At 38.0% G+C, this 128,562-nt stretch overlaps 2 protein-coding genes and 1 pseudogene across 2 annotated transcripts; all 3 read left to right on the top strand.

Annotated features, from left to right (window-relative positions):
* Positions 1-26,474: 26,474 nt before the first annotated feature.
* Positions 26,475-29,561, top strand: LOC114688243 (zinc finger protein 14-like). The gene has a single exon (XM_037202609.1). It carries the CDS (start codon positions 26,811-26,813, stop codon positions 28,998-29,000), a length of 2,190 nt encoding a protein of 729 aa, XP_037058504.1. The 5' UTR covers positions 26,475-26,810; the 3' UTR covers positions 29,001-29,561.
* Positions 29,562-37,815: 8,254 nt separating this feature from the next.
* Positions 37,816-71,165, top strand: LOC114688240 (zinc finger protein 420-like). Its single transcript, XM_028862863.2, is given in 7 exon segments — positions 37,816-38,031; positions 39,334-39,418; positions 39,657-39,749; positions 58,445-58,561; positions 67,308-67,434; positions 68,306-68,775; positions 68,777-71,165. Coding segments are annotated over 4 exon segments (2,316 nt in total). The 5' UTR covers positions 37,816-38,031; positions 39,334-39,418; positions 39,657-39,749; positions 58,445-58,531; the 3' UTR covers positions 70,466-71,165.
* Positions 71,166-88,378: 17,213 nt separating this feature from the next.
* On the top strand, positions 88,379-121,987 carry LOC114688242 (annotated as a pseudogene).
* The last annotated feature ends 6,575 nt before the right edge of the window (positions 121,988-128,562 follow it).

Here is a 128,562-nt window from a genome sequence, read left to right as displayed (position 1 = left end):
ACCAATCATTATTAAAGTGTAGATAAGTTGAATATTTGATTTCTAAAACATCATCTTTGTCCCCAAGCCTCAGTTCTCATAGATCAATTTCTTTGTTGACTCATTTCTTCTGATTTATATTTGATTCCCTACATTGTTTTAGTTCATTTTACAATCTAGAAAATGCTGTGAAGAAGAGTTTTTGTGTATCTCAGAAGCAAATAACAAATGGGAAGTGGCCCTGTGTTTAGTGTGTAAATTGTTCTTATAACATTTTCCTAGTTTTCTATTATTGTTTGCATTCCAGAACTTGCACTGCCAGTGTGAGAGCATTCTGATGAGTGTAGGCCAATCATCCTTCAGTGGATATGAACTACAGAGAAAACAGAACAAAAGTAGGGCACTTCTTTGCTGTGGTTAGTGATATGTCTTATTTAGTATTTGAGATGATGCACACATGGCTATTGTTCTTATCTGGATCTTATTTTTTATTCAATAATAAACATTTAAAGGGTGCAAGACTTCTAGTTTGTGATGAGCTATCCTGGGAGTCTAAAATGTGGAAATAGAGGAATGTGACAGGAAGAGTCTTTCATAGGAAGACAGAGAAATATCACCTTTCATGAAGAGTGCAAATAAAAATTCCAGTGGTCCAGTTTGGGACCACTTTGTGGTCCAGCTTTGTTTTGTGTGTATAATTAATTTTTTTTACTTAATATACTTAATTCTGGCAACTCACACATGTATCATGTGTCCTTTGGTGGTATTTTCTCTACTCTTGCCCACATCTACTGCTCAACTTACTACTCATTTTATTCCTCAGTCTAAGTGGTTTCCTTCTAATGTTCTTATGTTTATATGTTTGTATGTGTGCATATTAAATTAATGAGACAGTGTTATATTTTATTTATATTAGTTTCACATGGGAACCCATCCTTAGATCCTTATGCCTTAAATTCCCAAATAATACATGTGATATTTTATTTATTCTGAAAGGTGATTTTATTTGTATGTTAATAAATAAAGTTGCCTGGCAGTCCGAGCTAATAGCAAGCCATTTAGCAGAAGTCTGGCAGTGGTAGCACATGCCCTTAATCCAATCACATGGCAGGCAAAGTTTCTCTGTGTTCAAGGACACCGCCAGCATAGTGATACACACCTTCAATGCCAGTACCAAACACAGAAACCTGGAGGTCTGTGTAGACAGGCATTAATGAGGAAGTCATGTGGTTGAGTTAAAACCAATGAGAAGGCAGAACAGAAAGGCAATAAAATGACAGGTCACGCAGGAGAAGGTCTCTCTCAGGGGCAGAATGGCAGCAACTGGTAAGCTAAAGGCTATTCACTAGTGCTCTGACCTCTTAGGCTTTTAACTATTTATTTGGCTCTGTGTTTCTTACTTAATAAGAACATATAGAATTACATCTACATAATACCTCTCCTACTTTTTTGTGTAAAATGTTTGCATGATGCACACACACAAAAACATGCACATGCACACACAAACTCACAATCACATACACATAAACATACAGATACACACAATTATATCTAGAATCTGTGAAAAGTCTGAATTTCTAGAGTCTGTTTAGATAACATGGATAACCTACTAATTTTTCTTATGGTTCTCAAGAACCAGCTCTTGATTGCTGTCAGATGGTCTGTATGTCAAATATGTTGCTCTGATTGGTCATAAATAAAACAATGATTGGCAGGTGGCCAGGCAGGAGGAAGTATAGGTGGGACAAGGAGGTGAAGAATTCTGGGAAGTGGAAGGCTGTGTCAGAGAAATTGCCAGGCGCCACCATGACAAGCCGCATGTGAAGACACTGGTAAGCCACAAGCCATGTGGCAAGTTATAGATTTATGGAAACAGATTAATTTAAGCTATAAGAACAGTTAGCAAGAAGCCTGCCATGGCCATACAGTTTGTAAACAATAGAAGTCTCTGTGTTTACTTGATTGGATATGAGTGTCTGTGGGACTGGAGGGTGACAGAGATTTGTACTGACTGTGGTCAAGGCAGGAAAACTCTAGCTACAAATAGCACCCAACATGTTGGCAAGAGTTTCCACCTAAAATCTGACTAAAGAGATTTTAAAACAGAGCCTAAAACAGTTCATAGTTGTCTCTTTCAAGTTAGTGGCAGCATGCGTGTTTGAGCTACTAGCTACAATGGCGGGTTCCTGCTGTGTGGGCTCGACCTGCAGTATGGCAGGAATGAGGCCTCTGCAAGAGGCACATTAAGCTGAGTGGTGGATTTAGCCTTAGCTAGTACAAAACAAAAAGAGGTTTCTGGGCTACATGCTACCTTGATAAATGCATAGACCCACTGTTTCTGAGAGTTGATGGCTCCAAGAGCTGGCAGAAAACATACCACCACCATGTTGGGAAGCTGAAGTGGGCGGAGCCAGCAGCCACAGCACTGTTTCAGGCTTTAAAGGCTGCAGTTTAAAGCAATAGGCTCAAGGTAATATAAAAAATAAGCCACATAAAGATGGCTATCACACAGAGAATCTGGATTATGTTCTTTTTGATATTCGTAACTGAAGAAAAACATTTGATTGCAAAAGCTGTTGAGTTATGGCAAAATGTATATTTTAAAGGTACCATGTCTTTAAAATTTGGATGTAAGGATATGTTGCTTTGGAAAAGAGATTCTGCTTTTGTCTCCACAGAAAGCCAGAGCCTATGGATTTGTTCCAGATTAAGATACATCAGGTTTGACCTGCCAAGACCCCCTGAAAGGTCTCCAATGACACCATGGCCCAGATGATCCACCATCCAGAATCATTTCAAGGTAACTGGCTCAGACGATACAGCCTCACGGACTACTTCATGATCCTTAAAATTTCTATGTGTCCCCATAAGATACAGCGCCCCCTCCAGCAGGAAGTAGTAAGAGAAGCTACGCCCAAATTCCCAAACATACCAAGCTGGTTTTGGAGATGTGTAAAAGTTAAAAATTTTCTTTTTGAAAAAAAAAATAGGGGAAGTGCTGTGGTATGGTCTGTATGTCAAATCTGTTGCTCTGATTGGTCATAAATAAAACACTGATTGGCCAGTGGCCAGGCAGGAGGAACTATAGGCGGGACAAGGAGGAGAAGAATTCTGGGAAATGGAAGGCTGAGTCAGAGAAATTGCCAGGCACCACCATGACAAGCTGCATGTGAAGACACTGGTAAGCCATAAGCCACATGGCAAGGTATAGATTTCTGGAAATGGATTAATTTAAGCTATAAGAACGGTTAGCAAGAAGCCTGCCACGGCCATACAGTTTGTAAACAATAGAAGTCTCTGTGTTTACTTGGTTGGGTATGAGCGGCTGTGCAACTGGCGTGTGACAGAGATTTGTCCTGACTGTGGGCAAGGCAGGAAAACTCTAGCTACACTTGATTACATTTTTTTCTATGTATAGAGCACTTTATTTCTATTTCATTGGCTTCAACCCTGAGATTGATTAAATTTTTGTATCTACTCCTCTTGGGTTACATTGTTTCATTTTGTTATTGTTCTAGAGCTTCCAGGTGTGCTGTATTTTTGTTAGTGCCAGATCTCTCCAACATTTTCATGTAGGCACTTAGTGATAAGAACTTGCCTCTTGGAGCCACTGCTCTTCATGTCCCACAAGTTTGGGTATGCTGTATATTCATCTTGATAGAATTCTAGGATGTCATTATTTTTTTATTTTTTCTGTCTTGGCCTATTTCTCATTCACTAGAGAATACTCCAGTTTGCATGACTTTGTAAGATTTTGTTGTCGCTCTTGTTGTTTGTATCCAACTTTAATTCATGATGGCCTGATATGATGCAGGAATTTACTTCAATTTTCATGTATCTGTCTAAAAATGAGGTCAGTTTTGGAGAAAGCACCATGAGGTACAGAGAAGAAGACATATTCTTTGGTGTTTGGGTGAAATGATCTGAAAACATCTGTTAGGTCTATTTGGTTTACAGCATCTGATATCGACAGTATTTCTATGTTTAGGTTTTGTCTGCATGGCCTGTCCATTGGTGAGTGTGGGGTACTGAAGTCTCCCACTATCAATGTGTGGGGCTCAATATATGAATTTTAAAATACTGTCTTCTTTTACAATCATGAGTTACTTTGCGTTGGAGCAGAGATTTTAAGAATTGAAATGTTATCTTGGTTGATTTTTTTTTTTACTTTGATGAGTATGTATTGTCCTTCCCCTAAGAGCTTTGTTTAGTGGTTTGAAGTCTATGGTATCAGATATTAAAATGGCTATACAAGCTTGCCTCTTAAGTTCATTTTCTTGAAATATATTTCCAATTATTTACCATGAGTTAATGTCTGTATTAATGTTGAGGTGAGTTTTGAGAATGCAGCAAAAAGATGGGTCCTGCTGGGCAGTGGTGGCACTTGCCTTTAATCCCAGCACTTGGGAGGCAGAGGCAGGCAGACGTCTGTGAGTTCGAGGCCAGCCTGGACTACCAACTGAGTTCCAGGAAAGCCGCAAAGCTACATAGAGAAACCCTGTCTTGGAAAAAAAAAAAAAGAAAGAAAAAAAAAAGAAAAAAAGGATGGGTCCTATTTTCACATCCATTCTGTCAGTCCCTGTCTTTTAAATTGGGGAATTGAGTCCATTCATATCGAGAGATTTTAATAACTAATGATTATTGATTCTTGTTACTTAGTTTGGGTGCTCTTGGTGCTCTGTGTGTGTGCTTCACTTATTTTCTTTGATAGTCTAAGATTGTTTAATCCCTCTGTCTTCGTGGAAGGCATTTTCTTTCTATCACCTTCTATATGTACTTACTTAAAGATGGATATTATCTGTAACATAATGGATAACCATGCCACCATCAATAGACCCAGAAAGGCTACATAACAAGTAGGGCTCAAGGGGGTATATGATTCTTCCTGGGAAAGGGATATAGAAGAGATTTTGTTAATGGGATGGGTGTGGGTATGGGTGGGAACAGGAAATATCAGATTGGGGTGGGTGGAGGGAAATAGTATGGAAAAAGATGACTGGATAGTAGAGGAAACTTGGGGTAAGGTAGAAACCTGGTGAAAGGGAAATTCACAGGAATATGTAAAGATGACCCCAATTAGGACACCTACCTAGACCAGATACATATCCTGAACTGTCCATCTCCTATGGCCAGGTAAGATTTTCAGTGGAGGGACTGGGATGACAACCCAGCCACATAACCATTGACCTACAGTCTTTCCTGCCTATGTAACGTGCTGGGGCAAGGGTTTTACAGTGATTGTGGGAATGACAAACCAATGAAAGGTCAAGCCAGAATATGTTGCCAGATACCCTCAGAACAGAGATAGAAGAGGTATAAGCAGCCCTGTAGGTTCTGGGGAATAGAACCCTGGTCTTCTAGAAGAATAGCAAATGCTATTAACCACAAAGCTACCTCTTCAGGATAGTATAAGGAAATATTTACCCAAATAATGAACAGCAATTTTAGCAAAACTTAAATAAATGGGTTCCTTAAAAGTCATAAATGATAGAAGTTAGTGGTAAAATTAAACAAATAATAATTTTGATTACAATCTTCTCTTAGGCATATTAGAATTTTTTAAAGGACTCATGAGGTTTATATACACACAATTGATTAGTACTCAGCTGGTACTATCATTTAATTCTCTGAGAATTAAATGATATAATTATGAAGAACAGGAACAAAATAAAACATCATCAATTCAGAGTCTGGAGAGTTTTTTCAGCGTTAAAAAAGTCTGATAGTTTTGGACATGTAAATTACATAGCCAATGATAGGAAAATTACTGTAGATGAATAAAAAAGTCAAATATTATGTGGAGCACCAGGAACCCTAGGGAAGAGGAGGAAGAAGGATTGTAGGGGTAATGGAGGTCAAGGACACAATGAGAACATGGTGTTCAGGATCAACTAAGCAGAGATCACAGGGGCTCAAAGAGACTAAAGGGGCAGTCACAGAGCCTCCATGGGTCTCTGCTAGGTCCTCTGCATACATGCAGTGGTTGTTTAGCTTGGGGTGTTTGTGGGACTGTTCACAGTGGGACTGCATGTCTCTCTCTGACTCTTTTGCCTGTTGTTGAGACAATTTTGTTCCTACAGGGTTACCTCATCCAACCTTGATAAGAGGGTTTGTGTTGGGTTTAATGGCATCTTGTTATGCTGTGTTTGTTTGACCTCCCTGAGAGGCCTGCTCTTTATGAAGGAAAAGGAGAAGCAATGTGTCTAGTGGAGAGAGGAAGTGTGGCATGGTGGTCGGAAGGGATGGGGGGAAGGGATGCTACTGCTAGGATGCAATTTTTGTGGGAATAATAATAATTAAATAAGAAATCCAGAATTACACATACACAAAAACAGGAGAATTAAGTGAATAATACGCTTCAATACCTAAAAATGGAAAGGAAATCAATAGTAAGAAAAAGGACCAAAGTGAAAGATCTCTGGAAATAAAAAATTTAAAAATTCATGTGGGAAAAATATAGCCAAGCTTCACCATCAGAATGTACCATCCCAGGGGGTGGGAGGGAGGAGAACAAGGGAATCCATAGCTGATTTATAGAACTATATTACATTGTAAAAAAAAAATAATTAATAAAAAAAAGAATGTACCATTCCAACTCAATTTTAAACAGATCATCAGAGGAAAATTTTCACATTCATATGGATAAACAACAAGAAGAACATAAACAAATAGCTGAAATAACTAAAAACAATAAGTGAACTCTTGGAACTTTTACCATCCCTGATTTCCAGTTGTACTGAAAACCTATAGTTTTAAAAACCAAATGATACAGTCATAATAAGAGACAGGTTGGTCAATTGAAACAAACTGTTGATTCTATTTCTTGTAGAGCTCTCAGGTGGGCTGTTAACTTGCTAGTGTAAGATTTCTCCAACTTGTTTGTGTGGGGATTTAGAGCTCTAAACTTTCCTCTTAGTACTGCTTCCATAGTGTCCTATAAGTTTGGGTATGTTGTACATTAATTTTCATTGAAACTAGGAAGTCTTTAATTTCTTTCTTTATTACTTCCTTGAACCAGTGGTGATCCAGTTGAGCATTATTCAGTTTCCATGAGATTGTAGGCTTTGTGTAATTTTTGTTGTTCTTGAATTCTAACTTTAAGCCATGGTGGTCAGATAAAATATGGGAGGTCATTCTAACTTTTTTTGTATCTACTGAGATTTGCTTTGTAGCTGAGTATGTGGTAAATTTTAGAGAGGTTTCCATGGGGTACTGAGAAGAAGGTATATTCTCTTCTGTTTGAGTGAAATGTTCTGTAGATTTCTACAAAGTCCATTTGAGTCATAATCTCTGTTAGTTCTCTTATTTCTCTTTTAAGTTTCTGTCTGGCAGACTTGTCCATTGGTGAGAGTGGGATGTTGAAGTCTCCCATTATTAGTGTGTGGGGTTTGATATGCAATTTAAGCTTTGGTAATGTTTCTTTTACAAATGTGGGTGCCCTTGTATTTGGGGCATAAATGTTCAGAATTAAGACTTCATCTTGATGGATTTTTCCTGTGATGAGTATGTAATGGCCTTCTTGATGTCTTTTGATTAATTTTAGTTTGAAGTCTATTTTGTTAGCTATTAGGATAGCTACACCAGCTTACTTCTTAAGTCCATTTGACTGGAACTTTTCCCAGCCCTTTCCTCTCAGGTAGTAACTGTCTTTGAAGTTGAGGTGTGTTTCTTGTATGCAGCAGTAGGATGGATCCTATTTTCATATCCATTCTGTTAGCCTGGGTCTTTTTATAGAAGAATTTAGTTTATTGATATTAAGGAATATTAATAACCAGTGATTGTTAATTCCTATTAATTTTTTGGTGGTAGTGTGTGTGTGTGTGTGTGTGTGTGTGTGTGTGTGTGTTTGTGTGTGTATTTCCCTTCTTTGAGGTTTGTTGGTGTGGGATTATCTATTGCCGTGTTTTCATGCATGCATCTAACTTTCTTAGGTTGGAGTTTCCTTTGTAGTGCTTTTGTAGGGATAGATTTGTGAATAGGTATTGTTTAAATCTGGTTTTATCATGAAATATCTTGTTTACTCTGTCTATGGCGACTGATAGTTTTGCTGAGTATAATGTGTGGGCTGGCACCAATGGCTTCTTAATGTCTGTTCAAGACCTTCTGACTTTCAGAGTCTCCATTGAGACGTCAGGTATTATTTTGATGGGTCTGCCTTTATATGTTACTTGGATTTTTTTCTTTGCAGAGCTTAATTTTTCTTTATTTTGTATGTTTGTTTTTTGAATATTATGTAGTGAGGGTATTTTTGGGGGAGGTCCTGTCTATTTGGAGTTCTGTAAGCTTCTTGTATCTTCATAACATTTCCTTCTATAGGTTGGGAATGTTTTCTTCTATGATTTTGTTGAATATATTCTCTGTTCCTTTGACCTGATACTATTATTATTGTTATGTTATTGTTATTATTATTATTATTATTATTATTATATCCCTATTATTCTTAGGTTTGGTCTTTTCATGGTGTCCTAGATTTCCTGGAAATTGTGTGTTACGACTTTTTCGGCTTTAATTTTTTTTTGACTGATGAATCTATTTCCTGTGTTGTATCTTCAATGCCAGAAATTCTCTCCTCCCTCTCTTGCATTCTCTTGGTTTTGCTTGCATCTGTAGGTCCTGTTCATTTACTCAGTGGAGGGTAGTCAGACCTACTGCAGGAGTCCTACCTACTGTCATGCAACTGGGGCGGCAATTTTGACAGGGATTGCACTAAGTCAGTAGATTACTTCTGCTTGAATAGCCATTTTTACTATGTTAATTCTACCAATCCAAGAATATGAAAGATATTTCTATCTTCCTTAATAAAAACTGTTAGATTACATTCCTAAAGCTAGCCACCAAAGTAATTACCCTTATTTGGGCACTTTCCCCTCCTGAGGTTGGCTACTAAGGTCCAGCTATCAAAGTATTGAAGTCTGGCAATCAAAAGTCTCTTTTTGGCTGCCCTAATTAACCATTCCAATCAAAAAATTAAACACCTCATCCTAACATGGGGTTTCCCCTTTTAGCTCTACAAACTGCCATTTGCCTTCAGACTACATCTGTCTCCTCTCTATCCAGATGAAGTACTTTGTCCCCACCCTATCCCCAGGCAACTATGGTAATATTTTGTTTGTGCTCTAACAACTAAAGCTTACCTAGAGATCAGAGTATGGAGCTAGTGACTATTGGCCAGGCAGTGGTGGCACATGCATTTAATCCTAGCACGTGGGAAGAAGAAACAGGAAGTGATATGGTAGGATGGAGAAAGGAATATAAGTTGGACAGAGACAGGAGCTTGGCCCTTATAGGCTGAAGAGTTGGCAAGGTAAGATGTGCGTGGCTGGCTGTTTCTTTGTCTCTCAAATCTTTCAGCATTTACCCCAATATCTGGCTCTGGGTTTTTATCATTAAGATCAATTAGAATTCACCCCACATCTGGCATCCAACTTGTGAGATATGAACTCACAAAAAAGCCACTCATCTGTGGCTTTGCAGCCACCAGCACAGACTAGGGCTACACAGAGTCGATAACCCAACAGCTAAGGATTTCTTTTCTGTTCCTGAAGCCCACTAAGTAAGCCTGGAATTTTTTTCTATTATAGCCTGTCTGCTGCAAATTTTATAGGCACATGGGCTCAGAATACTGCTGAAGTTATCCCCTCTCATCATCAGCCACCTCTACCTTTAGGCAGCTCCCACCACACAAGTTTCTTCCTCATGATCTACTGTGTGCATTTTTCAGATAACAGGTTCTCTCTCCTGGTGGGTTGTAGGTATTCCCTGGACCCCTTTATTGGGCCACTGTCACAGTAGGTATCTGCCTCACTTCACCATCATCTGAATTGTAAACTTTGGCAGATTTGGTGAGACAACTGGAAATTCTCAAATGCAGAGTTAGTTAAAAGAGAGAGTTTTTCCCCACATTAAAATGGGAAACTATTAAAATGGAGGGAATTAGGTTTCTGTATGACAATACACTGGGCAGTATGGAAATGGAGACATTAAATGAGAGGATAATTAATTTAGATAGGATTTATATAGTGTCAATTATAAATATTATCTCTTTGATCATTTTTGTCTTATCACTAAAAAAATAGTTAATATGAGTGTCAAGATAAAAGTTTTAGAAAAACTAATTAAAAAGGATCATAGAGACATTCAGACCCAGAACAAGTAATTTAAAGGAGAACCAATCTCAGCATTGCATTATAAGATTGAGAGGAACAACCTAAGATTTTCAAACAACCAACCTTAATTTACCCAGTAACTTTACAGGAACTGCCAAATGGTAGATATCCTCAAGGGTGAGTAAGAGCTTAATAGACTCCTGTTCAAATGTTAGATTTAAGGAGATTCAAGGAAGCAATAGTCTCATATGGTGTGCATTCACCTTTTGTGAAGCAGATGTTAAACTTGTTGTCAACTTATAATAAAACTATCTCTCAAGACTGGAGAGACATGGTTACAACAATCTCAGAGCCTGACCCTCAATTACAATAGAGGACCTGGTGGAAAGATAAGGCTAAAACCATTGAACAATGAAGTAGGGCTACAGGTATGAAAATCCCCCAAGAACAACCTCTTGGAGAGGGAGATTACGCTGTTGTACAAAGCAAATCTTTATATGATGACTAAACCTGGCTCTATACCATGCAGCAGCCTTGAATGCTTGGGACAGAATTGAAGAAGTAGAAAAAAAACTGAGTCATTTACTAAAGTTATACAAGGCCCCAAAGAAACCTTCACTGATTTCTTACAAAGATTGACTTATAGTAGTAAATTTGTCTAGCAGAAGCTAGATAAATAATAATTGAATCTCTGACTTTTGAAAACACTAATGCACAGTGCAAAAGGGTAATTAGGTGATTAAAGGCAAGATCAACACCCTTAGAGGAGTGGACATGAGATACAATCAATACTGAATCTGAAAAACATGATAATTTTTAGATATGAGAGGTGATTTCCAAAGGTTTGAAGAAAAAAAATCAAATATCAGGTGTTTCAATTTCGGTAAACAAGGTCACCTAAAGAGGGATTATAATCAAGTCACCCTAGAAACAATGCTTTTTCTAAGAATAATCCATGCAGAATGTCCCTCCCTTCTTGAGTATGCAAGAGGTGTGGCAAAGACAGACATTGGACTAATGAATATAGATCAATAAAGGACAGACAAGGTAACCCTCTGCCATTGGTAAATGACTTGATAGGCCTCTCAAAGACCCCTATGTCAAATTCAGTTCAGTCATTCCCTGTCACCATGGGGGAAACTCCTTCCCCGAGTAATTAAAGAACATAATTAATGCCTATTGGAAAAGCCATATGCTCTGGATGATAGAACAGCTATAGAAGATAAAACAAAATTTTCAGGAGAAACCATGAATCAAAATTGATAAAGGTTCAATTTGAATAAGAAAGACCCTTTTAATTAGAAGAAGTGACAGCTCATCAACCAGCATAACCATTCAATTTAAACTAACTTCTATGACTAACAAATGTTAGGCTTTTTTTTTTTATCAGATATAACTTGCCAAAGGGGACCTCCCCAAAATTAGGGTTGGGGAAGGGTTTTGTTTTTTGTCTTCTCAGAAGAATGAAAGCATCCAGTTAAGGAATCTGAAGAACACTGGACAAATGAGACATCTGATGAAAAAGGAAGAAACATTCAAAGGAAATGTTGGGGGAAAAAACGTTAAATTGGTCTATTAGTATATTACATCTCCAACAGGATAAGTTTTCATAAATCTTCCTAAATGTTTGTTTTGGCTGTTCTTTATGGACATATAATACAAATGGTCTTTTTGTAGTCCCAACTAAATTGAAAATTAAAACTGGCTGGAAATGAAGTGTGGCTCTCTCCATCTCTAAATCCAAGCAGGTTTGTTAAAGTAAAATACAAAATCTCTGTCTTATGTCTGAAGAGTTACCTGATATGGGACAGAATAAAAATCAAAATTAAGGACTATTCTATTCAAACTAAGCTCATAATTCTTTTGGTTTTGTCTGTTAACACTTTTCATAAGATATAAATATATCTCAACATATGTATGTATGTATATATATGTATATATGTGTATATATATGTATATATGTATGTATATATATATATTTGTCATGATATTAATGGTCATATAGAGTACTAACTAATTCTAGAAAAAGGATTCATTTAACTTCCTGTATATCATTTCAGGTTTTGAGTCTCTATCAGGAAGCTAGGAATTAAGTTTTGTACTCTGGATGTTGTCATGATATATTGTATCCTCCAATATATTGTGCAGCCTAATAAAGCTTATCTGAGGATCAGAAGAAAAAGCCAGTCCCTCAATTAAACATAGAAGTCAGGCAATGGTAACACACACCTTTTATCCTTGAATTCAGGAGGCAGAGATCCATCCAGATCTCTTTGAGTTCAAGGCCACATTGGGAACAGAGCCAGGTGTGGTAGCACATGCCTATAATCTCAGCACTAACCATAGAGGTCTGGAAGTCTGTACAGATAGACAGGAAGTGATGTAGCTGTATGGAGAAAGGAAGTGAAGTGGCAGAACAGAAAGGTATATAGGCATGAGTATACAGGAAGTAGCTCTCTTGGGAAGCTGAGGCATTGGTAAGGTGAAGTTGGCTGGGGTTTGTCCTGTTCCTCTGATCTCTCAGTTTTTTACCCCAGTATCTGGCTCCAGGTTTTTTATTAGTAAGGCCATTTAGCAATTCATCTTACACATGGTACCCTAACTTTTGTGGCACAAATTCACTAAAATATTGCTCGTGGCCTTCAGGCCCCTGGCTCAGGCCTGAGCTGCATGTGGCTGGAGTGTCCACCACATGTATGCCAGAGTCTCTTTGGCTTTTTCTCTCCTCATGGGTTGTGGGCTCTCTCTGGATTCCCATCTCAGATTACTGTCACACTAGATAGCTGCTTTGAAACTCCCCCGGACTTCTACTGTTCTGAGTAATAATCAGACTTGGTGAGTCAATTAAGATATTTTAAAGGGAGAAATTAGTTAAAAGAGAAAATTTTCCCATATTAAAAAATGGGAAGCATTTTTACAATGGAGGAAATTTGGTCTCTGTTTGATAACACATTAGGCAGTCTGAAAATGGAACAATTGAGTGAGAGGATAATTAATGTTGATGGGATTTATAAAACATCAATTATGAATATTATTTGTTTGGTCATTTTTATTTTAGCATTAAAAAGGTTGGTTAATTTGAGTGTCAAGATAAAAGGTTTAGAAAATCTTTTTTAAACAAATTATAGAGATTTTTCAGACACAGACAGAAAAATTTAAAGGTGAACCTATCTCAGCAATGAATTAAATCATTACAGACAAACAGCCTCTTTTCAAACAAACTTAATCTATCCAGTAACCTTATAGAAAGCGCCAAATGCTCAAGGGTATGTATGAGTTAACTGGACTCCAGTGGAAATGTTAGATTTGAAAAGATTTAAAGAAGCTATGGTATGTATTCTCCATTTGTAAATGAGATATTAAACTTGTGGTCAACTTGTAATAGAATGCTCTGGACTTTAAGGATTTGGTTATAGAAGTCCTAGAGGCTGGGCCACAGTTACAATGGAAAACCTGGTGGAAAGAGGAGGCAAAAACAAAGAACAATATAGGGCTAGAAGTATAAAAATGTCCCATGATCATATTCTTGGAGATGGTGATTTTGTTGAAATACAAAGACAAACTTTATATGATGACCACACTCTAATTTTATTCCAAATGGCAGGTCTCAATTTTTGGGACAGAATTGAAGAAATAGGAAAGATATCCCTTCTGGATTATGCAGAAGGTGTGATAAAGGCAATCATTGGACTAGCGAATGTAGATCAACAAGGGGCAGACAAGTTAATCCTTTGCCATTGCCATCAGCAAACCCCTTGAGGGAATTCTCACAGGCTTCCATGGCAAATTCACTTCAGTAATTTCCTGCCAAAGTAGAAGAAACCCCTTCTCAGAGCAATTAAACAATCAAACGCCTATTGTAATAAACTATACTGCTCAAGGTGATAGAACAACTATAGCAGAGAGAACAAAAAATTCAAGCAAAATTAAAATAAAGCAAAATTTTTGTCAAACTTCTATAAATGAACAAAGACCAAAATTAAAAATATGAATAAATGACATCCTCATGGATGGTCTTATAGACATGGATGTGGACATGCAAATAAGTGCACCAGAATATTGACATCCAAATTGGCCTCTTCAGGAGATCAATGTTCACCTGTTAGGGATTGAAACATTGTCTCAAGTGAAACACAGCACAAGATGGGTCGAATGTATAGGGCCAGAAGGACATAAAAAATTAAAGCCATATGTGGCTAACATAGCTATGAATTTATGGGACTGTGATATATTACAACAATAGAATACCCAGATTAACATTCCTCCAACCTCAGAAACAAACCATAAACTAACACATGTTTCTGAGAGAAATATTAGAAGATATAAAGAACAGTCACCAGCCATCCAGATTGTACAAGAACAGGACACAACAGCTGTAGATCTTTCAAAGACACCAACAGCTTTAAACTTTAAAATGGTAACAGACAAGCCTAAATGGTTTCAGCAAGGGCCTTTAACAACAGAGAAACTGCAGGCCTTGGAAGAACTGGTACAAGAGCAGCTAAATGCTCATGGTATTGAAGAACCAAGAAGTCCTTGTTATTCTCCTGTGTTTGTTATCAAAAAGAAATCTAGTAAGTACAGAATGGTAACAGACCTAAGAGCAGTTAACAAGATAATTCAACCAATGAGCTCTCTACAATCTGGAATTCTTTGCATATTCTGTTACCTAAAGGATGGTCTCTTATAGTTATTGATTTAAAAGACTGTTTCTTCTCGATACCCTTACGAGAAAGGAACAGAAAAAGATTCGCCTTCATGGTGCCTACTTATAATTCTCAGCCAGTTAAAAGGTATCAATGAAGGGTTCTCCCACCAGGAATGTTAAATACTCCAACTCTGTGCCAATATTTATATGACAACTATTGGAAGTAATACATAAACAATTTCCTACTTTTATAATTCATCATCACATAGATGATATTTTACTAGCTGATTCAAATGCAGATAATTTAGAAAGAATATTTGAAGAAGTAAAGAAAATTTTGCCTTTTTGGGGATTACAAATTGCTCCTGAAAACATACAAATAGGATATTCTATTAATTATTTAGGATATGAAATAGGTCTACAAAAAAATTAGACCCAAAAGGTGCAAATTTAGGAGAGATGGATTACAACTCTTAATTACTTTCAAAGATTATTCAGATACATTTCCCATCTATGGACTGTTGTCAGGAAAAAAATGATAAACTGAATAATTTTTTCAAAACCTTAGAGGGTTACAAGGACTTAAATAGTCCAAGAGAATTATTAGCTGAAGCTGAGAAAGAATTGGCATTGGTGAAAAAGAAAATACAGCATGCACATGTGGATGGTGTGGCTCCAAAGCTTGGTTGCATTTTAGTTAATTTACCCTCTAGGTATTCTCATTCAGGAATTTTAGTTCAGAGAGAAGATATTGTATTGGAAATGATAATTTTACCATATAAGAGGAGTAAACAAAAATCAGTTCTAAAATCTCATGATTATGATGACACTTAGATAAGATAGGTGATTTCCAGTGGTTTGAAGAAAAATAATAATGTCAGACACTTTAATTGTGATAAACAAAGTCACCTAAAAAGGAACTGTAAATAGGGTTTTCTTAGAAACAATGTTTTTTCAAGGAACAATGGCAACAGAAGGCCCCTCCCTTCTGGTTTATGCAGAAGATGTGGTAAATGCAAATATTGAACTAATGTATGTAGATCAACAAGGGACAGACAAGGTAATCCTTTGCCTTTGCCATTGGAAAACTCCCTTAGTGCCCTCTCACAGGCCCCCAAGGCAAATTCAGTTCAATCCTTTCCTGCCATCATAGAAGAAACCCCTTTGCAGAGCAATTAAATAACCAAATGCCTATTGTAAAAAAAAACCGTACTGCTTGAGGTGATAGAGAGAACAAAAAATTCAGGAGAAACCATAAAGTGAATTTTTTGGCAAACTTCTATAAATGAACATTCTTATTGAAGGCCTTGTAAACACAGCTGTACCCCTCCCTTCTGAATTATAAGGACTTTGAACCACTTAATTTTTTATGTGTAACCTGCCTTTCCTTTTGGGTCTGTGTCTGTAGTAAAATGTAGGGACTCTAGATATTGATGTATCCCATACAATGCCAGGCAGGATCCCATTAGCTCTTTTTACATGTTAAATCTGTCACTTTGGGGATATTGTTTGTAATCTATCCCAGAAAATTATTGCAAGCTCTTTACCAAAGTTCACTTTCAGCCCCTAATTTGTCAATTTAGTCATTAGTTAAAGCTATTATAATTTCTACTGGTCTATTCCTGCTAAGATGAAGTCTCAAATCAACTCTGAGATCTTTTCCACATAAGTTTTTACAAAAATCAGAATTATATGTTATTCTGATGGTATTAATGGATTTTGGGGGACCTCTCAACATAGTTATTAACTCTCAGTATGCTGAAAGAATGGTGTTATATATTGAGACCAGAATTTATCGCTAATGAGTCAGAATTAATTTGGTTATTTATTTATTAAGTTAAAAGATACAACCAGGAATAGGAAACATTCCTTATATATAACTCACATCTGATACCATACAGGTCTGCCAGACCCTCTAGCACAAGGTAATGATGAGATCAATAAACTATTGACAGGAAATGTAGTGGAGGCCTCAGAATTACATAAAAAATCATGTCAGTAGTAAGGGTTTAAGAAAGGGATTTTCGGGTTGGAGAGATGGTTCAGTGGTTGGGAGCCTTGGCTGCTCTTCTAGTAGACCTGGGTTCAATTCCCAGCACCCACAAGGCAGCTCACAACTGTCCCTTGGATAAAGACTACTGATCCACTCTTCTCTAGCTCACAAAAAAAGAAAGGAATCTTCTATAACTTGCCAACAAGAAAAGGGAATTAAAAGGAAATATTGCACTTGTTCTTTTTACAATGAAACTCCATTACCAGCAGGATGTAACCCAAAGGGTATTCAGAGGAATGAAATCTGGCAGATGGATATGTTTAATTTTGCAGAATTTCAAAAATTTAAATATCTACACCATACCATTGATACCTATTCAGGATTTCAATGAACAACTGCTCTGAGTTCAGAAAAGGATGATTCTGTAATCACACATTTGCTAGAAGTTATGGCCATCATGGGTATACCAGCACAAATTAAAACTGACAATACTCCAGCATATTTCTCTGGCAAAATGAAACTATTTTTTTTGCTTATTACAATATAAAGCATATTACAGGTATACCACATAATCCTATAGGCCAAGCAGTTATAAAAAGATCAAATCAAACTCTAAACGATATGCTAAATAAATAGAAAGGGGTAACAAAACCCCCCAGAAATAGATTACATAATGCTTTATTAATTTGGAATTTTCTCAATGCTAATGGGAAAGGAACAACAGCTGTAGAGAGACATTGGATAATAGAAAAAACTACAGAATTTAATCAACCTATATACTTTAAGGATGTGCTGGCCTCAGAATGAAAACCAGAATGTGTGTTACACTGTGGACAAGGTTTTGATTTTGTTTCTACAGGAGAAGAAAAGCTATAGATACCATCAAAATTGATAAATGTTCAATTTGATCAAGAGAGACCTCTTGATTACAAGAGGTGATAGTTCATCACCCAGCATGACCATTCAATTTAAATTAATTTGTGCAACTAACAATTGCTTTTCATTTGGTCAGATCTAACTTGCCAAAAGGGAACCTCCCCAAAGTTAGGTTGGGGAAAGATTTTTGTTTTTGTCTTTTAGGAGAATGAAGGCTAGGGAATCTGAAGAAAGCTGTACAAATGAGATATCTGAAGAAAAAGGACAAATCATCCAGAAAAAAATGTTCCAAGAAAGAGTAAATTGGCCTGTTGGTATATCATGTATCTAACAGGATAAAATTTTATGTCTTCCTAAATGTTTGTTTCTGCTGCTCGCTACAGACACTTAACAAAAATTGTCTTCTTGTAGTCCCAGTTTAATTAAAAAGTAAAGCTGGCTTTGGAGTTGGAGAATGGCTCTCTCCTTCATTAAAGCATACTTTTTAAAAGAAAATGCAAAATTTCTGTATCATGTCAGAAGATCCATCTGATATGGGATAGAAGAAAATCAAAATTAAGGATCTATTCCATTGCAATTAATCTCATAACTCTTTGGTTCTATTTTGACTCTTTAAAACTTTTCTTAAGGTATGAATTTTATATCAAAATTTGTAAGAATAATATATATGTCTATTTTGAACTTTTGTCGTGATATTAATGGTCATATAGAATACTAACTAATTCTAGAAAAAAAAGACTTCATCTAACTGCCTTACATGTTTTCACATTTGAGTTTTTATCAGTTTTCTGCAGGGAAGCGTGACCATACCTAACAGCAAATTTGATGTCTACAAAAAGTTGATGGTTCCCCATGATGATGATTCCATCAGGATGATGATAATACCACTAAGCTGACAAACACCTCCCAGAGATCAGCTTTTGACTACAACTGCTCAGCACAATCTTGAGATGAGATGATCCAGCCTCATAGACTACTCATCAAGGACTTGAGACAAGCCCTGCATTTTCACATTATGCAGAGAGTGGACAACAAATGATACAGCCACCTTTCCCAGAACTTGAAAATTAACTCAAAATTTTTCTTCTCAGGATACTCTAAAGATGCCATCTGCCCCCAGACAGAGGGAGTAATTTTAAGAACATGACACCCACATTCCCAAGAGGTAGGGTGGGTGGTTTTTGGTAATCCTATGGGTTTGGGACAATTGTCATTGTTTAGGATAGTTGGTTACAAGTTGTTAATTGTTAAGTGTCAGGAAAAAGGTTAAACAAAGGAAATTAGATTCAGGATTCTTGTTTGAAAAATCAAAAAGGATATAGATAAAAGGTAGGTCATTGAATCTACTCTGAAAAAAAGATATAAAAGATAGAGTAAAGGGTAGACTATTGAATATACTCAGATAAGAAAAAAGAGAGACTATAGATATAAGATACAAAGGTGGATTTTTTAATCTAGTTTTAAAAGGCAACTACTAGTTTTAAATATTTTACATTGGACTTGATTTTTGTATATTGTATGCAAATTGTGTATATTGATAGAAATTTGAGATGTATTTTTGTTAGAAAATGCTGTAAATATATTCCTAATCTTGTTCAAGGTATTGTACCTATACAGTTCATTTAACAATGTAATGCAATTTACTAATCCTTGAAAGTTATTACCAACTATATAGGATATAAGAAAATGTAAGTTAGTAGTTAGTCATTATAATTGAACTTGTAGTCATATTAGGTATGTTTTCAAGGTCAAGCACAGATATATTTTAAATAGACAGGTCATCTTCAGACACTTCAGAGACCTACAGAATATGGTATTTAAGATGTTTTAATAGCATAGTTTGTTGGGGGGGGGTTAATGACTATGAGACATGCCTGCTCCTGACAGCACCAATCTACTTCATAGAGGATGATGAGCATTGAAGAGACTCCACATGGAGTTTACTTTCGTTGTGGCAAAAATTAGCCACCCTGGGTGAGAAAGTGCCCTCACATCAACTGCTGACAGTATGCTGTCCAAAATGGACAAGCAGGACACAAAACAAAGGACTAACTGCCAATCCTTGCCAAGACAAGATAGGAATGCTCTTTAGAAAATCCTGCTTCACAAATGAGTCTTGTCAGATATGCTAAGCCTATACACTGAAAATGATGCTCCAATGTTGCAGAGAAACCTTGGGTACCTATTCAGGCAGCTGGCTGTTTCTGTCATAACTCACATTTTTTGAAAGTTGCTTGTTTGCACTTCCTGTTTTACTAGGTAATATTATTTCCTTCTCCGGTCTGTGAGGGAGTTGAATATTAGATAGCTACAGTTTTTCTGTTAAGAAATTCAGAAATGAAAGTCACCAAAGAGGTATAAAAGTATGTGAATTTGAATGACATTGAAAGAGAGTTTTGAAAATGTAAATTAGGATAGAAGGTAAATTAGATAGAATCCTTTGGATTCACAAAAATAGGATAGATAATGGAATATTTTCTCTGAATTTGTCAAATGATAATGGACTAGACATTGCTAATATATTTATTTCTTGTATATGTTGTATATAGTTATAATACTTATTGTATATAGTTTTCCTTATATTAATTATAATTTTTTTATTTTTTATTTTAGACAAAAAAGGTGGAAATGTGGCGATATATTTTGTTTCCCAATATATTGTGTACCCTAATAAATATTTGGCCCCAGGTTTTTTATTAATAAGACCATTTAGCAATTCATCTTATAAGATATATGTAACAAATATTAATTTTTTAACCTCTTTGAGTTCTGTTGCATGTGATATTTAAAATGTTTAAGTTTTCTGCAGTGAACCATGACCATGCATAACAGCAACATTTGAAGTCTCCAAAAGGAGGATGGGGCCCCACAACGATGATTCCACAGGGATTATGAAAATGCCACTAATCAGATTAACACCACCTAAAGATAGAATTTGGACTACAAACTGCTCAAATTTCAAGATGGATAACTGTTATGGTACAGCCTCACAAACTACTCTAGCCAGGACTTGAGATAAACCCTGCACTTTCCCATTATACAGAGATTGTACAAGAAATGATTCAGCTAGCTATCCTGGGACTTGACAATTAACCCAGTTTTTTTCAGGTCTCCTAAAGATGCTGTCACTCCCAGAGAGTATAAAGTAATTTTAAGAGCATGAAGCCCACATTCCCAAGAAGTGGGGTGAGTGGTTTTAGGTCTTTCAATGGATTATGGATATTTGTCATTATTTAGGGTGGTTGGTTATAAGCTGTTATTGGGAATGGCAGAAAAAAAAGCTGAACAAAGGAGATTAGATTCAGGCTTATTATTTTTGAAAAGAAAACAAGGAGATAGAGATGTGAGAGGATAAAAAGGGTAGATTATTGAATCTGCTTTTAGAAAGTATCTACTTGTTTTAAATATTTTACAATGATATGAATCTTTGTATATTGATACAAATTTTAGTTTATTTTTATTAGGACATACTTGTTATTCTAATCATTCTCAGAGAGGTTATGGGGAATCCTTGTGCTGGCTGGGGGCCAGGTGCTAGGCATCACCTTTGCAGTGGAGGTTCAAACTGCTGCAGCTGGTCCCTGTCTCCAGAGATGCAGGCTTGGCCATTTCAGCCTCTTCAGGTGGAAGGAGTTAATGGCTCCAAACCATCCTTCATACCTCTACTTCCCTAAATGCACAGTTGAAAGGTGGCCTTATGGTGCTTAACCAGTGCATTGACTTGGTACAAGAACAAGTTGACATCCTTTGGCAGCTGGTCCAATTGGGCTGTGAGTGGAGAATGCCTGGTCTGTGTGTCACTAGTGTGCAGTTTCAGAATGGTTCCCAAGCAGCGAATTTGTCTAAATAATTGTCCAGTTATCTTATAGGAAATTGGTCCGGAGAATTTAAAGAGACTCTGGAAAAGCTGAAAGTGGTGGTGGTGACCATCAACTCCACACAAGTGGATCTCAGCGTGGCGGAGGACTGTCCTCCTGGATTGCTTCTACCTTTTCCCTGTTTAGAATGGGTGGGGGTAGGGTATATTTTTGGCATGCTGCCTTAGAGGATGCGTGTTTTGTCTGTGGTTGGTCTGCCGTTTGTGAGCACGTACTAAAAAAGGACAAGGTCATTATCACTCAAGCATTAGCCGCTTTGGAGTGTGGCTCCTCCCCTCAAATCTGGCTTTCTGCCTTAAAGAATACCTAATATCCACACAGCCTTTGAACCCCTGGGACTGGTTAGTCCATTGCACATGGGAAGGTATGTGGACAGTTTTCACATATTACTTGTATTGAGCACAGGATGCCAGGCTCGTGCACTGCACTTGAAGTGTAGGACATTTTCCTTCCTTCAAGGAGAGCAAGTCTGACTGCATATGCAGTCACATAGCCTTTGCACCCTTAGGACTGGTTAGTCCATTGCACTTGGGAAGGTATGCGGACAATTGTTACATGCATAGCCTTTGCACCCTTAGGACTGGTTAGTCCATTGCACACGGGAAGGTATGCAGACAATTGTTACATGCATAGCCTTTGCACCCCAGGGACTGGTTGGTCCATTGCACTCGGGAAGGTATGCAGGCAATTATGCACAGTTAACTCATCCTCGATCGGTCAACACATCATGAGGTGGGGACCTGATTGGATGAAATACTTGTGTTGCAGAAATCAGACCTATACTCTCTCCTGCTGCTTAATTAATAAAGAGGGGGGAGATGTAGGGAGCCGCTATTCAAAGATGGCGCTGGCTTCCTGGTAGCCTAGCTGTAAACAACTCCATATATGGCTATGCTCTCAGGCCTACGTGTCCTGTGACCTGTGCATGCACGGGTATGGTAATCGACCTTATGTCCTCAGCCTATCCCGTGGCTCCCCGTGTTCGCATTCTGGCGGGACCCAATCACAGTACGGCACGTTTGCCTGATTCCCTATATAAGCAGCGGCATTTTAGTCCTCGGGGCCCCTCACCTCCCGCTCTCCCTTAATCAAGAGGCGCTCCAATAAAGTGTGATCTGAGAAGAATCCTCGCGTGGTGGTCGTTCTTCCTCGCTGACCGAGGAGTGCGCCGCACCTGAATTCATAAATTCATGATTCATAAAATTCATTATATACTTGTATCAATTCTTTTCTTTCTTCTTTTTCAAAATTTTATGGGTACACAGGTATTCACCTGACAGGACTGTTCTCTAGAATGTATGAGGTCTTAAAAAAAATAAACATTAAGAAAATAAGCAGCCGCATGAATATTGGGCCATGGAACTAAACAGAAAATTCTCAAAAGAAGAAACATTTGTGCTCACCATCACTAGGCATCATTTTTTCCATTGTATGATGTTTATTTTCACACAGACATAATGTTTCAGCCATCTTATGTGCATTGACCACATCCTGCACCCCCAATAAATGTTTTTTTTTGTATCTATAGAAAATCCTATAACACATAAATGAAAGAAACCAAACATGTAATATTTGCCTATCTTCATATAACCTATTTTATTCAATATAATGATAATGTCCCATTTAATGACTGGTTTGTTTGGGGAGGAATAGTTGCTGTACTGTTTGTAGCAATCATACTACAATACTACAGAAATTAATGCTATATGCATCAGCATATAGAGCATGCTATGACGATGTGGAAGTTGTTTCATTTGGCCATTTGCTGTGAGCCATTGGTGATATGGGGAAAAAAAGGTATTGAGGAGATCTCTCCTCTCATTTATTTCACCGTGGATATATTACCTTAATCCTAGCCAAGGAGAGATTAATCTAGTTGGTTTCTATCAGGACTGGAGAGATGTTTCAGCAGTTAAAAACACTTGTGGTTCTTACAGAGGACCCAGATTTGGTCTCAGCACCCACAGGGTGGCTCACAACTGTCTGTAACTCCAGTTACAAGGGATTCAATGCTCTGCTCTCTGAGGCACTGTGAGCATGTGGTGAATTCACACATATGCAGCCAAAACACCCATACATATAAAATAAATATACTTTAAGGCATCTTTACTACCTTATGAAAAGATAACCTAGTTTATACATTTAAAGGATAAGTCAATTATTAAGACATACTTTTATTATATGATTAAAAAATCTCTAAACTGCTTTTTTATATGCAAACTTAAAATTTTAGGATAAGCCTGTTTGTAGAGACCATTTTTCATAATTGCTAGGCTTGATATAATTAAAATATACATAGCTTATAAATGTAACAATAGGCTAATTTTGTTAATTGTGATTTAAACTGTTCTCAAAAACTATTTTTGGCAGCAATATCTTCATTTCTTTTTATAGAATTATTTCTTTTACATTTTGAGATTATAATATAACTAAATCATTTCTTCCTTTCCCTTCTTCCCTCCAAGCCTTCCCATATACTCCTTCTTGCTTGCTCTCTTTCAAATTCATGGCCTCTTTTTTTCATTTAACAGTGTTACATAAGTATATGCATATGCATACAGATTATATGTGTTAGTGATTAACTCCAAGCCATTGTTATGCCCAGATTGTGGAGACCCCCAAAAGACCACCACAGAGACCAAATTCTGCATGTAAAAGCAAAGAGCTTTTATTCTCTTCAAGCTCCTAGCTTGGTCTCTCTGTCTGTCCAGCACAGTGGTGAGAACAGAGAGCCCAGAGCCCAGGCAAGGTAGGGTTTTATCACAGCAGAAATTGGGGTGAGGGGATTTCCAGGGTTTAGGACTCTGATTGGCTGACAATTGTCTAGGGGTATCTGTAAGACAAAAAGAGGTGTGTGCTAGACTCATCTGGCCACCTTATCTAATGGTTGCAATGTTTGGGATGTTAGGTACTTCCCCATCCCTGTGTGGATCCCTGGGTGGTGTTAAGCTTAAGGCTTTTCCTGGATCTGGGTGTTGCCTGCCAGGAAGCCTGTCACAGAAGCTGTGTCTGGGCCTCTAATCCTGTCATGGTGGTGGCTGTGTGGTCAAGCTGTTTTGGGGCCCCTCCACAGTCATCAATGAAGAATCAATGTCAAGGAAAGAAATAAATACTTCACCATTGGAGTCATTTAATCAAGAGAAAGTCCAGATTTTGCTCTCTCCTTCACACTTCCTGTGTCTTCTGACCTCTGCTGTCCGTTGCATGAGTCTCAAACTGTGCCTGCCAGAAGGCTATCTTGTGAATCTGTCTCTGTGTGTCAGTCTGTCTGTGTACTCTGTCTGTCCCTAACAAGATGCAGGGAGTACGAAGTAAAGAATTCAGATCTGGACTCTTAGTTAAAAGCTTTCATTTCTTTCCTTAACTCAACTTGGATGTATTATTGGTGATCTGGAGTTAATCACTAATGTGTTTAATCCAGGCATATCTACAGAATCTATTAGCTGGTGACTGTGCTCGCTTCAGCAGCACATATACTATTAGCTGGTGATGTCTTTTTTTTTCTTTCTTGCTTGCTTTTCATACACAGAGAAACAATAAACTTACAACAATGTAAAACAAGTAGCCATATTATCTGAAAATTGAACATGCTCACAACCCTGTGCTTTAAAGACAGGGCCTTAATTCTGAGTTTGTTTTTCTGAGCTTTTACCCCCTCTAGAACTGGGGTACCTTTTTACTGTCACACTTGTGACTGTACAGCTTAAACCTCAGAACACACCAGAGAAACATAGTCTTCATTATAATTATGACAAATCTATTTCTTAGCTAGAATCCCTAAAGGAACTTGGATAATACTGGGGTCTCTTTTCCTCAGCTTGGGTGTATACAGAGAATTGTAGAGAACAATCAAGAGAATAAACAGGAGACAGGCCCGGCGGTGGAGACAAGCAGATGCAGGTAGGCCCACGGCGGCGGCCCACAGAGGCAGACAGGCCCAGCTGCAGCCTGCAGAGGTAGACGGGCCGGCAGCAGCAGCCGACAGGGACATTCAGGCCCGGCGGCAGCCAGCAGAAACATACAGACCCAGCCGTGGCCCACAGAGGCAGACAGACCCAGCGGCAGCTGACAGGGACATACAGGCCCGGCGACGGAGACAAGCAGATGCAGCGTGGAACAGGGACAGGCCTAACCCCAACACCCTGGGAAGAAGCTATCTCCATGGGACAGAACCAGAACGAATCTGAACACACCATATGAGGACAACCCAGGGCCCAGCTGATGATCCTGAGAAACCCAACAACTTGGAGGTGTTGGTGAGACTACCCCGCTCAGCTGAAATCCATCTAGGAGAGGATTCAGATGCCTACAGTTTAAAGTCTGAAGAAACAAGATCAGCTGATAAGTTGACGAATGAAGAAATCGTGACCTGGGAACACAGAAGAAAGCACTGCCTATCCACCAAATCACATCACCAGAATCATAAGTATATACTTCACCGACTGAGATCAGCTGCAGCTGAAGAAATAGCCCAATAGCACCAATTTAACCAAGAACTCCTACTAAACCAAGACTAAAAATTAGAACAAGAGAGGCACTCTCAAACACAGACATCACCTGCACCGCACAGAGGAAGAGATGAGTAGATGCCAGTACAAAAATACAGGCAACAATATAAAGACCTATATGGCAACATCAGAACTTAGTGACTCTACACCTGCAAGACATGAACATACCAAGACAGAAGAAACAGAAGAAATCAACCCTAAAAATGACTTTAAGAAGATGATAGAGGCCCTTAAAGAAGAAATAAAACATTCCCTCAAAGAGGAAATAAAAACTTTCCTTAAAGAGGAAATGAAAAACTCCATTGAAGAGGAAATAAAAAACACCCTTAAAGAAATGGAAGAGAGTCGCAGGCTTGCGTGGTCCCGGCAGCTGAGGCAGGGGGTTGCTCAGCCTGTGTAGCTGTGGGCCCGACAACCCCAGGAGCCATGGTGAAGGCCGTGGGGTGGACCGCGAGCCATCGGGACAGGCGCCCCGGCAGGCGGGGCGGAAGTCCCTCGCCCGCCATCCTTCTTCCTGGTGCCTCCCTAGTCGCGGATACGTACTGACGGAAGAGGGAGTCGGGGTGGTTCGGCCTCCGTAGCCGTGTGACACCTAAGGGCAGGAACAGTTTTGAGGGTCCCAGGGAAGCGCGGGTGCAGACACAGTGTCCGATGAGTGCACTCGCCGGCCCCGGCTGCAGCGCCAGCGAGCGGGGCGGAAGTCCCTCTCCCGCCATCTCGCTGCCCGCACCGCCACGGTCGCGGTGCTGTCACGTCATCCGTGGGGGCCCGGGGTGACTGAGCCTCGCTGGATGTGTGACCGGCGAGGCCCCGAGCGCAGACATGGACTCTGTGACCTTTGAAGATGTAGCTGTAAACTTCACTGTCGAGGAGTGGGCTTTACTAGATCCTTCCCAAAAGAAGCTGCACAGAGATGTGATGGAGGAAACCTTCAGGAACCTGGCTGCTATAGGAAAACCACAAAAAGACCAGTACATAGACAATGACCACAGATATTCTAGAAGAAATCAAAGAAATGAAGTTGTAGAAAGACTGTTGGAACATAACAAAGATAATGAATGTGAAGAAATCTTGAGACAGATTCCAAACACCATTGTGAACAGGAAAATTTCTCATAGAACAATGATTTGTGAAAGCCATGTGTATGAAGACAACATGCTCATTGGTCATTCATCTCTTAATGTGTCTATGCCTCTTCAAACTACACATAAACCTCATCAGTATGAGCTGTGTGGAGAGAGACTCTATAAGATTGGGGAATGTGAGAAAGCCTTCATTTATCCAGAATGCTTTCTAAAGCATGAAGACACTGACACTGGACAGAGATCCTATGAATTTAACCAGTGTGAGAAAATCTTCAGAAGTAATGGTTACATTCAAATACGTGTGAATAATGAAACTAGAGAAGAAATATATATGGATGAGCAGCATTATAATGCTTTTACTTATCCTGATTTTCTTCAGTATGTTGAAAAGATCCACACTGGAAAGAAACCCTATGTATGTAAACAATGTGGGAAAACCTTTTCTTTTTTGAGTAACATTAGAAGACATGAACGAACTCATACTGGAGAGAAACCATACAGATGTAATATATGTGATAAAACCTTTACTTGTTTGACTAACTTTCAAGAACATGAAAGAACTCACACTGGAGAGAAACCCTATTTATGTACACAATGTGGGAAATCCTTTTCTTTTCTGAGTAACATTCGAAGACATGAACGTACTCATACTGGAGAGAAACCATACAGATGTAATATATGTGGTAAGGCCTTCAGTTATTTGACTAACTTTCAAGACCATGAAAGAACTCACACTGGAGAAAAACCTTATGTGTGCACACAATGTGGGAAGGCTTTCACTTACTACTATTCCTTTCAAACCCATAAACGCTGTCACACTGGAGAGAAACCCTACGTCTGTAAGCAGTGTGGGAAAGCCTTCAGTTATTACAATTCCATTCAAACCCATAAGCGATGTCACACTGGAGAAAAGCCCTATCTGTGCAAGCTGTGTGAGAAAGCCTTCACTACTCTCAGTTCTCTTCGATATCACGAGAGAATTCACAGCGGTGAGAAGCCCCATGTATGTCTGCAATGTGGAAAAGGTTTCAATTCTTCCAGTACCCTTCGAATACATGAAAGGACACACACTGGAGAGAAACCCTATAAATGTAAGCAATGTGGTAAAGTCTTTAGTGTTGACAGTTCCCTTCGATACCATGAGAGGATTCACAGTGGGGAGAAACCCTATGTATGTAAGCAGTGTGGAAAAGCCTTCACTCGTCATACCTCCCTTCGGTGCCATGAAAGGATTCACTGTGGGGAGAAACCCTATGTATGTAAGCAATGTGGGAAAGGTTTTATTTCTTCCAGTAACTTTCGAAAACATGAACTGACTCATTCTGGAGAGAAACTCTGTGTATGTAAACTATGTGGGAAAGCCTTCACTGATCGTAGTTCGCTTCGACGTCATGAAAGAATTCACAGTGGAGAAAAACCCTACGTATGTAAGCATTGTGGAAAAGGTTTCTCTTCTTTGAGTGGTTGTCAGAGACATGAACAAATTCACAGTGGTGAGAAACCCTATGTTTGTAAGAATTGTGGGAAGGCCTTCACTAATCCCAGTGCCCTTCGAAATCATGAAAGGATTCACAGTGTTGAAAAGCCCTATGTCTGTGAGCAGTGCGGGAAGGGCTTCCTTTCTTTTAGTAAGTTTAGAATACATGAACGGATTCACACTGGAGAGAAACCATATAAGTGTGAACAATGTGAGAAAGCCTTCACTGGTCACAGTTCCCTTCGACGGCATGAAAGGATCCACAGTGGAGAGAAACCTTTTGTATGTAAACAGTGTGGGAAATCCTTTTATACTTTAAGTGATTGTCAAAGACATGAACAAATTCACACTGGTGAGAAACCTTACATTTGCAAGCAATGTGGGAAAGCCTTTACTCGTTCCAGTTCCCTTAAAATACATGAGAAGACTCACACTAGAAGGAATTCCTAACATGGAAAAGTATTCTTAACATGCCAGTGCATAGAGCAGAGAGCCAGTGTCGTGTTGTCTGTAGGAATGCCTTTAGTCATCTTGGTTGTATTCACAGACATGATAGTGCATACCATAGTGAGAAATCTTAAATGGATGTGCAGATATCTTCAGTTGGCAGACCTCTGAGAATGTACCCAATATCAAAACTTTTATAACAAAGTTATCAGCTATAAAACAATTTTCAGGGTTTTGTGAAAATTCCTTATGTAACAATAATTTTTTAAGATTCCAGTGAATGAATTTGAAAAAGAATATTGCATTAATTTGTCAATAATTCAGAAGATAAGTCTCTAGAATGTTTACTTCCAATTTTTACTCTTGTAAATAAATTTTCAGATGACTTAATCTAAGATTTCTTAAAGCAGTGAGGCATGAATTTTAAAGGTAGTGGTTTTTTTTTTTTAGTCAAGTCATGTATATTTCTTTTCATGTTGGATCCATATGTAAATCAAATGTGTTTCTAATATGTTTTTAGGGTAATATTAATGAGCTGTTGAAAATAAAGTTTTATTCTTAGGATTTCTCTATTAAAAAAAAAAAAAAAAAAAAGAAATGGAAGAAAAAACGAACAAAAAATGGGAAGAAATCAAAGAAAGCCAAGTAAATGCAATTAAACAGATGAAAGAAACATTCCAAGATCTGAAAAATGAATTTGAGACAATAAAGAAAACACATGCTGAGGGAATGCTGGAAATAGAAATCCTGACTAAATGAAAAGGAACTACAGAAACAAGCATAACCAACTGATTGCAAGAGATGGAACAGAGAATCTCTGACACTGAGACACAATAGAGAAAAGAGATTCATCAGTCAAAGAAAACACTAAAGACAAAAAAGTCATAACACAAAACGTCCAGGAAATTTGGGACACCATGAAAAGACCAAATCTAAGAATAATAGGGATAGAAGAAGGAGAAGAATACCAACTCAAAGGCACAGAAAATATATTCAACAAAATCATAGGAGAAAACTTTCCTAACCTAAAGAAAGAAATACCTATGAAGATACAAGAAGCTTACAGAACACCGAATAGGCTGGATCCAAAAAAAAAGTCCCTTCACCACATAATAATCAAAACACTAAACACACAGAACAAAGAAAAAATATTAAGAGCCGCAAAGGAAAAAGACCAAGTAACATATAAAGGCAAACCCATCAGAATAACACCAGACTACTCAATAGAGACTATGAAAGCTAGAAGATCATGGACAAATCTCATGCAGACACTAAGAGACCATGGATGCCAACCCAGACTATTATACCCAACAAAACTCTCAATCACCATAGGCGGAGTAAACAAAATATTCCAGGATAAAACCAGATTTAATCAATACTTGTCCACAAACCCAGCCCTACAGAAAGCACTAGAAGGGAAAATCCAACCCAAAGAAGCTAAACACATCCATGAAAAATCAAGCAATAGATAATCCCACACCAACATACACCACAAAAGGACAACATAACACAACCACCAAAAATAACAGGAATTAACAATCACTGGTCATTAATATCCATCAATACCAATGGTCTCAACTCACCTATAAAAAGACACAGGCTAACAGAATGGATAAGAAAACAGGACCCATCCATCTGCTGCATACAAGAAACACACCTTAACTTCAAAGACAGACACTACCTCTGAGTAAAGGGCTGGGAAAAGGCTTTCCAAGCAAATGGACCTAAGAAACAAGCTGGTGTAGCTATCCTAATATCTAATAAAATAGATTTCAAACTAAAATCAATCAAAAGAGATCAGGATGGACATTACATATTTATCACGGGAAAAATCCACCAAGATGAAGTCTCGATTCTAAACATTTATGCTCCAAATACAAAAGCACCCACATTCATAAAAGAAACACTACTAAAGTTTAAAATGCACATCAAACCCCTCACATTAGTAGTGGGAGATTTTAACACACCACTCTCACCAAAAGACAGATCTACCAGACTCAAACTTAACAAGGAAATAAAGGACCTAACAGATGTTATGACTCAAATGGACCTAATAGATATCTACAGAACATTCCATCCTAACACAAAAGAATATACCTTCTTCTCAGCACCCCATGGAACCTGCTCAAAAATTGACCACATGCTTGGACACAAAACAAATCTCAACAGATACAAAAAAATTAGAATAACCTCCTGTATCTTATCAGACCACCATGCCTTAAAGTTAGACCTCAACAACAACAAAAATTATAGAAAACCCACAAACTCATGGAAACTGAATAATGCCCACCTGAAACATCAATGAGTCAAGGAAGAAATAAAGAAAGAAATTAAAGATTTCCTAGAATTCAATGAAAATGAAAGTACAACATACCCAAACTTATGTGACACTAGGAAAGCAGTGCTAAAAGGAAAATTCATAGCTCTAAATGCACACATAAAGAAGATGGAGCAATCCCATACCAATGACTTAACAGCACAACTGAAAGCTCTAGAACAAAAAGAAACAAACTCACCCAGGAGAAATAGACGCCAAGAAATAATCAAATTGAGGGCTGAAATCAACGAAACAGAAAACAAGAGAACAATACAAAAAAAATCAATGAAACAAAGAGTTGGTTCTTTGAAAAAATCAACAAGATAGACAAACCCCTAGCCAAATTAACCAAAAGGCAAAGAGAGAGCACCCAAATTCACAAAATCAGAAATGAAAAGGGAGACATAACAACAGACAACGAGGATATCCAGAGAATCATCAGATCATACTTCAAAAACCTGTACTCCACAAAAATGGAAAACCAGGAAGAAATGGACAATTTTCTGGATAAATACCACATACCAAAATTAAATCAAGACCAGATAAACCATTTAAATAGGCCAATAACCCCTAAAGAAATAGAAACAGTCATGAAAAGTCTCCCAACCAAAAAAAGTCCAGGACCAGATGGTTTCAGCGCAGAGTTCTACCAGACTTTCAAAGAAGAACTAATACCAATCCTCTTCAAAGTGTTCCACACAAATAGAAACAGAAGTAACACTACCAAACTCTTTTTATGAGGCTACAATTACCCTCATACCCAAACCACACAAAGATGCAACAAAGAAAGAGAACTACAGACCAATCTCCCTCATGAACATTGATGCAAAAATACTCAACAAAATATTGGCAAACTGAATCCAAGAATACATCAAAACAATCATCCATCACGACCAAGTAGGATTCATCCCAGGGATGCAAGGATGGTTCAACATACGAAAATCAGTCAATGTAATGCACCATATAAACAAACTGAAAGAAAAAAACCACATGATCATCTCCTCAAACGCTGAAAAAGCCTTTGACAAAATCCAACACCCCCAGCCAGGCAGTGGTGGCGCATGCCTTTAATCCCAGCACTCGGGAGGCAGAGACAGGTGGATCTCTGTGAGTTCGAGGCCAACCTGGGTTACCAAGTGAGATCCAGGAAAGGCGCAAAGCCACACAGAGAAATCCTGTCTCAAAAAACCAAAAAAAAAAAAAAAAAAATCCAACGCCCCTTCATGATAAAGGTCTTAGAAAGATCAGGAATACAAGGAACATTTCTAAACATAATAAAAGCAATTTATAGCAAGCCAACAGCAAACATCAAATTAAACGGAGAGAAACTCAAAGTGATACCACTAAATTCAGGAACAAGACAAGGCTGTCCACTCTCCCCATATTTATTCAATATAGTACTAGAAGTTCTAGCTAGAGCAATAAGACAACAAAAGGAGATCAAAGGGATACAAATTGGCAAGGAAGAAGTCAAACTTTCACTATTTGCAGATGATATGATAGTATATATAAGTGACCCCAAAAACTCTACCAGGAAACTCCTACAGCTAATAAACTCCTTCAGTAAAGTGGCAGGATACAAGATCAACTCAAAAAAATCAGTAGCCCTCCGAAACACAAGCGATAAAAGGGCTGAGAAAGAAGTCAGAGAAACATCACCCTTTACAATAGCCACAAATAATATAAAATACCTTGGGATAACATTAACTAAACAAGTGAAGAACCTTTTTGATAAGAACTTTAAATCTCTAAAGAAAGAAATTGAAGAAGATATCAGAAAATGGAAGGATCTCCCATACTCATGGATAGGTAGGATTAACATAGTAAAAATGGCAATCTTACCAAAATCAATCTACAGATTCAATGCAATCCCCATCAAAATCCCAACACAATTCTTCACAGACTTGGAAAGAAAAATACTCAACTTCATATGGAAAAACAAAAGACCCAGGATAGCTAAAAGAATCCTATATGATAAAGCAATCTTTGGAGGCATCATCATCCCTGACCTCAAACTCTGCTATAGAGCTATAGTAATAAAAACAGCTTGGTACTGGTATAAAAACCGACATACGGACCAATGGAATCGAATTGAAGACCCTGACATTAATCCATGCACATATGAAAACCTGTTTTTTGACAAAGGAGCCAAAACTATACAATGGAACAAAGAAAGTATCTTCAACAAATGGTGCTGGCATAACTGGATGTCAATATGTAAAAGATTACAAATAAATCCATATCTGTCACCATGCACAAAACTCAAGTCCAAGTGGATCAAAGACCTGAACATAAATCCAGTTACACTAAACTTAATAGAAAAGAAAGTAGGAAGCACTCTTGAACGCATTGGCACTGGAGACCATTTCCTAAATAAAACACCAACAGCACAGACCCTGAGCACAACAATTAATAAATGGGACCTCTCAAAACTGAGAAGCTTTTGCAGGGCAAAAGACACAGTCAATAAGACAAAAAGACAGCCAACAGAATGGGAAAAGATCTTCACCAACCCCACATCTGACAGAGGATTGATCTCCACAGTATATAAAGAACTCAAGAAACTAGACATCAAAATACTGAACAGTCCAGTTAAAAAATGGGCTTAAGAGCTAAACAGAGAATTCACAAAACAAGAACTACAAATGGCTGAAAGACATTTAAAGTAATGCTCAACATCCTTAATCATCAGAGAAATGCAAATCAAAACGACTCTGAGATACCACCTTACACCTGTCAGAATGGCTACAATCAAAAACACCAATGACAGCCAATGTTGGAGAGGATGTGGAGCAAAGGGAACACTCCTCCACTCTTGGTGGGAATGTAAACTTGTACAACCACTGTGGAAATCAGTATGGCGGTTTCTCAGAAAATTAGGAATCGAACTACCTCAAGACCCAGCCATCCCACTCTTGGGCATAAAACCAAGGAATGCTGATTCATACCATAAAGATACATGCTCAGCTATGTTCATAGCAGCACTATTTGTAATAGCCAGAACCTGGAAACAACCTAGATGCCCGTCAACGGAAGAATGGATGGAAAAAATGTGGTACATATACACAATGGAGTACTACACAGCAGAGAAAATCAATGAAAGCATGAAATTTGCAGGCAAATGGATGGGACTAGAAAAAATCATCCTGAGTGAGGTAACCCAAACCCAGAAAGACAGTCATGGTATGTACTCACTCATAAGTGGATTCTAGATATAAAATAAAGAACAATCAGACCACAACCCATAGAACCATAGAGGCTATACATACATCATGGAGGTCCCTAGGATGACTGTGGCTTATAATAAATTTCGGTTTTACAAAATTGTTGAAAAAAATAGCCAAATGAATGGAAACACATGAACTATGAACCAAAGGCTGAGGGGCCCCCAGCTGGATCAGGCCCTCTGAATACGTGAGACAGTTTTATTGGCTTGATCAGTTTGGGAGGCAACTAGGCAGTGGGACCAAGTCCTGTGCTCATTGCATGAGTTGGCTGTTTGAAACCTGGAGCTTATACAGGGACACTTGGCTCAGTCTGGGAGGAAGGGACTGGACCTGCCTGGACTGAGTCTACCAGGTTGATTGCAGTCCTCGGGGGAGGATTTGCCCTGGAGGGGGTGGGAATGGAGGGTAGACTGAGAGTAAGGGGAGGGTGTGGGAGGGGGGAGAATAGGGGAACCTGTGGCTGACAAGTAGAACTGAATGGTATTGTAAAATAAAATAAAATAAAAGAGAAAAAAAGAGAATAAAGAGTGTATTATATATAGTACTTTTACTTTTACTTCTAGTTTTTTTTTTTGAGAAAAATCTAGACCGTTTTCCAAAGTTGCTGCTCTAATTTACATTCCCATAAGCGGTGTATAATACTGTCCATTTACTCACATTCATGCCAGAATTTTTTTTCCTGATGATGGCTATTCTGACTGTGATGTAATGGAATCTTAGGGGAGATTTAGTCTGCATCTCCCTGATAGCTGTGTATTCAGAATTATTTTTGTCAACATGACCTGAGAAGTACCTAAGCCAACTGCACATCCTAATCAATAGACACAAGTGTACAAGTGTATCTGATGTCCACTGACTTTAAACACCTCCAGGAAACTACATTGGAAACTTCAAAAGAAATGGACAAATAATCTGATTCATACCACATACCAAAATTACATCAACATTGAAATAAATAAACTGATAATTAAGCAGCAACAACAGTGAGGCAATAATAAATGTACCCCGATTCAAGAAAAAAAAGAAGAGAGAAAGAAAAGAAAAAGAATCACCAAGAAGATTGATTTATCACAGAATTCTGTCAAAACTTCAGAGAATAACTGATACTGAAACTACTTAAAATATTCCTTGATGTAAAAGGAAAGTGAGACTTCCAGATTCTTAATGAAGCTGGTATTACCTGATTCCCCACAAAAATGAAAGTACAGACTGATGTGGTCATTTTAATATTTTTTTCCCTTTTCACATGACATACCTCACTTTCAATTGCACTCTCATGCCTGACTCCCTACAATCCTGGACCATTCCTCCAATAATTCTCTCTCCCCATACCTGCCCTCCTCTGTGTGTGGTGTGTGTGTGTGTCCTCTTCTCTCTCTCTCTCTCTCTCTCTCTCTCTCTCTCTCTCTCTCTCTCTCTCTCTCTCTCTCCCTCCCTCCCTCCCTCCCTCCCTCCCTCCCTCCTCCCTCTCTCTCGTATTCATTTCTATTCACTTTGTTTTTTGACCCATCGAGATTAACCAGGGCCCATCTGTGAGAATGTGGGTTTGGTGCTATGTATTAGAGCCTGGTGGTTCCTCAGGGGAGACACAAGTAAAGACAGTGATACCCCTTCTCCTAAAGTCTATCCATAGCCACAGTTGAGAGCTATAAGGGCCCTGTGAGCCTCTCCCTGTCCTAGGCTGATTGTGGCTAAGGCAGGTTTTGAGTGTGGGCAGTGCAGGTAAGACAGTTGCTCTGGGTTACTGATTACTCTAGTTGTGTGGAGTCTGGAGAATGGCAGGTCATGCCCACTCCCCCTCTTCCCCTTCTTATTTCCTTCCCACCACCTCTTCCTCAGTGTTCTCAAAGCCTTAGATGGGATGGTGTAGCTGACTTGTTTAGGGCTGTGGCCATATACATTGTTTATTTTCTGCATCTGGGACAGCAACGGGTTTCTGCGTTTTTTAAAAATAAATTTCCTATGTTTTAAGTAAAAACAGCTTTTAAATGATTCCTGGAAGACAAAGTTCCTTGAGAGTTAGCAAAATGCCAATGCCACCATCTAGCAGTTACATGAGTACAGTACAGGGTGAATTCAGCACTAGGCTGTAAAAGGACTGAGTGACCAATGATTTCCTGAGACACCCATTTCCTCTCAAAATCCTGAGTTCCTGAAATGTCTGCCCCCAAGTCATTATTGCTAATGGTGTAATTCCGGATATTCACCTGGTAATTGTGGAGGAAGGATAAAGATGGCTTTTTAGAGTCATTCATTTGTATAATGATGGAAATGATTATCCAGCTTCCCGGGAAATCTCTCTAGGGTGAGTTACTGTGTTTAAAATTTACAGTACTTTTTATATAAGAGTAGGGTGTGCAGCTGGGTTTCATTTTTACCTTAAATAGTGCTACTTATATGGAGCATTTTATTTTAATTCTTCGTTTTCTTTGATTGAGAAATCCGGCTCCTCTATTTGGTCTTCAAACCTGATACTTTGTCTCCTATTTGATTCATTTTATTATTAGGCTTATTGCATTCTCCATTTCCTGTTTCACTTCATTTTGGGTTTTTTCGGTGTTTCTAGCTATTTATTGAATTTAGTTTTCATATCCTGCATTGTCCTCTTTTCCTTCAGGCATTTGCTGTTTTCTTGCCCATCAATCATTTTATACTTACCTCTTTGAGTTCATTAACGTGCTCTATATGCTTTGACCTCCTTGAACATGACTCTGGTTTTTCAGTTCTGTGTCATGGATATCATTTAAAGTGCTTTTCTTAAGGGATACAGCTACGGTCTGAGATTTGAGTTAAGGGCATATTGTCTTCGTTTTAATTTGTTCTGGGAATGGGACCTGATCACCAGAATTTAGGGTGTTGTCTTTTGCTGTGCATTTTTAACCCAGGAGGCTGCTACCCCAAGATGAGAAGTTTGGAAAAAAAAGCTTGTATCTGAAAGGTTCAGATCCCAGGGTAGGGGTCAGATACGGGGGTGCAGCGTCCTCCTAGATGCAGTTCTGGTCTAGGCTGGCAGCGAGCATGTGGGGAGGCTGTGCAGAGCGGGTGCAGGGCAGCCTGACAGCTGGAGCTGTGGGGAAGGCAGCCTGAGACCGAGTGGGAGGGACGGGTCTCGGCAGAGCGGGGGCATTCGCCCGATTAGAGGAGAGATGGTAAAAGAAAAAACTTCGATGGATTTGGAAAAGTAATTAAGAAAGGGAAAGCGCCTGGCGTGGGCGGACTTAAAGGAATCACGTAACCGGAACCGGCGTGTAGTGGGCGGGGCCAGGGAGACACTCTCAGGAGCCAGGCCAGAGTGACAGGAAACTCCACCATTCACTGTGGGACCTGGGAGAGCTCTCTGGTCCGGATTCCGGGGTGGAGGACAGTCGCTTCTCTCGGAGAACCTGAAAACTCCCGGTAGCCACAGGTGCCACGTGGGGTGGCCAGGGAAAGTCACCAGTCAGCAGCGCAGTGGCGGGAACCGCAGCCCGGCGGCCCTGGAACCTCCCAGGTCAGAGGAGCGGCGGGGCTGGGACACGGGAGGGGAGGGACCGGGATGTGCTCACGGAGGCTGCTCTTAAGGACGCCGCTCTCACTATTCTGTCGCTGATACCTTACCATTGTCGGGAAGTTTGAGAGCCTATGAACTGGGACTTAATCGTGAATTTTTCATTAATCTTATGGTTGTCAGAGTATTTTCACAAAGTAACCTGGTAGAGCTTTATGCTTGCATTATGTGCTGCTGCAAACACCGTTCTTTTTTCTATTTACAAAGCTCCTGGAATTTAAATTCATGCATGCTTTCCCTGGGACTAGGCACCCAAAGAGCTTTGTAGATATTAGCCACATGAGGAACCAGTGCAGATTTGACTGAATCAGAAAATACACTGTGACAGGACAAGACAGTGCAGAGGTTCCTCCATCTTGTATTCTTGCTGAGGCTGTTTCCAGGGTTAACTAGAGTCTGATTTCCTTGATGGAGAATCCCACGGAAAACTACCCAACTCTATTCTAGAAACCAAAGGTCAGGATGTCCTAGCTAATCTATCTTACTTAGCCTTTGTTAAAAGTGCTTTTTTGTGGAGAATCTCCCCCAGCTAACCTTTTATCCTAGATGCCTGTGTGTGCGGGAACCCCGCCTCAGGCAGGCTAACATCCTCTCTTAGCTTCTGTTAAAAACGGCTTACTTCTGTTAAAAACTCCTCCTGCAACTGCCAAGCAAGATTCCTGGACCGAGGTCTCTGCCCTTAAAAACCCATGTTCTGGATACTTGGAGCCTTTCCTAGGACCCTGAACACTTGAGTGTGGTCTCTGCTGGATGGAATAAAGACTTTGAGTTGGCTATAAACTGTTGAGTGCTAATCTCTTTTGGGCTACCCATAACAATACTTTATCAAGTGCTGCAGTTATGGTTGTAAACATTAACTTTTACTAAGCAAACTTTTACTCCCCATTAATTTCCATGTGTGCATTCTATGATGTACATGCCGCATTCAGAATGTATCTTCCTATGTTTAGATATTAATGTAATACCTTAGGTCCAAGCAAGCACTTTATGGATGCTGTGAATGGATATCAGCCCAGACTCTTTTTTATAGTTGGGAAACTCACTTTAGATGAAAACAAAATTAGAAAGCACTCTTTGAATTATTATGATCACTCACCTAGATCAGAAAATGTTTCTTGGTTCAAGAAAAGCCCTCTGTCTGTGAAGATGTGGCCGAACTTGGTTTTTTGTTTGTTTGTTTGTTTGTTTGTTTGTTTCAAGCTTTGTTGACATTCGGTGCTGTGACTGTGGACTTATTTCTTGCAGGAGGAATTAGAATGCCTCAACCCTGCTAACCTGGCTCTTTACAAAGGTCTCCTGTTGGCAAAGTACAACAGTCTGGTTTCTGTGGGTAAGAAAGTTTTCTTGCAGTCTCCCTTTCTCCTGCTCAGGGTTCCTGAGAAAACTACTCTGACGTGTGTGAGCTGTGAGTGAATGAGTCTCACATCTCACAGAGTAAAGTGAAATCCTCAGAGAAAGAGAGAGATTTATCCTGATATTTTCTCTCTCCCTCATGTTTATCCTTTTGCAAACGTCAGCATCCTTCATGTTTGTTCCATGGGAATTTCCAGGTACTTTCCTAAATGCAGGTCTCCCACTGCTCAGCCAGTCCTGCTCACCTGGGAATCAGAACAATGAGCCCTGGATGGAGAAGAGAGAGGAGACAATCGCCGAGGTTCCAGGTGTGTAAGGGGAATTGAGGAAGGAATAAAGGGCTAGTGAGAGGCTCAAATGACAGTGGAAACAGAGCATTAAATTGGTTTTGCCACATTCTATTTCATTTGAATTGATTCTGGAGTGTTCCACTGAGGATAATCTCAGGATTATCCTATTATAGGTATTAAAAGACTATCTAATGAAAGACTCAAAGGCAAATAAAATTTTATTGTCCCTCTTTCATATCACTGATCATGCCTTTATACCAATATTAAAGATTTTCATTACTATAATTTGAATATAATGTTTAGTTAGAACCATTGATGCCTCTTGGTTTTTCCTGTTCTCAATTTTTGGAGCATTTTATAGCTTCTTCAGGTTCTGTTGTCTTAGGGTTACTTTCTCCATTTCCTAAAATAATGCCAACAGGATTTTGATAAGATTTGCTTAGTATCTTTGCAGAGTATTAAACTCTGACTGCATTGTCTGTCCATTGATATTCCCTGTCTTCTGTCTTCATGTCAACTCTCAATGATTTGCATTGATTTGCATGGCTATAACTTCTGTATATTTTGAAATCACCTCTGGATTTGGTCCTTCTCTAATAATTTTTGAAGTCTTTGAAGTTGTTTCTCACAATTTCTCTATTCATGTGAAAAATGCCTATATGAGCTTGGCACAATTACTTGGAGTCTTTACAGAACACAAACATTCTTTTACATTTCTTCCTGTGTTTGAATAAGAACATGCTATCAGTGAGTCAGTATTCACTTACCTTTTATGTATTCTTTTTCTGTTTTGTACTGTTGATATCAGCATTGCAATTTCTTGGAGAAGATACTTTTTAGTCATTGATCTTCACTAGGTTTGAAGACTTGTTCTATTTCTAAGACATGGTTACACTGGAGAATGCTGCTTGGAATTAGAAGCTGGGTGTCTTCTGCTGTTGTGTGGATGATTCTCTGGAGGCCTGCTAGACGTTACTGGTTTTCTGTGCTGTTCATGGTTTTTCTCACTAATGTTTTGTCTGTTTTCCAACATCACCCAGTGAAGGATGTTGAAACTTTCCTGCTTCACTGTCTTACTTGCTTCCTACAATTCTGTCATTGATTGCTTCATGTATTTGGAAACTGTTATGTGAAATGCATTTATATTGATCACATAACCTTCTGGAAAATGGACCATTTGATCATTTGTTAAAATTTTTGTTTTCTATGTTGATAGATTTGGCTTTTTCTTTTATCTACCATTATTATGACCAACCCTCATCACAGCATATCTTATTAAAAAACTTCCTTCACTCTTAGCATTTTGTATCCTTATATTTGAAGGAAGTACTTTCATAAAATATTCTTGTATAATATTAGCGGGACCAGCCTTAATATTATACATCCCAGGGGCTCAGGAGAGAGAACTACTAATGTCGAGGACTATTTTCAGGAAATAGAATCTCAGCACACCGACTTCTTAGTCCATTTGCTTTAATTCCTCTGGCATAACATCCTTTATACACAGCTTCAGTTCTGTTCTCGTGCCTAGCTCCTTTCTTGCCTGATTTCTCTCTATATTTATCTACTGTTCCCTCTAAGTTCTATCTTAATTCTCTTGTCTTAACTCTCCCTCAACTAGGTCCTTTTCTTCTTGTTCTTACCCACCTAGTACTTCCCCATCTGACTCTTCCTCATCTTCCATCTCATCCCTCTAGTATTCTCTTCTAGCCCTTCAATCTAGTTCTTCCCCATCTCAGTTTGTTCCTCTCAAGTTCTTACCCATCTAGTTCTTCCATTCTCTTTTCTCTTCTCTGTCCTCCTGTGCCCTGGAAGTCCTGGTATATATACACTTACAAGCAGTAATTCCTAAGCTGTGCAAAGCCAGGCTTCCAGGGTCAAACGGAGGGGTGATAAGAATCACATAGAGAGGCAATAACCGTTAATTATCATTTGCAACCCCAAAGGAAAGTGACCAATGGGGAAATGAATTAACTAAAGGCTAGATTCAGGTAATGTCTAAGAAGAGGGCTCTTATGTGCTCAACTATAATCTTAAATGTTATTGGTAGAAAATGTTAAGATCTATAAGTTGCTAGGCCAATGGGAGAAAACAAAACTGTCTTCTTTTTTCCTGTGGCTCCTATCTGTCCAAGCTATCTGCCGTTTTTCTGCAGGGTGGGGGAAAGTGTGCTCAGTCGCTAGGCAACCTGTGTATAGCTCGATGCCTCTGATGATAGTTAAAGGGAGATCTGGAACTAGAGGTAAAGTTTGGGAAAGGAGGAAGTTAAGCTTAATTGGCACATCTGCTAGGCCTTCTCAAACAGGTAGCCTAGATGCTTAAGTCTGTTCTTAGTACAGAGGTATCTCTGATAAGGTACTTTCCTCCATCTGGGGATGGACCTGGCTGGATGCTGCCAATGATAATTACAGGGAGGCTTGAACTAGGGTTCTGGCTGAGCATAGCTGTCAGCATAGAAAGTTATCTAACTATTCCTAGAAGTGGTTAGGTAAGGAGTTAAAAGTCTAGAAAGTTAGTAAGGCTGTAAGAATGGAGGGTCTGAGCTAAATTGTGTAAAGCTATTACTTAACATCCACCTGACCTAGGCGGTGTCTCCTTGTGCAATTTGCCTTAAATCAGGAGACTTTCATGTGGACTGTTGTTACTGCTAGTCCTTGAAAGTGACCAAGGGAGCTATCTGATTCCAGAGAAAGCCTTTCCTGAGGCTGTTCTCCAAATACCTGGAATGTTTAAGTCCAGAGATTGATAAGTCTACACTCTTAACCCTTCTTAGGGAAAAGTCAGTTGGGAAAACTATGAAGGCACACATGATTTTCATAACAGAAAACAGCTGATATATAACAAGCCAACTAACACCAAAAGCTTTTTGGAATTTGGCTTCCTCTGGAGGAATTCCCTGATCCCTCCAGGTAGTGACTTTGACATAACCAGCTGACTTCTTATGATATATTCCTGAAGCTGTATCCTATATTTATGTTTGATTTGGGGAAGAGTGTCCACATACATTTCAAGAAATCACTGAAGGATAATATAAAAACAAATCATTTTGTTAATTTTTCTTTATTTCTTATGTCTCTTTCTGAGTTCCTTTCTATATTGTTGATAATTTGCAGCATATTTAATTCCTTTATAAACTTGATTAGTATCTTCTCTGTGTTTTCTATTTTTGCTTGTTTGGTTGTTTAGGAAGCTGCAACACTGACTTCCCTGGTGGTTGCAGTGAGTTGCATTCCCACTGAGACTGTGTGTTCTTCCTCCTGCATTTTCTCCAGGGTTTGTTATTGTTTGGGACCTTGAGTATACACACTGACTAAGCAGAGATGAGATCTCAGTGTATAATAGATGAGCATTTTCTTCATGACTAAAAGTGTGAAGCATGTACTATGGACATTTTGGTTGTTTTAGTTACTTTGAACATGCTCTTTTTTTGCTTATTTATTGATTGCAATATTTATTTGCTTTGCATTTTTTTTAATTCTTGATGAAAATCTATGTTTTTGTATTGTGCTATTAAAAGTTTGCTAACAGATTTCTCCATTCTGTAGGCTGTTTCTTCATACTTTTAGCTATTACCATTTCTGTGCAAGTTTTTAATTGCATGCAATCCTGTTTGTTGCTTCTTGCTCTTGTGTCCTGTTAATTTGTAGTGCCATTCAGAAAATGTATATGGATTTATTTCCCCTTGTGCTACTCTGCAGGCTTCACAATTCACTGGAATTGTGAATTGGAATTCACTGGACCCTTTCATTCTTTTATATGTGGATATTCACTTTTCCCAACACCATTTGTTGATGAGACTGTCTATTCTGTAGCATATGTTTTTGCCATTTTGGTGAAATTCACCTGCTTGGCCTGGTTCTGTTTCTGTTTTTCTTATTGTTTAGTATGTCTGTTCTTCTGCCATTCCCAAGGTGCTCTTGTTCCTGTGGATCTTTAGTGTCATCAGAAATCACAGCTCGGATGACTGACGCTGTGCTCTGTGTGTCTGGGCTTACTCTGCTCTCTTAGGGTCTTTGTGCTTCCCTGTACATTTGTAGGATTCTCTTCATTGTACCTATGGAGTAAATCATGGGGAGCTCGATTGTCATGGATTTTGAGTTAATCAGATACATCTTTTAACACTGATAATTTTGCAATAATATGCCCTATTCCATGTGGATGCACAATTTTCCCACCTTCTTGTGTCATTCTTAATTTATTCAGTGAATTCAACTTTTCATTTTAGAGGTCTCTTCTGCTTGGTTACTTTTTTTCCTTCATTTTTTTTTTGGGGGGGGGGTATTGTTTTTTTCGAGACAGGGTTTTCCTGTATAGGTTTTGGTGCCTGTTCTGGGTCTCGCTCTGTAGACCAGGCTGACCTCAAGATCCACCAGGCTCTGCCTCCTGAGTGCTAAAATTAAAGGTGTGTGCCACCATCACCTGGCTTGTTTTCTTCATTTAAAAAAAAAAAGTATTTTTATTTACTATCTGGTTTTAATTAAATAAATAGAACAATAACAAAGTATAAGGCTTTTCTAATTAGTTGTTTATATATATGACAAAAGAAGATTTGCCTCTGACTAGGCATTGGTATCCCCCTTAAATTCTGTTGGTTTAAATTTTGTTTAATACTTATAATTAATAAATACTGATATTTAATCATTGCATAGGTTTAATCACCCACCATTACTGCCTCTTCACCCTCTCTCTCATCCCTGGTTAGCTGTGTTTTCTTCCGAATAGCCTCCCTTATATTTTGTGTACGATTTAGGGCAGATTTAGGCCAGGTAGCCAGGCCATTGTGTGTTCATAATTCCAACTGTCATGTCATATGACAAAGTCTTAACCTATGTCCCCTTCTCATCCTCCAGATCTTAAAATCTTTTACCTCCTCTTCTTTAATGTTCCCTGTGATGTAGATGTGGGAATATGGAATTCCCATTATGCTCTGTGAAGTAAGCAGTCAACTGTTCTTAGTATTTGACCAGTTATGAGTCTCTGAAATAACTCTTGCCCATTGAAAACAAAGTTTCTTTGACCCAGGCTGAAAGTAATACCAGGCTATGGGTATGAACTGAACAATTTAAAAGCAGTTTAAGTATTTATACATGGAGCAAAATGTCAGGAATGAATTTCTTCCTAGAGCCTGTGATCTTTCTTTTAATTGGCTTTCACCCAGGTTCCCAGTACCAACTATGTATTCCCTTCTGTGGAGCCAGCCTCAGATCAAGCCAGAAGGCCTTCTCTTACCCACCCAATCATCTTGCCACTATGACACCAATGGGCATTTCTTGGCTGGCAGGTTGGGATTATAGCACAGGATCCATATGTGGGTATGGCCTGCATAGCAATTTCTGACATACTTGCTACCAGCAGGGAGTCCAGGATATTTTTAGACACTGAGTGGTCTGCTGACTTCTTACCATCTTCCTTTTTAAAAAAACATTTTGGAAAAACACAACCAACCAAACAAACAAACAAAAACCCAAAACCAGGTGGTGTCCTATGTGGGTTATATAGCTTATGAAGAGCTTATTAAGCTTCTTAAGAGGACTATGAGTGCTATCAGATCTGAACTTTCTCATGGGTATTATTGGATTACAGAGTTCTATTACCTCTGTAGGAGGTCTAAGTGCTTCCTGACTCATATTTTCCCCTTTAAATTTTTCTCTGTCCTTCTTGAACTGTGTACCCACTAATGCATTGTACTGAGTTAGTATAGAAGGAGTGGACACCCTTCTCTGTCCTAATTGCAGTGGAATGATTCCAGTTCTCCTTCTTTGCTAGTGTTTGTCTCATTGTCTTTTTTTTTTTTCCTTCGGTTTTTCGAGACAGGGTTTCTCCGTGTAGTTGTGGTGCCTGTCCTGGATCTCGGCTCTGTAGACCAGGCTGGCCTCGAACTCACAGAGATCCGCCTGCTTCTGCCTCCTGAGTGCTGGGATTAAAGGTGTGTGCTGCTACCACCGCCCAGCAAACAGACACCTTTGTTTCCACCCGGTTTGAAACCAGGGACCTTTCGAGTGTTAAAGCGAACATGATAACTACTACACTACGGAAACTCACCTCATTGTCTTTATTATGGTACGTTCCTTCTATTCTCACATTCTTCAGAGCTTTTATACTGAGCAAATGTGAATTTTGTCATGGGCCTTTCTTGAGTCTATTGACATGGTCATGTTTCATTTCACTGATTCTACATATTTGGTGTCTTACATTGATTAGTTTGTAAGTGTTGAAACAGTCTTGACATGAACTCAGCTTTTGGTCTGTTTCCATGTAATTTGAAGAATCTGTGTCTATGTCCATCCTGACAACTGATCTGTGATCTTTCTTTGCATGTATTTGTGTTTTCTCATCTGCTTTGGGTGTCAATGCAAAGCTAGCTTTGGAGGATGACTTTGTAGGCTTCCTTTTCTTCATGGTTTCTCCTATATTCTCCTTTTTGTATTAGTGTAAAGTTTGTCTAAAGGAAAGGAGAATTCTGTACTGAATCTGTCCGGGCCTTAGAGTCTACGAAGAAACTCTTCCTGCTTCAGTCTCAGCACTCAAATAATGCCTGCTTTAGTTTTAAGACAGAAAGTTGATTTGTTCACTTCTTTCTAGGAACTCATCCTTTTCTCCTTCAATTCTGATTTATTTGCGTATGACTTCCCACAGCACTCCATAAGGTAACACTGACGTCACTGGCATACACTACAATGTCCTCTTTTCAGCTCAGCCCTAGTACTTGAGGATTCACTCTTTTAGTTCAGATAGGGAGAAAAGTGCTTTGTCAGTACTTTTGTCTCTTCACAGAAACAAGTCTATTCCATTGACTCTTTGTGTTGTCTTTGAGTCTCTATTTCATTAATTTCTATATAATCTTTCTAATATCTTTTATCTAGTATTTCAGATTGACTTGTTCTTGTGCCTGTAAGCCCTTAGGCACATAATTACAGAAAAATGTTTTTCACAATCAGTACCTCTTGTTGCTGAAACTTCTCAGAATGTCTTTGTCACCTACTTCTGTGTGACTGTCTTTTGTGACCTTGTACTCACCCTGACACTATAAGAAAAAATTTGTCCTCAGTGCTCCATGAATTCTGTGTCATTGTTCCTTGATTTAAGTCTCTAGAGTAGCTAATCAAGAAGCAGTAAGCAAGGGGCTGTAGACGTGGCTTAGCAGTCTTAACAGAGTTGTTGCTCTTACGGTTTCCAGGTTCAGTTCCCTGCATGGATACTCAACACCCTCCTGTAAAAACTTAGGTTCCAGAGAATCTGTTGCCCTTTTATGGCTATTGCAGGCACTTCATGTAAGCAGTGCTTAGACCTATGTTCATGCAAAGCCACTCATATACATAAAAAATAAGAAGAAGAAGAAAGGGAGGGAGGGAGGGAGGGAGGGAGGAGGGAGGGAGGGAGGAGAGAGAATGGCCTAGAGGTAATGCATAAAGATAACAATTCAGGCTAATGTTACAGGAGAAGTTGGAGGTATTACTGATAGTATGAGAGTAAGTGTAGAGCCTGTATATGTGACGGGATAGCTGACACTCATGTCAGCATTGAAAGAGTTAGGGATGATCCCTGTGGGTGAGAAATAAAGTTGTTTCTGTACATGAAGCCCAGATCTGGAGAACATTCTGTGCCATTGTAATGTAGCAAAAGAAGGTTTATCATACTGATGATGTAGTTAGGAACACAGCAATAACTTTTGAGAGGATCCTCCCTATTTGTGGAAGAATTTATAATACAAGAAAATGCTGTGGCCAGAATCTCTTCTACAGAGAAGTCTGCTGTAGTATCAGATACCACAGTTTTCTTATTATGTGGTGTAAACACAGGCCCCAGATCTCAAAACCTCCTCACTGATCAGTTAGGGCTAATGTAGGAAGGACGTGTTCCCACTCTAAATAGTTCCCAATTACCAAACAGGACTTGGGATAAAGGGCTGCATGTTAATTGTGTCCTAAGTCATACACAACTCTTCCGTGATGTTCATGTGTGAAATGCATTGAGAAACCAAACACACTGACTGACAGTCTCACTGTCGCACACACTCCGGGACTGTGGTTTGCAGTTGAACTTCTAAAGTCTCTGAAGGTCATACATATTCTCTGAGGAGAATTGGCTCCATGTAGTGCTATTCATTGGGAGCTTTTGATCTTGCTGAATTTCATATTCATCTCTACACTGCTGCTAATACGAACTTTCTAGTCCTGTGTCCTCAGATTTCTGATGCATAGCATTAGTGAAGTTGTTGAGTGATGTTTCTTTCCTTCATGAAACTTGAGGATTTCTCTTCTGTTCCCTCATATTGTAGCTTTCTGAGCTACAGTTTGTTGTCTTTGCATTGCTTTAACTCTGTTTTTTGATACTGTGAATTTCCTGACCTCATTTACTTATTATTCTTCTTGCTTAGCTCATTGAGTATCTTTTAAATTCCTCAAGGAATTCATAAATATCTGGAGTTGGTTTCTAGAGATTTATTTGGATCTTTTATTTATTTTGAGCTTTGGATACTCTTGGCTGTTGCTTGCATTTAATCATTTATAAAATTTGAATGTATTATGGAAAACAGTAAAGCAGTTCCTCTGAAATCATGGAGAAGAAACATAGAATGCCTCTGCCCTATGAATGGATATGGTAAGTTGAGAATTAAGTCAGTGATAAGTGCAATCTGCTCTCTATATTTACCCTAAAATTCTTTAATAAAGAGTCATAGAAATGTCCATTAACTATCAAGACAATTATAGTAGATGACATAAATATAAATATGGTATGCATTTGTGTGTGTGTGTGTCATAATTATGTAAACTAAAAAACCTTATCTATACATGTAGAATTAAGGCTTACTTTGTTACACAGGATTAACATAAAATATAACATAGGTAAATAAGTCATAATCCTAGTTTCATATGAAACCATAAAGTTGATTTCCACAAAAGAAATTGTAGCAGACACAGACTGAATGGTCTCAGAGTTGACACAGTAAATATTGTCAACTTGAGTTGTTAAGAACTGCCTGAGCACTGGAGAGGTGACTCAGAGGTTAAGCGTGTGAGAATCCCCATACACAGCTGTCAGTGAAACAAACTGTGAGAGGTAAGAAGGAAAAGTCAGTTCAGCCTTACCTAGTCTTTGGAAAACATTTCTCAGTGTAATACAATTCCCAATGCACAAGGAAGCATAATTACATCTAAACTCAACTCAAAGTACATGTCATTTCCTCCAAAAAAGGTAGGTTCTAGAGATAGGTTTCATATATTAATGTAAGGGCCTAGGGAAGGATCTGGTATGGTGTCCATCATCCAGATCATACAGTTAGCATGGAGTTCAGCAGGCCATAAATACATGTGACATCTACTGTAATGATGGGTTCTAGTGACTGAGAAACAAAGCTGAAGAGAAAGGTCTAGAGAGGGAGAGTCTAAGATGAACATTCTGGGTATTTGGGAAGTCTGGCTCTATAGATAGCAGAGGTCACCAGGTCATTAACAGCATCCACTTCCAGCCTTCTATGTGTGAAACAGTATTCCTTTTTTGAGGAGACAACCCTGTATGATTAACTTTACCGTTTTCCCTTGTGATTTGGCACAAAGACCTTTGTGCTCCCAACATCGCCCCCTTTTTTTTTTTTAAGAATAGATACTAGCTATAATAGAGGCCAAGTTTGAATGCCCTCTATGGTTAGTCTCATTAGTATAGGTAAGCATAAGAGAATTATAAAATAGCTAATAGAGGACCTAGGAAAGGGAAAAGCCATCTTAACTATGGTAGCCATTCAAAGGTCACTTGAGAAATTTTTGTCTGTCACATCATATAACTTGACCACCAATAATATGAGAAAAATCTGACACATTAAAGCAAAACATGCCAAGTGGTTGTTGACAACGAAGATTATGCTTGAGCAACATAATCTGTAGTAGATCTTATTTGTAAAACTGTGATCCTGAATTCACCCAACTCTAATTTCTGCTAATATTTTTGCTGTATTATTAGTAGTTTTACTAATTATATAGGCCATTTTGAGGCTTTTATTTGCATTCCAGTAATGATTCCTGGGATAGACAATAAAAAGAAGCTGTTGTGGCTGCAACCATCACAGGATCCAATAGATGTAAGAAATCGTTACAATTTTCAGAGAAAGCTCTCTTAAGGCTATTGATCGATTGCAAAGATTTACTGAGCAAAATGAGTATAGTATTGCCTGTCCCACATAAACCCTTCATGAACAACCCTAAACATTGCAAAACAGTATCATATCGTCTCCTATCACAGGTGTGCCTTAAACCCCCCTGTCAAAAAAAAAAAAAAAATGGATTCTGCATTGGCAATCTGATAATTACCATGTAATCCAGTAATAAACATAGCAGCATCATTTTGGGGTCAGTTTTGTAGTGTCCTTGTTTTTTCCCCAAAGTCTCAGCTTGATGAGTTAAAGTCCTGACGTCTCCCCAAGTTATCAGCTTACTTTCCCTCTTAAGATGTCTCCTCTTGATGAATTTATCATCTGCCTTCAGATGTCTCATTCCTCTAGTGGCCTGTAGATGTCCTGGTCAGTTGTATTAGGTCAGGAGCCACTGGGGACTTTGTTCATTTTCTGGAAGACATAGTTAACCTCACCTCAATGTTAGAATACTGAGTCCTTTTTACTGATTAATTTCTAGATCTTTTCATTTAACATATACTTTAGGCTATGTCTCTTTTATGGCAAAATGTTTTTGGGCAGCACAAAGCGCATTATCCTTTAAAGTGAAAAAAAAATTTTAATTTAAGGTTAACATAAGCTAAATGTAGCATAGCATGTGAGGGATTTACATGAGTGTAAATAATACCCCCATTATTTTTAAATTTTTGTATTGCCAATTAAGAATTTGATGTTGTCATTCCACAATAGCTTGACCCTGTGAATAGTAAGGGACTTAATAACATGATTAATATTAAAATTCCTCAAATCACTTTTGCTAGCATAGGCAGGGTCATTACTAGTATTTAATTGTGATGAGAGTCCTAAAAAGGAGATGTATAAAAGGCTCTTTTACAAAGTCAGGTTTCAGATGTGTCACAATGGTATGTTCCTGGAGTCACTAGGACCCCATCCCAGGCCTGGGGATGTGTCTGTAACTGACTAGTTAGGGAAAGATATGCACTCTGAGCACAGACCTCTACATATCTGACAGTAGAGAAGGTCCCAGATACAAGTTTCAGATGTCAAACTGATGTCTATTTGTTACTAATTATCCTGTTTAGATCTGTGTCCCATTTTTTAATTATATTATTTATTTTTTGGTATATAGTTTCTTGAGTTCTTTATATATTTTGGATATTAGTCCTCTATCAGATATGGAGTGGGTTTCTCTCCATTTTCAGTTGATATTGGCCAAAGACTTGCTCTAGTCTGCCTTTGTTATGGTCAGCTGTGTCACTTTTATTTTTAATCTCTAGAGGATATTGTATCAGGCAGTTTCTGCATCTAATGAAATGGTCATGTGCTTTTTACTTTCAGTTTGTTTATATGGTGGATTACATTTATTGACTTTTTTCATATATTGAACCATCCCTTCAACACAGTAAAATTACATATAACAAAACAGTTATCAAGCAAGAATTATAGATATAATATCTAGTCTATTTGTATTTGGCAAAATTAAATGAGACATTCTATCCTATATTTGTGAGTCTAAAGTTTTATATCTAATTTATCTTTTATCATAACCAAGGAAAATTATAACTATAACAATCTAGTCCTCAACTACATCAAAGACCTCAGAAGAATACAATATTACCTAAGTAAACAGGAAGAGCATTGTAAGCAACTTCCAAAAAAATCTAGAATGACAAAGACAGCTTTTTGCCTGGACAGTCATCCAAAGTTCCTCTGCAATGTTGGGACATTCATCTTCAGCCCACAGGCCTAGTCCCTCAGTCATTTTTTTTCTATGTCCTGTAGAATTTCTGACAGTTTCTTCTGTGAAGCAGGAACCTGAAGGATCATCTTGCTTTGCAAAGTTCAGTGTAATGAAGCTGACTCGATCATGTAGATAATCTTTTTAATGTGTTCATGGATTTAGTTTGCAAGTATTTTATTGAACATTTTTGCATCTGTGTTCATAAGGGAACTTGGTCTATTATTCTTTTTGCTTGCTGCACCTTTGTGTGGCTTCAGTATGAGAGTAACTGTGGCCTCATAAAATGAATTGGGAAATGTTGTTCCCTTTGTTTCATTTTTGTGGAATAATTTATGGAGTATTAGCATTAAGTCTTGTTGAACTTTTGGTAGAATTACGTTCTATAACCATCTGGCCCTGGGCTTTTTTTTTTTTCTTTTTCTTTTCTTTTTTTGGTTGTGAGACTTTTAATGATTACTTCTATTTCAGTAGGGGGTATAGGTCTATTTAAATTGCTTATCTGGAGTCAGAGCTGTGCACCCTTGCCACTCTGACCCCCCATTGACAAGTCCATCTGCAGAGGCTCCCTCCCTGGGACCCAGATATCTGGGCCCAGCACAGACCAGAAGAATGCAGAAGTCGGCTAGAAGAGCAAGCTTTTGGACCTCTGCTCATTGACCCCGGCAGAGAGGAGACAGAAACTTGGAGAAGAACAACATGGAGAATGGCTGTATCTCCTGTAAATGAGCAGCAGGGTCTGTTGGCATTCAGTGATTTGGATGAAGACTTCTCCCATGAGGAGTGGGAATGTCTGAATTCTGCTTGGAGGACTTTATTGATGTAATGTTGGAGAATTACGGAAATCTAGTTTTAGTAGATTCCTCTGCATTAAAAGAGTGGCATCCAGTAGACCCAACTGCAGCTATCCACCCCCAGACTTCTGTGGAGCAGTGGGAAACAGTGTGTGTGTGAGCAGGAAGCTTTTCTCTGGCTGTCTGTGAAGGAAGGAGCCACACTGGTACTACTGCGATTTCTTCCAACACTGTCGTGGCAGGGCCTGGTGCTAAGATAGAACTCAGGTGTGACACGTCAGGTGTCTACTGCCCCAGCCAGCAGAGTCTTCAACGGGGACCTAAAGGGAGGGCTGGCAAATGTGAGGGACAAGAGACACAAAGGATGAGAGCAAGACAGGACATCTGATCAAGCTCCAAAATTTTATTTTTCTCACAAGGCATATATAGGTTTGTGTTTTTGATGCCTTGATGGGAAATGTCAACTAAAGTTCTGGCCTTTGTTCCTCCATCAGAAACGTAGAGAAGAGTTGTCAGAGACAATGGCTCTATCTCCCTTAACTGTGCCCCAGAGAAATACCATATATGGGGGAAATATATGGATATCTTGAATCAAGGATCAAAGCACATTGTCTACCATCCTGTGAATATCCAAGAGAAGTCTCATAAATTTAATGAGATTGGCAAAATGGCCCAAAAATTCTCTCTATGTATACCTAATAACACAAGTAATCTTACAGAGAACTGCAACAAGTATGGATGTGGTAACCACAGGAATGCCTCTATTGAATCAACAAACCCAAAGAATCATAAAAGTGGGAACACTGGAAAAGAAACTGGCAAACATAAAGACTGTGGGAAACATTTGAATTTGTGTTCTGCGACAAGTCAAAGAATTCACACTACAAAGGAACTACACAATACTACAGACTATGATGAATCATTTGACTCTAAACATACACTCATGCCAAAACAAATCTCTATTGTACAGAAAGGATACTAATGCAGGAAATGTGGAAAATGCTACACATCATGTTGGAGTCTCAGTAAACATCATAGATCTCATTTTAGAAAGAAATACTACAAATGTAAAGAATGTGGAATGTGCTTTTCCCTGTTACATCAGGTTAAAAACCATAATAAAACCCATTGTAGAGAGGCCCCTTACAAATGTACTAAATTTCTTTATCCAGAAAGAGCAACATCAGAAAATTCATAGAAATCAGAACATTTCAAATGTAATCGTTGTGAGAAATCCTTTATACATGCTGATCGTCTTAGAACACATCAGAGAATTCATACCGGAGAGAGACCTTTCAAATGCACTGATTGTGAGAAATCCTATACACGTGCCTCAGATCTCAAAGTACATCAGAGAAGTCATGAAGAAGAGAAACCATTCAAAATGTAGTGATTGTGAGAAAACCTTTACACATTCCTTTTCTCTTAAAGAACATCACAGAATTCATACAGCAGAAAAACCTTTCAAATGTAGTTAAATGTGGGAAATTCTTTAGAATGTTTTCAAATATTACACAACATCGGATCGTTCATATAGGAAAGAAACCTCATAAATGTAGTGAATGTGAGAAATCCTTTGTACATATATCAAGTCTTAGAAATCACCAAAGAATTCATACAGGAAAGAAGCTTTAGAAATGTAGTGAATGTGAAAAATCCTTTACACAGGGTTCAAGCCTTAAACAACATCAGATCATTCATACAGGAGAGAAAATTGTGAGTAGTGAATGTGGCAAAGACTGTCTTCCTCTAGCTTCTAAGAATACTTGAAAAACATACTGGAATGGAAAGTTTCCATAGTAAATAGTGTGGCATATGATTTATCCACAGTTCTGTTCTTAAAGGCCACTGCATCTTCATACAAAAGAAACATGGGATATTTGTGGAAACCTTTAATAATTTACAAATTTTGCAAAACGTTGAGAGTTTATACTGAGGAAAAATTTTGAAAATGTGACAATGTAGGACAATTCTCATTGAAACATGTTACTTTTACTTCTTCAATCTCAAAATTTGTATACAAATGAAGAAGCCTCTAGACTGTACTGTGTTATATCAGTTTCCTAAAGACTTAAACCTTCCATTCTGAATAGAAGCTGATTAATCAGGAAATAAGCACTTCTCATTCGTTTCAAGAAGTCAAAAAACTGATAGGATTCACTATCCTAAACTCTCCTAAAGAAATGGGGATCAGCCATGCTCCTCAGCGGAGGCACTGATGAACTAAATCTCCAAGAATGGATGTCCTACAACCTCTGGATCTACCTCCAGGTGTGCAGTGCATTCTGTATGTCCAGGCTTAGTAAGCCCTGTCCCTGCAGGGCTGGAGTTTCATGATGACAACTATTTTGCAGTCTGATTTGCTCCTGTTACCAACTTGTTTCCACATTCCTTAAGGTAACCCAAATAGGTTTATTGATTTAACAAGACACACTTCATTGCTACCTATTCTTGGTTCTGTTTTCAATCCACATTTTGAGTGAGTAGATTCACATCTTACCAGTAAAGATCTATCATATAACAAGAGCAGACCCCATTAATAGTTCTTCCCAAATTGCTATGCATCAGAAAATTAATACTCAGATAGACAGTTAAGGATTAAATGCAGTATGTGAAATTATGACACATTACAGTGAATGAGAATTCTTTTTAAGTGACTGTGAAACCATTTTTAGAAATATGTTTATTGACAGTATTGGATTTGTTGAAATGTCAAAACTGTTTCATGGTTAACCTACAACAGGAACCTCTTTTAAATTTTTGATTTTTGATTTTCTGGAATGTAGCTATTAAGTCTCAAAATTTTGTTTTTTAATCCATAAATTCTCCCTTGCAGTTTCAACAGTGGCCCTTACCATAGGATTTGTCTTTTTTTAGCTTAAATGTTTTTTGTTTTATTCTGTTTTTTGGGTTTTTGTTGTTTGTTGTTGTTGTTGTTTTTGGTTTTTTGAGACAGGGTTTCTCTGTGTAGCTTTGTGCCTTTCCTGGGACTCACCTGTAGCCCAGGCTGGCCTCGAACTTAAAGAGATCCACCTGGTTCTGCCTCCCTAGTGCTGGGATTAAAGGCATGCACCACCACCACCTGGCTTAAATGTTTTTAATTTTTAAAATATTTTGATTGAATTAGAATTACATCATGTAATCTCCCCTCACTTCCTTCTTCCCATCACCTCTCAGATACCATACCTTGAGCCCAGTTCCTGTCCCTTCACACTCAAGTTGATAGCATTTTTTCTATCATTATTTTTAAATGCTTTTTCTATGAGTCTGATTTTTGTCATTTTTGTATATATGACATCAAGAAGACTGTTCTGTTCTATTGGAAAACCATGAAGTGAGCTCATCCCTGTGAGATGCTAATTGTTGGTGGCATATGAGAGGAACAGTAAGCAACCTTGGAACTCAGACCACAGACTGGCCACTAGCAAAATTATGCCAAATGAGCTTGGAGAAGCAGAGCCCGGAGGACTGCGTACTGAGGACTTAGCCTGTTTACAGATCACAGCTCCACTTATTATCCTCCTTGTCACAATGTCCCTCATAACCTCTGAATTGTATGAAAACTCTTAAGGCTTCTTACCTCAATGGGCAGCGTCCCAGGTGCTTAAAATAATAGTGAATGATTCAACCACCACTTTTAGAAAGAACTTAGACAAGTAGATTGTTAATAAAGTTAGGTTAAGTTGTTTTTGTTAATGGCTTTAATGTAGAAAGTCTTGGGGGACAAATTAAAGATTAGAAAAGCAACTTTCAGACTTGATGAGAGGTGATTAATTCCTTGTACCCATTTATGCTCTCATCTTCTGATATGATTTAATAAAAATGTGTTAATGAGAAAAAAATAAATTGCTTATCTGATCATAGTATAGTCAAGAAATTATCCATTTATTTTAGATTTTCTAATTTGGTGGAGACAGGTTTTTAAAGTATGTCCTTATGATTCTCTGTATTCCCTGAGTGTCTGTTATTATGTCCCCTTTTCATTTCTGATTTTCATAATTTAGATATTCTCTTTGCCTTTTCGTAAGTTTGGATAAAGGTTTGTCTATATTATTGATTTTCTCAAAGAACCCACTCTTTGATTCTTTGTACTGTTCTCTTTGTTTCTATTTTACTACTTCAAGCCCTGAGTTTGATTCTTTCTTCTTGTTGTCTACTCTTCTTGGGTGTGTTTACTTCTTTTTGTTCTAGAGATTTCAGGTGTTCTGTTAAATTGCTAGTATGAGATCTCTCCAGGGTTTGCTTTTTGTTTGTTTGTTTTAGGCACTTAGTGATATGAACTTTTGTTCTATGATTATATTGAAAACATTTTGGGGGGGCCTTTGAGCTGTATTTCTTCTCCTTCCTCTATCCCTATTTTTCATAGGTTTCATCTTTTCATACTGTCACAGATTTGCTGGATATTTTGTGTCAAGTGTTTTTATAGTTAACATTTTCTTTGACTGATGTATCCATTTCTTCTATCATATCTTCAGTGCCTGAGCTTCTCTTCCATCCTTTTCTGTTCACGAAGCTTTCCTCTGTAGCTATTTTATGAATTCCTAATGTTTTTTGCATCTTCAGAATTCCCTTAGTTTGTGTTTTGTTTATTGATTCTATTTCCATTTTCAGGTCTTGAACAGTTTTATTCATTTCCTTACACTGTTTGTGTTTTCCTGGATTTCTTTACGGGATTTAATCATTTCCTCTTTAAGGGCCTTTATTGTCTTCGTACAGGCAGTTTTAAGGTCTTTTCCTTGTGCTTCAGCTATGTTGGAATATTCAGGACCTATGGAGGTAGGATAGCTGGGTTCTAGTAAAGACATTGCCCTGGCTGTATTGACTGTGTTTTTATGCTACCATCTAGACATATGGGATTGGGTTGATTATAGGCCTAGGTACTGGCCTGTGGTACCTTTGCAGAGGGTACCTGCTGGTGCTGGGGGCCAGGATAAAACAATGAGTAGGGCGAGAGAGAGTAGAAGGTAAAGATCTGTGGGATCAAGGAGAGATGGAGATTGCTACAGGTGTTCTGCTACAGAGCTTCAATGAGACTGGATATTAGATTTGGAAGAAGAGAGGATGTACAAGAGTCTACCTGGATTTCTGGCAGGTGTGGCCTGTGGATTCTAGGGGCTGGGATAAAACAAGAAGAGGAGTGGTAAGAAGGGAAAGATCCATGAGATCCACAGGAGATAGGAGGAAGGGGGTAGGGAAGACTGCCATGGATGTTCTTTACCTGATATTTTTAAGGCAAAGAAACTCAGCTGAAGTAGTACACTAAACCTTTTTCCGTTTTTGTCCCATTCTTCAGTTTCTGTCTCCTAGCTACTTATGTCCCATCTGTTCAAACTTTCTGTTGACTACTCCATCCTTGAAGACCTTGCTCCAAATGTTTACTTCCATTATATCCTTTCTATAGTCACAATCCTTCTGCAGCATTCATTTTCTCTTCAGTTAGGTCGGTTTCCATTCTAGGTGCTTCTCTGTGCTTCATCTTCTAATTTATATATGAGGTCAGTTAATGTTAGCCTCAGTCTTCCTTCAGGATAGCCATTTTGGGGTGAGGATGTGCAAACTGGGTTTTGTAGCTACCCAACGTGACTGGATGAGTTTGATTCTTTCTGATTGGTAAAATTACTGATAGTATTTTTCTTCCCTCCAGTTAGAAATAATGGCTTATTGTTATGGAGTTTGGGTATGGTATGTTACCCCCAACTTTCCTCTGTCTTCTATTCTTTATGTAAAATGTCTTTATTCCCTCTGTTATCATGGATAATTTCTCTGATTTTTATATGTATAGTTTACTTCCAATTATGCTCTTTAGTGCTGCTTGAGTGCATGACCTATGTTAGGTTGTAACTTTCTTCAAGTGAACTTCCTTCTCTGAATTTTAAGAGCCAACATTTCTGGGTGTAATGATAAGATCTAGTTACTTTCATTCATTATTCTAAGTATATCCTCCCCTGCTTTCCTGTCTGTAGGAATGTTGACAATACTTCTGGTATCTTTTTCATTTTGAGGTTTTCTTATGTTTTGTTTAGCACTGTCTGTAACAGGGTTGTTTTAATTTTAGCTTTTTACTATTGACACCTTGATGTGAAATGTCAAAAAGAGTTCCAGTCTTTGTTCCTAAGAACCTCAGAGAAGAGCAACAGGAAGAATGGATGATTCTCCTGTAAATGCACCCCAGGTAAGTCTCATGTCCACATTTCTTTGAAAATTGTTTGGTTTTTTTTTTTTCCCCTTGGGTGATCTGGGCCCTCTCATGGAGGAGCCACAGCAGCCCTGGAAGCTCAATATGTTTATTATACATAGCTGAATAAGGAGGCAGGCTTACCTAATCTCAGGAGGAGGCATCTCTGTGGGGGAGCAGTCTTCAAGTAGTAAATATCACAGGGAGAAAGCTGTGCATCATAGGGAGAATGCTATGGTAGGCATTTTCTGCACACATGTCAACATTCACACTCAGATCTAAGGAAGGCTTTGCCTTTCCTATGAGCTTTGACGCTCCCATAGAGCTGAGACATTGGTCCTTAACACTCCCCTGGGGCTGAAACATTGATTCTTGACATGACCAACTCACATGTCAACAACACACACCCACTCAGGACTTAACACACTCAGGGTTTCCTCCACACTCCACGTTGAGCACACTGGAATGATAGAAAAATCACCCTCAGGGAAGTGACTGAAATTAAGCAGAAATGGAGAATGTGTCTGACTGCTTCCTCCCTACAACTGTTTCTCCAAAGGCAACCTTCACCCCATGAGAGCTCTTATCTCCAGGCTGCCACATTCCACACTTCAGGAAGACAGAGTCTGTGCCCTAGAGACAGGATCTGAAGCAAGGCTGGGGAGGAGGGAGAGAAGTTCCTGTGTCAGAGAGATTCCCTGAGCCCAGCCAGCAAGCTGTAGAGAGAGCCACCAACAGTGGGGCAGTCTGGGAGGACACAAGCCATGCTTTTAGGGAGGTCGGGAGTATGGAGCATTAGAAGACAGGAAAGTGACAGCTGAGAAAAACCTATGAGCACCACACATAGTAACAGACTTGACTATTTCTCTAAAGCTTAAAAACATCTATTATTGCAAAAACCATGTTTTATGCATATATATTTAAAACAACAGGCAACCCAAAACAAAATTTTATTTTTAAAGATATGCAGATATAGATGAAAAGATAAATAAACAAGAAAGCAAAGTGGGTACCTTTCAGGGGACCTGCCAAGGTATGCCAGTGAGCAAATACACCATGGACAAGAGAGTCAGTGCAAGAGGTTTACTGAGGAAGGGGGAGAGCGAAAGAGGGAAAGGCCATGTCGGAGTGGGGAAAAGAAGAGGCCAGAGAGAAAAGAGGAGGCAAGAGAAACAAGAGACCATAGAGTGAGCTGTGCTCTGGCAGGCCCTTTTAAAGGGAGCACATGTTGCACAGCTAACTGGAAAGGCACCTGGCAACAGGTGATGATGTAACTGCTTTGGCGACAGAGACAGGCTAGGCTGCTGCTGCAGCAGAAACTGACATTCCTCCCTTTTATTTATTATAAAAAGGTGAGGACATAGGAAGGGGTAGCAGGTGAGGCAGGAACGGTGATGTCGTGTTTTCTCAACTGCTTCCTCTTGTCTGAGGTGTCAGCATCCTTGAGGGGCCTGAGAAAGCTGGTGTGCTTGCCAAGTCCTGGGATAGCTGGCTGATTCCCTCGTCCAGGTTCTGTGGGAACTTCTCTGGTGCTAGGGGCTAGGAAAGTGCTGGCCTGGTTGAAACAGTCCGTGAGGTTGGACCATGTGGGGCTAGCCATTTTCAAGCTGTTCTTCGGGACGCAGACTTTGAGAGGACACCTGTTAGTATGCTGGTAGAGCAGAAGATAAAGTTAACAAGTTTGTGGAGGAAACCTTTTCTTAGGTTTTGGTAATTAAGGGAGGGGAGGACCCAGACCAGGGAAAGGTGGGGGAGATCCCACCCTCAGGAACAGACTGTAGGTGGGAAACTTGGGCTGTTGATTGATAGTACTTATCTGGAGTTTATTTGATGACCTGTGTGAAGTGGATTTAAGTCAATTCCCTGGAGCTTACAAGAATTTTCAGAAATTTTTTTGAGTTTACCAAAAGAGGTAAGTTTTAGACACAGTAGCATTCCCACTGTTTATAATCTGTACTGAAATCAACATTGTAGAAAAGGCGGTAGACTCACATCATAAGGAACCCTAAAATAATTCTGGTTAAAAGCTTTAACACTCTTTCCTCTATCCAGAACATGTATATAGATTAGACATATGTTTTTAGCACAATGAGAAACACTTTTAAATCTATACATAGAAAGCAACCAAAGGGAATTTAGAATCTTGAGCTTGTGACTATGGTAATAGTAGTGATACTCTAGCAGAGATAGATTAACAGCTTATCAGAACTCCATTGGTTAATGTTAAGACTATGAACTTTTGGAGTCTTAATAACAGTATATTAGGGAGAGAAAGAAATCTGAAACATTGTTCATTCTTTTATACACCTTAAATCACTTTTTATCACTAAATACGCTTTTTCATCCTCAAACCTTTATAACTTACATTTATATACCTTAAAACCCCCTCTTTCTATCTAATTCACCAGGAGATACAGGTAGTTGATTACTGAGGACAGTCTTCGTAAATAGAGTTCTTTTCAATAAAGGAATAGTAGAAAGTTACATTGAAATCTGTTTGTGAGTTTATCTCTTCTGAGTCTGATAACAAGTTAAACTGTGTCACGATCTAGTAGTAGCTCCAGGAGAGGGAGACCTGTGGCCTGGCTTTTTAAACAGAAAGAGAACTGAGAGGGCAGCTGCAGTCTTGCTTGTTGCTGTTAAACTGACAAAGCTATTACCAGCATAGTTGCCGACCATCGGAGTTCTGAGAAGGATAAATTTTACCTGAGCAAGCAGAAATGCAGACCAGGCAGCTTCCAAATCTATTAAACGACAGACTTACCTAGACAGCTACCCCAGGGTCCTCTGTGGCGCTTGGGAGCAGAGGTCTCAGGGCAGCATCAGTCTTCAGCTATCAGGTCCAAAAGATCTGACAGCTTTTCCTGTGGAGTAAGAACTTGGGGGTGGAGGGAACCAGCCTACCTTGTCTAGGCAAAACAGGGCAATTAATTCCTCAGTGTCCTGATTGTCTTGGCAACAGTTGAGGTGAAAAGTAGTTTTTTTTGCCCAGTGACCAACATTTTAAATTTGCCCAGTGGCCATATTTAAAGCAAGCTCTAGGTGGAGGTTCTTCTATGCCCATCCATCTTCCTTGGAGGAGATGGGGTGCTACCAGGAGCTGACATGTCCCTCTATCTTGAAAAGCTTTTTTATTAAACGTTTTAAATGCCATATTCTGCATATCTCTGAACCATTTGAAGACTATCTGCCTATTAGGTATGTCTGAATAGACAGACTTTGCTAGTTTCTAGTTACTTGTTTTAAGCTTAACTTTGAAAATATATACAGGGGACTAAGAAGGGCTTATCCCTGTAATTAATTATATTAGTACTTAGCATGACTACAATTAAAGAGTTTGATCAGTCATAAGATGGCTATTAACATGTTCCTTAACAGTCTACAATAAGTTAGCAACTTTCATAAAACTAGTATTTTACATTCCATTTTTGTTTAAGTTGACTCATCATTAGTTTGCATTTCTTAATTATTCTTTACAGTTTCCAATAAGTTTGTAGCTTTTATAAGACTAGTACTTTATGTTCCATTCCTGTCAGGTTTGGCTTAAAAATGATTTTAAATTGATGTTCTAGTATCAAAATAAAACTTTTTAATTGTGGATAATGCATTCAGTAAAGAAACCAAAATAGCTGTTCCGTGGGTGAAAATGGAACAAGTTTATTCCAAACTGCTAAGGCTGTCTCCTGAGAAGGCAAGGAAATGTGACAGGGGAAAGATCCCCAGGGCCAAATGGGAACAGGAGAAAAGGGGGCCTGTGAGCCTGGGTGGGTTCTGTGAACAGGGACTGAGGGACCCTTAAGGCCAGCACTACCCTTGAAAAGCCATTGGGTGCCCCTGCCCAAATGCCCAACCCTGAGAAAAAGACCCTCTCATGGAACCAGAAACTCCATTATAGAATATATCTTATTTGTCAAATAACTTATTTATCAAACACAAGTTACCATTTGTCTAAATTCTCCAGAACCTTGATGGTGAACATTTAGCAAAGACATAAGTACTTAGGTGTAAATCTCTAAGTCAGCTTTTGTTAATCTGAATAGACCTTTATAACCTTAAATTTTTATCACCTGATACAGTATATTCTAAACCGGAGTTGAATCACATATACAGTATGTTGTACTAAATACAACCCTATATTTCTATCATACAAAAGTCCATGCCAATCCAAAATATTTAACACTTGTTGCTTCCTTATTCTAAAAGGAGATACAATGAACAGAGAGCTCACTAGAACTAAGAAGTGTCACAAGATGTGTACTCTTTAACCTTAGTAAAACATGGTTGCCGGCCATGTGGCTGCCTCCATCACGATGAGGTCACCAGCCAAGATGGATGAGAGCCATGCAGTTGCTATTTAAAACGTTTTCCTAAACAATAGTTGAATCTAAGTTACATGGACATATATGCACAGAGTTGAATCTATGTTACAAATATATACACACAAAGTTAAATCCAGCTTACATTCCTACATGGTGTTAAATCCAAGTCACATGTGTACACATACACATACGTATCTTAAAGAGGAGTTGAATCACACACACACACACACACACACACACACACACACACGTATAGAATTTTAATTATAAGGTTTATGTTTTAAGTTTAAAGCCAAATTTTGTTACAAATTATATAAATTTTAAACCATACACAATGAGTAATTTACAAATCCTGAGATAAGAGTTAACAGCATAATCTTAAGATATTATTACTTTTCTGAGAGCAGAGTGCAAAGAAATCATAGAGATAAATTATTTTTAGGAGTGGGGAAGTAGAGCCTTAGAGATAAGGGACGTTGGAAATATTAAGTGTAGTAGAGCAAGTTTAAGTATAAGATATTTGGGGAGCCTTTATGGCAGTAGCAGTTGTTGACAATTTGTGAGAATTTGGAAGTCAAATTTGCCAATTTGGGCCATTGATTTGTACTAAGGCCAAGATGTTGTAATAAAATCTGAGTCCATAGAGGAAGAGAGATAGGGTTGCAAAGTGGAGCACTGTGCAAGTGTGTTCCTGTAAGTCCTAAGAGGAAGTTGAGAGTGTAAATGAGCTGTAGGATTGCAGGCAGAAACAGAGATAGCACAGCGGGTTTACGGTCTGGCTGCAGAGTAAGGGAAAGCCAGGAAGGCACAGAGGAGAAGGGAGCATGTCCGTCTGCAGGCCACAAGAGCCAGAGCCATACGGAGAATACAGTAGACTAGAACTTAAGCTGTGGAAGGCCACTGGAAGATGGGAAAAGCAGGAGAGGTCCACGTGGATGTAGCAGGCTGCAGGAGCCAGCCAAGCACACGTGTCCATGTGGAAAGTAACACAGGAAGACTCAAACTCTAAAATTTGGAATTAGATTCACTCATCAGACAAATAATCCATACATACCTTCCTGAGGATTAGATCAGCAGATACTGCAGAGGAGAGCTGGTGTATGCTGAGCAAGATGAAGCTGACCTCTCTGTCTAACTCCCACATTGCAACAAGCATACAGAGAGAACATTTACAAAATTTAGAGAGGGAGAGCAGAGAGAAACAAGCAGGTCTTGGAACAAAGAGAAAGAAAGTGGAGAATTCTTTCTCAGTTTCTTGACTGCCTGGGCCAAGGTATACTGAGGCCAGATTTGATTTGAAAGAAGTGGTCAGAGGATCTTCAGAAGTCATCCCAGTGGAAGTGAGGAGGTTTATGACACAGTTCCCAAGGATGAAGCAGAGAAAAATCCAAAACTGTGAGAGCCTCAGGCATCCCCTAGACTCAGAAGAGGACTGAACAGGCACAAGCTGCTCCGTGTGTCATCAGGCAAGAACAGAGGCCAAGGGCTCTGACCCCAAGAGAGACACAGTCACCTGGACTTTGAGAAAAACAACAAGGCAAGAATTGTGCTCCAGAAATGAAGCCTCATATCCAGCGAATTAGTCAGAGGCAGGTAGCCCCGATAGAGACCCAGTTGCCAGTATTGAATGGAAGGCAAAGCCATCAGTGAACAAGAAAGCAGATCTGTTGTGGGTGGAGCAGGTGGCCAGAACAAATGCTAGGAGAGCCTATTGAATCTTGGCACCAATGAAAGGATAAAAAAGAAAGGTAAAGTATGTACCTTTTGGTGGGCCCTGCCAAAGTATGCCAGTAAGTAAACATGCCACACAAAACAGAGATAGAGCAAGAGGTTTATTGGGGAAGGGGAGAACAAAAGAGTGAAAGGTCATGTCATAGTGGGGACAAGAAGAGCCAGAGAGAAAAGAGGAGGCAAGAGAAACAAGAGACAAGAGTGAAAATTGTTTTTTCATCAGAACCATGCAAGTCTTAAATTCCCTGCCGATGGTGAAGTGTTTATTTTCTGTGGTTTTTTTTTTCTTCCTTTTCTTTGATAATTAAGATTAAGTCTTTAAATTTTGACACCTACACAGCTCAGCCTTGTTCCATTGTATCCTCCCTCGATTATTACTGTGAGGACATTTTTATGCACTTAAGACTTATAATTCTGAAAGAGATTCCATTGTAAATGATGATCAAAGAAATATATTGATGCCCAATTCCTACAGAGTGTGGACTTGTGTCCTTATATATTAGTGAGGAAGGAAGATCTCATGTGCCACATAGGTTGTATTTCAGGGATTACCTAAACCATCTTAGTAAAGTAGCCCTAGAAACACATGGACCTTTTGCCTACATCACTGAACAATTTAAGGAAAAGTAGAAGTAGAAAAGACTCAGAGTCTTACATCATAATAGTAATTATTTAAGCACCCTAGAGAGCACACATGAAGGAATGAATACATGGCTTGCTTTTGCCATAAAACTGATGTTCTGAGAGGAGATGCAAGTTGTAGTTTAATGGATTCTTTCTTTGCTACTTGATATCACATTGGTGATGATACACCTATGGATGTGTTGACATCTGTAAACTAATTGTCTCACGAGAGGTCTTGGTCTTATCATGTTCTTGATAACAATGTTCAGTGGTAAGTTCTCAATAGACAGATCAGTATTTTCTCTTTGTCTTAGTTTTCAGACGAGGTATAGATAGTCCTGCCCCCCCCCATATTGTATCATGTGGAATATATTAGGAAGACTATTCTAGAGATATTACCTTGCCTCTATGCATAAGCTGTCAATTTTCAAGCCTAAATAAATGTCCCTCTTAATGACTTTGCTCTTTTCTTTTGGAGGGAAGATGCTCCCCCTACCCTATACTTTTCCTTCCCCTGGAGCTATGTAATACATAGCTGGAAATTCTGGAGGTGGTAATCATCAGGTTTCTATGTCTGACTTACAATAAAAAATCTTTATTGAGTATATGAGTGTTTATCTGCATGTTTTTATGTGTATTGCATGCCTCCATTGATGCCCATGCAGCCCTAAGGTTGGCCTCAAACCCTTGGTAAGAGAGTAAAGCACTGTGGTATGCTGCCATAAATGTAGAGAGAAGTAAACTGTATTTCTCTGCAGGATCAGCAAGTGCCCTTTACCTCTGAGCCATCTTTCCATCCCTTAGGTTTACATTTCTGGGGGGGCACATTCATGGCGGAGTCAATGTTTAATCTTGTGTCTTCTTTTTTTTTTTGCAAAATAAAGAAATAATTATAAATGATACTTATGTATGAAACAAAAATCATGTTAGATTATTGAGCTCAAATACTGAATACAATTGAAACTACAAGATTCAAACTTTCAATTGAGACAATGTCATGAGCAATAATATAATCAAAATTAATAAAGATTTAGTATTCTCACACAACAATACAATCATTTGGATCACAGGAAATCTCTACTTCATTTAAATGTATTGTCACATAGAACATTTATTTACACATATTTTTCTAACTATTCTGGAGTGAACCCTCCATATGGAATTTCTGAAATTGTTATTCATCTATATTGGTTTTGTCAACTTTTAAAAAAATGTATTCACTTGATGGTTGTGAAAATACTTCCATACAGTAACTTCACAAAATATTTGATCCTATGTGTTGTTTGAAATGTTGAATTATGCGCTGTTACTCTCCTTACTGTTAAAAAGAAATACTCTTTGACTTTCATTCATCCATGAATTCTCCATTCCATATTCTAAATCTGTGTTCTACAAATGGTGTAGAATTGTTCCTGTGCCGTGGGATCTTAACTGAGCATATTAGAATAAAGTCAGCTGTAGCCCAGCTGCTGACAGGATTAATCCAGTGTCCTTATTTGAGCAAAGTTCAACAGAGTTTTGCTCATCATGACTTTTCCATCTGAGGTGCAACAATGTGATCCTGTTTGATATCAACATAGCCTTCAGTAAGGTATACTCCTGCATCTAGAACTCCAATATATATCGTATATGCCTTCAAAGTTTGCTGATTGTAAGCCTATTATGCCATCCTGTTTTCGCAGAGATAGAAAATACAACAGAGTATTCTAGAATGTATCTTTTATTAAAATTAACTTTCACATTCACTTTATTTGCCTGAATGTATGCATGAGTAATATATGTGCCTCCTTCCTGCAAGAGTTCATAAAAGAGAATTAGCTGCAATGGAACATGAGTTATAATCTACTATGGAGTGCTGTGTGGGTTCTGGGAACAAAACTTGGGTCCTCCAGAAGAGCCACCCATGCTCTCAACTTCTGAACCATCTCTGCAGCACTGTTAGAAAGCTTTTGTCTTTGAATGCCACGCCTCGTCAATATCACGAAAGTGCCTCTAATTCTTTACGTCTCTTTTACCTAGGAAAGCATTTTGTCAACAGCACATGGTAAATGTGTGATTTTCCATTACAGAGTCTGTTGACATTCAGGAATCTGGCTGTGGACTTTTCCCCAGAGGAATGGGAATGTCTGGACTCCTCTCAAAGATCTCTGTATATGGATGTAATGTGGGAGAATTACAACAATCTAGTTTTTGTAGGTAAGTATGCTTTTCTTGTAGAATTCCTAACTCTTCCTTTGTATTTACTTACTTTGTGGTATGTAAACTCTCCAATCTGTGTAGAGACTACCAGAATGTAGGAAAATTCTGATAATAACCATAGCTTTATATTATTCAGTCTTCTCACCAAAAACAAGTAATGCTATATAGTGTACCGTCTCTCCAACCCTCTCATACAGTTTTTAATCTTAATTTCAGTATTCAAAGAAAATTGAATATTCAGAGCAAGGAAATGCATTATAGTGCACTTAGTTGTTGGAATATTTTGATTTTACTCTTGAATTAAGCTATTCACCTATTTCTAATTTTTAAAATACAGAGTTGTTTAAATAGAGAAAGAGTTGTTGATGGTGTACATATGAGTGATTTTATTCAATACTTTGAGATATAGTTTCTAGTCCTGGAAAATCATGATTTTAATCCTATTACTAGGGAGGCTGAAGCAAGTGCATCTGGTGAGTTGTAGGCCAGCCTGTGTTACATAGTGAGTTCCTAGGCAATGAAGGCTACACAGTGTGATTCTTTGAAAAATACAAACAAGAAAAAAGAGAAGCATTCTCCATAAGATTTTTAAGAGAGCTCTCTCAAAGTACATTATTGCTCTATCAGCCTATTTGTTTAACCTTCTGCAAGGTATGCAGATTAGGTAAGAATGAAAAGGCTATTACTTTGTCTTTGTGGTCCTTGAGGTTCTTCTGAGCATCCATTTAATGACCATGAAACACAAAAGTCCTCTGTTGAAAGCTTTATCCCTGAGAACTGCTACTTGTATGTCTAAGAAAACATCAGTTATTGAATCTGTTTAATCAAGCATCAATCCTTATTATCCCTAATTGTGCTAATTTTTCAGAGAACCATTGCATATGTGGTAAATACGAGAAGGTCTTGGATCAAGACTCAAAGCACATTGTCCATGAGGATGTGAATATCCAAGAGAAGTCTTACAAATGTTGTGAGCTTGGGAAAACGATTCATGAATCCTCACAGGGTATACCGTATAACACAAGTGATACTACAGAAAACTTCAAGGAGTACAGAAATGGTAACCACAGTGATGCCTCTATTGAATCATCAGACCCAAGGAGAGATAAAAGTGGGAAGACTGCAGAAGAACAATATAAATATAACGATTGTGGGGAGTGTTTAAATTTGTGCCCCATCATTAGCCAATATCAGCAAATCCACACTGGAAAGAAAGAACACAAAAATAGAGAGTATGATGAATTTTTTGACTCTAAACATAAACTAAAGATGAAACAAATCCACAGTGGAGAGAAACCATACCAATGCAGGAAATGTGGAAAATGTTTCAGAACCTATTTTGAGCCTCAGTAGACATCACAGAATTCATCCTGGAGAGAAACACTATAAATTTACAGAATGTAATAAATCTTTTCTGTATTTGTCACACCACAAAGTACATTACAACATCCATTATGGAGAAAAACCCTACAAATGTACAGAATGTGGTAAGTGCTTTTATCGTTCATTGGGTTTTAAAAGACGTTACAGAATCCACACTGGAGAGGAGACTTACAAATGTAGTGATTGTAGAAAACCCTTTACCTGCTGCTTAGGTCTTAGAAAACATCAGAATTCTAATGGAGGAGAGAGGCCTTATGAATGTAAACAATGTAGTAAGTCCTTCTATACATTGTCACACCTTGAGTACCATTATAGAACCCACAATGGAAAGAAACTTTACAGATGTAATGAATGTGGAAAATCGCTCTCCACCTCCTCAGGTCTTCAAAGACATCAACGAATTCATACAGGAGAGAAAGCTTACATATGTGGTGAATGTGACAAATGCTTTATCCAGAAATCCCAACTTAAAACACATCAAAGAATTCACACAGGAGAGAAAACTTACAAATGTAGTGAATGTGAGAAATCCTTTACTGTTGGCTCATCTCTTAGAATACATCAAAGAATTCACACAGGAGAGAAACCTTACCAATGCAGTGAATGTCACAAATGCTTTATCCAGCAAGCCCACCTTAGAAGACATCAAAAAACTCATACAGGAGAGAAACCTTACAAATGTAGTGAATGTGAGAAATCTTTTACTGTTGGCTCAGATCTTAGAATGCATCAGAAAATTCATACTGGAGAAAAACCTTACAAATGTAGTGAATGTGACAAATGTTTTATCCAGAAAGCCAAACTTAAAAAACATCAGCGAATTCATACAGGAGAGAAACCTTACAAATGTAGTGAATGTGACAAGTCCTTTACTGTTGGCTCAGATCTTAGAACACATCAGAAAATTCATACTGGAGAAAAACCTTACAAATGCAGTGAATGTGACAAATGCTTTATCCGGAAAGCCAACCTTAGAAGACATCAGAGAATTCACACAGGAGAGAAACCTTACAAATGTAATGAATGTGAGAAATGCTTTATCCAGAAAGCCAATCTTAGAACTCATCAGAGAATTCATACAGGAGAAAAACCTTACAAATGTAGCGAATGTGACAAGTCCTTTACTGTTGGCTCAGATCTTAGGAAGCATCAGAAATGTCATACTGGAGAAAAACCCTACAAATGCAGTGAATGTAACAAATGTTTTATCCGGAAAGCCCACCTTAGAAGACATCAAAGAATTCACACAGGAGAGAAACCTTACAAATGTAATGAATGTGAGAAATGCTTTATCCAGAAAGCCAATCTTAGAACACATCAGAAAATCCATACAGGAGAGAAACCATATAAATGTAGTTACTGTGACAAATGCTTTATCCAGAAAGACCATCTTAGAACACATCAGAGACTTCATACAGGTGAGAAACCTTACAAGTGCAGTGAATGTGAGAAATCTTTTACTGGTGGCTCAGTTCTTAGAAAACATCAGAAAATTCATACTGGAAGAAATCTTACCAATGCAGTGAATTTGACTAATCCCTTATCCAGGAAGCCCACCTTAGAACTCATCAAAGAATTGATACAGGAGAGAACGCTTATAAATGCAATGTATATGGCAAACTCTTTACCTGTCCCTCAGGTCTAAGAAAATATCAGAAAATACATACTGAAGGCAAAAGTTTACATAGTAAGTAATACAGCATATGCTTTATCAAAGCTCTGTCCTTATGGACCACCACAGGATCCACACTAGGGAATCATGTACATGAGAAATGTGTGAAAACCTTTGAGTAATTCTTGAATCTGAGGGAAAAAAAAAAAAAAAAGTCCAAACTATACTGAGAAAAAATTCTGCAAATGTGACATTGTAGGAAAATTTTCATTAAGACGTTTTACCTTCTCACCTTCAAATATTTCATAATGAATACAAAATGGAGACGCCTGGAGAATGTGCTGTTGTGTAGCAGTTTTGTGGAGGCAAGCATTCCATCTTGTAGGGAAGCTAAATAAGACGGGAAATGAACCACTCAAAATAGCTTCCAGAACTGAAACTGTCAAGATTCACTATGCTTAATTCCTTTGAAGAAACTTATACCAGTCTTGCTGCTTAGAAGAGGCTTTGATGAATTGAGCCATTAAAATACATTGTCCTTTAACATGTAGATATATCTGCAGGTGTGTAGTATGCTATGGGTGTCCAGTGTTCAAAAGCTGTATTTCATGCTGACTTGGAGTTTCATTATGACAACTGTCTGTGAGTAACTTTTGCTCTTGTAAGCAACTCCAGTCTCATATTTATATAAGTAACCCCAATAAAGCCCATTGGTTCAACGAGTTGGATTTCAGTGCAAGCATGCTTGGTTCTGTTGTCAGTTCCCATTTTGGCTGAGTGGGTGCATATGAATGTTGTGTCTTCCTAGGAAAGGTCTCATATAGTATGTACTGAACCCATTAATTGTTCCTCCAAACTTGTACACCAGAAATATCAATGTTAGAAAGCATTTGAGTCAACTAAAGTAGGGAAGATTATTTTACTCACTGTTCCAGGCTTACTGTTATAGTAGTACATTGTCCCATTGAAAGGGCTCAACACAGACAAAACATAGAGGCTTGGGGAGCCTAATAAAGAAGGCCACTCTCTTCCTTGCATTCAAGGAGAAGAGTGAGAGGTCTGCAGTGGGACAAATGAAAATACGGGTATAAACCTGTGTTATTGACAGACATCATCCAAAATGGGCTGTGTCTATGCATTGCTCTGAAATCACATTTAGACTATCATTCAAACTCCAATGACCTTCAGAAGACTGATGTTCACAGGTAAATACTCAACATCATTTTACTATCCTCATGTCCTGTTGTACCTTAGAAATTCCACTCTATAAGCCTCAACAAATGAATTGAATCCTTTTGTTAAGTCCTTTACACAATACTAATAATGTAGACATATCAGAAAATTTGGGGAGTTCCATGGATCATAATGCCCCTTCTTGATGACATTAGATGATTATTCTACCTAATTCATCACAGATTTCTAGGGATAAATTTGTCAACTTGAGTACAATGAAGATATCTCACCTCGTACCCCTTATATGATATTGTTTGCCTCGTTCTGTGCCCATTTATAAACACAGTTCTTATGTATGATTGCAGCAACACCTGAGAAGCTTGGTAGAGCAGAACTAGGACAGCCTGACAGCTAGAGCTGTATAGAAGGTAGCCTGAACAGAGTGGGACAGATGGGTATCAGTGGGACTGGGACAATTGCCTGATCTGAGGAATGCTGGGGAAATGAAGCAGAGGTTGTGTGGGCTTGGAAAATTTAGCGGCATTTGTGCAAGTGCACGGTGAAATCTAGACTACAGGAGCTGTGTTTCCTGAACCAGGGCATCATGGTCTGGAAAACCCAGCATTCCCAGAGAGACCTCTAGGAACTACATTGTTCAGAACCAAATGGAAGACACAGCTGTCATCTCCATATCTTGTAGGGACAGGAAAACTCCCCTCCATTGCAGGACACCCTTAGGAATCTGGGAGAATTATCAGCAGTGCAGTGGGGGAAACTGCAGCCCAGTGGAGCTGCAGGGCTGGGAAATGTGTCAGGAACCTAGTCAGGGGGTTGACTAGTTTTTTGTGCTGCTGTGCAGGAGGATACTGTCTCAAATTCTGTTGTGGATATCTACCCATGTCTGTAAACTTTAGATCATATGAATTAGGGCTTATCAGGATTCTTTTCATTTTTCTTTTGGTTGCAGCATAGTTGCATTTACATTAACTCTTGTTTGCAAACAGGGTTCTCATGCTATTGTGGCAATTTCACAGCACCTGGAATTTAAATTCATCCATGATTTCTAACTGCCATTCTTACACTTGCCTATTCAAGAGAGTGGATTTTTCTCCTGGATTAGTATCCCAGGAGCTATTTAGAAATTAGTCCTATGACACCAGGCAGTGGTGGTGCAAATCTCTAATCCCAACACTTGGGACAGAGAGGCAGGCTTATCTCTGAGTTTTAGGCCAACCTGGTCTACAGAGTAAGTTCCAGGACAGCTAAGGCTGTTACACAGAAAAAGCCTATCTCAAAAACAAACAATAGCAAAAAAGGAATTAGTCCCATGAGAATTCAGTACAGATTTGATTGATCTAGAAAATATACTTTACTAAGCCCCACACTAATGGTTGAAAACATTAACAGTCACTAAGTAAATTTTAATATTTGTTAGTTTTCCATCTGAGATGTATGAATTAGAGTATAAAAATACAACATCCAGAAATGTGTCTTCATTAAGAAGTCATGATGCATTCTTAATATTACACCTTAGACTGTGGAAAAGTGCAGTCTGTATGCTGTGGGTGAATACCAGGCCACACTATTTTTAGTTATAAATTGTACTATAGATTAGGACAGAATTGGAAAGCATCTTTTAAAAAGTTCTGATCACTCAAGTGTATGAGAAAAATTAATTGTCTTTTGGTCCAAAAAAAAGCAGTCTTCCCATGTAGGCATGGACAAAGTGGCTTGGTATTGTTTGGTTTTTGCTCTGTTTTATTCAATAAATACATCACTCTGTTGCCCTGTCTTGCTCAGGCCTGGTCTTACATGGTATTTACCTGCCTCTGCTTTCTTAGTGCTAGGGTTAAAGCAGTGTACAGACACAGCTGGCTCAAACACTCACTTTTTATTTCACAGTCTCATGACATTCAGTTTAATGGATTTGCACTTCTGTCAGAAGTAAGGGCAATGCCTATACCTTGCTCGGTGAACTTTGTACCGAGATTGGATGCTGCAGAATTACAGCAGTCTGGTTTCTGAGGGTGAGAATAATTTGCCTGCAGTCTCCCTTGCTCCTCCTCAGGAGAAACTCTGCAAGTGTAAGAGCTGTGTTTGAATGAGTCTCACATCTCACAGAGGAAAGAAATTCTCAGAGGAGGAAAGAACATTACATGGTATTTTATCTCTTCTTCATGTGTATTCTATTGCCAGGGTGTAAGGTTCTTTCATTTTTGTCCCATGATAAATTCAGAAAGTTGGTAATGTAAAATATTGTCATCTCAATCACTCAGTTCCATGCCAGCCCTTGAGTTTTGACTGACATATAATTAGAAGTGGTGGAATTCAAATTATATCATCTGAAAATTCTCTCTAAGTATTTTGATTATTCTAACACAGTGGCAGTTGGTGAATCATTTGCAGAATCCTCTATTTTGTTTTCTCTACAAAGTGCAGTACTGTGTTAGAAATCCAGATGCTTTCAGAAGAATCTCTCTTTCTCATAGACTAGGCTTACTGATAAACCTGCTAACCTGTGATACAGAACAAAAAAGCCTGGGAGGTAGAGAGAAATGTATGGTATAGTTTGGAGGGAGCGGAAGAGATGGCTCAGTAGCACTTCATGCTCTTGAAGAGGATATGGGTTCAGTTCCAAGCACCCTCATGGTGGCTGACAACTATGTCTGGAGATCTGATGCCTTCTTCTAACTTCAGCAGGGATCAGACACAACAGAGGACATACTGCTAGACATCAATACTTATGAGCTGAAATTTAAAAATCTAAGAATTTTTTTAAAAAACAATGGGCAAACAGGAAATGAAATTGGATTTGCCATATTGTTTTCCTAAAAATTATTGTGGAATAATCTACACTAAATAATCTCAAGATTATGTTCTTATATATGTTACTGTCTTTTAACATGAGAACTAATACTAGAGAAAATATAACTTATTTTATTGTGTTTGTGAACAATGACATTCCTATTCCATTTGTATCACTTGTGTGTTCATTTCACTATTATATGAATTTCATTACTCTGATTTTTACGTGCTGTAAAATTAGAAAAGTTCTTCCCTTTAAGTTTTGTTTGCTGATCTCCTAAATTGAAGGTTTTTGTAATTTCTTTAGATTCCATTTCCTTTGTGGTCAGTTTTTCCATTTCCTAATATGATGCCAGCAGGATTTGGGGAAAAATTATTTAGTATCTTTGCAGAGGATTAAGCCCTGTCTATATTGTCTTCCCATTAACATCTCCTGATGTCTGTCTTTGCAACATTTTTCAATGTTTTTTATTGCAATAATTTTGAAAGATTTTGGATTTTTAGTTTAATCTCCTGGGGGTCTTTGAAGTCTTGGAGCTTTCTCCATATTTTGTTTCTTTTTAGCATTACTTCATTTGTCTTGCAGAAACTGCCCATTCCTCTTGAAACAACTTTCTTAGAATCTTTATGGAGAGAAACTTCTCACATTGTCTTCTTGTGACTGAATGAGGACATGGTAGCCATGTGTCAGTGCTCATATATCATATATGTATTTTTCTGTTTTCCATTTTCTGTTGCTATTTAGTATGCATGTTGATCAGTGAGTAATTCTCCATTATTGCAAAATGTACTAAAGTTATTTAATGCAAAATCACATGTGTAATGTATTTGAATCTTATGTAAATTTCTTGAAGAAGTTGCCCACAGACTTGCATGGTTGTAACTGGAGAGTTTTTTTCCGGGTCCTGCCAAGCCCCCACAGTCCCTTTGGATGACAGTCCAGGCTGCCAGCTGTCTCTGTCTACTCTCGAAAGACTCACGAAAGTTGCATGCATCCTTCTGTTTCTCAGGTAATAGTATATCCTTCTGAGGTCTTTGATGTAGTTGAAGACTAAATAGTTATAATTTCCTTGGTTATGATAAAAGATAAGTTAGATATAAAACCTTAGACTCACAAATATAAGATAGATAGGATATCTTCTTTAATTTCGTCAAATACAAATAAACTAGATATTATAAATAGACTAGATATTGTAACTGTAATTCTTGCTTAATAATTGTTTTGTTATATGTAATTTTACTATGTTAAAGTTAAAACCTTCTTTTAAAAAATAAAAAGAGGAAGTGCTTTGGATAATTGATTTATAAATAAAACACTGATTGGCCAGTAGCCAGACAAAAAATATAGGCGGGACAAAGAGAGAAAAAAGGGTTTAAAAAGTAAAAGGCTGAGACAAAAAGATACTGCCAGCCACCACAATGAAAAACAAGATGTTAAAATACCGGTAAGCCACGAGCCACATGACAACTTATAGATTAATAAAAATGGGTTAATTTAAGATACAAAAACAGCTAGATAGAAGCCTGAGCCATTTGGGCCAAACAGTTTGTTTATTTTATAAATGGTCTGTGGGACTGCAGGGGCTTGGCAGAACCCAGAGAGAAACTCTCCAGCTATACATGATGACTTCAGTAAGTTGAATTCCCACTGACACTGTATTTCTTTTTGATGCATTGTCTGCAGGTTTTTTTACTGTTGAGGACATGAGTATAGACACTGACTAGGCAGAGACTGAATTTCAGTGCACATTAGGTGAAAATTTTGTTCATGAATAATTGTGTGGAGATTCCAGACAGAAAATTGGTGTCAAGATAAATCAGTAGGAAACACAAGATAGGTTTCACCTATGATGAGTGCTGCCCACTGACCAGCTGTAATGGGTGCCCTGAGTGCTAGGCATCTCTTGTATCACTTTGGTTCTTATAAACAGAAAGTCAAGAATGAGGTATGCAGTGAAAATGGTAGCATATGCATTAAACACGTAAAAGAATTTTAAATCTGTGATTGGGGGTGGTGTGACTGTGTGAAGTGTGAACTCTATGGAGTAGTATCAGGGAGACAGGTACAGAGATGGCAGAGTTGTGAGCCTGTGGTCACAACCTGAACCTGACTCAGTTGAGAGTTTCTATAAAGATAATTCAAAGGCCATTGCAGAAATGAAAAATCAGAACTTCTTTCATGTCTTTTCTTTGAGTAGGACCCTATGATTTTAGCTAGACCTGTCTGAACATGGGTGGGAGGTTACTCACTAGATTATGGACTACTCATAACTGGTTCTCTCTCTGAAAAAGGAACACCCTTCCACCACCTCTTATTAACTGTCAACAGACATTCAGGGAAGCTCCCAATCTCAGCACCCTACTCGCCGTAGTGTATTAAACTCAGTCTACAATGTCTTTCCATTTATATCTGATGCTGTCTGAGTCATGAATGTACTCTATGTTTTTCATTCTTATAATGTTAATAAATGTTCATTTCACCTTTAGGCTTGATGTTCCTCTAAAAATTTCTCAAGATGTATTTATTCACATTTTCTATAATTTTTGGACTTATTTCTATCCAAAATACTAGGAGTATTTTTTAAGCAAATGTTTTGATTATTACAGAACACAAACCTCTTTCAAGATTGTCTTTATATAACTGCATATGTTCCTTTTTCTGTTTCTTCCAAGCCTACATACATTTTTACACACATTGTAAACTATTCCATCTGAATCTGCCTTATTGTGAACTTATTGCTCTAAACTGCAGCATTACCAGGACTGAAAAGGCAGCTGTGGCTGCTGGCTCTGCCCACCTCAGCTTTCCAACATAGTGGAACTATATCCACCACACAGCACAGTGCACAGTTTGGAGACACCTCTGTGTAACATAGGTCAAGCCCGCACACCATGAACCCATCATAGAGTAGCTCAAGCTCGCATATTGCAGTGTCTCACTGCCCACATAAGATGTGAAGTAGAAACTTAGGTGGGAACTCAATCCTTTAGGTGCCATTTGTAGCTGAAGTTTTCCTGTATCCCACCTGGCCCATGGTCAGGACACTAACCTAATCACTCTAATATGTGCCAGTCCTGCAGCCACTTGGACACAAGTAAACACACAGAGGCTTATATTAATTAAAACTTTTAGGCCATTAGCTCAGGCTAACTATTGACTAGCTCTTACACTTAAATTAACCCATAATTCTTATTTATGTTTAGCCATGTGGCTTGGCACCTTTTCTCAGTTCTGCCTTCCCATCTTGCTTCCTCTGACGGGCAACTTCTGACTTAACCTTCCTGTTCCCAGATTCTCCTCTCTCTTGTCCCGCCTATACTTCCTGCCTGGCTACTGGCCAATCAGCATTTTATTTATTAACCAATCAGAACAACACAGTCACAGCATACAGAATGATATCCACAGCAAAAGTGTTCATTGTAGAGACCTCTCTTCTGCTTGGTTTAAATTTTTCATATATTACCTCTTCATTCTCCAGCTCTTTCAATCTTCTCCCCCACCCCCACCGCTTCTATAATGTTTCTGATATCTGTATGTGATAATATGAATTTCCCATTACAAGCTTTGCACTCAGAAGTCTATGAAATAATTGTTGCCCACTGCAAAAACTAAAGTTTCTCTGAAACCATGTTGAAAGTACTACTAGGCTATGGTATGAATAGAACCATTTAAAGACAGTTTGAATATTTGCACATGTAGAAAATATCCAGAATGGATTCTTTTCTAGGGCATGTGACATGTCTAGTCACTCACTTTTGGACAGGTTCCCAGTGCCATGCCTATATTTTCTTCTGTGGAACCTGACTCAAATCTCTCCAGAAAGCCTTTTACTGACAGAATAGTTCTTTGTTGAGCAAGGAAGCAGGTAGACTAATTGCAGACCTCTACTTCTCCATTAGCTTCTCCAAATCTAATTCCCAGTTCTCATCCCCAGCTCTACACCAGACTGCCTGCTATGGTCTTTCCTCAATCTCTGCCTCCATTTCCAGGGAACTAAGTAGATACCAGTAGAACATCCCACTTTTCTTCTTTCTTTGGATAACCTCAACCTCATCCCCCTTGACTATCGCCATTTATAAGTCTCAAGTCCAAATACCTAGAAACACATTTTACCTGGAACCCTCAATGGCCACATCTAGCAGGATTCCCAGAAGAATTTCATACCAGGCAACACACATCCACCAAACTCCTCAGAATTGTGGAGGGCAACAGAACCCAAGGAATAAATCAGCCACCGAAAAAAAGACAAAAGCAGATAGCAGCACCCAAAATTACCATCTTCCTGCTTCTTTCCTTCTTGGATTAAGAAGTATATGCTATATTTAAGAAGCTCATAGTTGACAGGTATGGTGTTTTCAGGAATATTTGTGATATTTTATGTTTTTTTGTGTTTTTACTGTTGCATAAGACAGTGATATATCTTATAATATTATATTTGATAACATTGCATTAATATGCATTGATATGAAGTTTTGTGTTGTGATATTTTGTTTCTGTTTTGACAAATAAAGTTTGCCTGAAGATAAGAGATTAGAGCTTGCCACTAGTTAACCATAGAGAACTGGGGGTATGCACAGACAGGAGACAGGAAGTTACATGGCTGGGCAGAGAGAAGAAGTGATAAAGCAGGGTACAGACAGGAGATTGCCCCCTTTTCAGTCTGAGGAGCTAGAGAGGTAGGAGGTGGCTGTGGCTATTCCTTTGCTTCTCTGATGTTTTAGCTTTTACCATGATATCTGACTCTGAGTATTTATTATTAAGACTAATAAGTATCATGCATCATGCCCACTGAGCTAGTCTGGAATTTTTTCTGTTGCAGCCTCTCCACAGCAAGCTCCACGGGTGATTGGGTTCCAAAAGTTGTCAGACTTAGCCCCTCACCTCCAGCCAACTATTCCTTTAGGCAGCTCCCACTACATGTGCTTCCTCCCCACAATCCTCTGTGTGCATTTTTCAGACAACAGTTTCCCTTTCCTGGTAGGTTGTGGGTTTCCCCTGGGACCTTTCCTCTCCTCAGGCTGCTGCCAAACTAGTTAGCTGCCTGGAAAACCTGCTTGGGCTTCTACTGTTCTACTCATCACCAGTCAGCTGCATATCTTCACCATCAGCAGCAGCAGATTTGGTGAGACAATTGGGATTTCTTAAAGGGGGGATTAGTTTTTTTAAAAAGACATAAAGTGAATTTTTCTACATTAAAAAAATGGGAAACTATATTTTGATAAAGGGAGTTAGTTCTCTATATGATTACACAATAGATGGTTTAAAATGGAAAAATTAAATTAGAGGATAAATAACTTAGATGGAATTTATATAATTCCAATTATATACATCATTAGTTTGATCATTCTTGTTTTATTCATAAAAAAGTTGGTTAATATGAGTACCAAGATACAAGTCATAGGAAAACTTGTTCAAACAGATCATAGAGATATTCAGACCCAGACAATACAATTTAAATGAGAACCAATCCAGCATTGTATTATAAGATTAGAGAGGAATAGCCCAAGGTTTTTAAACAACCAACCTTAATTTATCTAGTCACATTACAGGAACAGCCAAAGAATAGGTACCCCAAGGCTATGCAAGAGCTGAATAGACTCCTGTGGAAATGTTATATTTGAGGATATTTAAGGAAGTGATAGTCTCCTATGGCATGCATTCACCTTTTGTGAAGAAGATGTTAAACTCATAGTCAATTTGTAACAGAATTATCCCACAAGACTGGAGAGACTTAGTTTCAGCAGTATTGGAGCCTAGTCCTCAATTACAGTGGAGAATCTAGTAGAAAGATGAGGTTAGGACCATTGAACAATGAAGGAGGGATAGAGGTATTGAAATCTCCCAAGATCAACTTCTTGGAGAGGCAATTATTCTAATGTACAAAGATAGTCTCTATATCATGACCACACTTTGGCTCTATGCTGTGTAGCATCTTTGAATGTTTGGGACAGAATTAAAGAAGTCAGAAAGAGAACTGAGTCATTTACTAAAGTCATACAGAGACCAAAAGAAACCTTCACTGATTTCTTACAAAGATTGACTTTATCAGTAAATATAATGATACCAAATTCAGAAGCTAGATAAATACTAGGTGAATCTCTGGCTTTTGAAAATGTTCATTCACAATGCAAAAGCATAATTAGGGCTTTAAAGGCAAGATCAGCACCCACAGAAGGATAAATCTGAGATATAGTCAATATTGAATCTCATAACTATGGTGATATTTGAATATGAGTAGTGATTTCCAGAGGCTTGAAGAAAAATCAAGACATTTGGGTGTTTTAATTGTGAGAAACAAGGTGGCCTAAAAAGCAATTGTTGGCATGCTGTTTCTAGAAACAATGTGTTTCTAAGAATAACCCCAACAGAATGCCCCTCTCTTTTGGAGTATGCAAAAGATGTGGCAAAGGCTGACATTGGGCCAATGAATGTAGATCAACAAGGGACAAAATAACCCTTTGCCATCAGGAAACATTTTAGGGGCCTCTAGCAGGCTACCATATCAAATTTTGTTCAGTTATTTCTTGTTACTGTAGGAGAAACTCCTTCCCAGAGCAATTAAAGAATCTAATTCCTATTGTAAAAAACCACACTGCTCTGGATGATAGAAGAGCTATAGAAGATAAATCAAAATTTTCAGGAGAAACCATAAGCAAATATTTTGGCATATTCTATAAATGATCAAAGACCAAAGCTAAAAATATGAATAAATGACATTGTAATTGAAGATATAGTAAACACAGGTGTAGATGAAACAATAATTTCACCATAAACTTGATATCCAAATTGTCCTCTTCAGGAGGTAAATGTTCAGATTTTAGGGATTAAAACATTGTCTCAGGTAAACAGAGTGAGATGGGTTGAGTACAGAGAGGAAAATTAAAGCCATATGTGGCAAACAGCAATTAACCTATGGGACATGACTTTTTACAGCAATGGAATACCCAGATTAACATTCTACCAATCTCAGAAACAAACTATGAACTAACATATATATCTGGGGAAAATATTACAAGGTATTATAAAGAACAATCACTGTTTTTTCAGAATGTACAAGAACAGGGCACAACAGCTGTTGATTTTTCAAAGGTACCAAGAGTCCTACCTTTAAAATGGTTAACAGACAAATCTGTATGGGTTGAGCAATGGCCTTTAATATCAGAGAAATTACAGGCCTTAGAATAGTTGGGACAAGAGCAGATAAATGCTCAGCATATTGAAGAATCAACCAGCCCTTGGAATTCTCCTGTATTGTTATTAAAAAGAAATCTTGAAAATGAAGAATGGTAACAGATCTAAGAGCTGTAAATAAGGTGATTCAGACAATAAACTATCTACAGCCTGGAATTCCTTTGCCTTCTCTGTTACCTAAATGATTGCCTCTTATAGTTACTGATTTAAAAGACAGTTTCTTCACTACACCTTGGCAAGAAAAGGATAGAGAAAAATTGCCTTAATGGTGCCTACTTACAATAATTATCAGTCTGTTAAGAGATATCAATGGAATGTTCTCCCATGGGGAATGTTAAATAGCCCCACCCTGTGACAATATTTTTTACAACAACCATTGAAAATGATAAATGAGCAGTTTCCTCAATCTACACAATTATATGGACAATATCTTACTAGCTAATTCAAATGTAGATTCCTTAGAGAAAATGCTTGAAAAAGTAAAGAAAATTTTGCCTTGTTGGGGATTACAAATTGCTTCTGAAAAACTACAAAGAAGGGATTCTATTAATACTTAGGATATGAAATAGGTCTATAAAAATTCAACCCCAAAAGGTACAACTCAGGAGATATCAACTGCAGACTTTTAATGACTTTCAAAAATTGCTGGAAGACATTACCTATCTACAGCCCACTATTGAAGTACCAACTCAAGAACTGAGTAATTTGTTTCAAACCAAAAATGCCATTGAGTTTCTTTTTGTTTATGTTGACCTTCTACTTCTTGGTAAGTAGTTATCCCTTATCTGTAGTTTGGATAGCCAGTGAGATTGTGTCAGAGGATATTTTATTTTTCCTTTGTGAGTGCATAACAATTAACAGTTGCTTTTGGATTAGGGATGGGATCATGTGTCTTCTCCTCTCAGTGCTGGTACTCCATCTGACTTAGACTTGAACAGGCCCTGTGCATACTATCACAGTCTCTGTGTGTTTGTGTGGGAATTGGTCCTGCTGTGTTTCCAAGGCCTTATTTCCTTGGTATCTTCTGTCTTTACCATCTCTTACTATCTTTCTGACTCCTCTTCCATAGAGTTCCCTAAGGCCATAGGGGAGGGATTGATAGATCCATCCAATTTAGAACTGAGTGTTCCAAGGTTTCACAAACTGTATATTGTCCAGTTGTGGGTCTCTGTTTTTATTCCTGTCTACTGTAGGAGAAAGCATCTTTGGTGATAGATAAACAAGGTACTGTCTATAGCCATATGTTGTTAGAAGTCATTTAGTGCTCTAAAGTCATATGATCCTTTAGTATAACAGAAGTATTTTCCCCCTAGGTCCATGGCCTAACACCAGATTATTGGCACTGGGAAGTTTTAGGAATGGATTCTATCTTATGGAGTAGGCCATAAATCCAATCAGATAATGGTTGGTTATGACCACAAATTTGGTGCCATTACTGCACCAGCATATCTTGAAGGAAGGTCACCATCATCAATCACGGGGTTTGCAACTCTGTTGTGTTTTCCGTTCTCCTCTGTTAGTATGCACATTACCTTCTTCTTTTTTTTTTTTTTTTGATTTTTCAAGACAGGGTTTCTCTGTGTAGCCTTGCACCTTTCCTGGATCTTGCTCTGTAGACCAGGCTGGCCTCGGACTCACAGAGATCTGCCTGCCTCTGCCTCCGACTGCTGGGATTAAAGGCGTGCGCCACCACTGCCTGGTGCACATTATCTTCTTTTACCTTGCAAAAGACTCAGTAGGGGTGAAGGCTCCAAGTATCCACCCAGTGACCTCAATTTTGTCACCTTTATGTAAATAATCAAAATAGGTTTCAAAGTGTCATGACCCTTCATTACTCTTTTGAAACCAATCGATACACATATGATAACTACCAATATTAAGACTTAGCTTATTACCTGCTTTTGTGGATGGACCTATTTATTTTCAAATATTTGCATTTATTTCATATAAAAGATACAGTATTTATTTTACTAGGCATTCCTGGCTAGTTTTTTGTCAACTTGACAGAAGGTAGTGTCAGTTGGAAAAAGGAAACTTCAATTGAGACAATACAAAAACAGATTTGCCTGTGGAAAAGCCAGGAATACAATGATTTTCTTGATTGATATGAGTGCCTGCCTCATTGTGAGTTGTGCTGCATATGGGCAAAAGTTCCTTGCTACAAAAAAGCGGACTGAGCAAGTCATAAGGAATAAGGAAATAAGCAGTTTTTTCCATGGCCTCAAAGTCAGTTGCTGCATCCAGTTTCCTGCCTTGAGTTCCTTCCATGATTCACTAGGTTATGGACTGTAAGATGTAAGATGAATTAAACTTTTTCCTCCTCAAGTTGATTTTTGTCTTTTTTTAAAAATCAGGGTAAGACCTCTCGAAACTGAGAAGCTTTTGCAGGGCAAAAGACACAGTCAATAAGACAAAAAGACAGCCAACAGAATGGGAAAAGATCTTCACCAACCCCACATCTGACAGAAGATTGATCTCCACAGTATATAAAGAACTCAAGAAACTAGACATCAAAATACTGAACAGTCCAATTAAAAAATGGGCTAAAGAGCTAAACAGAGAATTCACAAAACAAGAACTACAAATGGCTGAAAGACATTTAAAGAAATGCTCAACATCCTTAATCATTGGAGAAATGCAAATCAAAACGACTCTGAGATACCACTTTACACCTGTCAGAATGGCTACGATCAAAAACACCAATGACAGTCAATGTTGGAGAGGATGTGGAGCAAAGGGAACACTCCTCCACTGTTGGTGGGAATGTAAACTTGTACAACCACTGTGGAAATCAGTATGGCGGTTTCTCAGAAAATTAGGAATCAAACTACCTCAAGACCCAGCCATCCCACTCTTGGGCATATACCCAAGGAATGCTAATTCATACCATAAAGATACATGCTCAGCTATGTTCATGGCAGCACTATTTGTAATAGCCAGAACCTGGAAACAACCTAGATGCCCATCAATGGAAGAATGGATGGAAAAAATGTGGTACATATACACAATGGAGTACTACTCAGCAGAGAAAAACAATGAAAGCATGAAATTTGCAGGCAAATGGATGGAACTAGAAAAAATCACCCTGAGTGAGGTAACCCACACCCAGAAAGACAGTCATGGTATGTACTCACTCATAAGTGGATTCTAGATATAAAATAAAGAACAATCAGACCACAACCCATAGAACGATGGAGGGTATATATATAGCATGGAGTTCCCTAAGACAACTGTGGCTTATAATAAATTTCGGTTTTACTCAATTATTGAAAAAAATAGCCAAATGAATGGAAACACATGAAATATGAACCAAAGGCTGAGGGGCCCCCAGCTGGATCAGGCCCTCTGAATAGGTGAGACAGATAATTGGCTTGATCAGTTTGGGAGGTAACTAGGCAGTGGGACCAAGTCCTATGCTCATTGCATGAGTTGGCTGTTTGAAACCTGGAGCTTATGCAGGGACACTTGGCTCAGTCTGGGAGGAAGGGACTGGACCTGCCTGGACTGAGTCTACCAGGTTGATCGCAGTCCTTGGGGGAGGATTTGCCCTGAGGAGGTGGGAATGGGGGGTGGACTGGGGGTAAGGGGAGGGGGTGGGAGGGGGGAGAATAGGGGAACGCATGGCTGATATGTAGAACTGAATGGTATTGTAAAATAAAATAAATTAAATTTAAAAAAATTAAAAAAAATATAAAAGCCATTCTTGGCCAGAAAATCATTGAAAAAAAAATCAGGGTAATAGGAACCCTAATCAAGACAATTTCTTTTCCAATATTTTCATGGTCAGTTGTGGTTTTGCTTTTAGACTTCTCAGAAGACAGAAGACAGTGATGAGGATATGTAGCTTTCTTAGACATTTGTTTTGCTTCTTTAAAATCAGTACCTTACAAAATGATATATGTGGATTTTTCTTGGCTCACAGTTTGAGATTATATTCTGTCACTGCAGAAAGCCATATATTTAGGAGATGAAGGCAGCTGAATACATGGGATTCCACACAGTGAGGAAGCAAGAATGTAGGTTGCTACTATCTACATCTTTTGTTGGGGCATCTATCTTCAGCTGACAGGCCTTGAGTTTTTTAATCACTAGAATTTTTTTTAATAGCTAGAAGTTTCTCCTGCCCTGCCTGCGCCCTGCAGTCCCATGGCTTGCTTATAAAATAATCACTCAGAAGCTTATATTAATTAAAACTGCTCAGCCATTAGCTCAGGCCTACCACTGACTAGCTCTTCCATTTAAACTCAGCCCATTTCTGTTAATCTATATGTTGCCACGTGTTCCATGGCTTTATCTATGCGCTGGTTTCATGCTGCTCCCTGGATGGTGGGCTGGCATCTCCTAACTCAGCCTTCTTCTCCCAGAATTTTTCTTTTTTGTTTATCTCACCTATACTTCCTGCCTGGCTACTGGTCAATCAGCATTTTATTTATCAACCAATCAGAGCAATACATTCACAGCATACAGAAAGACATTCCCATTATCTTTTCTTCTTTTTTATTCCTTTTGGAACCATGACCAATTAACTGGTGCTATCTATAATTAGGATCTCCCTCCGCAAACTAACATTCTCTAGAAAAATCTCTAATACTAACACTCCAAGATTGGTTTTTCACAGTAATTCTAAATCCTGCCATGTTGACCTGATTGACCATTGAAGACAAACTCATTTACCTTTGGTGTCAGGTGTCCAGAAATGGGATAGATTTAAAATTCCAAATAGTTTTCATGGATATACTAACAAGAACCTAATACAATTCTTCTTTCCCTCACTTCATAAGGTTTTCACAGTTTTGTAATAAAAGTGGTGGAGCCCCCCAGCATTTTGGAGATGCCAAAACTGTGTGATAATCACAAAAAACATCTAGCAGTGACAACTGTGCATGCTGTGGGTTATGGAGCAAAATGAATGAAGATAATCAAATTCTTGTGTCTCTGAAGGCCTGAAGTAAATCTCACATGAAGAACATTGAGCTACTAGATAGATTTAATTAACACTTAGAGACTTTCTGATTAGGCCTCCATTTGGCCAACAACTGACAAGTGGAATTTCATAAAACTAAGAATCTTCATCATGGCTAAAGAAACAATCAACATGGTGAAAAGGGGACCCACAGAATGGAAGAGAATCTTTGACAGCTATACATCTCAAAGAGGTGTATCCAGAATATACAAAAGAAAACTAAAAAAGCCATGAGTCAAATAAACAAATGACCGATGTTAAAAATGGACCTGGAACTGGCTTCATATACATGAGAGGACTACGCTTTTCTCAAGGGAAGGGAGAGGAAGTGCTGAATGGAGAACGGAAATGTTGCAGGGAGATAAGGGAAGGAGGGGAAGCTATGATCAGGCTAGAAAATCAATTAATTGATTAATTATTGAAAAAATTAATTTTATTTAAAATAAAAAAGCAAAATAAAAATAAAATGGGCCTGGAACCTTTACAGAGAGTTCTCAAAAGAATAAAATAGAGCCTAAGAAATCTTCTAAAAAAGATAATCATCACCAGCTATTGTGGAAATGCAAACACAATTTTTTAATAATTCATCCTATCCCAGTCAGAATAGCAAAAATAAGCAAAACAATAAAGAATTGCAGTGGGAAAACTGGCTACTTCAGGCAGGGTGTGAAAATAGAGGAGGGTGGAAAGGATAGTGAACCTCACTTAGCTGTGTACTAGTCCAATAATATTGGTTCACCCCTATTAAGGAGAAGTCATTGTTCATACAATGATTCACTTTGTATAATATGTATAGTTTTCATTGTGGTAACCTTTACATTAGCATCACCATGGCCACAGTGCAACACACAGTAGAGTCCTGGACTTAATTCATCTCTGTGCTTTTAAAAACAGAGCACTTCTCCTGACATATTTATTCTGTGTTTTGGGGTGGGGGATGAAAGCCTAGGTGAATTTCTAAGGCATTATATTTCTTAATGCCACTATGATCTAACAAATGAAGAAGTCTCAGGTGGACCCAATGTTCAAAGAATAGAGTGTATCATGACAATATTCATTGTTTCATAGTGAAAGAATATTACATAAGGTCAAAGAGCAGATTCAAACAGGAAACTTGATTTTTTTCATTGACGTAAAATTGATTATTTAGAAATCAATTGAGCAGAACCATTATTTTCATCAGAAAGAGACAAAGTGTTTAGAGTTATCCACAGACATAAAATATTCATTCAGACACGCACTTATAGAAGAAGGAAAACTGTGACTGATGGAGACCCTAGAAAGCAAAACAATTGATAGTCTCTATTTCTGCAGAACATCGTTTCCATTGTTGTGAGTTGGTCAGGCCTGGCATGGACCTTTTCTGGCCCTCTTCCCTTTCGTCTATTATGGCATCATCTGGTTTAACATGTTTGTATCATCATTAATGGCTTTCTCATGAATAGTTTCCTGGTTCATACTTGTGAACAAATTCAACAAGAGAATTTCATGCCTTGGGACAGGTTCTCTATGATCTTGGATGAAGTCATGCTGCCTGTGGCTAGAGAGATCCTAAGAAAATATTTTTAAACCATCTTGTTTGTGATCCTTAATGCAGGGCCTCAGATTCAAAGCCTGTGGGAAGAAAGTGTAAAAGAATTCCACAGGGGAGTGAAGATTCTTGTCAGAACATACTCGGGATGATTCAAATGATTAAATTCAGCCACCAAAAATTTAAAAACCAACATGCACACACATATGAGCTGTGCATATCCATGCTGGACATTTAGAGTTCACATTATCATTGTCACGGATGGCCAGATACTTTGTTAATATGCTGTTCTCTTGGATTTTTATCTCTTGCTTTCTGAAGATTCCTATTCTTGTGTGCTCCTACAGCATCATTGAGTGCTTAGTCAGAATGAATTACTGTTTAACTGGTAAAGGAAATGTGGTGATTACTGGTTTTTTCCTGCTTTTGCTATCTACCCACTCAATAGAACAATTGATTGGCGGATGACTAAATTTAACAGAGATTTTACGGTTGAGTACGTCTTTTTTTCCATTTATTCATTATCTAAATTTGACATTTATGTGCCTTGGGGGAAGTATGGATTCAAATATCATTATTCCTCACTTTGATTCCTAGATCTCTTCTGTGATGCTGTTTTTTTAGTGACTCATCTTGTGTTTTCAAGGGGAAAATGGGAATTTGAGTTTTATTCATTTTCTTTTCCACAGTAGACACTAGGATTTTCCCTGATATTCTCTGCCAAGCCTCTAACTCCTCAGAATTTGGATATTTTCAATATTAACTCTACTGCAGATGGATTAGATGATAGAATGTGATAGAGTATTTGAGGGGACTCTAGAAGTCAGGCTGTGCTCCTGTGAGAAGAGATGATACCAGTAAAGTCAGTGACCAGTGATTTCACTGTGTGTGAGTGAAAGCATTATCTGTGTTTGGATTTGGGAGCAGGGATGTCAGAATTAGACATTGAGACCAACTTTCTGCTTTAGAAATGCATTCATTTGTCTCAGATTCTTTTATATGACTGCTAATATTTGTATTATCTGATAACTTACAGGCTTACCTATTTGCTTCATGAACACACAATATATATTTGTTCATTGTTATGAATGTGTTTCTGTGTGCCCCTTAATTGTGGTGGGGCCTCTGAGGATTGCTTCTAGTTATTCTCAAAGATGCAAGATTGAGACATAGTGTCAGACATGTCTAATTGAGTTTATTAGGTCATGCTAAAGAGAAACAATCATGTATATTGAGGTTTAATAGAAGTCAGGTGTGTTTTATCTCTAGCTCACATGCCCATCACTGTAGGTAACCACACAGTAAGTATCTGAAAATGAGAAATCCAGCTTACTCTCAAGTCTGAACTCAACAATGGCAATATGGAAATACATATTCAAGAGTTAGGTTCGAGGCGGTGGGTGGAAAATCACCTAAAATAAACATAGGACTGAAGTTGGATAATTATCAGTATAGCATTACTATGGATGCTGAAATGTGACTGTAGAGGAAGTAATCAATTCAGAAGTAGGAAGAGAAAAAGTGTTCAAGTGTGAAATGTTAGTTGATATTTAGGATATCTTGAAAGGATTAGTCTTAAATGGACATACTGAAGGCAGCTAGGGAAATTTAAAAATTAGCATCTAAATAAAATATTCTGTGGAAGAATGTACTGGCTCCAGGGATCATTGGTTACTTCAAGTAAGGTTACAAAGCTCTAGGGTCTACCAGACACTTGACCTTGCATGCAGGAAAGAGACTCTTCTGCTTTACAGCAGATGGTGTCCCTGTTCCTTCTCTTATTCTCTGCTCTCTAATCTTAGCAGATCAGTCACCGATGTGTAGCAGCCTAAGTCCCCCTTCAGGTTATACAGCAGCAGCCCCATGCCTGCAAGGGAACTGTAATAATGTGAGCTCTCTGTGGCTGGCTTATCTAATATGTAAAAGAAGAGAGTGCTTTGTAAGAATGATTTAATATCTTATGAAATCAGAAATGAAACTAAAATAAACTTGCAATAAAAGCTATAAAAATTAGCATGTTTGATTTAGATAACACATTTTCAAATTGTACCTTTCTTAGAGAGTGAGGCACATGCAATCTTATACTTTTCAAGGCTCATTACTGCTGTGATGCCTTTGATAAAAAATTTTTACATAAGTATGAGAAATCATGTATGTAATTTGAAAAATGGATTTTTCTGTTTTTCTCCAGTTAAATGTCCTCATGCTCTAATTGTGGCTGCACGATTCTATTTATTTTGACATAACTACAAAAGATCAGGAGTTGAGAAGTTAACATTATTTTCTATTTCACTAGTTTTTGTGTGGTCTAATTTTCTAATTGGATTTTACTTTCTTATTGTAGAAAGATGGTAAATAAATATTTTATAGGTACAGAATAGTATCTAGTAGGTACAAAATATGTCTACCATCTGATTAAGCATATGAATCTACATAAGCACATGTTTATGCACACTATAGAATCTTTTATCTATGGTGGTCAATTTTTCTGCAAAGTAGTAACATTTTCTCTCACTGTGTATGGGAGTGCTTTTTCTTCACACTACATTTGAACTACGGCTGACTTATTATGTCCAAGTTGCATTGTATCATTTGTGTGTGCATTTGTATATTAGTAACTTCAAGCAATTTATATATTAGATGAACCTGTGAAGTCAGATTTTAAGTTTTTTTCTAGTTTACTGTGGATATTCACCATTTTTCAGTATTTTTCAAATTGAAGGACATAAATATCTGGTTACAGATTATTTGAAAATATTTTACAATGTAAGGTTTATTTTAAATATTTATGATATTTCATTCAGAAGCTATAAAATAACATGAACTTTTAATTGTACAAAGTGTATTTATCTTTTAATCTTGTTCATCTTTGGTCATGAATTCTCAATCTAAAATAACAGAAGGAAAATCATGTTAATTATACTATAGCATTTTCCTTCCAGAATAATAGAGAATCTCAGTCATTGGGATTTCTCTGGAAAATAAAATGATTAGGTGAATATCAATTTGTACACTGAGTTACCTTCATCAATTTTATTCAGAAGAATGAATATTTATTGAATCACTTTTACTATAGAATGGAAATGATGTGAAGCCAGAAACACTTAGCAATCCACACAGGATGTTCATCCTTTCCTACTCTTCCTACTGACCAATCTGTGAATTCAGGCACCATTGTCACACTTCTTAAAGTATTATTATTTATCAGTTATCAAACTATATTTTTCAGAAATGGCAGAACCCTTCTGTTTAATCCTCAATTAATGATTAAGTCCTTAATTGCCATAATTCTCAGTAATATTTATACACGTTCATAAATGTTAAGCAACTTTTGAATATATTTATCATCATGACATGAATATCTATTTATGGGGTAGAGGATAATAATTCATCATCTGTAAAAATGTACAATGATTAAATTATGGAGTTTAATATATCCTTTCAACTTTAAACTTTTTAATTATATATTTGCTGGCAAAAAATGTGCTATCCAAATCAAGTATGTTGCTGGCTATTGTGGTGGTGCACACATATAATCTGAGCATTTGTGTGGCACAGACAGGTTTTCAAGACAGGCATGGTCTATACAGAAATTTTAAGAAAATAAATATTTACATATTTAACAATAGTATTAACCACTATCTTTCTAGATGCTAAGTACCAGAAACACTTTGTAAGTAGACCCAATAAAACAACACAGTTAGCGAATACCTTTCAGTGAAAATTTCATATGTAATACTTTGGGGGCAGGATATAATCCCCTATTGAGTTGTCCACAGTATCTTGGTTCCCAGAAGAAGAAAATGCAAAGCTCCAAGTCTGTGTTCTCACAGTGAAACAGAAACATTGTCCCATATTTTGTATTGATGTGTACGTAATGCATAGAAACATAAAGGAGTCCTTATTTACATCATCTGAGCTCGATAGATGTTTTTTAAAGCTTTCAAACTAATAAGTTTTGTGTAGAAACTGTCTTCTCAAGATTTTGATCATCAATGCCCATTGGTTGGAATAAAACAAAGGTTCTGAGCCAGAATGTGGATATTTCAAGGCATTTTGAAAGTATTAGTTCATGTGGGTGTGTTATTGAAGGCTGCTATATGCATAGTGGACAAACAGTAATTTCTGTAAACACATCAGCTATCTAGAGGTTTAGAAATGCACTTGGTATGTTAAATATAAAGATGGAGTTGACTTATGATGTCCTTCAACTTCAGAATTTCTCTATTTAGGTTTTCCATGTTACTTGTCTGTTGCTGAAAATGGGGAATTGAAGTCACTCACCATCTCTGTTCTGGGGTTGATCTGTGCTTTCGAATCTAATACTGTTTCATTAAGGAAGTTGGAAACTCCTGTGTTTAATGTGTACATGATTAGAATTATAATACCCTGTTGTTGGATGTTTTCCTTTGTGAGTAGAAAGTATGCTTACTATTTCTTCTGAATAGGTTTTGCTTGATGTCTTATTTGTCACATCTTAGAACAGTTATGCATGCTACGTTTTTAGTTGTATTTGCTTGGAATTCTTTTTCCATCCTTTAACTCTAATTTGAAGTCTATCATAGTTGTGAATTGCATTCTTGGAGACAGAAAAACCCTTGTATTGTTTTCTGATTAAATCTATTTATGTTGTCTTTTCATAATATTATGAGACCATAAATATTAAGAGTTATTATTGGATGTTATGTATTACTTCATGCCATTTTTTTTGCATTTGGTTGTTCTATTAGATGTCTATTATTCAGTGTTCTGGAATTGTTAATTGTTTCCTGACATCTTGGACATTATTTTGCCTTTTTTTGAGACCTAATTATTCTATCCCATTTCCTTTTCAAAACTGTTAGTGGTAATAATTTTCTTCAATGTTTTTTATCATGAAGAGTTTACCTTTCCCTCTTACTGTGACTGACAGTTTTGCTATTTATATTAGTCTGGTGTATCATTGGTGCTAGTTCATGACTTGTAGAACATTCATCCCTTCTGGCTTACTAGTCTCTACTGAAAGAATCAGATGCTATTCTGATGGGTCTCCCTTTAAATGTGACTTCATCTTTCTCATTTGAAGTTTTCTGTGTCCTTTTTTGGTTCTGGATTTTAACTGTCACTATTATTTTATAACATTGCAGTTTTTGTGGTCATATATATTTCGAGTTTTGAAAAATCAATGAGACTTAACATATCCCTGAAGAACATTGCAACCAAAAGCTAAAGAATGTACATTCTTCTCTGGATTTCATAGGACTTTATGCAAAATAGACCACATATTAAGATAAAAGAAAGTCTATAAAAATACAGAAAAATTAAAATCACATCCTGAAATTTTTCAGTCTACCATGGACTACATCAGGATAGAAACAACAATAAAAGTTAAGGAAAACAAATTTGTAGAAATTAAGTTACACAAAACTGAATCAAACTTGATTGAAGGAACAAAACAAGAAGGAAATTATAAAATTCTTAGAGTTGAAGAAAATTAAATCACAACATACCAAAATCTATGGGAAAACTTAAAACAGTCATAAGAGTAAAGTTTATGGCACTTGAATCCACATCAGAAAGTTTGAGAAATCACAAACTAATAACTTGATGAAACACCGGAATCCTTGGAAATACAAGAACAATTAATAACTCATAAAGGTAAGATCATCAAATCAAATGAAGAGCTCATCAAAATCAGGATAGAAATTAATGACCTAGAAGTGGAAAAATCAATTCAAAGAATGAATGAAACTAAAGATAAAAGACTGACAAAACTTTAGCCAAATAAAGAATAAGATAGAGAGCTTGAGAGATGGCTTACAGGTTAAGAGCACTCGCTGTTCTTCAGAGTCTGATTCAATTCCAGCACCACATGTGCTCACAACATCTGTAATGAATCTGGCTCCTCTTCTTGTAGTTATACTTGCTGTATACATAATAAATAAATAAATTTTTTAAAAAAGAATAAGATAGATAATCAAAATTAATAAATTTTATAATAAAATTATATTATTATATATAATATATATCCTAATATATAATATATAATATCCTAATAATAATCAAAGTTAAAATTAGAGATGGAAGGGGAACCATTACAACACACACTGAGGACATTTGAACAATCGTAAAGAGATGTTTAAAAACATATATATCCCTCTAAATTGGATAAGTTTAAAGAAATGTCTAAATTTCCAGATATACATATTTCCAACAAAAATTAAATCAAGATAACATTATTAAGTTAAATAGACCCAAACATCCAGTGATATCAAAAAATTAATTAAAAGTCTTCCAAATAAAAAAAAGCACAAATTCAGATGTAGTCAGTGAAAAATTGTACCAGGCTTTCAAAGAGGATCTTACACTAACATATCAAACTATTATACACAAAAAAGAAAAACAAAGAACACATACTTTATGAAGGCAGTATTATTCTGATTTCAAAAACATATAAAGACCCTACCCAAAACACAAACAATTATAGATTAATGTCTGATTAACATAGACACAAATAAATTGCTGGAAGCCTAAATTCCAGAACATAGCAAAATGGTTATATGACATAACCTTATTGTCTCATCCAAGAAATGTCAGGCTGGTTGAACATCCCTAAATAATGTAATCTACCATATGAACAGACTAAAGTACAGGAAAAAATTGATCATCTGATTAAATGGAGTAAAGGCCTCTGATAAAATCCAACATCATTTCATGATAGAAGTCTAGAGAAAATAGGGATAAAGAGAATGGACCTCAGCATTACAAAGGCAGTATATAATAAACCCACAGCCAGCATCACCAAAACCAAAGGAAAAAACTCAATATGTTTCAATAAATTTCTGAAAAAGACAAGGATATCCATTCTCACCACTTCTGTTTAACATAGAACTTGTATTCCTACCAAGAGAAATAAGGGAGATGAAAGAAACAGAGAGGTTACAGATAGGAAAAGAATCAAAGCATCTTTACTTGCAGATGATGTAGTAAAATACAAAAAAAAGATCCTGAAGACTGTCTCAGAAATCTATACACTTGATACAGACATTCAGTAGCACAGCAGGATACAAAAGCCTCACAGAAAATGTGATGGACAAATGCTAAACATACTGAGAAAGAAATCAAGAAACCAGTCCCTCTAAAAATGACTCCCCAAATAAAGTATCAGTGGATAAGTGTAACCAAGGGGGTGAAAGACAGATGCAATAAAATCTTTAAGACAATGAAAGACTTTAAATAAGACACTGTTGTGGTGTTTTCACCAGAGAAGACTGCTCTGACATGGGTTTAAACCAAATGACATCTTTATTAGCTGGACAGCAACTGCACTGGTGTTTGGCATCACAGTGTAACCCCAAGCCTTTCTCCTGGTGAGCTTTTAAGCACATAAAACATGTTTTGGTGACATACTTTAGTTAATAAGAACAGTTAGCCAAAAGCAGAAATCAAAAAAAAAATGCAAGGTTAGTACATTTTTGAGTTTCCCTGAAAGATAGAGTTGACGGATTAGGCCTTTGTTTTAGTTTTCATCGGTGGTGCTGTGGACTGAGTTTTACAGTCTGAATGGTACTTCCATCATTCAGTCAGTTGTGCTAATGTCTGGGGGCCTACTAAGGTCTAGGGCTCTATACCAACAACTGCTGTTAGTAAATAAGTCAATCCATGGAATTATATTGTTTTAGTTTAAGATGTAGGGCCCTGATGTTAATCCAATCAGAGTGAAAATTAAAGGACCAGCCAGTCTGAGAGTAGAGTAGTTAGCCAGAATGACCAAGACAACAGAGATTGGTCCCAATTATTTCCCTATGGCAAGACTTTCCCTAATTACAATTAGCAAGAAACAACAATTTTTTTTCCCCAAAGCCATGAAGTTTTCCTTTTTATCTCATAAGAAGGCTAAGCCTTTCAAATTTTGTAGGACCATTTCTGCAAGGGAATATAACTGCTATTTTAATTTAGAAACTGAAACTTTTTATATCTCTTGGTCCTGATCAACATATGTACTTAGTTTGGAAAGCATCAGAAGACACTTAGTCAAACCATTGGTACATGTCTACCAAGTAATCTCAGAGGCCCACTAATTTTCTTGTTATCCATATGTGTTAAAACATGAGGCATAATAACAGGCATCAGTGAGCAAAAATAAGGTGAATATTTGTTTCTGGTCAGTAGTCACATTAGCTAATAACTTCCCTGTATCTGTCTTAATTGGTTCCCAAGTTTAGGCCTGCCTGAAGACCATGGGAGTTAGACCATAACCATGTATTCATACCAAACCCAATTCTCAGGAAGAGGTAGAGGGGTAGAGAGTGGAAGTCTCCAGGGCCAGATGAAACCTTAATTTCAATGGGTTCATAATCTGGAGACAGTTCATTGGCAGCAGTGTCCGTGGCTTTCACTTTCTTGACCTTAGTGTGGTAGATCCATGATATAATGTCAACTATCTTCATAGCCTTAGCAGTGGATAGATTCACTGTGTAGAATTACTTCCAAGTTGCTTTCAATGTTCCTGTGGCCACCTGCCTGACCCAGCAGTGTCACCAGAGTAAAGCAAATGGAAACTGGTGGTGGACTCAAAGGTCAGTGGGGTCTCTCAGACAGTTCAGTGTATAGACTCTAAGGAGAACTAGAGTGCCTGTTGTGATTCGAGAATGAAATGGTTAGTGTTATCTGAGCCAGAGATGTAGTGGGGGAAGGTCTTCCAAATATAATCTTATGGGTGTGTAGAAAAAGTCAACACCCCCATATGGTGTGCAGCAGCCTGAAGCAAAGCAAAGGAAGGAAGCCTACCATCCATCATTTGGTAAATTCTTTTTTATTATTCATTTTACATACTAACTACAGATCCCACTCTCATCCCTCTTTCTACTCCCCCCTGATGTCCCCCCAACCTACACCCCATCATCACCTCCAAAGGAGTAAGTCTTCCCATGGGGGGGACAGAAAAGCCTGGAACATTCAGTTGAGACAGGATCATGCACCTCCTCCCTGCATCAAGGTTAAGCAAGGTGTCAAACCATAGGTAATGGGATCCAGATAGTAGCTCATGTACAAGGGACAGATCTTTATCACACTTCCAGAGGCTTCTCAAACAGACCCAGCTACACAACTGCCTCCCATATGCAGAGTGTCTAGTCTGGTCCCATGCAGACACCACAGCAGTCAGTCTAAGTGTATGAGTTCCTATGACCTTGGTTCAGTTGACGGTGTAGATTTCCCCATCATGATCTTGACCCCCACCCTCCTTGCTCATATAATCCCTCTTCCCTCTCTATGACTGGACTCCCAGAGCTCTGCCTGGTGCTTGGCTGTGGATCTCTACATCTGCTTCCATCAATTACTAGATGAAGGCTCTATGATGACAGTTAGGGTATTCACCAGTCTGATTACCAGGGTAGGCCAGTTCAGAAACCCTCTCCACTATTACTAGTAGTCTAATCTGGGGTTGTCCTTGTGGACTCCTGGCATTCCCCTAGCACCAGGTTTATCCCTTATCTCATAATGTCTCCCTCTAGCAAGATAGCTCTTTCATTGTTCTCCTATTCCATCTCTCCCCAAACTCAATGATCCTGTTCCCTCATGTTCTGACCCCCCCCATCCCCTAATCTCTATTGCCCATCTCATCCTGAGTTTACTCATGGATATCTCCTCTGTGTCCCTTCCCAAGGTGATCCACGAATCACTTTGAGAGTCTTCCTTGTTTCCTAGCTTCTATGGAGCTGTAGGTTGTAGTCTGATTATCCTTTGCTTTGCATCTAGTATCCACTTATAAGTGAATACATAAAATGTTTGTCTTTCTGAGTCTGGGTTGCCTCACTCACGATGATATTTTCTAGTTCCATGCATTTGCCTGAATTCAGTGTCATTGGTTTTTTACAGCTGAGTAATACTCCATTGTGTATATATACCACATTTACTTTATCCACTCTTTGGTTGAGGGGCATCTAGGTTGCTTCCATGTTCTGGCTATTATAAATAATGCTGCTGTGAACATAGCTGATCAAGCGTCCTTGAGGTATAATTGAGCATCCCTTGGGTATATGCTTAAGAGTGGTATCATTAGGTCATGAGGTAGATTGATTCCAAATTTTATGAGAAGTCACTATACTTATTTCCATGGTGGCTGTACAAGTTTGTACTCCGCCAAAAGTGAAGAAGTCTTCCCTTTGCTCCACATCCTCTTCAACATAAGCTGTCATCACTGTTTTTTATCTTAGCCATTTTGATGGTAGCTCACTGTCATTTTGATTTGAATTTCCATGAGGACTAAGGATGTTGAACAATTCCTTAAATGTTTTTTGGCCATTTGAGGTTCTTCTGTTGAAAATTCTCTGTTTAGATCTGTAGCCCATTTTTCAATTAGATTGTTTGGTATTGTGCCGTCTAGTTTCTTGAGTTCTTTATATATTTTGGAGATGAGTCATCTGTCAGATGTGGGATTGATGAAGCTTTTTTTCCCATTCTATAGACTGTGACTTTGTCTTATTTACTGTGTCCTTGACCTGACAGAATCTTCTCAGTTTCAGGAGGTCCCATTTATTAATTGTTGCTCTCAGTGTCTGTGATACTGGTGCTGTGTATATCGCTCTGTATAAATAAAACAGATTGGCCAGAAGCCAGGCAAGAAGTATAGGTGGGACTAGCAGAGAGGAAAATTGAGAGAACAGGAAGGTGGAGAGGAGGAGACACCAGCCTGCCATCCAGGGAACATCATGCAGAGGCAGGAGGTAAATCCATGGAACACATGGCAACATATAGATTAACAGAAATGGGCTGAGTATAATAATAAGAGCTAGACAATGGTGGGCCTGAGCTAAAGGCCAAGCAGTTTAAATAATATAAGTGTCTGTATGTTTATTTTATAAGTGGGCTATGGGACTGCCAGGACTTGAAGGGACCCAGAGAGAAAAACTCTAGATACAAATGGTGCCCAACATGGGGCAAGAGTTTCCACCTAAAACCTGAGAAAAAAAAGATTCTAAAACGGAGCTAAAAACAGCTTCCTAGTTGTCTCTCTCAAGTTAGCAGCAGCCTGAATGTTTGAGCTACTCTATGGTGGGTTTGTGGCATGAGTGCAGGCTCGATCTATACTATGTTACACAGAGGTGTCTCCAAGCGGCGCACTATGCTGTGTGTTGGATATAGTTTTTGCTAGTTTAAAAAAAAAAAAAAAAAACGTTTTCTGGGCTATGCGCTGCTGTGATAGAACTGCTTCTGATAGTTGATCGTTCACATGGCTCCAGACCCAGAGCTGGCGGTAAACGTACCAACGCCATGTTGGAAAGCTAAGGTGGGCGGAGCCAGCAGCCATAGTGCTGCTTCAGTCTTAGAATGCTGCAGTTTAAAACAATAGATTCACAATAAGGCAGATTCAGATAAAGTTTACAATGTGTGTAAAATATACGTAGGCCTAAAAGAGACAAAAAATGATATATACAGTTATATAAAAATATAGATAGTTTTAAAAATAAAGTCTTGCCGGGCATTGGTGGCGCACACCTTTAATCCCAGCACTCAGGAGGCAGAGCCAGGTGGATCACTGTGAGTTCAAGGCCAGCCTGGGCTACCAAGTGAGCTCCAGGAAAGGCGCAAAGCTACAAAGAGAAACCCTGTCTTAAAAACAAATAAATAAATAAATAAATAAATAAATAAATAAATAAATAAATAAAGTCTTTAAAGAGAAAGTAAAGGTAGTATAAAAAATAAGCCACATAAAGATGGATATTACACAGATAATCTGGATTGTGTTGTCTTTGGGATTTTTAACTGCAAAAAACCACATGATCATAAAAGCTGTTGAGTTAAGCCAATATGTATATTTTAAAGATAGCTTGACTTCAAAATTTGGATCTAAGGATTTGTTGCTTTGGGAAGGAGGCTCTGCTTTTGTTTCCACAGAAAGCCAGAGGCTATGGATTTGTTCCAGATTAAGATACATCAGGTTTGACCAACCAAGACCACCTAAAAGGTCTCCGATGACACTGTGGCCCAGATGATCCAACATCCAGAACAATTTCAAGGCAACTGGCTCAGATGATACACCCTCATTTAGAATCCATAATTTTCTAAAATTTTCTTTGTGTCCCCATAAGATACAGCACCCTCCTCCAGCAGAAAGTAGTAAGAGAAGCTACACCCAAATTCCCAAATATACCAAGCTGGCTGTGGTGAAATTGGCTCACACCTTCTCTAAACCCAGGCATATTGCTGAAAAAAAAAGGTTAAGAGATTCTTGTGTCCCAAATCAGAAGAGCCCTCTGGTATGGGACAGAGAAAAACCAATATTTTTATTTAAAACAGGTTGATTATAAATGCAATCTCTTTCTAAAGAAGAAAAGGGGATATATATATATTAGGATAAATAGTAACAACTTGTTTAAAATGTTTTACATTGCTATAAATTTTAGTTTATTGATACAAATTTAGAGTTAATTTTGTTATAATATATGTATATTTCTATTCTTGATTGAGGTGTTATGTTTATGTAACTTATTTAGATTATAATGGATAATTAGGAAATACAGATTAATAATTGGTCTTCTATGATAGCCATAACTTGTAGCCATGTTAGTTAAGTTTTCTAGGTATACATAGATATATTTCATATAGATAGGTAATCTTCAAACACTTAAATGACCTACAGAATATGGCCTTTGAAATGTTTTTAAAAATTTAAACTTTCTGGACAGTGAGACATGTCTGCTCCTGGCAGCACTGACTTACTTCAGAGAAGATGGGCATAAAAGACACTCTATATGGAGTTTATCTTCTTCTTGACTAAAATAGCCATTTGGGCAAGAAACTGGCCTTGCCTGGACTGCTTGATAAACTGGATATGCAGGACCCATAGGAAGGTGACCACTAAGTTTGCTTGACAAAATGGTCCTTCAGGTTCCTGCTTTGCAGAGGAAACTGCCAGACATTCCACAGGACACAGAGAAAAATGACTAAGAGACTCCAGGCCTGTGGGCTGAAGACAGATGGCCCAACTTTACAAAGGAAATTAGGTGACTGTCCAGGCTGTCAGCTGTCTCTGTCTACCCTGCAAGACTCCCAAAAGTTGTATGCATCCTTCTCCCATTTTCAGGTAATATTATAGTCTTCTGAGGTCTTTGATGTAGTTAAAGCTAGATAGTTACAATTTTCCTTAGTTATGATAAAAGATAAGTTAGATATAAAATCTTAGACTCACAAATATAAGATAGATAGGATATCTTTTTAATTTTGCCAAATACAAATATACTAGATATTATAAATAGACTATATATTATAACTGTAATTCTTGCTTGATAATTGTTTTGTTATCTGTAATTTTACTATGTTAAAGTTAAAACCCTTTGAAAAAAGAAAAGAAAAGAGGAAGTGCTATGGATATCACTATAAATAAAACACTGATTGGCCAGTAGCCAGGCAGGAAGTATAGCCGGGACTAGAAGAGAGGAAAATTGAGAGAACAGGAAGGCAGAGAGGAGGAGACGTCAGCCTGCCATCCAGGGAACATCATGTAGAGGCAGCAGGTAAAGCCATAGAACACGTGGCAACATATAGATTAACAGAAATGGGCTGAGTATAAGAGTAAGAGCTAGACAGTGGTGGGCCTGAGCTAATGGCCAAGCAGTTTAAATAATATAAGTGTCTGCATGCTTATTTTATAAGTGGGCTATGGGACTCCTGGGACTTGGTGGGACCCAGAGAGAAAAACTCTAGCTACATACTGGTGTTATATTTAGAATGTGGTCTTCTGTGCCAATACATTCTAGGCTACATTCTACTTTCTGCTCTATCAGGTTCAGCATAGTTGGATTTATGTTGAGGTCTTTGATCCACTTGGATTTGAGTTTTGTGCATGGTGACAGATACAGATCTATTTGCACTCTTCTACATGTTGACATCTATTTATGCCAGAATCATTTGTTGAAGATGCTTTCTATCTTTCATGGTACAGTATTAGCTCCTTTATCAAAAATCAGGTATCCAAAGATGTGTGGTTTAATGTCAGGATTTTCAACTTCATTCCACTGGTCCACATGTCAATTTTTATGACATTGCCAAGCTGTTTATATTACTATATCTCTATAGTAGAGCTTGAAGTCAGGGATGGTGATGCCTCCAGAAGTTGCTTTATTGTAAATGGTTTTTCTAGCCATCCTAGATTTTTTTGTTTTTTCATATGAGGTTCAGTATTGTTCTTTCCAGGTCTATGAAGAATTGTGTTGGGATTCTGATGGGGGATTGCACTGAATCTGTAGATTGTTTTTTGTAAGATTGCCATTTTTATTATGTTGGTCCTACCTATCCATGACCATGGGATATCTTTCCATTTTCTGATATCTTCTTCAATTTTTTTCTTCAAGGACTTAAAATTCTTGTCATACAGGACTTTAACTTGTTTGGTTAGAGTTATGTCAAGGTATTTTATAGTATTTGTGGATATTGTGAAGGGTGATATTTCTCTGATTTATTTCTCGGCCTGTTTATCATTTGTATATAGGAGTGCTACTGATTTTTCTAGTTAATCTTTTATTCTACCACATTACTAAAGAGGTTTATTAGTTGTAGGATTCCCTGGTAGAATATTTGGAGTCACTTATGTATACTATCATATCATCTGCAAATAGTGAAAGTTTGACTTCTTCTTTTCCAATTTGTATCCCTTTGACTCCTTTTGTTGTCTTATTGCTCTAGCTAAAACTTCAAGTACTATATTGAATAGATATGGGGAGAATGGACAGTCTTGTATTGTTCCTGATTTTAGTGGAATCACTTTGAATTTCTCTCCATTTGGTTTGATGTTGGCTGTCAGCTTGCTGTAAATTTCCTTTATTATGTTTAGGTATGTTCCTTGTATTCCTGATCTCTCTAGAACCTTTATCATGAGGGGTGTTGGGTTTTGTCATAGGCTTGTTCAGCATCTCATTAGATGATCATGTGTTTTTTCTTTCAGTTTGTTTATATGATGAATTACATTGACAGATTTTGGTATGTTGAACCATTACTGTATCTCTGGGATGAAGTCTACTTGATCATGGTGGATCTTTTTTTTTTTGCAGTGTCCTTGATTTGGTTTGCCAGTATTTTATTGAGTATTTTTGCATCAATGTTAATGAGGGAGATTGGTTTGTAATTCTCTTTCTTTGTTGCATCTTTGTGTGCTTTGCATATCAGGGTAACTGAAGGATCAGAGAAAGTGTTTGGCAATGTTCCTTCTGTTTCTATTGTGTGGACCAATTTGAGGAGTATTAGTATTAACTCTTCTTTGAAATTCTGGTAGAATTCTGCACTGAAAACATGTGGCCCTGAGGTTTTTTTGGTTGAGAGATTTTTAGTGACTGCTTCTATTCCATAGGAGTTATTGGTCTATTTAAATTGTTTATCTGGTCTTGATTTAACTTGTGTATGTGGTACCAGAATAGTGTCCATTTCTTTTAGACTTTACATTTTGTGGAATATAGTTTTTTGAAGTATGACCTGATGATTCTCTGGATTTCCTCATTGTCAGTTTTTATGTCTCCTTTTTCATTTCTGATTTTGTTAATTTGGATATTTTCTCACTGCTTTTTTTGTTACTTTTGATAAGGGTTTGTCTATCTTCTTGACAACAACTCTGCATTTCATTGATTCTTTGTACTCTCCTCTTTGTTTCTATATTATTGATTTCAGCCCTCGATTTGATTATTTTCTGGCATCTACTTCTTCTGGGTGAGTATGTTTCTTTTTGTTCTGGAGCTTTCAGGTATGCTCTTAAGTTGGAAGTGTGAGATTTCTCCAACTTTTTTGTATACACATTTAGAGCTATGAAATTTCCTCTGAGTACTACTTTCGTAGTTTCCCATAAGTCTGGGTATGTTGTACATTCAGATTCATTGAATTCTAGGAAGTCTTTAATTATCTATTTCTTCCTTGACCTTGACTGGTGATTCAGCTGAGTATTATTCAGTTTCCAAGAGTTTTATGCTTTCTGTAATTTGTGTTGTTGTTGAATTCTAACTTTAAGCCATGATGGTCTGATAAAATACAGGTTATTCTTATTTTTTTATATCTGTTGAGATTTGCTTTGTGATCAAAAATGTGGTTGATTTTAGAAAAGGTTCCATGGGGTGCTGAGAAGAAATCATATTCTTTTGTGTTTTGAGTGGAAATTTTTGTAGATATCTATTAAGTCCATTTGAGTCATAATGTCTGTTAGTTCCCTTGTTTCTCTGTTAAGTTTCTGTCCAACAGACCAGTCCTTTGGTGAGAGTGGGGTGTGAAAGTCTCCTATTACTAGTGTGTGGGGTTTGGTGTATGATTTAAACTTTAGTAATATTTCATATATATATATATATATATATATATATATATATATATATATATATATATATATATACTTTGTACTTGTGGCACAACTGTTCAGAATTGAGACTTCATCTTGGTGGATTTTTCCTGTGATGAATATGTAATGTCCTTTTTGATCTTTTTTGATTGATTTTAATTTGAAGTCTATTTTGTTAGATATGAAGATAGCTACAGCAGCTTGCTTCTTAAGTCCATTTGATTGGAAAGTCTTTTCCCAAAGCTTTACTCTGAGGTAGTGTCTGTCTTTGAAGTTAAGGTGCATTTCTTGCATGCAGCAGAAGGATGGAGCCTGTTTTCATATCCATTCTGCTAGCCTGTTTCTTTTTATAGGTAAATTGAGTCCATTGATATTAAGGGATATTAATGACCACTGATTGTTAATTCCTGTTATCTTTTGGTGGTAGTATTGTATGTTACCCTTCTTTGAGATTTATTGGTGTGGGACTAGCTATCACCTGTGTTTTCATGGGTGCATCTAATTTCCTTAGGCTGGATTTTTCCTTCTAGTACTTCCTGTAGGACTGAATTTGTGGATTGGTATAGTTTAAATCTGGTTCTATTGTGGAATATCTTGTTTACTCCATCTATGGTGATTGAGATTTTTGATGGGTGTAGAACTCTTTGCTGGTGTCTGTGATCTCATAGTGTCTGCTTAATATCTGTCTAGGACCTTCTGGTTTTCAGAGTCTCCATTGAGGAGTTGGGTGTTATTCTGATGGGTTACTGTTATATGTTACTTGGCCTTTTTCCTTTGTAGCTCTCAATATTTTTTCTTTAAACTATATGTTTAATGGTTTGATTATTATGTGGGGAGAGTATCTTGGAGGGGGTGCAGTCTATTTGATGTTCTGTAAGCTTCTTGTAGCTTGATAAGCATTGCCTTCTTTAGGTTGGGAAAGTTTTCTTCTTTGATCTTGTTGAATATATTCTCTTTCCTTTGAGCTAGTATTCTTCTACTTCTTCTATCCCTATTAATCTTAGTTTTGGTTTTTTCATGGCGTCCCAGATTTCCTGGACATCTTGTGTTATGACTTTGTTGGACTTAATGTTTTTCCAATGAATTTATATCCTCTATTGTATGTTTAACACCAGAGATTCTCTCTTCCTTTGATTACATTCTGTTGGTTATGCTTGCATCTATAGTTCCTGTTCATTAACTCAGATTTTCCATTTCCAGCATTCCATGGATTTATGTCTTCTTTATTGCCTCTATTTCAGTTTTCAAGTCTTGAACTGTTTCCTTCACCTGTTTGATTGCTTTTTCTTTGTTTGCTTGACTTTCTTTAAGGGATTTATTGATTTCTTCCATTTTTTTGTTTATCTTTTCCTCAGTTTCTTAAAGGAGTTTTTTATTTCCTATTGAAAAGCCTCTATCATTTTCATAAAGTAATTTTAAGATTATTTTTCTTCTGCTTCATCTACATTGGGATGTTTAGGTCTTGCTGTAGTAGAACCACTAGGTTCTGGTGGTGCCATATTGCTCTTTATGTTGTTGAATGTATTCTTACACTGGCATCTACCCAGTTCCTACTATCAGTACAAACAATGTGTGTCTCAGGGAGCCACTCTTGGTCCAATCATTACTGGCAGTGTTTGTGTCTCAGGAAGCTGCTGGGATCTTGGATTAATAGGTGGGTTTGGGTGATGTAGTGGGCCTTGTAGTTTGCAGGGTCCAATGGGGTGATGGAGGGAAGGCCTAATCTCAGGATTTTTGCCTGCTGGCCTGCAGCTGGGGCTCTTGGTTCAATCAGTACTGGTGAAGTCTCTGTCTCCAAGAGCAGCTGTGGTCTTGGAGGATGGGCTTGTTGGAGGGGGGAAGTGGGGCTTCTTAGTTACAGGATCTGATGGATGTGGTAGTCAGGCCTGCCTGTAGGAGTTCTGCCTACTTGCTTGTAACTGGGCCTGCAATGGATGGGGTATGGGGGAACAGGTTCTGGCCCTGGGCCTAAGGACTAGAGACTGGGGTGATCAGCTAGGAGAACAATGACCCACATCTTGGTCCAATTGGAGCCAGCTGGAGTCTGTGTCTCAGGGAGTAGCTACAATTTCAAGGGACGGGTCCATTTAGTAGATTATAATGAAACTTTTCTTAAAGTTTTGTTTTTTGTTTTTGTTTTTGTTTTTGGAGACAGGGTTTCTCTGTGTAGCTTTGCGCCTTTCCTGGAACTCACTTGGTAGCCCAGGCTGGCCTCGAACTCACAGAGATCCACCTGCCTCTGCCTCCCGAGTGCTGGGATCAAAGGCATGTGCCACCACTGCCCGGCCTAAAGTGTTTTTTTTTATTTGTTTGTTTTTAAAGTTTTATTTATTCTTTTTACCTGCACATAACTCTAGGATCTATATGAACAATAAAGTTTTTAATATAAGTCTAAAGCTTCAACTGTTAATTGAAAGGTTTTGGCTTTGAAAGCCATTGTTGGACCCCAATGCTTGGAAAGACCAATTCAGGTGACAAGGAGTACCCTGGTGAAGGTTAGTTACCAACTTTCCTGCCAGTTGTTTCTGAGAGAATAATCTTTTCTTCTGGTGTCCTCCACCAACCTGTGTGTTTGAGCCGTACATTGCTTCTCTACCATAGAGTCTCAGGCATGGCCAGATGGTAGTATATACTGAGAATATCAAGAGGCCCCACTAGTCTAAGGCTGGTTTGTTGACAGCCAGGTCAGTCACCCAGAAGTAGAGAACAGCAATTTGTAGGGGAAGCCAAATCATCTCTAGGAGAGCTAAGATTTTTTTAATGTCCTTTTCCCCAGCAGTAAGTAGCCTTCTTTCTCTCTATGGACATTGCCAGTAGCAAAAGCTTACTGATCAATGTCTGTGTGTATGTTGGTGGACATTCTTTTTCCACATCTAAGATCCTGGGTCAGATCAATCATTTCTGTTCTCTCATCTGAGATACCTTGCTTGGGCCCAAATCATTCTGTTTCAATTAAAATAACTGTTGCAGTTCCCATGTACCTGGTTTTATCTTTCACCTCTTGCAGTCATGGATGAACACCAAAGTCATTAGGCAAGAGGGTAGACAAATTGATGGCAGTGGGTTTCCCAAACCAGACTTGAGTGAGGGCCAGGAGAAGGGCCTGGCACTGTGTCACATACTCATTAAAGAGCCAGTATCCTGGTGCTTTTTAGAGGAGGGCCTCAAATATGTCATGAGGATGTGTGAGTACAAGATCTTGACCCAAAGTTAGCTTGTTTGTGTTCTTTCATTAAACTAACAGTAGCCACCGAAGCTCTTAGAATGGTGAGCCATCATGTGATTATAGTGTCCAGTTGTACCAGGTTGCTTCCATGTCACAAAATAAATAAATAAATAAAATGACAGCCATAAAAAATGAAACAATAGAAGAAAGAATGGCAGGCAGGCAGGACAGAAGGAGGGAAGGGAGAAAGGGAGGGGGAAGGAAGAAGGAAGGGAAGGACAAAGAAAGGAAGGATAGAATGATAAAAAATAAGAAATTGAACTTCAGGAACTTAATATTTCTCTACAGCAATTTAAATAGTCACTCATTGAAAAGGCAGAAGACAGAACGAGATATATAATATCTGCTATACAATTTAACAGAGGATTGGTGACTAGATTATTTAAAGAACTCAAAAATTTTTTAAGATCAAGAAATAAACAAATTAAAATGTAGCCTGGATAAACAAACTTTCCTCAAAATGTGAAGTACAAAATTTGATAAACAATGATTTAAATGTGCAACATCCTCAGCCATCAGGGAAACACAAATTAAAACTGATTTAAAACTTCTTCTTATCCCAGCCAAAATGGCAAGGTCCAAAAATCAAAGGATGACACATTACCATTGATTTTTGGGAAAAAGAAAACTTATTCACTGGTGGTGGGATCAAAGACTGGTACAACAATTGAGTTTCTACTTTGGTAACTATTCCTTCACATACCATCTCCTCAATTAAACTATTTGAAGATTCTTGTTACTGGGTCTTTTAACTGTGTTAGGGACTCTGATATGATTCTTTGATTGAGGAAGAGTTTGCAAAGCACTTCCTTTCCTGCAGGTGTTCACTTGTCTCAGTACCTTCTAACTCAACTCCAAAGATCTTTTTTTTTAAAATCTATTTATTTATTATGTATACAGTGTTCTGTCTTGCACATATCCCTGCAAGCCAGAAGAGGGCACCAGATCTCATTACAGATGGTTGTGAGCCACCATGTGGTTGCTGGGAATTGAACTCAGGACCTTTGGAAGAACAAGCAGTGCTCTTAACCTCTGAGCCATCTCTCCAGCCCCCCAAAGATCTTTTTGAGATTACTGGAAAACCATTGTCAAGTTTTGGTTTGTTTCCTGTGACTTTTAACTTCACAAAAGTGAACAAAAAATGTATAAACATGTTTCCCATTTTTATGTTCATGTTTTTGATATGTTTTGGGTTGATTTTTACCATGGAATAAGAACCTAGGGGTGAACTTCGACTTTATGTCTATTACATTCTAGTTTCCAAAACATCTCATGGAAGATAGTACTTTGTCCAGTTGACATTTTCTGCACTTCCATGATGAACCACAATATTCTATGTATGTGGGTGGCACTTTATGCTTTAGTTTGTCCTGTTAATCTATGGGTAACATCATTTGTATCTTCTGAATATATTTGGTGGGAAACCCCTTTGGTCAGATAGTAGAACAGCTTATCCTGCTGGTTTCTTGCCCTTTCTGCTTGGATTACTATTTCCATGCTTTTGTTGTAAGATTGTCTTTCATTGGTGGTGAGGTAGGTATTTTGTTAGAAGGTGGCATTGGTGTAGATGCACATGTTTGTGCTAGTGTACATACACAAATGTGTGCCAGAATACAACCTAAGTTGTATTTCTTGTGGACCCAGCCACATTCTGGGGACATGGCCCACACTGTCAGAGAGTTTACTGAGATGGCTAAACAAACATAACAGTAAGATTGAGGGATCCACCCTACCCATAGCTCCAAAACTGGAACTGAAAGTATTCACTACTGTGCCCTGAGTGAAACCTGAGGATCAAGCTCAGGTCCTCATGCTGGAATGGCAGCCCTTTCTCTAGTGAGCTCTCTCCCAAGCCCTGTATTCACACTGTTAGACAAGAACTGTGATACACAGTTACTATTTTATATTCCTAACTGACTTGCATTTATAATTTTATTCATGCTGTTCTAGTATTTCTTCCAAATATCCCCACAGTTCCATAATTATGCATTGATTCATATCATAAATATCTCAGTACTTAGTTTTTATGGGTTTAGATTGTTACTAAACAGCCAGGGTTCCTCTGAATCATTCTGTACACACAGATGCCAGGCCTGCTTTGTTTTCTCATGAGCTTAAGAAGTGATTCATCTCCTTTTCTACAGAGCCTACCAACATGAAGAAAGTAACATTGCATATTCATGAATCACTAAAAGTGTGTCCAAGTAAGGATGAACTTTGGCACACAAATCAAAGAGCAATTTACAATATGCAACCACAATAAAACAAAACTGTGAATATTATATTTTTCATGTGTAATGTCATAATTTCCTCTGTGTGTGTGAAAATTTGGTCATTATAGAGTGCAGGTTATTTTCCTTCTTACTGATTATTATTAAGAGAATGAGTAAATAAATCAGAAGGTAACATTATAGCATTGCAAATGTGAGGACTGAGTTTACATCTGCAGATTGCAAATGGGGAGGAGGGCATTGCAGTGAACTTGTGTACACCTGTTGCTCTTTTAGTGAAATGAAGGACACAGGCAGGGGAATTACTGCCATCCCATGAGCTACAAAAAGACAGTATTAAATAAGGTGGATGAATATGACCCCCATCTGAAGTTGTTTTTAGTCTAGCATCCATTTGCCTACACACACACACACACACACACACACACACACACACACACACCTGACAGAGAAATATGTACACATATCACACAAACACACATATAAAAATAAATTGTTATAAAAATGTCAACTGCTCTTCAGACATGTTGAATAAACTGGTGTTCTTGAATTAAGCAGTATCTTAGTAATTGGTGGCTTGATCAAGAAACATTTGTTTCTTTTGGCTATACAGATTGAAAGTTGAATACCAGGATATTTGAAAATCTCATCCAAATACTTAGACAGAATTTATCACAGGTACAAAGCCAACAAATAAATCCCTTTGGAGCTCAAGTTATTGAGAAGTACACACTCAGGGGTCTACAACATCCTAAAGAAATAAAACTAAGGGCCATTTTAGTCATATGGAAACTTAATATAGTAGAAGCTTCTTAAAACACATATACATACATTAAAGAAATCCCAATGGAATCACCAAATAATAGGGGAGACACAGACACAACTAAACACTTCTCACCACAAAATGAAACTTAAAATTCTGGGAATGGGTTAATTGAGTTGTTGGCCAAATGTGCCCTAAGGAAATGATCAAACCACCTGGCTACTACCAAGGCTATTGGTTGCTCTACACAAAATGTAGGTAAGGTCCTATTTCTGAAGACAACATCGACATGACTTGCTGAACACGGAGAAGTTGAGCTCGTGCCAATCTAGAGTGTTTGCTCCTATGGACCTGGAAAGCACTCTGTGTGCTACCAAAGGAGAAAGGTAAATACCAACCTAGCTATGAATGCTTCAATCTACAATGGTTCCCTGACTGCAAGATATACTGGTACAACAGTAGCACAAAGCTTGTGTGAACAACCAACCAACATCTGATTGGATTCAAAATCGACTCAATCAGATAGACTCCATCATTCCTCAGGTGGCCAAGAACATGACACTAGATAGGCCATGGACCTAGGAAGAAGCCAAAAACTATTGTTTTGCTAAAGAAATATAGAAAAAAATGACTGCTTGGGGCATTCTGATATCTTCATAGATACATGTGTTACTAGCCATCATCGGGAAAGTTCCCTGAAGAAGTAGCACAGTCAGTCCAAATGGGATGTATCCATATAATCCATTCCCTTGTGTCTCAGGGAATGCTGCAGAAGAGGAGGTGGAAACATTGTAAGAGCCAGAGAAGGTGGACAACACTGAGGAAACAAAGCCATCTCAACATAGCAGGACTGCTGCACATGTGTGCTCAGATAAACTTGGAAGCATGCACAAGACCAATACGAGTATAAGACAGATGCAGTGCATATAATGAGAGACAAAGTGGACACAAGACCCCATCTTTAATGCAGAAGCTATCTCAAAGCTATTACAAGCCCCCATCCCCAACCCAGTGGTAAATAGAAAAATTATGTTTCTCCATGGAAGTCTTGTTAGGTATACAGAGTATGCCTAAGAGTAGGCCCCAAGTTCAGTGGTAGATATGAAAAAAAATGAAGCTCAATGGTGTTTTTGGAGGTTAACTTTTTAAATTATATATCTTTTGTGTGCATATTATAGTTTCTGACTTTTTGTTCTTGTGGTTTTCTGTATATTAAAATGTATGTCTCTGCCTCTTTATCTGTTCCTTTTTCTTTGGCACTTTTTCTTCTAGTTAGTTGTTTGTTTTGCCTAATACTGGTTTGTTTAGTTTTATTTTAACTTATTATTATTTTTGATGCCTGCTTGTTTTCTAATGAGAAAAAAAAGGAAAAGGGTGGATTTGGGTCAGAGGGGTTGTGAGAAGGACCTGGGAGGAATTGGTGGAGGAGAAACTGTAATTAGGATATATCATACAAAAAAAGATCTATTTCAATAATTTTAAAAAAACTCCCAATTCCAGCAAATGCTAGAGAGATACCTAAACATAGATATTTGGAAACGGAAGCATTCAAATTGTAAAGGCCATTGAATTAAACTTACACATATATCATGTGTTAAGTCTTTAATTTATTTCTATTTTATGTGCATTGGTGTTTTTTTTGTTTTTTTTTTTTGGTTTTTCGAGACAGGGTTTCTCTGTGTAGCTTTGCGCCTTTCCTGGAACTCACTTGGTAGCCCAGGCTGGCCTCGAACTCACAGAGATCCGCCTGCCTCTGCCTCCCGAGTGCTGGGATTAAAGGCGTGCGCCACCACCGCCCAGCTGTGCATTGGTGTTTTGCCTGCATGATATCTGTGTGAGGGTATGAGATCTTGTAGTTACAGACAGTTGTGAGCTGCCATGTGGCTGCTGGGAATTGAACACACGTCCTCTAGAAGAACATCCAGTGATGTTAAATGCTGAGCCATCTCTCCAGCCCCATGTGTTGTTTCTTATGAGCCTTTATGCTAAATATTGTTCTTCCTTCTGTTCAGGTTAAAGTTGAGGAACTACCAATGTATTTTGGCCATGATGTTTGCCATTGAGGAGATCAACAGCAATCCCTATTTTTTACCCAACATAACCCTGGGATTTGAGGTCCAGAATGTTCCAGAGGGTCAAAGAAGCACTATGGACAATCTTTTTGTCTCACTTTCAGGCTCTGGTTATGCCATCTTTAACTACAGATGTGCAAGAGAGATCATGTCAGCTGCTGTACTTACGGGACCATCATGGGCAATATCCGAATTCATTGGGACACTGCTGGATCTTTACAAATTTCCGCAGGTGAGAGAAGGTGATGGAACAGGACATGATGTCAGCTCTACTTGGCAACATTATAGGTGAGGGAAAGCAGGGAAACAAATCACTCTTAATGAGAAGAGAAATGATGCAGACTGTTGGAGATGCATCTATGTTTCTACAGCATTGAATAGAGAGAAAGGAAAGGTAGGGAGCAGAAATAGTACACTATTGAACCCCTGAAAAATTTCTGTACTTTTTCAGAAAACCCATAGGAAGGCAAATTTGACCTTCAAAGCAATATTCTCCTACAGGCTTTAAACCATTACTGTAGAATTGAGTTGAATTGTTTGACAATGTTCTTCTTTCTGATTGTTTTACTCTATAGCTTACTTTTGGGCCTTTTGATACTACCCTCAGTGAACAAGGACGGTTTTCTTCCCTGTACCAGGTGGCCCCCAAGGACACATCTCTGAAACTTGGCCTTGTGTCTTTGATGCTTCATTTCCACTGGATCTGGGTTGGGCTGTTCATCATAGATGATCACAAAGGTGCCCAGATTCTGTCAGATTTGAGAAATGAGATGGAGAAAAATGGAATCTGCATAGCTTTTGTGGAAATGATCCTAGTCATCAGGGGTTCATCTCTGACCACACCCTTAAAAAATCAGGTGCAAATCCTGGAATCATCAGCAAATGTGATTATTATTTATGGGGACACTGATTCTCTATTAAGCTTAATAGTAAATATTAAACAGATGTTACTCACATGGAAAGTCTGGGTCCTCACCTCACACTGGGATGATTCCAAATTTTTTAACTATTTTCTGTTGGATTCATTGCATGGGGCCCTTGTTTTTTCACACCATAAGGAGGACATGATCAATTTTACAGATTTTATTCAGACAGCCAGTCCTTTCAAATACCCACAAGACACTTATCTTCATGTATTGTGGCACTTAATCTTTAATTGCTCATTTTTGAGGAAAGACTGTAAAATTGTGGATAACTGTCTGCCTAATGCCTCCTTGGGATTGTTGCCACATAACATATTTGACATGGCCATGAGTGAAGAGAGTTACAATGTATACAATGCTGTGTATGCTGTGGCCCACAGTCTACATGAAATGATGCTCAATCAATTTCAAACTCGTGGAAAAGAGATGGTATTCTTCCCATGGCAGGTAATGCTACTTATGTAATATTATAGCATCAGCAACATGACACACTAAGAGTTTATAGATGCAGTCAAACGAGACAATACATATTTTAGATTATTTTATCAAAATTCTGCAGGGAAGACTTTGCAAGGAGGAGTCTGTTTTAAGTCAATACAGTTGTATTACAAAGGGTAATACAATATTTCCAGGATAATTTTTTCAATATAAAAGAGTCCATTACCCAAAATATTTCACACAACAGAGAGGGCAAAGACAAATTGTCTCAATGGACCTGAAGACATCTAAAATGTTTATGTTATGAAAATTAGCACTCATAAAATCATTCATTTTTTATATAGTGAAATTCTAAGTATTTTCTAAACTTAATTTTCAAAGAAGGGGAGTTTTTCTCCATGCAAATTCATGATTTAGGAATGCATCATTCTAAGTTTTCTAGTGGAAAAGCATTGGAAACTTTAGGAGCATAATGATATTTCCATTATCCTTGAGTATCATTTTTTTGATGTGATTGGTACCTATTCTAAAGGTGCTTTTCACAGTAGTGATTAAAATCAAGAAGAGATGTTCCCTGATTCTGCCTCCATTGTACTTCTCTGGAGTTTATGTAACATAACAGCATGCATCTCTTTTAGCTTCACCCTTTTTTAAAGAATACACAGTTCATCAATCATGCTGGAGACCATGTGGTTCTGGATTGGAAAAGGAAATTACATGCAGAATATGACATTCTCAATTTTTGGAATTTCCCAGAAGGTCTTGGGTTAAATGTGAAAGTAGGAACATTTTCTCCAAATGCTCCAGAGGGCCAGAAATTGTCTTTATCGTTTCATATGATACAGTGGGCCACAGGAATAACAGAGGTGGGTTTCATCTTACTTCAGTATTTTGATCTGTAGTACATTTCAAAAATATATTCCTGTGTGTCGTGACCCTTCAATGTTTACACAGGGCCCATTTATAAACACATAGCTGTAGCTGAAAGTTTTCCTGTGCCTTCCCAGCCCCCGCTTCCTTTCAGTCCCACAGCTGCTCAGACCCAAATGAACACACAGAGGCTTATATTAATTATGAACTATATGGCCTATTGGCTCAGGCTTCTCACTAGCTACATCTTACATCTTAAATTAACCCACTTCTATAAAACTATACTTTGTCACATGGCTCGTGGCTTACGGTATCTTTACATCTTGTTTCTCATGGAGGCTGCTGGCAATTCCTGACCCCACTTTCCTCTTCCCAGAATTCTCCTCGCTGCTGATCCTACCTATACTATACTTCTTGCCTGGCTACTGGCCAATCAGCATTTTATTTATTAACCAAATCAGAGCAACACACATTCACAGCATACAGAAAGACATCCCCAGCAATAATAACCAATAAAAAGATTTGCCTTTGTACATAATTTTGCTGGATGAACTATTTATTTTCCAATTCTCATTTATTTAACATCATAAATATAGCATGTGTCATGATTATTTCTATCATTGTCGTGAGTAACTTGACAGAAGATTTATTTTGATTCCATCTTGGAACGTTTCAGTTAATGGTCAGTTGGCCTTTTGCTTTTAGACCCCTATCAATGCAGAAGAACATGATTGAAATGTGTAGACATGTTACTTTTTCTTTTCTTGTTGTAAAAAATGCTACCTGACAAATAGTGTAAGAGGATTTTTCTTGTTTGAGTGTATATTCAATCACTGCCAGAAGTCGTGTTTTTAGATGGCAGACGTAGCTGCATCTAACATTGCATCAACAGTCAGGTTTCAGAGACAGCTGAATGCTACTGTTCACCTTCTTTCTTTTCATTCATTCAGGGACCAGGGTCAATAAATCAGGGCCACTCACATTAGAGAGGATTTTTTATCACAAGTAACCCAATCTAGAAAAATTTTCACAATAATTCTCATAGGTTTTTTTCCACAGTGGTTCTAAAATGAACCACTACCATGGAAGACAAGATGAACCATTATTATGAAGAAAATTTATTCACTTTTGTATCCAGGAGTCAAGAGACAGTAGGGTTGTAGTATCACCAAGACATGCAACCAGGTACCTAAATTTTTACCTCTGTGCCTCACGTCATAATCCTTGAACAATTTTCCAATGAAGTCACATTATTAGGGCCCATGTTGACCACATGGGCCTTTGCATAACTCACCCTACTAATAGAAACAATTCAACTATCTGCATTTAGAGACAATAAAAACAAATTAATGATTCCATATTTGAAAACACTCTGCCTATTAAACATTCCATAAAAACATGAATATTTTATTATTTTCAGATTCCTCAATCTTTATGCAGTGAAAGCTGTGATCCTGGATTCAGAAAAACTCACCAGGAGGGCAAAGCTGCCTGTTGCTTTGACTGTACCCCTTGCCCAGAGAACGAAATTTCCAATGAGACAGGTAAATGTAAATCATGCAGAAATATTCACAGCTGTCCACATCTGTAATATCTATGCAAATAAAAAATATCTGTAAGGTTCAATTCAGTGAAGACAATCTTCTTCCTTCCAGCTGCTAGTAAAGCATGGGTTACAGTTCATTTTTCCCTCTAAAATAACACACCTTTGACATTGAGATTTATACCTTCTTTGTATTCTTGAACAATTGTGGACATGACTGTATTACAAAAACTGTTCTTCCCTCACCAGAGTATTATGCTTCATCTCACCATGCCACTTGTTTTAGAGTCTTTTTTATTGCTATGAAAAGGCACTTTGACCAAGCAACTTATAAAAGAACGCGTTTACCTGGACTTACATTCTCAGGTAGTTAGAGTCCATGAAGGCAGAGGATAGTCATGTATGATGTTTTGAAAAAGAAAAAGCTCCCCATAGACTCATATGTTTGAATACTTGGTCTGCAATTGGGAAACCATTTGGTAAGGATTAGGAGGTATGGCCTTGTTGAAGGAGGTCTATCACTGAGGGTGGACTTCAAAGTTTCAAAAGCCTACTTCATTCCCAGTTAGCAATCTCTCTCTTTCAATTTCTCTCTTTCTCTCTCTCTCTCTCTCTCTCTCTCTCTCTCTCTCTCTCTCTCTCTCAATCCACACACACATTATACATATATATATATATATATATATATATGACTAAGACAGTGTGACAACAAGAAGAGTTGAGAATCCACACACTGACAAACAAGTATGAGTCAGTAAAGACATACTGTGAATGGCATGATCCTTAAGGCCCTTCTCCAGCAACATGTCTCTTCTATTGGGGGGAAATATCCTAATCCTCCCCAAATAGTTTCACCAAGGTAGAAGGCACGGAAATTTATGACATATGATAGACATTCTTATTAAAATCACCACATTTTACTCCCAACCCCTGTACTCCTATGAGCATGTCATAATTTAAAAAAATTCATTTAATCTGAGTTGAAAAGTCCCCCTAGTCATTCACTGTCTCAATGGTATTTAAAATTTAGCCTTACTGAAATGCAAGGAAATCTCTTAATTGTTACTCCCTACAAAATAAACAGACAAACTACATACTTCTCCCAAAATGTGGCACAGAATATATATTAGGATTACAAAATAGAGAAATAGGGGTATAATGAAGATATAATGTACCAAGGCAAGATCAAAACATAGGAGAGAATATTTCCTTCCTGAAATCTTTTGATCTGGGTTTCCATATTCTGAATTGTCCTATGTAGTGCTGTCTTCCAAGCTCCTACTAGGATGGCTATTAAGGTCTACTCACAGTGTTCAACTGATTTTCTAGTCCAAAGTCCAAATTCTTCCACAGTTGTTCAAACAAACCACATGGTCAGATCATCATGGCAACAGACACTGGTACCTACCTTGATACCAGTTTCTTATCTATTACTGTGACAAGAAACCATGATCAATAGAACTTATAAAATGAAGCATTTAACTTGGAGCTTATAGTTTCAGAGAGTTCGAGTCTATGATGGGGGAGCCAATGTATGCCAACATGAAAAGATGAAACCACATGGTCAGATCATCATGGCAACAGACACTGGTACCAACCTTGATACCAGTTTCTTATCTATTACTGTGACAAGAAACCATGATCAATAGAACTTATAAAATGAAGCATTTAACTTGGAGCTTATGGTTTCAGAGAGTTCGAGTCTATGATGGGGGAACCAATGTATGCCAACATGAAAAGATGAAAAATTACATCTTCCTTCGTAAATACAAGGCATAGAGAGCACACTGGGAATGGTTTTAGTTCTTTTGAACTTCAAAGTCCTCACCCAGTGACACACATTCCCACAAGGCCACACCTCCCAATCCTTCCCAAATGTTATAGCAAGTGGGAACCCAGTATTCAAACAAATGAGAATATGGGGGACATTTTCTTTAAAAACCACCGCAGAGTTGAACATACTCCAATTAAGTATCAATTCTTCATAATGATCACAATTTGTGGTTTTCACTTTTACATCTCCAAATTCTTGGTGACCAGCATGGTTCTGAAAATATAATACATCAGAGGGTTGTATTTTATTTCATAGACAGATAGATAATACATGGATGACACATAGAAAATAAAATCTAAATCCATTGCATGTGAATGTAATTTTGTCATTACATAGAATAAGAAGAGAAATCTCACACAGATTTACCTTGCTAACATTTTTATGAATATTCTTTTATACCTGGGATATTTTAATTGAATAATTACTATCTAGAAAAGATTAATGGACTTACATTCTTTACCTCTATAATAGGGACATTCTAAATTTTATTTTTTTATAATTGGAATCATTTCATTCTATATATGTACAAAGATCTAGTTTTTTTAGCAAATGTATTGAGGTTGACAAGATGGAGCATCTCATCATTACCTTAAATGTGTATGACTTATACACACTGGACATGTACAAGGTTCATGTACTTGTTCCATTTGCACAAAGGAGGAGCACTTCACCCACCACAGTCAAATCCCATAGAGCTACAAGTTAATAACTAGACTTTAAAAGAAAACAAAGGCCAAGGATGAGAATAACACACAAATATTAGACAGGTTAGAATTAAATATGGTACTCACTCAAATACTGTAGGGAAATCTTAATCTATTCTGTAAAGGAAAATGTTTAATACTGTGTAAAGAATTTGCATAGCTGATATAGTATACATACCTTTCTTTAAAAAGAGATGATGTGCAACATACGAAGCATTTATTATGAACTAGGACATTAACAGCAAAATCAATATTCCAAATACAAAAGAGAAGGAGTAACAGTGGAGGAGAGAGACATGGAAGTAGAGCATAAAAGTATAACTTGGGAAACTAATGATGTGAGCTTGAGAGATGGCTCCAAGGTTCAGAGCCCTGGCTGCTCTTCTAGGGGATCCAGGTTCATATCCCAGCTCACAGCATTCTGTAACTCCAGTTCCAGGATATCTTATGTCCTGTACTGGTCTCTTCAGGGACTGGGGTTTCATGGTTGCCACACCTGTAAAGGACCCACACATGTGAATTAAAAATAGACTTTTTATTTTGAAATAAATGAAATGAGCATAACTAGGCAAGCTGAAGAAATTGGAAGGAAAACAAATAGTATTAACAAAGAGATTTAATGCTACTAAAAACAGAATTAATTTTTTAATTCATTAAAAATACCAACAAAAGTGAAAATAAAGTCTGTACAACAGGACTGAGGCACATAAGAACCCACAGGGACTGTGGCAGCATGCACAGGTAAATCCAGGCTAAATCCAGATGGGATCAAAGCATGAAGATGAAGAAGTGAACATGGTTCCCACCCTTACATTTCTGCAACTGATGCTCACTTGCGAAAGAAAACTAAGTTTTCCCAATGAATCATCACTGGGTATAGTAATAACTTGTAAGGATAGGACTGTTGTCCAGGGGTTGATGGCCAAAAGAAAATGACCTCAGATGTATCTTTGTCTCAGTTTGTTTTCTTTGGCCTGAATTTTCTTTATTTGTTTTGTTTTTATTGGACTTTTCCATTACAGATTGTTTTGCAACTTTGTGTTTTTATAGTTTGTGTATGTGTGCATGTATGTATGGGTATATGCATGTCTGTCTGTGTTTGTGCATGTGTGTAAGAGAGAGAGACAGATATGTTAATTGTTTGGTTTGGTTTGTTGGCATTTTATTTATTTCTATTTTAAAGAGAGAGAGAGAAAGAACGTCCATGGAATTGTGTGTTCATGGAGGTCAGGAGGATTTGAGAGGAATAGGGGAGGGGAAATCATGATCATAATATATTATAAGGGAATGTAAATGGTAACATGATGATATAAAGACAAATATATATTGAAAATTAAAAGGTATATAAAATGTGTACATTATTAATGTATTGAAAATTTGACAGAAAAATCCATGAGCATATATTATAATGTAAGAGTAAATTGATAAGCTATCAGAATTATAATGTTCAAACTGTTGGTGAAGATTTTAGAATATATGAGCAGTTCTGTATTTATCCATTACATACTATTGTACAGAATTATGAGAATGATGTTACTGGTGAAGTGTTTCAAGGCTCCAAGAAGTTAAGAATACTAATTCACGCAGGCTCCTTTAGAGAATGAGGACACAGAGAACATCATGGAATTTACAAATGTGGGTACATTTGGGATACATATAAGAGAACAACATTGTAAGATAAGGATTTCAAGAACATTCTCTCTATCACACTGAAATCCTGTGCCCTGTAAAGAATGGAGATGTATTGATGAAGAGGCAATGTCAGCCAAATTAGGTTAATGCAATGCACATCAGTGCTCTAATGACTTATAAAACTGATACAACAATGTATCTACAGGCAAGGATACTATATGAGTAACAACAGAGAATGCATTCAGGCTGTTTAATTTGTGTCAGCATGAAGTAGAAGGCAAGTCAAGTTTAAGGGTATTCTCTAGAAAATTCTTCCGTATTTGTGTCTGAAACAAACAAATGTTTCAGATTACACTGCAAAATTCTGAAGCTGGGAAGTCGCTTAGGATAGAAAGAGAAACCTGAGTATGCACTCATGATCACCTGCATTTTTGCCAGATGTGAACCAGTGTGTAAAGTGTCCAGAAACTCACTATGCAAATACAAAGAAGAGCTACTGCCTACAGAAAAGGGTGACATTTCTGGCCTATGATGACCCCTTAGGGAAGACACTCACCTTCATGACCCTGGGCTTCTCCTCACTCACAGTCGTCATTCTTGGGGTGTTTCTGAAGCACAGAGACACTCCCATTGTCAAAGCCAATAACCGGCATCTCAGTTACATCCTGCTCATCACTCTGACCCTCTGTTTTCTCTGTCCCTTGCTTTACATTGGCCATCCTAGCACAGTCACCTGTATCCTGCAGCAGAACGCATTTGGACTGCTGTTCACTGTGGCTCTTTCCACTGTGATGGCCAAAACTCTCACTGTACTTATAGCTTTCAAGATCACTACTCCAGGGAGAATGAGGAGGTGGCTGCTGATAGCAAGGGCCCCCAATTTCATCATTCCCATCTGCACTCTGCTGCAAGTTGTTCTCTCTGGAATCTGGCTGGCAACCTCTCCTCCATTTATTGACAAAGATGCTCATTCAGAACATGGACACATCATCATCATTTGCAACAAAGGCTCAGCTGTTGCCTTCTACTGCATCCTGGGATATCTTGGAATACTGGCCCTAGGGAGCTACCTTATGGCTTTTTTGTCCATGAATCTGCCTGAAACATTCAATGAAGCCAAGTTCCTGGCTTTCAGCATGCTGGTGTTCTGCAGTGTCTGGGTCAGCTTCCTCCCTGTCTACCACAGCACCAAGGGGAAGGTCATGGTGGCTATGGAAGTCCTCTCTATCTTGGCTTCCAGTACATCACTCTTAGGCATCATCTTTGCCCCCAAGTGCTACATTATACTATTAAGGCCAGAAAGGAACTCAGTTCATCACATTAGGGAGAAAACATATGCTAGGAGGAAAAACCTTAAAACCTAGCTCCCATGTTTCTTAAATTAAAGAGCTGTGAAGCATGATTGTTCTTCACTGTCTGAACACTCACATATAAAGTTATAATTTGGTATTTGATCCCATAGGCTGTTATTTCTTTAGGTGATCATATAAGGCTACATTAATTCTGTATCCATCTTTTTCTCGTGTTGAAATACAAGCTGCATGTTGAGTCCTCCTCGTGCATTCACCATTGCTTTTGTGTTTTGGTTTCATTTGGTGATGAAATCTAAATTTGTGAATTCTTCCACTTGGATCATTCACATACATTATTAATTTGACAACTGGATTCCAAGAAATATTTACTCTATCAACTGTGGGTGCTCACAAACATATTCAAATCATGATGTAAATATTCTTCGATGTTTTGTATTTGACATTCAATACAACAAATTTGTGTCAATATAGTGTATTGTTTCTGAAGTCCATAAGACACTTCACCAATTTATCGTGCTTTCTATGGTATATGATTATATTACAAAGAAATCCAAATTCTTTACATACTATGTAACTGCTCATGATTATACTATACCAGGTTACTACATATTAAGTTATTGCTAAGATAGGACCTTATTTTATAACCCAAGTACAAACGTCAACCAAAACAGCCAATTCGCAGTCAATGCATGGAGGCACTCTTTGAATTGTGGTGATGTACATAAAATGTGTGGCCATAACTGCTCCCACTTTGTATTCATTTCTCTTTTTGACTCTAAACATCTAAGCAGCCTTTATCTCATCACTTCTTCACAGACCATGACCTTTTATTAAATCGATGCATATTTTTTCAACTCACACTTTGGATTGGGAAAGCCTTTCACATCAGGAGGGCATTTCCAGCCATAACATTGGAGGCTTCTCCATATCTAGGACTTCAAATGGAGTCAGCACAAGATCCTGTGCCTTGGTGCCTGTTTGTGTATTGGGTGTATGTGAACTAGGGCATATGTACGTACCGTGTTTGAGACAGTCAGACCAGTCAGGAAGACTAGTTCAAGAAGTTTAAGTTAGAAGTCATAAAGGCAAGGAATAGCACACATAGAGTCTCCATAAGTGGGACATATTGCCTTACCTGTCTCCAAGGGCCCAGGACTCTTCCCATGATGCACTCCCATCATTCATAGGAAATCCCACTTTTTATCTTCAAAGCTCAGCTACCTAGTCCCTTCAAATAGTAGCTTATAGATGTTCTAAAATGTGCAAGGATCATGGACTCCAGTTAAGCTTTCTTATCATAGAAGACTCCACAATTATCAACCCAGACAGTTAGGACTCTGCTGAAAGTCCAGTGGTGCCAGTTCTCAGCTGGCAACATCTGGTCACCAGATGTTCTGCACTCCAGATCTTCTACTGAGAATGTGTAGCCTGTCAGAGCAGTCACACCTGTTATTGGCTAGAAGGTCCTGGGAAAGGTTAGTAGGGAAATATCAGTACATACATCAGAGAAGCAGGGGGGCACCTGTCACCTCCTACCTCTTCTATTCATCCATCCATAAAGGCTGAAATCCTCTCTTCACTCTGCTTTACTACTTCCTGTCTCCTCTCTGTCAACAGTCCTCCAAACCTGTGTGGTTACTTTAGGTCAGCTAGTGGCAAGCTCTACCCTCTGACTCCAGGCAAGCTTTATTTTCAGAACACAATCAAAATATCACATATTTCCCCCTTTTTGTCTAAATGAAAAGCAAAGGTTTTAACTATCATAGTAAAACTATATACAAAACTACAATCAATATATACAAATATATATATTGGCAAGAATTACATTAACAATGATCAATCAATTTGTACTTAACAAATTCAGAGAAAATACTCCATTATCTATTCTCTCTTGGTGAGTCCAAAGTGTTGTACCTAATTCACATTCTATCCTAACTAGTATTACCATCCCAAAACTATCCTTTTATGTCTCTCAACTTTATACACTTCACACATCTTTTGTTAGTTTCTTGTTAACAATGAAAACTATAACTATAAATATCTAGTCTTCAACTTCATCAGAGACCTGAGAAGGATATAATATTACCTGATCAAACAGAAAGTGCAGTGCAAACAGCTTCCAAAACTAAGAAATGACAGAAATAGCTGGCTGCCTAGACAGTCACCCAAGGTTCCACTGCAATGTTGAGGAATGTATCTTTGGCCTACAGGCCTAGAATGTCTTACAGACTTGTCTGTGAAGCAGGGATTTTGAAGGACTGTCCCACCTTGTCTTGGCAAGGTTTGGCAGTCACTCTTTTGTGTCTTGCTTGTCCAGTTTGGACAACAACTATCAGCAGTCAAGGCAGGGGCAGTTTCTTGCCCAGTGGCTAACTTTTTCCACAAAGAAAATAAACTCCATATGGAGTTTCTTTGATGCTCATCATCTTCTCTGATGTAGATTGGTACTGCCAGGAGCAGACATGTCTACTGTCAAAAAAAAAAAACCCTTATGTTATTAAAACATCTTAAATGCCATATTCTGTAGACCTCTGAAGTTTTTGAAGACCACCTATCTATCTAAAATATATCTCTGTTTCACCTTGAAATCATACCTACATGACTAAAAGTTTTGATATAAGAGGTGACTACTAACTTATATTTATTTATTATTCCAAATAGTTTGTAATAAAAAAAACTTTCAAGGACTAGAAATTTAAATTACATTGTTAAATAGGTTGCATAAATATAATATCTTAAACAAGAGTAGAAATGTATGTATAGTATGTTCTAACAAAAATAACCTAAATTTTGTATCAATATACAAAAATATCTCTAACAAGATTAGAAATATATACATTATAACAAAAATAACCTCAAATTTGTATCAATATAAAAAAATCCATACCAACATAAAATATTTAAGACTAGTAGTTGCTGTTTGATTTAAAGGTAGATTCAACAATCTATCCTTTTATCCTATCATTTTTATATTCCCCCGCTTTTTCTTTTCAGAACAAGATCCTTTGTTCAGCTTTTTTCCTGAACATTTCCAATAACAACTTGTAACCAACCCCCCTAAACAATGACCAATATGCATAGTCCACTGAACAACCAACTCCCCCCACACACACTACCTCTTAGGAATATGGCAGCATGTTCTTAAAATTACTTCCTTTTTCTGGGGGGGTGACAGCATCTTTAGGGAGCCCTGAAAAAAAAGGGATAATTGTCAAGTCCTGGGAGAGCTGCTGTATCATTTGTTCTCCCATTTCTGTGTAACAAGAAAGGGCAGGGCTTATCTCAAGTCCTGGCTAGAGTAGTCTGTGAAGCTGAACCATCTCAGCTAGCCACCTTGAAATTGTCTTGAGCAGTTTGTAGTCCAAAGCTGATCTTTGATGTGTTGTCAGCTTAGTGGCTTTACCACAATCCAGGTTGAATCATCGTTGTTGGGTTCCATCTTCCTTTTGGAAACTTCAAAAATCACTGTTAGGCATGGTCTTGGTTCACTGCACATAACTTAAATTTTTAATGTCATATGCAGCAGATTTCTAAAAGGTTAATGGACCATAATTTGTTATTTATGTCCAGAGTACAAAAAAATTAATTCCTAGTTACCTGATAGAGACTCAAACATGAAATCATAATCTATATGACCATTAATTTTATGAAAAAAGTTGAAAATATACATATTACTTTTATAAGTTTTAAGATAATATTTACACCTTAAGTTTTAAAGAGTTAAAATAAAACCAAAGAATTATGAGATTAGTGGCAATAGAATAGTCCCTTAATTTTGGTTTTTCTTCTGTCCCATATCAGGTGGTTCTTCTGACATGAGATAGAGATTTTGGATTTTCCTTTAATAAGCATGCTTGGGTTTAGAGAAGGGGTGAGCCACAATTTAACTCCAATACCACCTTTAATTTTTAATTCAACTGGACTATAAAAAGACCATTTGCACTATATGTCTGTAGAGAAGAGCAGAAACAAACATTTGGGGAGATTTATTTATGTTATCCTGTTAGAAATATGATATATCAAGAGGCCAACTTACTCTTTTTCTTGGGACATTTTCTCTGGATGATTCATCCTTTTTTTTCAGATGTCTCATTTGTCCAGTGGTCTTCAGATTCCTTAGTTGGATTCCTTCATTCTCTTGGAAATACAAAAACAAAACCCTGCCCCAACCCTAACATTGGGGAGTTTCCCTTTTGGCAAGTTATATCTGATCAAATGAAAAGCATTCATTAATCTTAAAAATTAGTTTAGATTGAATGCTCATGCTGTTTGATGAACTACTCCCTCTTTTAATCAAGAGATCTCTCTTGCTTGAATCTAATATTTATCAATTTTGATGGTATCCATAGCTTTTCTTCTAATGTGGAAACAAAAGCAAAACCTCTTCTCTGATGTAACACATATCCTCTGGTTTCCATTCTAAAGTCAACACATATCTAAAGTATATATAAGAAAAAGCTGTTTTTTTCTACTATCCAAAGTCTCTCTGCTGTGGTGGTAATCTAATTGTACTGAATTATTATTTTGATTGTATGTTAATAAATAAAGTTGTCTGGGGGTCAGAGCTATTAGAGCCATAGCAAGAGTGTGGCGGTGGTGGCACATGCCTTTAATCCCATAAGATATCTGTGTGTTCAGGGATATAGCCAGCATTGGAGACATATGCCTTTAAGACCAAGGGGACTGTACATTCAGACAGTGACGAGGCAGTCATGTGTTTGGGTTTACAACCAATGAGAAGGCAGAACAACATACTATAAAAAAAACGAACCGACAGGAAGTAGGTCTCTTTTCACGAAGCTGGGACAGCAGGAGGAAGGGTGAGATTTTAGCTCTGAGCTCTGACCTCTCGGCTTTCTCTTTTACATTGTTTCTGTGTTTCTTGTTTAATAAGACGGTTGGATACATCAATATCTGGCGCCCAACGTGACAAGAATCCACTAAAAACTGCTTGGCTTGGCGGCAGGTCCGCTTTCCCACAAGGGCGGCAGGCAGCCGGCGGCGGCGGCGGCACGCGGCGGCCAGCGGCAATCGACCTCTTAGTCCGAGCAGCGGCTTCTTAGCCTGGGTCTAGTTCTGCTTGACCTCAGGCTGGACTATCGGTGAGCTGCTTGCTTAAATCCTGCTTGCATAAAGCCAGTGCTACAAACAACTCAGAGTTGCCCTGCCGAACAGGGCCCTGCCTGTAAAGCCAACGCACGTGGTCAAAGCTTAAGGAAGCCAGACCCAAGCCTTGACTCGGCACAAGAGGAAACACGTGGCTGCATTTAAACTTTAGCCAGCTACACTTTCTTGCGCGCGCTCTCTCTCTCTCTCTCTCTCTCTCTCTCTCTCTCTCTCTCCCTCTCTCTCTCTCTTTCTCTTTGGATTTACACCTGGGACACTAGGTGGCTGCTTTGAAAATCCCCTCGGATTTCTACTGTTCTACGCAGATTTGGTAAGTCATAACATATCAGATATTTTAAAGGAAACTATCTAAAAGAGAATTTTTTCCACATTAAAAAACAAATGGGTTTTATGTGTACATTGGAAGAAAATTTGTTTTTGTTCGAAATTTTAGGCAGTCTGGCAATGGAACAACTATATAATATTAGTATTGGTGGAATTATGCACCTTATCACTATAATAATCCACATTTTAATATTTAAAAAGATAGTCAATTTAAGTGCCAGGATAACAGCTTTAGAAGAACTTGTTAAACCTGTTAAAATTCAGACAGAAGAAATTAACAGTGAAGTTGTTTCAAGTCGGGATCATAAGGTTGCAGAAAGAAAGCCTGTTTTCACACAGTCACCCTTAATTTATCCTGTAACCGTACAGCAGATGCCTGATCAAATGGCTACACAAAATAATTGGGCTCCAATTGAAATGTTGGATTTAAAAAGGTTTAAGGAGGCAATAGTATCTTATGGCATGCATTCCCCATATGTAAAGCAAATGTTAAAAACTCTTGGTCAACATATACTAGGATAGTACCACAGGACTGGCAGGACCTTGCACAAGGTGTTCTGGAACCCAGCCAGAGACTTCAATTTCTGACTTGGTTTAAGGAGGAGGCTAAAAACATAGAAAAACAATGGAGGGATAAAGGAATACAAGTTTGCCAGGATCAGCTTATGGGCGAAGGCCAATATGCTTCAGCACAAACACAATGTTTATATGATGTCCAAACCCTAATTTTATGTCGAACGGCAGCCTTGAATGCATGGGACAAAGTTGAGGAACCAGGAAAAAAATCTGAGTCATTTACAAAGGTGATGCAAGGCCCAAAAGAGACTTTCACAGATTTTTTACAAAGACTGGCTTCAGCAGTAAAGAGAATGGTCTCGGATTCAGAAGCTGGTAAGGCAATAATTGAATCTTTGGCCTTTGAGAATGCGAATGCAGCATGCAAAAGAATAATCAGGCCATTAAGGGCAAGATCTGCACCTATGGAAGATTGGATTAGAGACACAGTTAATGTTGAGGCTCATGAGCATGATGATATGTGGGTAGGAGAAGTAATTTCAAAAGGTTTGAGGAATGTTAGATGTTTTGGATGTGGAAAGCAAGGACATTTGAAAAGGGACTGTAAACAGGTCATTCCTAGAAACAATGTTTCTTCAAGGAACAATGGCAACAGAATG

Source organism: Peromyscus leucopus, chromosome 1 (genome assembly GCF_004664715.2).
Source record: "Peromyscus leucopus breed LL Stock chromosome 1, UCI_PerLeu_2.1, whole genome shotgun sequence".
Lineage (NCBI taxonomy): Eukaryota > Metazoa > Chordata > Mammalia > Rodentia > Cricetidae > Peromyscus > Peromyscus leucopus.
This window is presented reverse-complemented; position numbering and strand designations above follow the sequence as displayed.

What these genes read in the sequence shown, in the direction of transcription:
- LOC114688243 (XM_037202609.1), top strand. Translation starts at nt 26,811, where the DNA reads ATGGACTCTGTGACCTTTGAAGATGTAGCTGTAAACTTCACTGTCGAG.